The sequence below is a fragment of the Palaemon carinicauda genome, chromosome 41, assembly GCF_036898095.1.
Source record: "Palaemon carinicauda isolate YSFRI2023 chromosome 41, ASM3689809v2, whole genome shotgun sequence".
NCBI classification, from domain to species: Eukaryota; Metazoa; Arthropoda; class Malacostraca; order Decapoda; family Palaemonidae; genus Palaemon; species Palaemon carinicauda.
The window spans coordinates 44,671,701-44,815,879 of NC_090765.1; the positions used below are offsets into that span (position 1 = coordinate 44,671,701).

General features: G+C 42.7%; 3 protein-coding genes and 1 pseudogene across 8 annotated transcripts in view; 1 reads left to right on the forward strand and 3 right to left on the reverse strand.

Moving 5' to 3' along the window:
* The window catches only part of Mgat1 (alpha-1,3-mannosyl-glycoprotein 2-beta-N-acetylglucosaminyltransferase), a 122,968-nt gene extending 106,350 nt beyond the window's left edge, over positions 1–16,618 (forward strand). For all 5 annotated transcript variants that reach the window (XM_068364589.1, XM_068364587.1, XM_068364588.1 and 2 more), the window contains one exon: positions 12,148–16,618. In XM_068364589.1, the coding sequence (XP_068220690.1) occupies positions 12,148–12,261 (114 nt within the window). In that variant the 3' untranslated portion in view covers positions 12,262–16,618. The remainder of the gene's footprint in view (positions 1–12,147) is intronic.
* Positions 16,619–26,888: 10,270 nt separating this feature from the next.
* Positions 26,889–110,082, reverse strand: Nle (notchless). The gene is made up of 14 exons (XM_068364599.1): positions 110,002–110,082; positions 72,971–73,054; positions 72,521–72,659; positions 59,986–60,134; positions 55,317–55,462; positions 53,836–53,942; positions 53,390–53,545; positions 53,161–53,268; positions 44,946–45,078; positions 44,612–44,749; positions 34,957–35,074; positions 34,753–34,856; positions 27,413–27,539; positions 26,889–26,939 (listed from the first exon to the last, which is right to left on the reverse strand). Exons 1-14 carry the CDS (start codon positions 110,004–110,006, stop codon positions 26,927–26,929), a joined length of 1,527 nt encoding a protein of 508 aa, XP_068220700.1. The 5' UTR covers positions 110,007–110,082; the 3' UTR covers positions 26,889–26,926.
* LOC137632727 (5S ribosomal RNA) lies at positions 78,205–78,323 on the reverse strand (annotated as a pseudogene).
* Positions 110,083–124,406: 14,324 nt separating the features above from the next.
* The window catches only part of Timp (Tissue inhibitor of metalloproteases), a 207,081-nt gene continuing 187,308 nt past the window's right edge, over positions 124,407–144,179 (reverse strand). For both annotated transcript variants that reach the window (XM_068364601.1, XM_068364600.1), the window contains exons 4-6: positions 143,830–144,054; positions 138,752–138,850; positions 124,407–128,050 (exon numbers count right to left, since the gene is read on the reverse strand). In XM_068364601.1, coding sequence (XP_068220702.1) covers positions 127,772–128,050; positions 138,752–138,850; positions 143,830–144,054 — 603 coding nt within the window. In that variant the 3' untranslated portion in view covers positions 124,407–127,771. The remainder of the gene's footprint in view (positions 128,051–138,751; positions 138,851–143,829; positions 144,055–144,179) is intronic.

The following is a 144,179-nucleotide window of genomic DNA, read 5'->3' on the forward strand; positions in this document are numbered from 1 at the left end:
GAGTGTTGTAATTCAAGAGGTATTAGTTTGTTGAGTGTAGTTGGAAAAGTGTATGGTAGAGTACTGATTAATAGGATTAAGGATAAAACAGAGAATGCAATCTTGGAAGTACAGGGTGGTTTTAGAAGAGGTAGGGGTTGTATGAATCAGATTTTTACAGTTAGGCAGATATGCGAGAAATATTTAGCAAAAGGTAAGGAGGTGTATGTTGCGTTTATGGATCTGGAGAAAGCATATGATAGAGTTGATAGGGAAGCAATGTGGGATGTGATGAGGTTATATGGAGTTGGTGGAAGGTTGTTGCAAGCAGTGAAAAGTTTATACAAAGGTAGTAAAGCATGTGTTAGAATAGGAAATGAAGTGAGTGATTGGTTTCCGGTGAGAGTGGGGCTGAGACAGGGATGTGTGATGTCGCCGTGGTTGTTTAACTTGTATGTTGATGGAGTGGTGAGAGAGGTGAATGCTCGAGTGCTTGGACGAGGATTAAAACTGGTAGGCGAGAATGACCATGAATGGGAGGTAAATCAGTTGTTGTTTGCGGATGATACTGTACTGGTAGCAGACACAGAAGAGAAGCTTGACCGACTAGTGACAGAATTTGGAAGGGGGTGTGTGAGAGAAGGAAGTTGAGAGTTAATGTGGGTAAGAGTAAGGTTATGAGATGTACGAGAAGGGAAGGGGGTGCAAGGTTGAATGTCATGTTGAATGGAGAGTTACTTGAGGAGGTGGATCAGTTTAAGTACTTGGGGTCTATTGTTGCAGCAAATGGTGGAGTGGAAGCAGATGTACGGCAGAGAGTGAATGAAGGTTGCAAAGTGTTGGGGGCAGTTAAGGGAGTAGTAAAAAATAGAGGGTTGGGCATGAATGTAAAGAGAGTTCTATATGAGAAAGTGATTGTACCAACTGTGATGTATGGATCGGAGTCGTGGGGAATGAAAGTGATGGAGAGACAGAAATTGAATGTGTTTGAGATGAAGTGTCTGAGGAGTATGGCTGGTGTATCTCGAGTAGATAGGGTTAGGAACGAAGTGGTGAGGGAGAGAACGGGTGTAAGAAATGAGTTAGCGGCTAGAGTGGATATGAATGTGTTGAGGTGGTTTGGCCATGTTGAGAGAATGGAAAATGGTTGTCTGCTAAAGAAGGTGATGAATGCAAGAGTTGATGGGAGAAGTACAAGAGGAAGGCCAAGGTTTGGGTGGATGGTTGGTGTGAAGAAAGCTCTGGGTGATAGGAGGATAGATGTGAGAGAGGCAAGAGAGCGTGCTAGAAATAGGAATGAATGGCGAGCGATTGTGACGCAGTTCCAGTAGGCCCTGCTGCTTCCTCCGGGGCCTTAGATGACCGCGGAGGTAGCAGCAGTAGGGGAGTCAGCATTATGAAGCTTCATCTGTGGTGGAAATATGGGAGGTTGGGCTGTGGCACCCTAGCAGTACCAGCTGAACTCGGTTGGGTCCCTGATTAGGCTGAAGGAACATAGAGAGTAGAGGTCCCCTTTTTGTTTTGTTTCATTGTTGGTGTCGGCTACCCCCCAAAATTGGGGGAAGTGCCTTGGTATATGGATGGATGTAATAAAAAAATCTATTTTGAATGCACTTTCTTTAATACATGAAGGTAACGAGATATTTATTTATGTGGTCAGTTTGCTGATAACTTGCTAATGCCATATACATGTGAACAAGCCAACTAATGGTATCCAAATAGTTGTATGCAGTATTCATATATTTTGTAACAAAGCAATATTTTAGTAATGACTTTGTTGCATGTATTCTGAAATATTATAGATAGTTGTTGCTGCACAGAAAATTGAAAAAACATGTCGGTTCTCACGGCAAGTTGAGTGCAATGTTACCAAGTTAGCTGTAAACTAACAAGGCCTAAAGTCACACAAGCAACCAAAAAGATATTGCAGCCTGTGAGATTTTTAATGAATTCTTTGTTTGATCAATAATTAATTTTGTATGAAAATTTGTACATGATGAATTTGGGAAATATTACTAGAATTTTACTTCTCTACCAAAATTTGATCAGGAGCATTTGGCTACACTGCTTCATGTAAAAAAAAAAGACAACTTGAAAACATTGTTTAGGCTCACTACCAGCCTTAGTAGAAGCAGAACGCTTGGGAGGCATTGTACAGTAGGATTTACACAGAAAGTTCAACTTAAAACAGTCGCACACAGCACAGATTAAAGTTCACAAACTTAAGAACGTCTACTCAGCGATACGGCATAAGAGAAAGTGGCCGCGAACAGAGGCTGGAAGCTGGAGATGCGGGCAAAACACCAATCACAGGCTAGATAACAAAACTTGAGTTCTGATACGTCATCTATCAGTGCTTGAACCAATCACAACCCGTCTTATATGATGTGTAGGTTACCAACTCAAAGTACAAGATACCCCGCATAGACTGTGCGTACAGTATTAATAATAATAATAATAATAACAATAATAATTTTATTAACAACAACAACAATAATAATAATAGCTTTACGTATGCTATTTTATTCTTTTGTAGGATGTGTCTCTCTCTCTCTCTCTCTCTCTCTCTCTCTCTCTCTCTCTCTCTCTCTCTCTCTCTCTCTCTCTCTCTCTCTCTCTCTCTCGTACGCTTATTCGAAATGTGATTTTTGCAACAAAGAATATTATTGGATGCAGTACTACGTACGTATACATACAAAAGATTCATGGAAAAGAAGCACATCCATTACATTTGTAGTACAGTAGTAGCAATCAGCAGCCTTACACCATTCTAATATGGTATGACTGCATCTGATTTGCGTTTCATGTTCGATTTAATTTTACTATGTACTGTATACAGTACTGAATTATCGTATGATCACATTCTCTTTTCGTGTTTTATTTCTTTCTGTGCTGAATTATATATCATATGTAATGCAATGAACAATCAGTAAGAGCAGATATTACTAATTACAGTATTAATGGAATTACAGGTAACGAAATATCGTATTTGGGGTCTTCAGATATCGCGGTATTTTCAAAATTTCCGGAAAATCCGTGATATGTATATATATATGGGTTATGGAAAAAACCCGCGAAGTGGTGAATCCGCGATGGTTGAACCGCGAAGTAGCGAGGGTTCACTGTACATACATATACCAAGGCACTTCCCCCAATTTTGGGGGGTAGCCGACATCAAACAAATGAAACAAAAAAGGGGACCTCTCTTCTACGTTCCTACCACCCTGACAAGGGACTCAACCGATTTCGACTGGTACTGCTAGGGTGCCACAGCCCACCCTCCTCCATTATCCACCACAGATGAAGCTTCATAACGCTGAATCCCCTACTGCTGCTACCTCCGTGGTCATCCAAGGCACCGGAGGAAGCAGCAGGGCCTACCGGAACTGCGTCACAATCGCTCGCCATTCATTTCTATTTCTAGCACGCTTTCTTGCCTCTCACATCTATCCTCCTATCACCCAGAGCTTTTTTCACTCCATCCATCCTCCCAAACCTTGGCCTTCCTCTTGTACTTCTCCAATCAACTCTTGCATTCATCACCTTCTTTAGCAGACAGCCATTTTCCATTCTCAACATGGCCAAACCACTTCAACACATTCATATCCACTCCAGCTACTCACTCATTTCTTAGACCCGTTCTCACCCTTATTACTTCGTTCCTAACCCTATCTACTCGGGATTCACCAGCCATACTCCTTAGGCACTTCATCTCAAACATATTCAATTTCTGTCTCTCCTTCACTTTCATTCCCCACAACTCCAATCCATACATCACAGTTGGTACAGTCACTTTCTCATACAGAACTTTCTTTACATTCATGCCCAACCCTCTATTTTTTACTACTCCCTTAACTGCCCCCAACACTTTGCATCCTTCATTCACTCTCTGACGTACATCTGCTTCCACTCCACCATTTGCTGGTAAAATCATAATGAAATAGAGCCAAATACATTTGAATCATTCAGTATACCTAACCTAGCTGTTAATACCTGTAAATGAAGTAGATATAAGAACAAAATGCCATAATAAATAATAAATAAAAATACGAAAATGTGGAATCTTACCTTTGGAGTGAGGGGATATCCAAAAACAAAAGTGGCGACAAAGGATGCAAACAGTAAAAAACATTAACAAATGGCAGAAACATTAACACTTGACTAAAAAAAAAAAAATCCCCTACTTTCTAAATTTCATAATTTTTTCTATTTTGCATTTTTCTCATTTTAATTTTTGTTATCACTAGATTTTGCACTTATTAATTTCATCAATTTCTTCACTTCCACTTCTCCGTTTCTTTTTATCACTTTGACCTTCACCTTAGCTTACTAGTGGCTTCTTTGAAAAATAACAATCCAAGGAAGTTGTTTCTGCCTACTTTTTAAAATGTTCCTGAAATTACTCAGGCAAATGTCATTAAACGGCCCAAGCAGACAACCTGTGTGAGCCTTTTCAGGGTGTTTCTTTTCTATGAAATCTTATACTTCATGGTACAAAGATAACATCTTAATTTCTGTCGTTGTCATAGTCGTTCTCTTCCTCGCTGCCAGAGAACTGTTGTGAACGACGTGCAGTTGCATCGCCTCCAAATTCTTCAGGTGGTTCATCTAAGCTCCCCTTGGTGCTCCTCGAGAAGCTCATTAATGTCGTCCTCATCAATGACTAGCCCCATAGACCTAAGTGAAATGATTTCCTCAACCTCAGGTTGCAGAACAGGTTCAGGATTGTCAACTGTTTCAGCTTCCCCTTTAGTTAGACCTATGTCAAATCCCTTGAAGTCTTTTCCGCAAAGAGTTCAAGGTGCGCCTCAAAACATCTGCCAAGCTTGACCTATGAGTCTGAGGCCTATCACAATATTGAAATGCTCCTTCCAAAATTCACGAAGGGTGAGGTTTGTGCTGTCAGTGATTTTGAAACATCTCTTTGAATAGAGCTTCTTGAAATTTGAAATTATTCTTTGGTCCAGGGGCTGAAAGAGATGGGTAGTATTTAGTGGAAGGGAGAGAACCTTGATAAAGGAATATTCTTAGAGGATGAGGTGGGGCGTTGTCCAATACCAGCAAACATTTCAGAGGAAGCTGGTTCTCTTCCAGAAGATTTTTAAGTCTGACCGAAACAGTGGTTTACCCACTCTATGAAGAACTGTTTTGTTACCCAGGCTTTAACATTATCCGTCCACATCACCGAAAGCTTCTCCTTTAGCACTTTGTGGGACTTTAGGGCTGAAGGACTCTCCGAATGATACACTAGTAGGGACTTGACCTTACAAATCCCACTGGCATTAGCAGAGTGCAAGGGTAAGCCTGTCCTTCATAGGCTTATGCCAGGGCGGCAGCTTCTCTTCCACTGTGATATAGGTCCGACAAGGCTTTTTTCTTTCTAGAAGAGCCCAGTTTTAAAACAGCTAAAGATTTGCTCGGGAATGTAGCCTTCCTGGAGAGTCGACTCGTCAAATTTCTCAAACCACCCGCGTGAAGTCTTGAACTCTGCGGGTGCCGGCTGCGATATCTCTTCTCCTGCATTGATTTCGGCCTTAGCATCCACGAGGGCACCGAAATTGGGGCAGGCCTTGTGGCAGAATACTGTCTTTGTGATCGTGTCTCCAGGAATTTCCCTTCCCTTATCCAGATGAGAAGTCTGTCCATCTCATCATGGACATGGCTCCTCTAACTTGATAAGACAGTCATGCCCTTAGAAGATGTTGCTGCTTTGATGACTCTCTTCTGCTTAAGAATGGTGCCTATCATCGACAGATTTTGGCCATACTCCTTAGCGATAACACTTAACTGCATACCACCCTCATACTTCTCGATCATCTCCAGCTTTGTTTCCATTGAAAGTGTCCTCCTCTTCTTTCCTTGAACATCCGCCTTATTCTTGGGACCCATGGTTATAGAATTACGGGTGGAATAAAGCGACACAAAAACTATAAGTGTGAAATTGAAATCACCAACATGAATTCAATCTGAACAATAGAGAATGCAGAAACAAAATGGTCGAGGGACACCGATGAATGTATGATGGGAAAGTTGTGGACCAATAGGAGTGCAGTATCTTATGGTGGTAACTAGCATCATGGTAGGGAGATAACCAATGGGAGAGCAGGATGATGGTGGCGGGTTTCAAGTTTGTGTAACTCACAAATTTTAAAATTTTTGGCAGCTAGGCAATTTTCGTTTTGAAAAAATCTTTGTAAGTTTCGTAAAATAAGTTTTTCATATACAGAACTTTCGTATCTAGAGGTTTCACTGCTAATGTGTATGTTACAGTATACAATACTACGATATTTGAGAGGACTTTAGTTACCTCTTGGAATAGGGCAGGTTGATTGAAGTAACGCAGCTACATGAATGGGATACACAGTTGCTAGAGAAAAAAATATTATTTTCCTTATTTTGGTTGTGAACTTGGCATTTGGGAATTGATATTATATTATTGATAGGCAAGTATGGAAATTATGTTTCTTGAAAAATGTTATTTCATTTCAAACAGTTGGAAGTGATTTTTTAAATAATAGATATCAAAGAGTTGTTGCTGGGCACCATAATGACTATAAGAATGTGATATCTAGTGTTCCACAAGGTAGTTTTCTTGGTCCATTGCTTTTCATACTATATACACATATATACCAAGACCCTCGTCCAACATCCACCAGGACTGATGCTCCCAAACTTCAATACCACAATGAATGACCAACCGTTAGAACAGGTGGACCAGTTCTCCTACCTAGGGAGCATCCTAACATCAGCTCCCACAAGCAAAAAGGACGTGGAGAACAGGATCAGGGCAGCCCACTCCGCCTTTGGCCGACTCAACTGCCGCGTATTTAACAATCACGCACTGACAATGGCCACCAAAATACAGTGATACCTCTGGATACGAAAGTTTCTGCTTACGAAAAATTCAGGATGCGAAAAGTGATTCGAAGATTTTTATGCCCCAGGATACGGATAAAATTTCAGGATACGAAAACCTTACGAGATCCCAACTCTTCGCCGAGAGTAATTTTAAAAAGCGCGCGCCGCCAGACTTTGAACTTGGGTAGACTCACTTACAGCCTCCCGCTCACCCATTGGTTATCTCCCTACTCAGACGCTAGCTGACGCCATAAGATCCTGCTTTCCTATTGGTCGGCAACTATCCCAGCTTGCCTACGCACGGGCGTTCATCTCTCTCTCTTTTCGTTCCGACCGCGGTATCGTTAACAGACATTGTGTTGTGTGCTTTCGCTTGTTTGACTTTGTGTTAATATACAGTACATTCGTACGCCACGTGTTATCGTTAATAAACTTTCGTTACTGTGCACTGTACTGTATTAGTGTTTACTATACATAGACTGTATATAACGTTACGTAGTGTATTATATTACGTATTACTGAAGCCATGGGTCCCAAGAATGTTGCCGAAGGAAAGAAGAAGAAGACGATGCTCTCGATGGAGACGAAACTTGAAATCGTTAAAAAGTACGAGTCTGGCATGCGTTTAAGTGCGATCGCCAAGGAGTATGGCCGGAATCCGTCTACGATAGGCACCATCCTGAAGCAGAAGGCGGCCATCAAAGCAGCAACACCTTCTAAGGGCGTCACTATTTTCTCCAACAAGAGAACGCACGTGCATGACGAGATGGAGAGGCTGCTTCTTGTGTGGATCAGGGACAAAGAGATCTCAGGAGACACCATCACTGAGACTACAATTTGCCAGAAGGCCTCCGCCATTTTCGGTGATCTTGTGCGTGCTCAGGCCGAAGAAGGAGCAGGAGAAGGAACATCCCAGCAGGAACCCCCAGAGTTTAAGGCTTCTCGTGGGTGGTTTGAGAAGTTCAAGAAAAGGACTGGCATCCATTCAGTGGTACGGCATGGGGAGGCAGCCAGCTCGGACACGAAGGCTGCCGAAGCCTTTGTTAAAACGTTCGAGGAGTTGACTCTGCAGGAAGGCTACACTTCGCAGCAAGTTTTCAATTGCGACGAAACTGGGCTTTTCTGGAAGAAAATGCCTCGTCGGACATTCATCACGGCGGAGGAGAAGAGGCTACCCGGACATAAGCCTATGAAGGACAGGCTTACCCTTGCTTTTTGTGCAAACGCCAGTGGGGACTGCAAGATAAAGCCCCTGCTGGTGTACCATTCAGAAAATCCCCGAGCCTTCAAAGCCCACAAAGTCATTAAGGAGAACCTTCCCGTGATGTGGAAGGCGAATGCAAAAGCCTGGGTAACGAGGCAACTGTTCATTGATTGGGTGAATGTCTGCTTCGGTCCGACTGTCCGAAAATATTTGGAAGAAAACCGCCTCCCTATGAAATGTCTGCTGGTGTTGGACAATGCTCCAGCTCACCCTCCTGGCCTCGAGGAATATCTTCTGGCCGAGTATTCCTTCATAAAGGTCCTGTATCTACCGCCTAACACCACCCCTCTCCTCCAGCCCATGGACCAGCAAGTTATTTCTAATTTTAAAAAAATTGTACACGAAGCATCTCTTCAAGAGATGTTTCCAAGTCACAGAGAGTACAAACCTCACTCTGCGTGAATTTTGGAAAGATCACTTCAACATCGTGATATGCCTCAAACTCATCGATCTCGCTTGGCAGGAAGTTTCAAGGCGTACCCTAAACTCATCTTGGAGGAAGCTGTGGCCCGATGCTGTCTCTGCACGAGACTTCGAGGGGTTCGGGAAGCCTGGAGGAGAAGCCGAGATCGTTGACGATCCTGAACCAATTCAGCAGTCTGGGGTGGCTGACATCGTACATCTTGGTACGTCCATGGGGCTGGAAGTTAGCGCGGAAGATATCGATGAACTTATCGAGGAGCACCACGAGGAGTTGACGACGGACGACTTGAAGGAGTTGGAGACGATGCAAGTGAGTGATGTTCAAGAGCAGTTCTCTAGCGGTGATGAGGAGGATGTTGCACCTTTGAAAACGGCAGACATTAAGGAAATTCTTGCATGTTTCCATAAAATGGCAGACTACGTCGAAAAGGAACATCCAGAAAAAGTTTATACCAACCGTGCGCTTCAACACTGTAATGACGTTTGCCTAACGCATTTTAGAAATGTGTTGAAAAGTAGGCAGAAACAAGCTTCAATGGATAGTTTCTTATTAAAGAGGCCAGCGGTATTAGTAGGCCAAGACGAAGGTGAAAGTAAAGAAAAGAAACAGAAAAAAGAAAGAGATGAAGAAGTAGGTGAAAGTAAAGAAAAGAAACAGAAAAAAGAAAGTGATGAAGAAGTAGAAGAGATTTAGAAAATAAGAAAAACGTAAAGTTATAAAAAAGCAAAAAAAAAAAAAATTCAATTTTAAGTTTTATGTTACCGTTAAGTGTTAAAGTAATTTTTTCTTTCATTTTATAGTTTTCCATACGTAATGTTAAGTGTTAATTATTTCTGCCATTTTTTTATTTCGTAAAGTTTAAGTGTTAATGTGTTAAGTGTGTAAATTACTGTACGTAGTCTGTCACTTGTTACGTTTTCTGCCTTATGCCATCCTCCTCTGCCGCGACTTCGCTATCGGACATCGTCTCAATCAAAAGGTAAGTTTCAACTTTTTTGTTACACTAATTAACTGTAACCTTTTTTTCAGAGTGTACAGGTACAGTATCAATCATTAATTTAGGTGTACGTACAGGTACAGTAACAATACACCTTCACTGATCTAAATGCTTTACGTACATACAGTATCGTACCGTAGTAAAGAAAACGGACCGTTTTCTTTGGGCTTGGGGGGGATAACTTGGCTATAACTACGTACATTATTGAATAATCTCATAGTGGTTTCTGGAATGGATTAGGCTGTTTTTAACGGTTGTGTTAATTATTGAATGATAGAAATGGCTGCAATGCATGTTTATTACTACAGTTTAGCGTGTTTATGAAAGAAAAGGTGACTTTTTATAAGGCTTGGAACGGATTAGGCTATTTACATGTAAAACGCGACTCAGGATACGAAAATATCAGGATACGAAACCGCATCCTGAACGGATTAATTTCGTATCCTGAGGCATCACTGTAATGGTGTTCAGGGCAGTAGTCCTCTCCACGCTCCTGTATGCATGTGAAACATGGACGATATATAGAAACGATATTAAAAACCTAGAACGCTTCCAACAAATGAAACTGAGGCAGATCTTGAAAATCCCCTGGGAGAGCCACACCACCAACATTGAAGTCTTAGAACGTGTCTCGCTGACCAGCGTGGAGGCCATCATCATCCACCACCGCCTCCGCTGGATAGGACACGTACATAGGATGGATCCATCTAGGCTCCCAAAGAAAATATTCTTGACCCAGGGCACCAAACCACGAGGAGCCCCGAAAAAGCGCTATAAAGATCAACTAAAGCGCACCCTGGCTCTAACTGACATCGATCATTCCTCATGGGAAGAAACAGGCAGGAACAGGAAAACCTGGAGAAGTACAGTACACCATGGCACCGTGGACTTCGAGGAGAGGAGGAGACAAAATGAGGAGGCTAGGAGGGGAAGAAGGAGAGAGCGATTAGAACAGCCCCGCCCACCACCTACCCTCCCTTGTGAACACTGTCCGCAACTCTTCCACCACAGACTAGGACTTAACAGCCACATCAGGCATAAGCACCCACCCCATAGATAGGAGGCTGATGGCTAACGACAGAACCCAATACTGGGACACGAGTGGGCGCCGACGACACATGACATGTGGTTTGGCCCAAAAAACAAACTTGTTGCATATGCAGATGATGGTACTCTGAATCAATTTCATCCCCTGAATGTAGATCTGGGGTTACTGAATCCTTTGATAGAGATGTATCTAAAATTAATGCATGGTGCAAATTATAGGGTATGAAGTTGAATCCTAATAAAACTCAAAGTATGATTGTATGTAGGTCAAGGACAGTGGCTCCTCAACATCCTGATCTTAGTATTGGTAGTGTTTCTTTCACTTTGTATGACTTAAAATTTTAGGTGTGATTCTCAACAGCAAATTTACTTTTGAGAAACACATTAGGTCTGTGTCTTCTTCAATTGCACAAAAAATTGGCTTATTGAGAAAGTCTGTTAAGATTTTCGGTGATCAATGTATTCTGAAGAAGTTTTAATTCCTTCATTCTACCTTGTTTTGAGTATTGTTCTCCTGTCTGATCTTCAGCTGTTGATTCTCATCTTAATTTGTTGGACAGAAACTTATGGTCTATTGAATCCTGATCTAGATATTAATCTTTGGCACAGTCGTTCAAGTAGTTCATTATGCATGTTGCTTAAGATTTTTCATAATTCTGACCATCCTTTACATTCAGATCTTCCTGGACAATTCCATCCTGTTCGTAATACTAGGCAGGCAGTTAAATCTGATAGCCAGGCCTTCTCTATCATGAGGCTCAATACTACACAGTATTCTAGAAGTTTTATTCCAGCTGTGACCAAGTTGTGAAATGACCTTCCTAATCGGGTAGTTGAATCAGTAGATCTTCAAAAGTTCCAAGTTGCAGCAGATGTTTTTATGTTGAACAGGCTGACATAAGTCTTTTTATAGTTTATACATGACATGTCTGTTTTGATGTTGTTACTGTTTGTAGAATGATTTATTGTTAATTTGTTCTCATCATTTATTTATATCCTTATTTCCTTAACAAACTGGGCTATTTTTCCCTGTTGGAGCCCTTGGACTTATAGCATCTTGCTTTTCCAACTAGGGTTGTAGCTGGGCTAGTAATGATAATAATAATAATAATAATAATGACTCTTATATCTTTGGATATTTAGTCTATAGTCAATTTCTTTTAGCGATGCAGATTTGCACCGACTCACAGCGGTGCCCATTTAGCTTGGAAAAGTTTCCTGATCGCTAATTGGTTGGACGAGATCATTCTAACCAATCAGCGATCAGGAAACTTTTCCGAGCTAAAAGGGAACCGCTGCGAGTCGGTGCAAATCTGCCTCGTTAAAAGAAATGGACTATAGTTATACATATGTTTAGGGGTTGGATTTATCATGGTAATCATTAATACCAGTTGTTCATAACCAAAGGTTACACTTGTACACTTGACCTCCTTTTTGAAAAAAGTGTTAGTCATATATGCCAGCAAATGCACCATGTATACGTTACGATACATAACTTTATCATAGGGTTTATTTAAACCTTGTAACAATAAAAGCAATATTCTGCTATTCTAAACACATTTTTTTTTTGTCATTCAGGCTGGAGTACCAAGAACTGGCTATCATGGAGTCGTCTCTTTCTTCTATGGAGGCCATAGAATTTATTTGGCTCCTAGTAATAATTGGCAAGGATATAATCCATCTTGGAGCTAGCAGCCCTATATTTTCCACTGGAATTTGTAAAGACTTGTCTATATTGTTGGTGTAATATAAAGAAATATGATTTCCATTTTTATTTGCATTGCAATAAATAATTCTTTATCAACTTTTTCAGCATTACATTTTAGTTTTTTATCAGTACAGTAATATTTATTTTCTTTTAGTGTCATGTGGCTTTATAATTCTATTTGAAGTGTTTCAATCTAATCATGTGAATTTTTATTCATTCATAATAATTTTCTTTTAATCCATGCTGTCTTTATTATCATGAAACAGGTTTTGCAAAACATATTAGGCTTATATCTTTTATTTACATTCCCGAAGATATGCATTAAGGCCTTTATAATTGGACAAGTACCGTAATATAAGAATATATTTTGTTATTTGTTATTTTATGCCTCAGAAGTCTATTCTTGCTTTCTTGCAATTTAAAGTGATCTACAGTATATTGAAGCTAATTGTGTAGAAGACGGAAAATATGAGATAGCCTCATGAATAATCTTTTTATAAATGTTATTTTAGACGGAAAATTTAGTATCGACTGAAAGATTGTTTTTTTTTACTTAGAGTTATGGATGCATTTTGCAAATTTATGTGATGTGCCGTGAAAGGAAATCAAGGAACGGTTTCATGTTTATCATCAGTTCCTATCTGATAATGTGGCCTATAAAATTTTGTAGATAAGAATGCAAAAAGAAGTTAATAGTGAAGGATGTTTTATAAATATTGTTCAAGAAATCTATTGAGAGATGCAGTGATGTTATTTCTGTGACATATGCTGTTCTGTCTGTAATAAGATGACCATCATTCTTTCTCTTTTTTTCTGTGTCGTTGGTACAGAAACTATAGTGCATCGAGTATGGGACGAAAGAAATCATGATAGCTTCAGATTCTATTTTTCCTTTCATTATAAATATTTATACACCTAGCATGAAAAAAAAGAGGGACCAGTCATTGTACCTACTGGATACATAAAAAAAAAAAAAAAGAAATTACAAAGGTTTGAAAGGGTTGTTCACTAATTTGAAATGCTCAGATTGACTTTCAAAAAACACTGGGGTTGTTTATAGGATAAATATTGGTATGCTGCTACTAAAGGTAACTCCTATGAATCCCCAAAGACATTCTACATCCTGTATTTTTCACTCCCTTCAGTCCCATGTGACAATCTACATCCAGTATTCTTTGGATTTCTTTTTTATTATTTACGAATATATTTTTTATAAAATATGTAAAACTACATATCAGTGGAAAGGAAATTTATTCAGCAATATGATGAATGTTTTGGTGAATTCTTAGTGCTAATGGTTTTCTGTTAAGAGGAGTCAAGTAAGACTTGAGTGAAAAATATATTTATGTGGGGAGAGGAAATTGTGAAGGATAAATGCTACAGTAAACTTTGGCATTTGGTTCTGGATGTACAGTAATCGGATGGTCAGATATGAAAATATACTATTTTTGAGAATGTAAAAAGAAGATTCAAGCTGATGTCATTGATCATTTAGTATAAGAATTGCAGTACAGTATTCATTTTGTATTTACTATTAATCCAATATTTTTTTCAAGTATCAGTAATTCTCTGAGTGTTCACAGAGGCTAAAAATTTGACATGTGTAAAAGATCAATATATGTTGTCTATATTACATGTTTGGCCAAATGCGTATTGTGAACAAGAGCTCCATAATTCTTTTTGTGCCCCTTTTGCACCCTCTAGTATGTACTGATTCAGTATTCAGTAGTTGATGAAACATTTTCTTCCTGTGGATACTGATGAAATGTTATGATAAAACAAAAACGTCGCAAACATAGTAAGTAAAATGTATTCAGAATCCTAGTCCTACTTCCACGAATGAGAGTTGTAGTTAATTTGTCTGTAAAATATCTTTATTGGTGATTTTTTATTTCTGAAATAACTGGTTTATAAGGGTTAGATAATCATATTCCCAAATTTCAAGTACAGTATTCAACATGTCCATGAAATTTCACATGAATTTTTTAAATAATAATGGACAGCTGGACTGTTATTTTTTTCAGTACAACTTACCTTGAGAAATACCTTTGGTAATAAAACAAGTTTGAAAACCACAGCCATGCTGTCACGATATGTTGATCACTGAACTTGAAGTTATACCGAAAGTTTCCCTTGTGAATTGATACAGTTGCCAAGTGTGCCAACTATCAATGTTAATTATTACAAGTTTTCACACAATAATGCTGCCACCGAATCTCCTGTAATCCTTTAAAAAAATCATAGGAAATGAATTTTCTTAAATGAAAAGTTCAGTAGCACCATTGGTAATTTTGTTAGTTTTTCAGTATCAACATGAATTTAATTACCTACAATTTCTGTTAATATACAATATATATTTTTAACAATTTATGTTCATTTCTGTGGTACGGCATCAGGTACCTTAACATAAATTTCATTTAATAGACTAATTTTTTTATGTAAAATAAACCAAAATATGTATATTAGTTCTTTATGTAGGGCTGATACTCACTAAATTAGAACTTCAATATTTTGATTCTGAATCTTTCTTCATTTTTTTTTTTTAAACTGATGCCTTTTCCTTTTCCATGCTCTGACTTTATATCTTTGGTCAATACTGTTGTATTTCTACTAATATTCAAGTTTTTTTTCTTAAAGATCTACGTTACTTGCAAGGTGCATGTAAACATTATTACTGTTTGTAAATTTGCTAAAGTTAAAAGTGCTAAGTCAAAAACATAGTGGTAATGTTGGATTAATGCCTCCAGTGAAATTTTAAAAGGAAGGTACACTTGTAAGATCATCTGAAGTTGGTCAGCATTTAGTCAAGATGCTTGTCAAAACCAAACCTTAATAAATATGATCTGATGTTGGTCAGTGTTTAGGAGAGGTGCTCTTCAAAACTTATCTATAATCATCAAGTACTGTACAAAGCACATACTTTGTAAGGCTCTGGATTTAATGCTCTTTTTTTTTTTTTTTTCCCCTAAAGAAAAGCGAGTATCATGGGATTCCATTAAGAATTTGGCATGAAAAAAAAAAAAATCATTGCAAAACTATGTTGAAACAACTATTTTCAATTCAAACTTTATTAATGCCAAAAAAAAAAACTTATTAGATTTCTGTGCTTGGTACTGTACCTGTTGAAGTAAGTTTTAAATTAGTTATAATTGTTCAAAACTAAAGCTCTTTAATCTCTCTAGTTATTTGTTACAGGACTTCATTACTATTTATATTACTAGTGCAAACTTCATTGATGTTACTATTCATTAGAATGAGTTACTGTACTTGTTTAATCGAGATCCATGAGTAAGGTTGTTCAGTGGCCACCATGTTAGTTTTTATGTAAATTATAAGTCAATCATAGACTTTATAGAGGTGCGCAAATAATTTTTATACTTTCATATACCCAATCACCATCATCATACTCATGGCATTTCATTTGTTTTCTAGCTAGGGTAAAGAATTTCAAAGTCTAACTTTTAAAAAGTATAAGTACTTTTGTTGCTGCTAAGAACTTTCAGACCTAGTTGTAGGTATTCTTGGAGACTTAAAAAGCTAAGAGAAACTGCCGTTGATGAGTTTCTATTGATTGATTTCTCAAGTTATCTAACATCACAACTACTAAGGCCATTGATACCAGGAGGATTTTTAATGAAACAAGAACTTAATGTAGTTGTATTTTTACTGTTGTCATTTCAAGAGGTAAGTATCCAACTTCCTGTCTGTCACGTTGATTTCCTAGGTATCGTGGTTTCGAGTGTTAAAAAAAAATTTATACTTGACATTCAGCATATAGCCACATTGAATACCACATTTGTTTTTTAAAAAAGCATATTTCAGTATCAGGAAGATATATTTTAGAAAACGTTATCTCGTGTTTTAAAGTTAGATTGAACTTTAATACCCAATACAAAAATATTTGATTATATAGTAATGTAATATTAAATCTGTAGCAGATGATAGCGAGATCTGTGATGATATTTACATTTTGAGATTATATAAGTTAGATTGATAAGAACACTCACATTATTTTTTTACTTGCATCTATTTTCTTTTCAAAGTGGGTCAAGCAGGGTTGTATGACAATTACCGACTTTCAACTGGTTGTGAAGATGATTGCTGGTGTAGGTCATTGGAAGGATGTGTTCAGCTTTAACCAGCTGGTTGTAAGTGCAGTTGGTTGTTTTGTTTCCAATATTACATGCATGTCCATAATATGCAAACCATTTTGTTTCCCAATTTATGAAATTCGTATCAGTTTTAAAGACTACTTTTGTAATTTTTTTCAAGTATGAATTTATTTTCTTGAGGTAATCATGTATTGTAATATTTTGTCTTCTAATAAAGGAAGTTCTTTCTTATGGACTTTAATACTAATATCCAGAGTAGATCTTCACTTGAAGTGTAGAACTGTCAGATTGATAGGTGGCAGCAGTATGAAGATTATATTTTTAAGGAACCCTTAGACCCATGAAACCTCGAGTTTATTTTCTTCCATGAAATGATTGTAGTACTGTACTGTATTATCTTTTCAGAATCTAGTTTCCACTTTTATGTAATTTTTCAAGGGTTTGAATAAGATCCGTTATCAATGTGTTGCTTGAAAGCAGGTATCCATTGTAGATAATCTTCTCATATAACAGATAAATCTTAACTAGACCTTTTTGTTTTTACTTATAGATGTATTTATCTTTGGTGGATAACAGATAAATCTTAATAGTAGACTTATTTTCTTAGAGATGTATTTATGCTTTGTGATTTGACCTAAAAATTATGATTCCAGAAATTTTCAGTCTATACTGTAGAACTAGGAAAGAACCCAAACTTGCCTTATGACCTTATGAAGTAAAGAGAGTTGGAGAGCAATGTGGAAGAAAAGAAGTGGTTATTGATGTAAAGGTGCAGGTAGGATGCTGCAAAGGTTCTTAAGAAAAGGCTTCAGATTGCATCACACGGTGCACTAAAGGCACTACCCCCTCAGCAGAGAGTTGTCTGATGTACATACGGCGTAGGAAGTAAAAGAGACAAATTTACCGACCAAAGGGATTGTGATGCTCCCGCCTCTTCTTCGTCGCCATGACCCAGGCAAAGCTACCCTAGTGTTGGCGGGTCTCTGATCACTCGGGTGAAGGCCGCCTCTCCTGTCGGATGGGAAGGACAATCAACACCTATTGCTGCTGTCGACAGTTCTCCCTGCAAGCAAGAAGATTGCTGAACATTGGCTGGTGGAGGATAACTCTTCCCTCGGATGGGGAAGTTGGCTAACACCTGGAGGCGGACCTCCAGACAACTCATTCTGCTTTTCCCCTGGCTGGGCAAACCCAAACAGAAGACAAACATCCTGAATTGTCCTTGGGACGTAGCCGAAACTATTCCCAGGGTTCACACAGGAGGGATCGCCCAGCAAGTAACTCCGAGGAGTACCTGTCAGCAACTGCTCATGCCCGTCTGCCAAAGAAGAACAAACACTGGTGAGTGGACGTTGAGGTCAAGACGGTTGGACATCAAGACTTTCTGTTCACAACTTACGGATAGACCTACAGAGTCTCAAGGGAAAAATGGAAATCAATACCTGGGTGGCTGTTCTCTTCAGCTGCATGACCAATTGCAACACCTCTAAGCTTTTTCCTTACACGGAGAACCCGTGAGCTGGTGCATAAGGGAAAGCGATTCTCCTACTGCGGGGGCCAGCGCTGCTTAACTAAGGGGAAGCATCGCAGGCCCTAGGAGCATAGGGTTGTCCCAGAGTCAAACGGGCACCACACATACTTGACCGACTCCCAGAGGAAGCCGGCCGAGCAATCAGAATGGTGAGGTCGAGCCGACATTGTCCAACGGCGAGGTTTCTTCCCTTTCAAGGATGAACCCGAAGGGAAAGAATTCCTGTTAGCCTTCTTTTGTTACCTGCTAAACCTCATCCACTGAGGGGGCCACCACTCCCGAAACTAGTCACAAGGAGACTTTTACCTGCATGCAAGAGTGACCCCCTACATGCAGGGCAGAGACCGTGAGGATCAGTCTCCACAACTGACATGAAAGCTCCGCAAGGGTGGCCTTCAATTATTATTATTATTATTATTATTATTATTACTTACTAAGCTACAACCCTAGTTGGAAAAGCAGTATGCTATAAGCCCAGGGGCTCCAACAGGGAAAATAGCTCAGTGCGGAAAGGAAAAAAGGAAAATAAAATATTCTAAGAAGAGTAACAACAATAAATATCTCCTATATAAACTATAAAAACTTTAACAAAACAAGAGGAAGAGAAATAAGATAGGAGAGTGTGCTCGAGTGTACCCTCAAGCAAGAGAACTCTAACCCAAGACAGTGAAAGGCCATGGTACAGAGGCTATGACACTACCCAAGACTAGAGAACAGTGGTTTGATTTTGGAGTGTCCTTCTCCTAGAAGAGCTGCTTACCATAGCTAAAGAGTCTCTTCTACCCTTACCAAGAGGAAAGTGGCACTGAACAATTACAGTGCAGTAACCCCTTGGGTGATGAAGAATTGTTTGGTAATCTGTGTTGTCAGGTGTATGAGGATAGAGGAGAATATGTAAAGAATATGCCAGACTATTCAGTGTGTATGTAGGCAAAGGGAAAATGAACCGTAACCAGAGAGGAGGATCCAATGTAGTACTGTCTGGCCAGTCAAAAAACCCCATAACTCTCAAGCGGTAGTATCTCAACGGGTGGCTGCTAGGACAACCCTCTCGGTTACTATCCACACAGGCAGACACACTTGAAAAAGAAAGGAAAGGAATTGTATTGGATTTTATTTGTTTAAAACAGGAGAGTAAGACACGTCTGTACTCTACATAGCTGAAATATAAAGTGACATTTTGTTATTTGTGCAGGTGTGAGCGAGGTGGTTGGTCTAATCTCCCGTTAACTAGCGGGGATAATTACTCCTTGTAAAAAGCTTAATGGCTGGTTTCAGCTATCAGCGAATATTTCAACACTGTAAGCGTAATGGTTTGTATATAGTGTCAGGACAATTATATTTTCTGGGCTCAACTTGTGTCGCTCTGTGAAATGCTCCTTACAGCACCATTTCTAAGGTATAAATACTGCTAAATATACCAGAGAAAAAAGTTGCATGGAATGCCAGGAATATACCCAGCTTGCTCACCCTTATAGGGTGTCGGTATAGTAACTGGGGTGTGTTAAAACCACTATCAGAGGTCCCTTACCAATTAGTCTTCTCCTTCCTCAACATCCCCCGTTACTACGAAGCGCCGTTCTACATCCGACTAAATTATATTTTATAGAGATCCACATCTTCAGAAGGTAGTTTGTTTCAAAATACCCAGATCAGCATGGTTATCCACATTTTTATGACCACAATAATAATAATAATAATAATATTTAGGACATCCAGGGTTTTACAGGTTGGTTGGTGTATATTAAACATGACCTGAAACAAATCCAAGCAGTACAGCATTCATGTGTGGTACTTGGCAAATTCATGACTCAAACAGGAGTAGTCCATGGAAAAGGACCAAAGCAGCCAGGCCCTTAAGCAGAAGTGGAGTAATAGAATGCCATGCTACTAGTATTCTTCAGTTAACCATTGTGAGGTAAGAATCAGGTTTGCTAGTTTTCTTCTTACTCAAGGGAAGTTGGAAGATGTTTGTCTAGTAGGCTTTGCTTGGTTGTAGACAGTTTTCCTGAAATGATCATCAGTCTACTTGTTAATACGCAGGTACCGAGTCCTTGGAGACCATACAGTACTTTAATCCATTGTGTAGTCTCCAAAACCCTTCCTCATCCCTAGCCTCGTGCAGGGGAGTGAAGCAATGCTTTGTACGCCTTTGATTGTTAACAGTGGTTGCGTTTTTGTTGTGGTGTTGGTATGCTGGCAGTCAACTGAGAGGATGATTCCTTTTATTCCTTTTTATGACTCCGTGCATAGAAAACGAATTTCAACTAGTGAGGTGCTGTAGCGAGTTCTAACGAGCCTGAACTCGTGGGTCTCCCTTATAGACTAAATATACTGGTCCTAGAACAGGGAAGACAATATTTCTTTGATAATCATGTCAGATTGGATTCCCTGTTCTATTCTTACACAGGAAAGAAAGTCCTTTGAGACCAACTAGCACCTCCCCTAAAATAACACTGTCAACCCCCCCCCCCTTTTTTTTTTTCTTGTCTTGATTCATACATATAATGTACATAAATTACATACAGTATATCACAAATTTTAAGTAATTTGTATTTTTCCTAACAGTACTTAACTCGAACTACTTTCTTAGGAGGATCTGGGATCTCATTAACCGACCAAGAATTTTTCGTACTTCCCCCTCTCTCCGTTACTTTGTCCGGGGGCTCCAGGGCGGAAGGATACTCGCCCGGGGTCAGCGCGTGAGGCTGCGCTGCTAGGATCGTCAGTAAGCGTATGTTTAAGTCTTCCTCGAACTCCTGTAAGATACTCGGGGCAGGATGGGTGGGCCATAACCCGAAAGTAGTTCGAGGTAAGTACTATTAGGAAAAATACAAATTACTTAAAATTTGTGATTTGTTCCAACACGAAGTACTTACCTCGAACTACTTTCTTAGGAGACTCATACCTTAGGAGGAGGGAGTGGCTTACAGTCTGGAATATATCGTAACATCCTGGGGCACAAGACCTAGATATGAGGCTAGGTCTAGACTGCCCAATGGAGAGGTAGGAGAGCAGCGGAAAGCACGCAAAACTCTACCTAATGTACAATTCACCTTTAATCATAATTCAGACATGGTGTCCCTCAACGTCCATCTCTCACATGGAAGGAGGATAGGAAAAAGGTTGGGATAAGGGAGAGGGTAGCAAGGAAGGGGGGGGGGGGGGAAGTAAGGAGGAACCTGTGTCGCTTGCGATTACTTCCCACAGGCTACCCGGGGCCCAAAACTACTAGACTTGCTGCATAGCCGAAATTACTGGCCCAATGGCGAAGGCATCTAGGGACTTTCTTGTACAATCCTTCAGGTAATGGGCTGTAAAGGTGGATTGTCTAGCCCAAGTGCCTGCAAGCGTAAGATTTGGCCCACTGCCATGTTAGTGTCAAAGGCCAAGGACGTGCTAAGGCCCCTAATATCATGGGGTCTCGGGGTCCCAGGGACCGTGGAGCCATCACTCAAGTAAGCTCTTTTGATAACCTGTCGAAGCCAGAAAGATATCGTATTCTTAGAAACTGCCTTCTTGACTGGGCCTGAAGAAACGAACAAATTCTTGATAGCTGGTCTGAGTTTGGATGTCCTACCGAGATATTTTCTGATAGTCCCCACGGGGCACAAAAGCAGGTCTTCCGGGTTGTCCGAGCGCGGAACTGCTGGAATAGAGAATTCCTCAAACCTAGGGTCCGCAATTGCTGGGTTCTGGGTCTTCGCCACGAATTCTGCTAAGAACCTAAATGACATATCCTTCCACCCTTTCGAGTGTGAGACTTCGAAGGACAAGCCATGAAGTTCACTCACCCGTTTGGCAGAGGCAAGGGCTAGCAAGAATACAGCCTTGAGGGTGAGGTCCTTATCTAGGATGTCTATAAGAGGCTCGAAGGGGGGTCTCGAGAGAGCCCTGAGGACCTTGGCTTCATCCAACTGGGGAACCCTTGAGGAGGGGGGTCACAAGACTGTTCAAAACTTCTGATAAGCATGGAGATGTGGCGAGAAGCCCCTAGGTTGATGCCCTTAAGTTGGAAAAACCTGACGCAGTGCCGCACGGACTAAATTGATGGCTGGAATGGAGACTCCCTGGTCGTCCCTCAGGTGAACTAGGAAGTCTGCAATACTGTGGACCGATGCGTTTAAGGGCCGCAGATTCTGAGTGGCACACCATTTGACAAACGTGGCCCATTTTGCCTGGTACACAACGCACGAGGACTAACGGAGATACCCCGACATCCTGGCTGCAGTTTTATCCGAGAAACCCTCCTTCCTTAGCAGGCGCTTGATAACCTCCTCGCATGTAGCCTCAGGCCCTGGGGGTTTTCGTGTAGCCTTTGGAAGCGAGGCTGACTTAGTAGGTCTTCTCTTGCCGGAAGGGGCCACGGAGGAAGGGTGGACAGGTCCTGAAGGTTGGCGAACCACTCTCTCTCCAGCCACCAGGGAACTACCAAAGTCATCTTTGTGGAACTCGATTGCCTTAGCCTGTTGAGCACTTGCCTGATGATCCCGAAGGAGGGAAAGGCGTACACATCAAGGCCGTCCCACAAGTGCTGGAAGGCGTCTTCGAACGCTGCTGTCGGATCGGGTACTGGGGAGCAGAATACGGGAAGCTGTGCATTGAGTCTTGTGGCGAACAAGTCTATCATCGGGAGCCCCAACGCTGGAGAATTTCCTGTGCCACCTGTGGATGAAGAGACCATTCTGACCCTACCCCCTGACCTGTCCTGCTGGGACCGTCGACCAGTATGTTTCTCTTCCCCGGAATGAACCTGGCAGTTAGCAGAATGTGATTCCTTTCGGTCCATTCCAGGATCTGAGCGGTGAGGTCGCACAGTTCCCTTGACCTTAGGCCTCCCTGCTTCTTGATGTACGCCACCACCGTGGCGTTGTCGCACATGAGTGCCACCGAGTTTCCCCAGAGGAGACGTGCTAATGCGGCCAGGGCCTTTTGTACCGCCATGAGCTCTAGCAGATTGATATGCCGGGTCCTTTCCTCCACTGACCATTTCCCCTCTGCTGTTTCTTCCAGGAGATGAGCCCCCACCCATCTTTCGATGCATCCGTGAAGAGCAGCATCTCCGGAGGAGCGAAGGCGAACGGGATTCCTTTCAGCGTGTGCCTCCTGTCTGACCACCAGAGGAGCGTGTCCTTGGAGGACGGGGACCCGTTGACTATCTTCTGCGGGGACTCCTCCGCTGACCAGAGATCCTTCAGGTTCTACTGGATTGGTCTTAGTTTGAGCCTGCCTTGTAGGACCAATTTTTCCAACGAGACCAGGTGACCCACTAGCCTCTGCCAATCCTTGGCTCTCACCGGAGTGCTTGCTAGAAACGGGCCAATCACTTGGTCTAGGTTGTCCAACCTCTCCTGGGAAGGGAAGGCTCTTGCCAGCTGGGAGTCTAGGACCATCCCCAGGTTGGTCTTCCTAGGTGGTGGGGACTAAATGCGACTTCTCGAGGTTGATCATAATCCTGAGCTCCTTGCAGAACTGCAGCAGAAGCGCGCTTTGATTCTTTAGGACTGCCTCTGAGGCTGAAAGCAGCAACCAGTCGTCGAGGTACCTGATCAGCCTGATGCCCTGCTTGTGTGCCCAGACTGAAACCAGGGTGAACACTTGTGGAGCCGTCGACAGGCCAAAGCAGAGGGTCTTGAACTGAAGGGTCTAAGAAGCCCACCTTACTCTGAGGAACTTCCTGCTGGAGGGGTGTACGGGGATTTGAAAATAAGCATCCTTGAGATCCAGGGACATCATGAAATCCCCCTTCTCTCAAGGCCGCCAGTACCGACTTCGGCATGTCCATCTTGCAGGGGGTCGTCTTGATGAACTTGTTCAGAGGCGAGAGGTCGATGACTGGCCTCCAATCTCCCGTCGCTTTCTCCACCAGGAAGAGCCTGCTGTAGAAACCTGGAAAAGGTTCGTGGATGGGCTGTAGGGCTCCCTTGCTTAACATGGCTTCCACTTTTGCTTGCAGGGCTGCTCTCCTCTCCGTGTCTTTGGGTGCCAGCCACTCCGCCCGCTGTTCGGGGATCAGCGGGGGCGGTTCTGACAGGAAGGGAATCCTGTATCCCTCCCTGAGGACTGTCACTGACCACGGATCTGCTCCATTGTCTCACCATGCTTGCCAATACTGATTGAGGCATCCCGCCACCTGAGGCGTGGAAAGGCGTAGGGGGCCTCTCTCCTTATCTCCTTCTATGGAGACGGTTGGAGCGACCTCTCCTTGACCCTGAGAACTTAGGTCTAAAGGAGGCCTGAGGTTGGGCACCACTCCTTCTGGAGGGCCGTGGGGATTGGTGCCAGGAAGAGGCGGAGGGCTCCTGCCTAGCCGGAGGCGTAGGCGGGTAAGCCCCATCTGTTGATGCTCTTCTAATTGAGGGCTGCCTTGTCACCTGTTGTCTGGGTTCGGCCGAGCTCTTCAACTTCCCGACCCTCTCTACTGTCTCCGCTACTGCCTGAAGGGGGAACACTGTCTCGCACCAGACAGGGGAGTTCCTCAAGAATTTTGCTTCCTTCTCGGGAAGCCTACGGGGTAACCTGTTCAACACCGTGTCCCTTCTCCTCAGAACCCAGTTAGCTGTCTGGGTAAGGGACTGGAAGGAGTTAGCTGTCTGGGTAAGGGACTGGAAGGTGAGGAACTTCATCGCCTTGCCCCCCGAGCGGATGAGTTCCTGTAACAGGGCCTGATTTTCTGGCACCGACAGGTCGTGCGCCAACTGGAAACCTGCAAGGGTGCACGCCCACCAGTCCAGCCATGAGGTTACGTTCACTATGTCTTGCGAGGTGTCCTCCATCATGGCAGCCTCTGCTTGCGAGAACACCACCGGTGGGTTCAAGCTCCGTTCGTCGGTGTTGCCCAGGTTCAGAGTAGCGATAGCCTCTTCCAGTGTGCGTGGCCCTGAATGCCACCCGTCTGGTGCATAGAACTTTTTCTGGGTTCTAAGGCCCGGCAGGAGCTTGAAGGAACCCTGGGCTCTCAGTGAGTTCTTCGGACCTGACACGAAACGATCCACATGTTCCATCACCAGGGCAACGACGGGTGCTAACGGTAGGGTCAGGGATGGTTTCTGCTGGACAGGATTGTCAACCATCCTGCCTAGACCTGACAGCCAAGCTTGTTCTGCCGCGGGTTGAGGCTCGTCCTACCTATGGTGGTGTTGAATAAGGGCCAGCACTTTCCAGTAAGAAGAGACTTTGTCTGGAGAGCACTCGCCTGTGCCCAAACACTCCTCCATTATCTGCACCTCCGTGTAGGAAGCCGCATCGAACACGGAGGGATCCGTGGGAGCGGAGGCATCCCTCCCCTCTTGGCGGGTTGATGGAGCAGCTGCCTCCGCTGCGGGTAGAGATGCCATGGGTCTACCCCCTCCCGGGGGAACCCGGATGACGCTGTTTGATGGACGTGGCTGCGGCGTGCTCCGTAACTAGGCCGGAGCCGCTGCGACGAAATGGCTGGGAGCTGAGCCGCTGAGTCCCGTCCGCGGAGGGTCCCGTCGCACGGATGGAGTCGCTGACTTGCCGGGACGGGGCAACTGGAAGTGTGCCAACGGCCGCACCCGACAAGCGGGTGGAGCCGAAGAGACACTGGGCAAGGGAACGGAAGCGGCTCCAGCAGCCACCGAGGCAGGCACTAGAGCGGCAGCCGTCTTGCTCGACTCACAACAGTGGTGAACCACTGTGATATATCTCCTCCGTGAGGAACTCCTCTTCTTATATTTCCTCCTCGAGGACTTCGACCTCTTCTTGGCCGGGCTGGCGTGGGAGCTAGCTCTCCTCCTTCTGGACCTCTTCCTCCTGGAGTCCCGGTCGCTAGAGCTTTCCGACGAGAAAGAGCTGTAGGTGGAGTAGCTGTCCGAGGAAAAAGAGCTGTCTGAGTCGGCTGACTCTAACACGAGTCTTCTAGGGGTCCTTGGTCTGGATACCGGGGTAGAGGGCTCCATGAAGTCCGGCGGAAGCGTAGCTGAGGGCGCCGGGAGTGAGCGGATAGCGGGCCGAGAAGCGAACCATCCCTCGAACTCTTCTTCTTGCCGCACAGGGGACCTGAAGGGCGTCCTAGGAGCTGTCCATACAATAGAGTCGGGGTCCGAAGAACACGTGGGCCGCCTTTCTTTGTCCCGACCACCCCCGGAATCCGCTGAACCTGAAAAGCGCTGCCACGATGTCGGGGTAGGCGCTGATTCGGGCTTCTCCCACCGCGAGTCTTCACTCAAGACCAGTCCTGCGGGCACCAGGCCTTCGTCTACCACACAAACTTCCGCCACACTAGCAGACCCCCCACTCGTCTGCGTAGGCCCCTTCACAATAGATTCCCCGACATCACTCATGGGGAACGGCAATGGGCCGTTTCCCCGCAACGGACTTACCTCGTCCCCTACTCTGGGTAAGGGAAGGGGAAGGAGAACCTCTCTCCGAAGGCGCTGAGGGCGACTTGGGGATCTCTTGGCGAACAAGGTCCACTGCAGTTCAGGCCAGGACTTGCACTCCGGGCACGTGGAGGTAGGGGGGCACTTATTCCCCCGACACGAGGAGCACAGAGTGTGCGGGTTGACTTCTGGCCTAGAAAGCCAGGCTCCACAAGACTTACCAGCTTGGGGCCCGGGACAACGACGCCGGGATTCCATAATGATGGAAAGCGAACATGCAAGCAACATGAGAACACAACGGGGAACAAGTGAGAGAGAGCGGCGAGATGTTATCTACGCAGCGACCAGACGCTTACTGGCGATCCTAGCAGCGCAGCCACGCGCTGACCCTGGGTCGCCCCAGGGCGAGTATCCTTCCGCCCCAGAGTGCCCCGACAAGGTAACGGAGAGAGGGGGAACTACGCAAAATTCTTGGTCGGTTAATGAGGAGATCCCAGATCCTCCTAAGAAAGTAGTTCGAGGTAAGAACTCCGTGTTGGAACAAATGTACTTTAGAAGCATATTAAAATTATATGGTGATTCATTAACTTTAAACATAAAAATTAGTTGGATTTGAAAAACAGTAAAAGAAAAATACAATACTTTATTATCATCTTGCCCATCACTTTCTCCATCTGTAAAGATAAAAATTGAATATTAGGGTCTTATTATCTATACATTAAGAATAAAAAATATAATTTAAAATAAAATTTGTTTCTATTAAATATTGGCAGAAAATTATAGGAATTTTACAAATTGCTACAATAATTAAGGCTACTGAGATGTGTCTTTTCAAGCATAACGCCCAGGATAAAGTTTAGCAATGCTATGCATGGGTCCATTGTTTTAATACTATTTAGCAAGATACAAGATTTTTGTTAGTATGATTGACGTTTTCAGTATCGTAAAGTCTCAAAAGACAATATTAAAATATCTGAATACTCCAAAATTAATTAATAAATACTGGTAAATGGAAATCAAAATTCTTAGAAATGAAAAATTTTTAAAGATTAATTTTGTAACACAAAGATTTTTCAAAAGGCTGTGTGTGTGTGATTACAAAAAAAAAGACAGAACAGTGCTGTGGAGGTCAAATTTCTTTACTTACATTTTCAAGATTTTGTCTTTCCCGCCACTAACAACCCGTTGACCGTCAGGTGACCAATCCACTGCGAATACTTCATCTGCATGTCCCGGTAGATCTAGCTCCATCTTTTTGGTTAATAGGCTCCACACTGAAGGAGTAATTACTATACTGTACTTAACATTTCAAGATAGCTACTAAATTTAAAGCAAAATTTCAGAAGGCAATCCAAAATGATTTGACACTAATAAAGCCCATGTTTTGTAAATATACATACATATACCAACACACTTCCCCCAATTTTTGGGGGTAACCGACATCAAACAAATGAAACAGAAAAGGGAACCTCTCCTCTCTACGTTCCTCCCAGCCTGACAAGGGACTAAACTTTATATGACAAATATAAAGTACTGTAATTTGCATTTTTCCTAACAATACAAACCTTGAGAGCTCTTTATTAGGGAATATACTTTCGGTGAAGCTGGAAGGCTAGCCATAAGACTTTTAGCGATGTGTAACTGTCCCACCACTAGTTAATGGGGGGGGGGGGGGTTTAGTACAAGCCACCTTGCTCTCTCACAAACACACACTAGTGTTATTTTGTCACTTTTGATTGCAGACAAGACTTGCAGGGGTGATAGCAGACCAAATTTGTATAAAGAGCTCAAGGCTTGTATTGTTAGGCAAAATTCAAATAACTTTGAAATTGTCATTTGTTCCACACTAAATTAAGAAAGACTCGCCCCAACTAGCTGGTTTTTTACCCAGGGTTTTTTCCTGTACGTGCTCTGCACGTATAAGGGAGAAAACTCTGACACCACGCTAAATCTTGCGTACAATGCAAGCAATAGCACGCTTTAGCGGCCTGAGAAATCTGTGTAATTGTGAGAGAAAAGCAGTGTGACTAATCTAGGTAAGAATTCTCAGAAACATAGGATTCTTTGAACCAACCATAGACGTTACCCACTCCCACCTTGTCACGGGGTGTGGGGATGTAACAAGTATATATTTCTATCCCACGTTACACAAGGGAAATGGTTTAACCCGCAGACGGAGGAGGCCAGCTTGCAGAGGAACATACTGTAGGTACTGTTCCCCAAGAGAGGGCAAGTTAAATAAAGAAAGAGCCTGTCATTATTAACCTCTTTGCTGCGATGATGTCGGTATACGTCAAAACATGACTGATAATACACACCGTGGGGTCAGGATACATCATTATCTTCATTATTATTACAGTATTACAAGTTACGCTATGAAAGAATATAACACAAAGTTGTATATCACACAGTTCACAAGAAAAATTTCACTAAAAAATCTCTTCTTCCTAATATTAGCCCCTCCTCCTGTCTTCAGTCAACCAACAGTCTTTGTGATACTAGCCTTCATTTCGGAATATTAAAGAGTTATTTTGCCTCAATTTTTTGTTACCTTACAATAATCACACCACTCTCTCTAGCCAATGGCGGCATTCCCTACCCAAGTTATAACATTACTCAAACACCCCTAGCCTGGAGATATAGCAATCCTCATATTTGATTCTAACACCTACCAAAATACTTGCATTTCTAGACCTTATTCATAATTATATAAGGTCTACTTCAGTGTATTCACATCTTACCTCACCACAAACCAAAATACTTGTGATTCTAGTCCTTATTCATGATTATGTATTGTTAACATTATTATTAGCTAAGCTACAACCCTAGTTGGAAAAGCAGGATGCTATAAGCCCAAGGGCTCCAATAGGGAGAAATAGCCCAGTGAGGAAAGGATATTAACTATATGAGAAATAATGAACAATTAAAATAAAATATTTTAAAAACAGTAACAACACCAAAACAGATATGTCATACATAAATCATAAAAAGACATGTTACCCTGTTCAACTTTTAAACATTTGCTACAAGTTTGAACTTTTAGAAGTTCTACCGATTCAACTACCCGATTAGGAAGATCATTCCACAACTTGGTCAAAGCTGGAATAAACCTTCTACAATATGTGTAGTATTTAGCCTCATGATGGAGAAGGCCTGACTCTTAAAATTAACTGCATGACTAGTATTACAAACAGGATAGAACTGTGCAAGAACATTTGAACGTAAAGGATGATCAGAATTATGAAAAATTTTATGAAACATGTATAACAACCTAATTGAACAACGGGGCCAGAGATGAATTTCTAGATCAGGAATAAGATAATTAATAGACTGTAAGTTCCTGTCCAACAAATTACGATGAGAATCAGCAGCTGAAGACCACACAGGAGAACAATACTCGAAACAAGGTAGAATGAAAGAATTAAAGCACTTCTTCAGAATAGATTGATCACTGAAAATCTTGAAAGACATTCTCAATAAGCCAATTTTTTGTGTAATTGTAGAAGACACAGACCTAATGTGTTTCTCAAAAGTAAATTTGCTGTCGAGAATCACATATTACTGTCGAGTAGTTTTATAATTTTTGACGGCTATTTATCGTGGAGTTATTACAGAATAACAAGTCACTTCAATAAATATACGTTTTTTTTACACACAAAATCACAGTGCTTTACTGTACCTTATAATTATACATTATAGAATATTTCTTGTGTCTCAAAGGGAATTATTACTAATGAGCTGTTTGATATCTTTCAATGGCTACTTATCGTGGTACTATTATAGAATGACAGTGTCACTTCAATTAATATAAAGTTGTTTTTTTTTTTACACATAAAATTACAGTGCTTTACCATTATTTAGATAATTCCATATACAGTAAAAAATTTCTTAAAAAAATATTCTATAACCACTTAACAATGAATGGAAAAAACATTCAGTTGTTTTAGAGTGAAATACAATGGAGAATAAAGCAAACTTATGAAAAAAAATTTCTCATCAGCAGTAAAATGAATAAACAGAAAATGTAGCTTATTATAGAGTAAGTGAGCAAGTATATCCAATGGTGACAAACCTCTTATATAGCTTGAGTAGCGGATCTGCAGCCTTGTAGTGAAGACTTATAATCCTGGGTAACCTCTGCCCTCCACCATCTGCTACTTGTCCATCAAGTAGCATGTGTTTAATCCACTTGTTATGCAGCCACCACAGGGCAAATGAACATATCGGTGTTCCTGTGGGTTACATCTTGCAGGTAGCCAGTGGTGAAGGTCATGACGTTTCCACACACCCATATGTAGGACCTGCCTCACACAGTAGTTTTTCTTGAAGGGGTTGTCTCATCTGTGGAGAAGGATCAGGGTTCAATGCTCAGCCTATGACCTTGCGAATCCAAGCAGACATCATTTTTGGTGATCCCCCTCTTGACCTTGTCCATGCTGACAAAGAGTGCTGCCACTTGGGGCGAGTTCCTGCCGTTTTCTCGAGGTAAGTTCCTCAAATTCCTCACTGGAAAAAGTAGCAGTTGATCTGGATCATTGATTACATTATGAAGACTACCTATCCAGAAGGGGCCGAATCTAGGTTCCGCTACTCCCGGATTTTGAGTCTTGGCAATTAACTCAAGGATGAAGCCAAGCATTACCTCTCCTCTTCCCCTTGAATGCGAGATGTCATAGAAAAGACCATGGAGTTCACCGACTCTCTTGGCTGAAGCAAACAAGATCAAGATCAGGAAAATCATCTTCAAGGTCAGGTGAAGATCTGATGCCTGGCGTAATGGTTCGTAGGGGGCACGCTTCAAAGACCGAAGGATGCGAACCACGTTCCATGGAGGTGGTCTAACTTTCGACTGAGGACAGGTAAGCTCTAAATTCGGTATGAGGAGAGACAACTTCAACGAGGAGGAAATGGTAACTCCTTTCAGCCTAAAAGTAAGGCTCAAGGCCGAGCGGTAGCCTTTCACTGCCAAGACCGAGAGGAGTTTTTCCTCTCGAAGGTACACAAGGAACTCTGCTATTGCTGGAATAGTGGCATCGAGGGGAGAGAAACCCCTCCCACAACACCAGCCACAGAACACAGTCCACTTAGCCTGGTTAATGGCAGCTGAAGATTTCCAGAGGTAGCTAGACATCCTTCTCGCAGCTTGTTGTGAGAAGCCTCTCTTTGTGAGGAAATGCTGGATATTCTCCAGGCGTGAAGATGAAAGGATCCTACGGCTCTGTGGAAGATGTTGACGTGTGGTTGTCTGAGCAGTTCATATCATGGAGGGAGTTCTCTCGGGACTTCCATCAGCAACTTCCTCATAGCAGAGCTATGAGGGTCATTGCTAGGTGTGCAAATAACATCTGAGGGAGAGCCACGCTTGAAAGGGCTAGAGAAAGGTAATCCTTCTTTGACTTCTTCTTGCGCCGTCGTCCAAATCTCTCCCACTGGGAGGAAGACTGGTCCCAAAACTCCTCACAGATGTCATCCTGATTACAAGGTTGTCCTCTGCAGGCTGGACACAACGTATGGGGGTCGGGCTCAACTGCGGACATGAAGGTGTCGCATTTGGAACCTTCAGGTCCAGGACACATTCACAACAACCAGAAATCAAACTCAAACCTTAAAAGAGAAAGGGAAAAAGATAAGTTACTATGGCAATCAGTGTGGATGATGGAGAGAGAAATGTCCACTCTCAACCAAGCCAAAAGCAAGAGATAAAACAACAACAGTGTATGTTTGTGAGAGGGGGGTACCTGGTACTAACGCCCCCACTAACTAGTGGTGGGATATTATACCTTGCTAAAAGTCTTATGGCTAGTCTTCCATCTTTGCCAAAAGAATATTCCCTAATAAAGAGTGAAAAGGTTTGTATTTAGTATTGGAACAATTAAAAAATTATGTGCACTTCACCATTATTACAAATGTAGAAGGATTTTAAAACAAGCCCATAACTTTTACATTGCCAATTCATATATCTCCATACAAATTATTGTTCAACTTGTAAAAATTTTGTCTAAAAATATTTGAAATAGGAGTCTCCTGCTGAAGACCAAACAGGAGAACAATATTCAAAGCAAGGCAGAATAAAAGTTAAGAAGTTCCTCAGGATAGTCAATACCCCAAAAAATATTGAAAAACATTCTCAAGAGAAATTGCAATCAAGATTTAACCTACAATTATAAATGAGAAGCAAGCAATTATAGAAACCTTTTAAATAAAGTTTGCTGTCTAAAAGAAGTTTTATTGCAACATTATCCCTTTTATTACTTACATTTATTAAAATATTCTTAGTTTACTTTAAAAAACTGAATTTTGATATTAAAATTTATTTCTAAACTCACAGGATCTTCAATGACTTAGTCTCCGAAGCTGACTCACTATAGACATTACTGTACCCCCCCAAAAAAAGTTATTATCTAATTTAAATGAATTTCCATGAACCTTCCCGATGTTCATATTGCTGACTTTCATATTCTGAAGGAGATGGGTCATGAAGGAATGAGATAGGAAATTTATTAAGATCCAAAAAATACTCATTTATACACCACTCTCTCCTCTTTGTGTAGTACCTCGGTACTAAACCATTACAACTAAGATTATTCTAAATACCTCTAACACTAATCAAATTCATCCATCAATACAACTAAAAGAAAACAAACTATTACTAAAACATCCCCAGCTGCTACTCTGACTGAAAGATGGAAAGGCAAACATGTCCAGGTGATCCCATGGGTGTTGGAAAGCTTCTTCAAACACTGCCCATGGGTCCGGAATGTAGGAGCAGAACATGGGGAGCTTCCTGTTCTGTCAGGTGCCATACAGGTTAATCCCAGGAGAGCCCCACATGGCCAGAAGCCTCTCGACTAGAAGATGTAGGGACCACTATGCTCCTACACCCTGCTCCTTGCAACAGTGTGTCTGCTAGTACATTACTCTTGATGGGAATGTATTCCTGACAAATCTCAGGCATAAAATTCTGCCCATATGTGAATCAGCTCGCAAAGAGGGAGAGGGATCATGCCTCCTTGCTCATTAACGTTGGTGTAGTCACTGTAGTGGCTCATCAACACTACCGAGTTTTTCATCAAACATTCTTGGAATACTTGCAGCACTACGAAAAGCTGCTTGCATCTTGAAAAAGTTGATGTGCAGATTCCTTTCTTCTTCGGTCCAAATACCAGGTTGTTCGGGTGTGCTACCCAGCCTTTCTTCCGCGCATCCAAGAACAGTCATGCCTTCTCCATCATAAAGTTCAATAGTATGCAATATTCTAAGTTTTATTTCAGCTGTGACCATACTATGGAATGATCCTCCTTATCAGGCAGTTGAATCGGTGGAACTTCAGCTTGCAGCGAATGTTTTCACACCGACCATGCTGACATAATCTCTTCATATGACTTCTATTTTACTATTGTTACTGACCTTATGATATTTCATATTCGTTACTACTCATATAGTTTATTTCCTTTCCTCACTGGGCTATTTTTACCAGATGAAGCCCTTAGGCTTATAACATCCTACTTCTCTAACTAGAGTTGTAGCTTAGCTAGTAATATTAATACTGTAATAATAAGTTACGTGTCTTACATTCCTCTGGTCAATTTACCTAGATGCTTGTAAGACATTGTGATAACTGTGGTGAGCTCCCTTTGTGGGTTTGTTTGCAACACATCTGAGTAATGGTATGCCAATCAATTACTCGATGCAGATAGACACAGCACCAAGAAAGAAAAAGGCCTCCATGCAGTTAGGAAACCCCAGATGATATGTACCTATTCTGAAAATCAGCGATCAGATAACCTTTACTACTACCCTCTTACCTCAGCATGAAAAGTTTCAAGGCCTTCTCACCATCTTACTCCCGATGTGGAAGAATGTCACCTCATTATTCCAAATATAGAAGGTGTTCCTGTACCACTCCTACTGAAGGTTCCAACAGAACCACAAAATGATAAAACTTCACAATAGAAGGCTATCAAGCAAGCTCACTTTCAGAGGAGGCAGTTGAGACCAGCATACTTTCAACTACTGTATGACTACAATAAAAATATATAGTTAAAACTTTGGTTTTACCAATCTGACATTTACAGTTCATTCATCATTGTGATAACAGGGTAATTGGGATTTACAAAACATGTACTATAGATATACTATGTGACAATGACTGTTACATATGAGAGTGAGTCCAACTTAAAGAAATAATTTGTAAAGTCAGAGCTGGTCGAGTTGCCGTACTCTCTTTCAGTCATCTGTCGTACAGTGCTCCCTCGTATAGCGCCGACATTAATTCTTTTTTTCTTTCCTATTTTCACAAAATTTTATATACATTATTAAGACTTTTAAATGTTAATAAAATAAATATTAAAGGAACATTATATTAAAAAAAAATCTAATAAAACTTCAATAAGATTTTTATACAAGTTACTAAACATAAGAAAGAATCTGAAAGCAGTAACTGGATAAGAAGAATACATAAAACTTGAATGAAATATCATCACAAACCTTTCAATGTTGAATCTTTGCTACCGCTGACAAGATATCGAGAATCAGCTGACCAAGCTATCTGATAAACACCATTGACATGTCCTCGAAATGTGGCGATGAATCTGAAAATACATTTTCTTTTGTAACAAGGGTTCAAATGATTGCTTACATTACAAAATTCAACACAAAGTATAAAAACTGTAAGGTGCCTGCAATACATACTTTCCATTAAGGCCATTCCATAGTCTAATACTTTTATCGAATGATGCTGAAGCAATAAGTCTTGTGTCTGGAGAAAACTTTACATCATTCACAAGTTGCTGATGTCCAGTCATCCTTTCTGCAATAAAAAAACCCTCATTAGATGGTGTAAATATAGAATATTTAATTACATGTTAGCTCACCCTTTTACTAAGTTGATATTTTATATGATTTTATTCAGGAGCTATATTGTCTATAATATTAACCTGGACATACTGTATAGTATGTATAACAATTAAAATATCTGTGTTTATCTACAGTCATCCTCAAAGTTTGGGGATTCTAAGTTCCTTATTTCCATTCCACGAGACCCACAATATCATTTAATAAGCTTGGGGATTCAAGGACAATAGTGTCATACACCAAATAGTCTGGCCTATTCTTTCCTCATGCTCCTCAGTCCACATACATCTGACAACACCGAGATTACCAAGAATTTAACTACAACATTTTAATTGTTCAGTGGCTACTTTCCTCTTGGTATGGGCAGAAGAGACTTAAACTATGGTAAGCAGCTCTTCTAAAAGAAGGGCACTATCAAATCAAACCATTATTCTCTACCCTTGGGTAGTGCCATAGCCTTTGTACCATGGTCTACCACTACTTTAAGGTAGAGATCACTTGTTTGAGAGTACACTCGGGCACACTATTCTAATTTCTCTTAATCTTGTTGGAACTAAGTGCATCATGATCAGCATTCTTAAGAGGGCATCAGAAAACTGGTTTTTGAAATGGGAAGAAATGTCATTCATATTATATTTCAATTATAAATATAAAAAAAAAATATTGAGTAGAGATGAATATACTGTAATTAATGTTATGGTGTGATATCTTTAAAGAGCTTTAAAGAAATAAGTGCAAATATTTCATAGAATAGATATCAGAAATTTTATAGAAATTCTAATTCCATTAGTTTTCAACCTGTAATAACATCCATTATATTAAAAATATAAAGTTATGATAAAATTAAATTTCAATCTTTTAGAGAGAAAGTATATTGTTTTCTTATTGATGATAAGCAAAATGCAATACTGCATGTATTTTAATGATGCATTTTATAGTACAGTGCACACTATATTTTCCTTTCCTTTTTAGGTATCTGCTATTAGAGCTAAAACTCAACTCTATAGCCAACTCTTGGTTGGCTATAGTTTCATTTTAGATTGATTATATATCTGGTAAATGGTCAATTAAGGAATCTTTCTTCCCCGAAGGGGAGACATTCTAAAAAGATATACCTGGCACAAGATGGCCTGTGGGTGGTTATTCATTTGGAAAGAATTAGCTGATGAACCAATCATTCTATCTTTCCTCCAGACTTATAACAAAACATATTACCATAGAAAAGATGCTTCCTGTCCTGAATGGAAGCTGGGCTGGCTATATAACTACTTGAGCACCCACTGCAGGCCAAGAACTAAAGTGTTGAAGGACTTGAAGCTATAATTAATTCAATAGAAGGCTGTGAAAGTTGTTTGGCCCTTCCAATCTCCATCCCGTCTGGCAGTAAGATTCTTCGCAGTCAAAAATAGGACTAATAACCCTGATTTCATGAACTCTAATTTGAGCAAGCACCTCAACCCCCTCAAAACGAAGTGTATGATCTTTGATTGTCTCACAAAACTTGAATGAGAATGTGCTTGTCATTTCTCTCTTGGCTCTGCCAGTGTTAGTGAAGTCACCGACACTCAAGCCTGAGATATCGAGTCCTTTTCATGAAGCGAGAGGATGGAGAAGGTCTCGGACCTGGATCATGTGTCAACAGGTTTTGGGTTAGGTCACATATTTGAGTACAGAATTAATGAGACCTTCTGGGCTAATACAAGAGTCTATGCAACTCCCCAACTCTATACCAAAACTACTCCTATCAATAAGACAGTCTTGAAAGTTAAATCTCTGTTCCATGACCTCAAATATTAATGTGGGGCACGCGTATAAGAAGGGTCATGTCAGTCTCTCAGTGATAAGACTGCTTGAAGCTATCCATAAGCATTAACAACTAACACAAGGAGGAAAAGGTTATGCTCTTCAGTCAGAAAACCTGGCTCAAGGCTAAAAGTAGCCTTCCAAAGCTGTGACGAGAGGTGTTCCTTGGTGAAAATTGACAAGTTAATAGGGTTAAGGAGGGTGACTTGGCGCCATCAAAATAATGTTATTTTGGGGCTGCTTCAAACTCTATCTACTTATTGTTTCTCAACATATTTTTTCCTTTAAAAAGTTTAAAGATTACTAATGAATGATATTAATGACATTAAGGTTACTCATGAATGACAGAGGCAAGGGACAGTGACAATGCCTAGAGACTAACCATACTGTATATTCATAAGATCAGCACCCAAGATAGGACCAGTGAAAGCCAGGGAATGGCTGCTGATGACTCAACAGGTAGACTTATAGGCTCCCCAAAACACCCCCATCCTTGGCTCACAAGGATAGTGATGTTGTAGACACTACACAAAACTATTGAGCTTGAGCAGGACTCAAACTCCCACTCAAGCATATTGCTAGGTAGGGGAGTTTTAAATAGACTACCACAACCATTTAAAAACCATATGAAATATAATCTTATACACAAAATGTTATTTTTATTAATAAAATAAATTTTTTAATATACTTACCCGGTGATCATATAAGCTGCAACTCTGTTGCTCGACAGAAAAACCTACGGTCAAAATACGCCAGCGATCGCTATGCAGGTGGGGGTGTACATCAACAGCGCCATCTGTCGAGCAGGTACTTAGTACTCCAAGTAAACAAAGAACCAATTTTCTCCTCGGTCCACTGGGTCTCTATTGGGGAGGAAGGGAGGGTCCTTTAATATATGATCACCGGGTAAGTATATTCAAAAATTTATTTTATTAATAAAAATAACATTTTTCAATATCAAACTTAGCCGGTGATCATATAAGCTGATTCACACCCAGGGGGGTGGGTAGAGACCAGCATTACATGTTTACATTATTATGAGCTAAGTATTTTGTATTTCATTTTAGCAGTTATTCAAAATAACAAACATAAAATAAATAAGTACCTGGTAAGGAAGTCGACTTGAACAATTACTCTGCCTTTTTAAGTACGTCTTCCTTACGGAGCCTCGCGATCCTCTTAGGATGCTGAGCGACCCCTAGGATCTGAAGTATCAAGGGTTGCAACCCATACAACAGGACCTCATCAAAACCTCTAATCTAGGCGCTTCTCAAGAAATGACTTTGACCACCCGCCAAATCAAGTAAGATGCGAAAGGCTTCTTAGCCTTCCGGACAACCCAAAAACAATAATAAAACATTTCAAGAGAAAGATTAAAAAGGTTATGGAATTAGGGAATTGTAGTGGTTGAGCCCTCACCCACTACTGCACTCGTTGCTACGAATGGTCCCAGAGTGTAGCAGTTCTCGTAAAGAGACTGGACATTCTTAAGATAAAAAGACGCGAACACTGATTTGCTTTTCCAATAGGTTGCGTCGATTATACTTTGCAGAGATCTATTTTGTTTAAAGGCCACGGAAGTTGCGACAGCTCTAACTTCGTGTGTCCTTACCTTCAGCAAAGCTTGGTCTTCCTCATTCAGATGGGAATGAGCTTCTCGTATTAACAGTCTGATAAAATAAGATAAAGCATTCTTTGACATAGGCAAAGATGGATTCTTAACTGAACACCATAAAGCTTCAGACGGGCCTCGTAAAGGTTTTTAAATAGAACTTAAGAGCTCTTACAGGACATAAGACTCTTTCTAGTTCATTTCCAACCATACGATAAGTTTGGAATATCGAACGATATTGGTCAAGGCCGAGAAGGCAGCTCGTGTTTGGCTAGAAAACCAAGTTGTAGAACATGTAGCCGTTTCGGATGAGAATCCGATGTTCTTGCTGAAGGCATGAATCTCACTGACTCTTTTAGCTGTGGCTAAGCATATCAGGAAAAGAGTCTTTAAGGTGAGATCTTTCAGGGAGGCTGATTGTAGCGGTTCGAACCTGTCTGACATAAGGAATCTTAGTACCACGTCTAAATTCCAACCAGGTGTAACCAAATGACGCTCCTTCGTGGTCTCAAAAGACTTAAGGAGGTCCTGTAGATCTTTATTGTTGGAAAGATCTAAGCCTCTGTGACGGAAGACTGATGCCAACATGCTTCTGTAACCCTTGATAGTGGGAGCTGAAAGAGATCGTTCTTTCCTCAGATATAAGAGAAAGTCAGCTATTTGAGTTACAGAGGTACTGGTCGAGGATACGGATACTGACTTGCACCAGTTTCGGAAGATTTCCCACTTCGACTGGTAGACTCTAAGGGTGGATGTTCTCTTTGCTCTAGCAATCGCTCTGGCTGCCTCCTTCGAAAAGCCTCTAGCTCTCGAGAGTCTTTCGATAGTCTGAAGGAAGTCAGACGAAGAGCGTGGAGGCCTTGGTGTACCTTCTTTACTCGTGGCTGACGTAGAAGGTCCACCCTTGGGGGAAGTGTTCTGGGAACTCTACTAGCCATCGAAGTACCTCGGTGAGCCATTCTCTCGCGGGACAGAGGGAAGCAACTAGCGTCAACCTTGTCCCTTCGTGAGAGGCGAACTTCTGCAGTACCTTGTTGACAATCTTGAACAGAGGAAATGCATATAGATCTAGATGTGACCAATCTAGTAGAAAGGCATCTATATGAACTGCTGCTGGGTCCGGGATTGGTGAGCAAAATATTGGGAGCCTCTTGGTCATCGAGGTTGCGAAGAGATCTATGGTTGGCTGGCCCCAGGTGGCCCAAAGTCTCTTGCATACATCCTTGTGGAGGGTCCATTCTGTTGGAATTATTTGTCCCTTCCGAATGAGACAATCTGCCATGACATTCAAGTTGCCTTGGATGAACCTCGTTACTAGTGATATGTCTAGACCTTTTGACCAGGTGAGGAGGTCCCTTGCGATCTCGTACAATGTCAGAGAGTAGGTCCCTCCTTGCTTGGAGATGTACGCCAAAGCCGTGGTGTTGTCCGAGTTCACCTCCACCACTTTGCCTTGAAGGAGAGACCTGAAGCTTTTCCAGGTCAGACGTACTGCCAGTAGCTCCTTGCAGTTGAAATGCATTGTCCTTTGACTCGAGTTCCATAATCCCGAGCATTCCCTACCGTCTAATGTCGCACCCCAGCCTACGTCCGATGCGTCCGAGAAGAGAACGTGGTTGGGAGTCTGAACAGTCAGGGGAAGACCCTCTCTAAGGTTGATATAGTCCTTTCACCAAGTCAGACAAGACTTTATCTTTCCGGAAACCGGGATCGAGACCGCTTCTAGCGTCTTGTCCTTTTTCCAGTGAAAAGCTAGATGGTATAGAAGAGGACGGAGGAGTAGTCTTCCTAGTGACACAAATTGATCCACGGATGACAGTGTCCCTACCAGACTCATCCACAGCCTGACTGGGCAGCGTTCCTTCTTCAGCATCTTCTGGATGGATAGCAGGGCTGGGGGCTGATCGTCTTGTTCAGCAACGTCCTCATCAGAGGGTTCCTCATCCGAAACTGATGGGGAAATGGCAACGGAGTGGGCAACGTCTGACTCGCTGAATCCGGTCGCACTGGTGGATGCGTGACGGAGCCGGACGCAATATCATGGCACTGCTGCACAGTCTGTGAACTGTCAACAACCATGGGTGCGCGAGGAAGTACAGCGTCAACCCGAAACTGTCTAGACTGTCTGGGTTGTGCAGTCAACACCCTACCGGGTTGCTGAGGTTGACGCACTGCGTCACAACAAGTCACCTCTGCTGGTTGTTGAACGTCCTGAACGTCAACAACCACCTCCGAGCGTCGCTTAACGTCAACGTGCGACTGGCAACCCACACTGGGTCGCATCGGTGGAGGAACCACCTCAACTGGCAGACGCGAGTAGGTTACCTCAGCGTCAACAGGGCGCACAACCGACCGGTTGGAAGGTTGTTGGCCAGAAGGAGGAACCACCTCAACTGGCAGACGCGAGTAGGTTACCTCAGCGTCAACAGGGCGCACAACCAACCGGTTGGAAGGTTGTTGGCCAGAAGGTTCTTCTCCGCATTTAAGTCCTCTATCAAGGACGCAAGCTTGGACTGCATGTCTTGCAGCAAAGCCCATTTAGGGTCTACGGGAGCAGGTGTGGCAACAGACGGGGTTAGCGACTGAGGCGGAACCATTTACCATCCCTGAAAGCCTTGTTATGTGTGACATAATAGTACAGCAAAACTTCAAGGGCTCGACAAAAGTTGAGAAGTTGACCCGAAAACAACTTGGAGCGTCTCCTGGCTAGGCGCCAGGGCGAGTCTACCAGAATTGAGAAGTCTATCTGGGCAGAGGCATGAACTCCCAAGCCGAGAACTTCTCTCGTGTCCTATCAGACTCTCGCTCTATAAGCCAGTTTAAAAGAAGGGAAATCAAAGGCTGTATCCCTAAAACTCCTCCTGGTGATAAACCAGTCGCCTAGCCAACGTAAAGCTCTCTAGGAGAGCGAGAGAGCACTAGCTTAAAAACAACGGCTTCGAAGTAGCTAGGCCTAGTGTAAGTTCGGACGTTAGGCGAACGAGGAGCAGCAGTTACAAGATCCGGACGAAGATCCTTAAAAAATCATCATGATTTAATTAAAGTCCATAGGAGGCTAAGCAGCTTAAGGCTCCTCTCCAAACGACAGAGTCCTCAAGGGAATATCAGTAGGAGGGAGAACAGCACTTTCTCATCTACAGGAACCTTGTCCGATAAAAGCTAGGTTATCTCAGTGAGTCTCTCACTGGTGCATTAGTAGCAGACCAGAAGGCAACGTCATGTAACTGCTTGACAGTCTGTGAACTGTCAACAACTGAACTGTCAACCACAACAGGTGTGTGAGGACATACAGCACTGGTGCATTAGTAGCAGACCAGAAGGCAACGTCATGTAACTGCTTGACAGTCTGTGAACTGTCAACAACTGAACTGTCAACCACAACAGGTGCGTGAGGACATACAGTGTTCACTCGAGACTGCTTTGACTGCCTATACTGAGCAGTCAAAACAACTCTAGAATGCGGAGGTTGACGCACCGCGTCAAAACAAAACAACTTAGACCGTTGTTGTACCTCGCGAATGTCAACGGAAGGTTCCGTGCGTTACTGAACGTCAACATGTGGCTGGCAGGGTACACTGGAACGCATGGGTGGCGGGACTCTCTCAGCTGGAGTGCGGCAGAAGGTCGCCTCAGCGTCCACAGGACGCACAACCGTGTTGGTTGTAGGCTAGAGGTTGGTGCAGTGTCAACCTTCTCCGCACGAAAGTCCCGCATCAATGACGTTAACTGAGACTGCATGGTCTGCAGCAAAGACCACTTAGGGTCTACAGGAGCAGGTGCGGCAACAGACGGTGTGACTGCCTGATGCGGTACCGCTTTGCCTCTCTTAGGAGGTGAGCAGTCGTCGGAAGACTGCAGCGAGTCCGAACTGACCCAGTGGCTACAACTGGGCCGTTGGACTTGCGCGGAAGGGACCGACTTGCGCTTAATAAGCTGCGAGACCTTGGTCCATGGTTTCTTACGAGAAACCTCTTCCGCAGACGAGAAATAAATGGGCTCTCTCGTCTTTGTGTGGGTGGGGCGATCTTGGGTAGATACGCCCGAAACCACGGAGGGAAACGTCTGTTCGTTGATCAAGGCCTGACGAACCCATAAGTCGTTCGACATTACTTCTCCTCTGGGCTTGGGAGCTTGCAAGAGGTCCCGGACTAGGTGAACGACAGGCACGAACAGACGAACCCTCGGACGCAACACTGTAACACTTTGCGCATATCACTTTATCACTTCGATTTTGTTTTGCACTTATTTCACTGAAATCGAAACTTTAACTGATTTCTACCTGAAACACGCAATTCTACCCTTATTAAAAGGTAGTAATTGCGAAAACAGTCGTAAAATGCAGCTCATTAATACTAGCAAAAAACTGAAAACATATATAAAGATAAAGAATTCAGTGGCTGGGAAAGAGACTAAACACTAGTTCAAATAAACTACGTTTACAATCTCTCACCGCACATAGCCTGGGGACAAGAATAAAACCCTAGAAACGTTTTACCTTCTTCCCCGTACAGCGACTAGGGAGGAGAGTAGGCCTAACACGAGAACAACGTTACCCGCTTGAACGGAACGTTTTTTTCTCCTCTCTCTCCCTCCGTCTCTATCTCTCTCTCTCTTTCTCTCTTGATTTCGCACCTAAGAGAAGAGCCCAATTATATATCGTCAAAAAAAACATGTTATTTGACTAAAGGAAAAAACTGAAAGGTTTTCCAAATAAAAAGTTCCTTTAATTTAGAATTTAAAACATTTAAGCTAAGAAAGAATGAACGAAACGTCAGAATCGATTTACTCTTACTGCAAAGTGAAACCGTGATACACTCTCTCTCTATCGTAACGATAGAGCGCATGTTGAACGTTCTGAACGTCAACAACTGCGTAGTCTAAAAAACTAAACGTTAGTTCATCTTTGAAAACAGTACGAAGACTATCAAAGAAATTCTTTCATAAAACATTAAATTTAAAAAGTTTTAAATTCTTTAAAGGCTAAATACGATATAACGGGCTCAACGTTGATTAACTTCGGTTCCAAGTTAGGACCGCCTACTATCAGGAAAGGTCGCATATAAACAAAACATAAAAATTTATTTTTATATGTTTATAATAAACGGAAAGTTAATCGAAGAGGCCTAATAAAGGCGGAGAGATATAAAATATATAGATCTATGACGTGTTAAGCAAAATTACTAAAAACCTAAACACACTTCCGTCTAAGGGAAGGATCGGCCATTTAAAAGTGAAAGAGAGTCCATACTCTCTTTGTCACCATAATTAAATCTATCCAAAACGAGTTCAAGTTTTGAGATGAAGATAAAACCCCTGCATAGCGAAAGCTCAAAACTAGAATAGTGTTTTCACCAAATAGTTGTGAAAACAAATCCAGTTAGTAACAGCGTATTAGTAGGTCTTGCCGGTAGCCCGACAGAGAGAAAATTGGTTCTTTGTTTACTTGGAGTACTAAGTACCTGCTCGACAGATGGCGCTGTTGATGTACACCCCCACCTGCATAGCGATCGCTGGCGTATTTTGACCGTAGGTTTTTCTGTCGAGCAACAGAGTTGCACCTTATATGATCACCGGCTAAGTTTAATATTGAAAAATGTTGTATATTGGAAATTCTCTCAGAATTTAAATTTTTCAAGTAATACTTTATAAATGTAAAGAAGTTACTTTTAAAGGTGACTATTTTCAAAAAGAAAGTTTTTTATATTCTATAAAAGTAAAGGTACAGATTGTAGGCTATAAAATTAAATAAAGTAGCAGCCCCTTTTCTTAGGAGATTTCATGTTTTGAGAAATTAGGCTTCAATATTTTTTTAGAGATTGACTGAATAGACTTTGGCACGTGTAAGATGGGCTTTTAGCAGTAATCTAACTAACCACAGAGGATGATAAGGACATGTTCAACAATAAATTAGTTATTTACTAACCAGTGGTGAGCCCTTCCCTAAGATGTAAAATTATCATTCCCCATACATATATAAGCTAAATGTGACAAAAGCATACACAAGAGCAAGACTAGCAAGTATTGATACGAATTCGTCAATAACCTATAACCTAAGAAGTAAAATTGGAAAGCACTTACCTATAGGCTTCTTTTCTCTAGAGGGCTCCCATAAAAATAATGTGAAATCATCAGATCCTGACACTAATCTTTCAACACCTCCAGCACACTTTAATGCTGCCTGGTAGCGGTTTTCTGCACAGGCTAACTTTTCTTCATCTAGAAATATATAAAGTACATGTAAAAGATTAAAAATTACATGTAAAATATCACTCTAAAAAAAAGCGATATGGAATAATGTTCGTTTGACAACTTTACCGCCATTTGTCAAAATTTGAATTTTCTTCAAGCAACCTACTCACTATAGAAAGAAGCAATTCTGTTCCACTTAGTGAAATCTAATAACATTTCTTACCTGGAAGAAATTCTGGTCTGGGTTTCATCAAAGCTTGAGGCTCAAATGCCCCAGTTCGCAATACATAGTCAGTGTTTAAGGCTAAAGTATTAACCCAATGTCCATGGCCTTGCAATGTTCGGCACAAAACACCCTGCAACAAAAATAATTCAAAGGTCAAGAATTCATATTTTCAACTCTTATACAAAAGCAAACTTAAATATTACAGCAGCAAAAATTTTCCTACACATCAACATTTACAGAGCAAGTTAAATATAAAATTTTTTAAGTAATTTCCATTTTCCTATCTACTCAAACCTGAACACTTTATAATAGATATTACTTCAACAGTGCTGCAACAGCCATTAAATCATCAAAATGCTAGTTGGGTAACAACAGGTGATGGGAGGGGAAAGCTGCACCCAAATTCCCGATAAACAATAGCCCCTTTTGTCCTAGGACTGAGAGGGGTAGTTGAAGTGGGAAATTGAATTTAAAGGAGTCAAGTTTGTATAGCTATGAAAAATACAACCTTTTTATCTTTTAAAATATGAAAACTCACTAACTGGTGGGAGGAAGTCCACAAAAGCAAAACTGGAAGGTTCTTTTCTTTCCTGGGTATTTCATCCTTTGTGGTTCCATACAGAAGATCTCCTAGCATCTAATAATACGAATGTAGCAGATATTAGGCCCTCAGCCAGCAAACTGACTTGAAAAGGATCTTCCCTTCGCTATCCATTTTTCCTTAATGTTAACAGAAGAATCATGGTCTGAGTAGGAATCTACAAAAGATCTCTGCCATGACACAAAACACTACACCGGAGAATTTTTTGTAAGTGGAGCACTAGGAACACTTATCGACACTGCAACACAGGGATCATCATTCAGGGAACAGTCTGTGCCATGTAAACCAAAGTACACTCAGCTTGAATTGGTAACTCCTTCCGAGGCTAAGAAATTACCATGAAGAAAGATGAGTTACACTGAAATCATCATCTGCCTGATCGGAAAAGTGAGAACAACACTCTATAAAGAAAGAGGCAGCTTACAGTCACCCACTCAAAAAGGTGTGCTATCTTGTACATGCAGGGTTTGAAGATTTGTATCCTATTAGGAACAAAATTCACTTCACCACATGCTTACCTTCTGGTATGCTTCCGCATACAAATAAAAGCTCTCACAAACCTAAAAAAACCAAGAATTAAGCTAAACTAACATGAGAAAAAAGATCCATCAGTTGAAACTGAAGTATCTGTTGCAACTTAAGGCAAAAGTGGCTCTTCTAGACACACAGGTGGGCAGGGCTTCCCCCACACACCACCAGTCGTTAATCTACCACCATGTTAACGACTCAATGGCTGTTACAGGACCAATGAAAATATGTCCCTATTTAAAGGATGAATGATTTACATACACATAGGAACCACTCTCAGGTACCATGAGGATGTCATTCATGCATACACTAAGCTTATTTTCTTTAAACTTTATAGTTATAAAAATGTTATTTTCATTAGTAAAATAAATTTTTGAATATACTTACCCGATAATCATGTAGCTGTCAACTCCGTTGCCCGACAGAATTCTACGGAAGGGATACGCCAGCGATCGCTATACAAGAGGGGGGTGTACTCACAAGCGCCACCTGTGGCCAGGTACTGCAGTACTTCTTGTTGACACCACCTCAATTTTTCCTCGGTCCACTGGTTCTATGGGGAGGAAGGGTGGGTCAATTAAATCATGATTATCGGGTAAGTAAATTCAAAAATTTATTTTACTAATGAAAATAACATTTTTCAATATTAATCTTACCCGATAATCATGTAGCTGATTCACACCCAGGGAGGTGGGTGAAAACCAGTGTACATGTATATCAAGAAGCTAAGTATCCCGTATTTCATATTATCAGTTATTCAAAATAACAATGAAATTATAAGTACCTGGTAAGGAAGTCGACTTGAGCCATTACTCTGCCTTAAATAAGTTCGTCTTCCTTACTGAGCGCAGCGTTCCTCTTAGGAGGCTGAACAACTCTAAGGTGCTGAAGTATCAAGGGCTGCAACCCATACTAAAGGACCTCATCACAACCTTTAACCTCGGCGCTTCTCAAGAAAGAATTGACCACCCGCCAAATCAACAAGGATGTGGAAGGCTTCTTAGCCGACCGTACAACCCATAAAAAGTATTCAAGAGAAAGGTTAAAAGGTTATGGGATTATGGGAATGTAGTGGCTGAGCCCTCGCCTACTACTGCATTCGTTGCTACGAATGGTCCCAGGGTGTAGCAGTACTCGTAAAGAGACTGGACATCTTTGAGATAGAATGATGCGAACACTGACTTGCTTCTCCAATAGGTTGCATCCATAACACTCTGCAGAGAACGGTTCTGTTTGAAGGCCACTGAAGTAGCCACAGCTCCCACTTCATGTGTCCTTACCTTCAGCAAAGCAAGGTCTTCTTCCTTCAGATGAGAATGTGCTTCCCTAATCAGAAGCCTGAATAGTAAGAAACTGAGTTCTTAGACCTTGGAAAAGAAGGTTTCTTGAAAGCACACCATAAGGCTTCTGATTGTCCTCGTAATGGTTAAGACCTTTAAAGATAGTACCTAAGAGCTCTAACTGGGCAAAGTACTCTCTCCAGTTCATTCCCCACCAAGTTGGACAGGCTTGGGATCTCGAACGACTTAGGCCAAGGACGTGAAGGAAGCTCGTTTAGCAAAAACCGAGCTGCAAGGAACATGTAGCCGTTTCAGATGTGAAAACAATGATCCTGCTGAAGGCGTGGATCTCACTTACTCTTTTAGCTGTTGTCAAGCACACGAGGAAAAGAGTTTTTAATGTGAGGTCCTAAAAAGAGGCTGATTGGAGAGGTTCAAATCTTGATGACATAAGGAACCTTAGGACCACGTCTAGATTCCAGCTTGGAGTGGACAACCGACGTTCCTTTGAGGTCTCAAAAGACCTAGGGAGGTCCTGCAGATCTTTGTTGGTGGAAAGATCCAAGCCTCTGTGGCGGAAAACCACTGCCAACATACTTCTGTAACCCTTGAGAGTAGGAGCTGAAAGGGATCTTACTTTCCTTAGATGTAACAGGAAGTCAGCAATCTGGGTTACAGTGGTACTGGTTGAGGAAACTGCATTGGTCTTGTACCAGCTACGGAAGACTTCCCCTTGAGACTGATAGATTCTGAGAGTGGATGTTCTCCTTGCTCTGGCAATCGCTCTGGCTGCCTCCTTCGAAAAGCCCCTAGCTCTTGAGAGTCTTTCGAAAGTCTGAAGGCAGTCAGACGAAGAGCGTGGAGGTTTGGGTGTACCTTCTTTACGTGAGGTTGACGTAGAAGGTTCACTCCTAGAGGAAGAGTCCTGGGAATGTCGACCAGCCATTGCAGTACCTCTATGAACCATTCTCTCGCGGGCCAGAGCGGAGCCAACCAACGTCAGCCGTGTCCCTTTGCGAGAGGAGAACTTCTGAAGTACCCTGTTGACAATCTTGAACGGCGGGAATGCATACAGGTCGAGATGGGACCAATCCAGCAGAAAAGCATCCACGTGAACTGCTGCTGGGTCTGGAATCGGAGAACAATACAACAGGAGTCTCTAGGTTATCGAGGTAGCGAACAGATCTATGGTTGGCTGACCCCACAGGGCCCAAAGTCTGCTGCAAACATTCTTGTGAAGGGTCCACTCTGTGGGGATGACCTGACCCTTCCGGCTGAGGTGATCTGCCATGACATTCATACCGCCCTGAATGAACCTCGTTACCAGCGTGAGCTTTCGATCTTTTGACCAGATGAGGAGGTCCCTTGCGATCTAGAACAACTTCCACGAAAGAGTCCCTTCCTGCTTGAAGATGTAAGCCAGGGCTGTGGTGTTGTCAGTGTCTACCTCCACCACCTTGTTAAGCTGGAGGGACTTGAAGTTTATCAAGGCCAGAAGAACCGCCAACAACTCCTTGCAATTGATGTGAAGTGTCCTTTGCTCCTGATTCCATGTTCCCGAGCATTCCTGTCCGTCCAAAGTCGCACCCCAGCCCGTGTCTGATGCGTCCGAGAGGAGACGGCGGTCGGGTTTCTGAACAGCCAGAGGTAGACTTCCTTGAGAAGAAAGCTGTTCTTACACCACGCGAGAGAAGACCTCCTCTCTTCGGAAACAGGAACTGAGACCGTCTCTAGCGTCATGTCCTTTATCCAGTGAGCAGCTAGATGATACTGAAGGGGGGGGGAGGTGGAGTCTCCCTAACACGATGAACAGGGCCAGCGATGAAAGTGTCCCTGTTAGACTCATCCACTACCTGACTGAGCATCGGTTCCTTCTCAGCATGCTCTGGATGCATTCTAGGGCTTGGAAGATCCTTGGGGCCGACGGAAAAGCCCGAAAAGCTCGACTCTGAAGATCCATACCCAGGTAGACAATGGTCTGGGATGGGACGAGCTGAGACTCCTCAAAATTGACCATAAGGCCCAGTTCCTTGGTCAGATCCATAGTCCATCTGAGAATCTCCAGACAGAGACGACTTATGGGAGCTCTTAAAAGCCAGTCGTCTGACGGAGCCGGACACAAGATCATGGTACTGCTGCACAGTCTGTGAACTGTCAACCATGGGGAAGCGAGGAAGTACAGTGACAACCCGAAGCTGTCTAGACTGTCTGGGTCGTACAGACAACTCCTTATCGGGTTGCTGAGGTTGCCGCACTGCGTCACAACAAGTCACTTCTGCTGGTTGTTGAACGTCTTCCCAGTGACACACTGACTCCGTAAACAAAAAAATCCTCTAACAAGGACTAAGCTTGGACTGCATGTCTTGCAACACAGATCAAGGTCTATGGGAGCAGGTGTGGTAACAGACGGGGTTAGCGACTGAAGTGGAACCATTACCTTCCCTGGAAGCATGTTATGCTTAAATAAAAGTCCATAGGGGGCTACGCAGCTAAAGGCTCCTCTCCAAATGACAGAGTCCTCAAGGGAATATCAGAAGGAGGGAGAAAAGCACTTTCTCATCTACAGGGACCATATCCGAGAAAACCTAAGTTCTCTCAGTGAGGGTTTCACTGGTGCAAAAGCAGCAGACTAGAAGGCAACGTTATGAAACTGCTTGACAGTCTAGTGAGTTGGCAACAACCAAAGATGTGTGACTGAGAAGCATGCGGTAAGGTATGCAGAGCATGCTGTATGCAGAGCATGCTGTATGCACAGCATGCTGTATGCAGAGCATGCTGTATGTAGAGCATGCTGTAAGGTAAGCAGAGCATGTTGCATGGCGTGTAACATTTCTCAGAAATTCCATGACCAGTGCTAGATTGAGTAATATCGCATTACTGTCTATTGAAAGTGCACGTGCCGAGGGAATTGAATTAGACTGTTTTGTTGATGAATTTGATAGCCGGCTAATCGTAGAATTAAGCTGCACTAAATATACGTACTATAATCTACTTCACCTCAGGAAGGGGAAACTCGCCCTGTTGGCAACACTGCATTATTTCATGCATGCTTGCAAGGGGTTTTAATATCAACATAAAATTTACATTACATTCATAACTCATGATTCATTTTTGTTTTGAAGATCTTTTTGCCATATTTTGCGATTTTGTTAAAAATATATTGCAAGGAAAACATATATATTTTTTTATTTAAGTAATACGAATAACCTCCATTATCATAATGTTTGTGTAGGCATACATGTATATGATTACAAATGCAAGTTATGAAAGTAATGAGGTGTTATTATTGTCATTTGTTATTTCAAAGTTGAATGGGAAGAGGCTCAAGTTGAGGAGAAAGTGGCAGATGCATGCGTTGAGGTGGCTGACTCATAGCATGAAGTTCCTGCCTCAAGAGTTGCGCTTGCCTCAAGGGTTGAGGTTCTTGAGGTGTGAGCTGCGAGAGTTGAGGTAGCGGCTGCACAGAACGCAGTTCCTGTCTCACGAGTTGAGGTTCCTGAGGAGCTAGCCTCAAGAGTTGAGGCTCTCGCCTTGAGGAAAGTTGAGGTAGCAGCTGCGAGAGCTGAGGTGGCTGCCTCAAGGATGGTAGAGGTTGTCGTACCTCAAGAGGTTGTTGCCTCGAAGATGGTCTAACTGTAAGAAAATCTTGCCTCAAGGCATAAGACTCCTGCTCCCATTGTTGAGGTTGCCTTAAGGAAGGTTGAGGTTGCTGCACAACGCTGGTAATTGGCAACTCCGAACGCGGTAAGGTAGCTTGAGGAACCTCAACTTCGTACGCCTGGCAGACTGGACTGCGGTGAGGCGGAGCGCTCGCAGGAGAAGGCGTAACCTTCTCAGCCTGAAACTCACGCATTAAGACCACAAGCTGCGACTGCATGGACTGCAGCAAAGTCATCTTGGGATCAACAGACGATAAGGTCTGTTGAGGCAAAGCCTTAACAGAAGATGAGGTCTGTTGAGGCATCGCCTTACCTCTCTTAGGAGGTGTGCAGTCACCTGATGACTGCGGAGAGTCAGAGCTAACCCAATGACTGCATCCGGGTTGTTGAACTCTAGAGGTCTGGACTTTACGTTTAAGAGGTCTTGAGACCTGAGTCCAGCGTTTTCTCCCCGAAATTTCTTCTGCAGACGAGCAAAATAAGGGCTCAATCGTCTGCGGGTGGGAGTGACGGTCTCTGTAAGACACGCCCGCAACCACCGAGGATACTTCTGTGCGCCGATCAAGGCCTGCCGAACCCTTTTGCCCTTCGACATTGCTTCTCCCCTGGGCTTGGGAGCTTGCAAGAGGTCCCGGACTGGGAGGACGACTGGCACGCACAGAAGAACCCTCACGCACAACACTGACACACTTTGCGCTAATCACTTATCACTTTTGATTTTCTGTTTGCACTTATTTCACTGAACTCGAAACTTTAAGTGGTTTGTACCTGAAACACGCAATTCTATCCTTCCTTAAAAGTTAGTAATTGCGAAAACAGAATTACAATGTAACAGAAAAATCTAATGAAAGATAAATAATTCAGTGGCTGGAAAGAGACTAAACACTAGATCAAATAAACAACGTTTAAAATCTCTCACCGCATAAAGCTTGAGAACAAGAATAAAACTCTAGAAACGTTTACCTTCTTCCCCTAAAGAGACTAGGGAGAAGAGCAAAAACGATAACCACGTTACTCGCTTGAACGAAACGTTTATCCAGCTCTCTCCCCCTCCGTCTCTATCTCTCTCTCTCTCTAGACTTAGAACCTGAGAGAAGAGCCCAATCATATATATCGTTAAAACATATTATTGTTAAAGGAAAAAAACTGAAAAATTTCCCAAATAAAAAGTTCCTTTATTAGAATTAAAACCATTAATCTAAGAAAGAATGAACAAAACGCTAGAAACGGTTACTCTTACTGCAACGTGACACCGTGAAAATTCTCTCTCTATCGTAACGATAGAGCGCAAGTTGAACGTTCTGAACGTCAACAACTGCAGAGACAATACAAAACGTTAGTTCAACTTTGAAAACAGTACGAGACTATCAAAGAAATTCTTTCAAAAACATTAAAATAGCATAATATGTTAACAGGTAAAACCGAAATGACGGGCTCAATGTTAATTAACTTCGATACCAAGAAAAGACCGCCTACTATTAGGAAAGGTCGAATATAAACAAATATAAAAATTAATTTTAATAAGTTTATAATAAAAGGAAGTTAATCGAAGAGGCCTATAAAAGGCGGAGAGATATAAAATAAATCTAAAACTTTTGTTAAGCAAAATTAAGAAAGAGAGTCTATACTCTCTTAGACACCAACACTTCCGTCTAAGGGAAGGGTCAGCCATTTAAAAGTGAAAGAGAGTTCATACTCTCTTCGTCACCATAATTAATCAAATTAATTCCAAAAGCTAGCTAAGCTAATGATAAAACTTCCTGAATAGCGAAAGCTAAACTCTAGAGCAAATACATCACCAAATCGTGAGCAAAAAACTCCAAAATTATAAGCGTATCCATGAACGTCTTGCTGGAAGCACGACAGAGGAAAAATTGAGGTGGTGTCAACAAGAAGTACTGCAGTACCTGGCCACAGGTGGCGCTTGTGAGTACACCCCCCTCTTGTATAGCGATCGCTGGCGTATCCCTTCCGTAGAATTCTGTCGGGCAACGGAGTTGACAGCTACATGATTATCGGGTAAGATTAATATTGAAAAAGTAGGGTACTATATTCAAGAGGCCCTCTTAATTGTATATATGGCACGATACTATTATAATGATGTCAGTAATTCTAATTTTAAATTAGAATAATAAAAAACTTACATCAGATGCTCTCCACACTTTAATGGTCCTATCCTGTGAAGCAGAGAATATTAACCCCTCACCTCCCCATCTCAGTGCTGTAACACTTTTGACATGATTTGACAGCACCTGTAAATATAAAAAAACAACAATGAATGCAAGACACGAATAAGAAAGTTTATGTGGTGATGTTTCATCAAATGTCAATTAAAAAAGTTTAACCACAAGAAAAGTTGAAATGCATCATTACCCTTTCACATGAACCAGTTTGTATGTTCCATATTCGAATATCTCCATCCTTCCCTGATGAAGCTACCCTTGAACACTGTGGATGGTCAGATAAATGAAGGGGTTCCCAGCACAGAGCTGTAATCCACTGTTTGTGCCCTGATAATGTTCGCACTGCCTGTAAATAAGATACAAATTAGCTTAACACTAGAGCATGTACAAAAAGGTTATCATTGTTACAAGGTTTTTTAATAATTCACAAGGTATAAAAGAGAGACAACCCACAAAAAAAAAATTGCTGCATATAATTCTTAAGAAAATTATAATTCTATAAATATTAATATAATTACAGTATGTTTCAAAGTAATTTAAAAAAAAAAAACATTACAGCTTGCTTTACTGGATTTAAAAAATATTCTGAGAGAATCAATACATTAAATGGTGACATTCATATTTTCAAAATAATACCTTTCCAGTTTTTGGGTCCCAGACAATAACTTGACCAGTTTTACAGCCTGATGCTAAATGCAACCCATCAGGAGACCAAGCTGTGATCAATACCCAATGTCGGTGAGCTGTAAATACAAAGATATTTACAAGATAAAAACAAACTAAGATGCAATCAAAGATCTGCTTATCATTCTTTTTGAATTTCCTAGATATAATACTTTCACAGTACTTAGCATTATGACCAAATTCTCTTACGACAAGAATATGACATTGTTCAAAGCCTAGAAAAAAATATTAAACTTGGTGCTTGAAAACAGCAGATATTCATACCATTATATGTAACTTTAGACTTCAATCAGAATGGTTATTCATCTTGAAAAATTGTAGTCTACATTCTAAATCTGAGGTATAATTACATGAATAAAGAATAAAAAAAATTTTACTTCAAAGTAATTTGTATTTTATCTAATTATATAAACCGGAGTCCTTGAATATGAGTATGATTTCAGTGTAGCTGGGACTCAGCTGTTAAAATTTATTATGAGGTGTCTGTAGTTACAGGCAGATGGCAGGGTAGACCTGTCCTCTTGCCAGCACAGTGAGTAACCACTTTGACCTTTACCTAATTAGTGAGAGGGGGGGGAGGACGAGGCAGGAAATAATACTTAAAGGACTCAAGTTTGTATACTGTAGTTACAAAAAATAGAAATTACTTTAAAATATTTTGATTTGTTACTACATGTATAAAAGCCATAGTCCTTTAATAAGAGAATTAAGTAGTGATGGGCGAGGTTCCTGTCATGCTACAGGCAGTCACCGAAGAACACCTGTCCAAAAAGGATTTATTTGAGGAGTGTAGTAATGGGGTTTTCTGCCCTTGAGTCCATTCTCTCATCATATGGAGGAAGGGGGAGATACTTCTATATTTACTTGTACAAAAAATTTGCTTAGTACAAAAGCTTACATGCATCAATGTCCAATCAAGTGAAAAAAGGCACAACTGTTGCACCCTAAGAGAGGGGAAAAGAAAGAGGAAAAGGGGAGACATTCTTACCCCTAAAGTAGACTTTCTTTGTAACTGTTCTTAGACGAGATACTACTTGTCCCATAATGAAGCTAGGTTTGCTACACAACCTACTGAACTGGTGTATGCTGTTAAACAGGAACAAAAAGTGCACACTGTAACGGCAAAAACAGTACACAGAAACTGACAGTCAGCTACAGTTATTGGAAAAACTGCAAAACCTTTAATAATAACTAGAGGAAAAATTAAAATTAAAACAGCCAGTTGAGGACACCTGAAGTATGTATACTATCTGGCGACAGAAAATAATGTGGCTACTTAGTGTGCTGGCAGAGGGAGCCTTCCTCGCCACCTTCCAGTAACTACTGACACCTTGTTATAATCTTAACCGCCGAGTTCCAGCTACTATAAAAAAAAAAAACACTCATATTAAATAACAAGGGTTTGTATCCGTGTAAAAGCAAATCTTTCTTACCTTTCCCAACAAAATGAGGAGTTTCTGTGTTGATGTCCCAAAATCGTACCGTGGTGTCCCCTGAACCAGATGCCATGTGCTGACCATCAGGACTGAATGACGCACACAAAATGGCTTCAGCATGTCCAGGAAGGGAAGATGTGCACCTGAATATTAAATGCAAAAAGTAATTTGCTACTTTCCTTTTCCTTTCAAAAGTCAAAGCATTTGGGTTAAACTTTATTCAACTTGCTCAAATCATATATTTAGGATGAATGTCTTATCATAAAGAAAACTTAGTACTGTATAACTAAAGCAATTACTCCAAATATTTATTCAATCATACTACAACTTGTCTAATGAAAATATGTTTAATATCAATAATAATTACATCTTTGTTTACCTCCTCGTAATTTTACTTTCACCATTTCTTTATACACTTAATATCTTTTTTGTACTAGGTCATTTTCAACTACTGCAATGTGAAGGTCTGTACTTAAAAATCTAAAGAATGTAGTTTACTTTATTCTCATATTATTTCATTAATCATAGCCAATATCAACTCAACAAACCAACCATAAATAGTAACTTTTAGGTGATCATTTCATGAAGGGTAAAGTGTGCCTCCTTTGGCCATTACAGTACTAAACATTCAATTATTTCATGTCCTCAGTCTCAAGCTCTGCAAATATAAGCCGGTATCACTATATATGGACAAATCTAGAGGAATGTAAATAGAGACACTAAGTTATCCTCCCCATCGTAAGGAAGATGAAGTTGCTTTTTGGCAGAACATAGCCTGCCAGAAAAGTACTTTGACTCCTAACTGACCAGTCTTAGTTATTTGATCAGCACGCAACGGTTATGGCTCCTTCATCTCCTCAAAGGAGAGTAAGAGAAGGTAGAAAGGGCCCGTCATTTCAACTTTCCTAGAAACTTATGCCAAGTTTGTTACCGTAGCAAAGATGCAGACTTGTCCCTTGCAGGAGCTGGGAGAGTTACACAACTACTTAGCAACCATCATAGGACACAAGAAATTATATCCAAGACCTTCAAACTACATTCTAAAAGTAATGAAACAAAGTTGGTCTGAAACCTCTCAGACACTACCTTCAGCTCAAGGTAAGCTGATATGTAACCTGGGAGGATATTGAAAGAGCAAGACTTATGAGTTCCTCCTCAAAATGGTATATGTCTGTAAAGACCTCAAGTGCCTCTGCCGTAAGAAGGCATGTCCTGCTAGTGCTACGAGAAGGCTGTGACACTTGAGTGCAAGATGTCTATTCCTCTAAGTAGCATGCCCGGCCAGTCCAGGACCTCAGACATCTTGACAAAAGCCCCTTAGAGGAATAAGATAAAAAAATTTACTGGGTATTTGTAACATTTCATGACTATAAAAGTGTCAAAACCTGCTTCCCAATGAGGTTCACATGAAAAGAAAGCCTGCAAATCTACCTCCTGCCTAAGCAGGAATGAGAGACAGTTTTGAGAGCTAGGTCCCTATGCCTTCTTCAGTTTCACAAGTGGTGCATATGCCCTGAGAATAGTGTCCATCCCATCCTAGACCCTATATCTCAGGGAAGGACCACTCAAAAATCTCTGTGAGCACAAACTGGTCACCCTAAGAGGAGATCTCCAAACTCTACTGAGTTTCTGCTTCAGCAGAGGAAGGGAGTTTACGATCTGAAGATGCTATGGTCGCGACCAAAGACATATCCTATATGACTTCCCTTGCAGAAAAGGCCCAAGAAAAATCTCTCTGGGGAGTTACCCGAAGAGCAAGCAAAACGGGAACTACAGGTAGAGTAATCCTTACTCTTCCTAATCACACGTTATTAATGATCTGACAGCATAGGACTGCTCAGCTTCCACATACGTAACAGCAAAAACTGTAACAATGGGTTATCAATTCGATGACAAGACCCAAGGAATCGATCGGCAACTGAGTTAGGCCATCAGGGAAGGGACACACTTATTGTGTGAAAGCAGGAATGGAGAAGCTAAGCGAGAAACTTTCCTCTTACCTGTCCAATAAAGACAGGCTGGGAGCCATTGTATTGGGCTCAAGATCCATTAACTGGACCCGAAGAATTTGCCAGAGGGTGAATGCTCCCTCAGAGAGGAGGGGAAACAGTTTCTCTGGGGTCAGAGGTTTTCTTATGTTCCAACAAGAACAATGTAGAAGCTTATATACTTGGCCTTATCTAGTCTATGGAATCATTTCCTTAAACCCAAGGTAGAAGGCAGTGGGTGAAATCCATCACTCCCTCCTACTGGAGAAGAGTGCTAAGTCCCAAAGAACTTCATGTGAGAGACCTCCTTAATGGCTTCTCCAGCCTCTTTTTCCCCTCTTCTGATAAGAAGTTTCTGAAGAGGAGAAGGAAGAATAAGAACTGAACTTACATCTCCATTACCAAAGTCCTTGCTACCACGAGTGATTAGGAGTTCCTACTGAACAAGCGAGTTGCCACCCTGAGTTTGTAGAGGGGAGTATTAAGAAGCTTCCCAATAGCACAGCCTTCTTAGGTACATTCTTACGTTACTCGGATGGGAGTCTTGATCTCATCAAAAAAAGGCTCTGAATGAAACACTCTAAAGGGTAAAGCTGGCATTCAAGTGAACAATCACGTGGCCACCTGAGGAACGAAGCTTATGGGAATGTAAGCACAGTCATCTACTCTGGAAACTGAAGAAAATCCAACTGAACACAGTCTGAAAGAAACGGTTCACATGAAAGGGGTACAGAACCATCCCTCCTTCTCATGACGCCCCTTACTAGCCAACAGAAGAGAAATGGACGATGGTCATCCCAGCTTCTAGCATGAGAATCAAGGATTGTTCCACCTCTGCTGCCATGACCAAAGATGAAACCTGAAAACCTGACAAAGAGGTACTGTCACTATGTCTCATACTTCTGTGTTGCTCCCCCACCTTTATCATTCTAAACCCTTCCTCGACTGAGCCTGGAAAGAGATATGGGAAGCATAGAAGGAACAGAGCCCACCTTCTTCCATAGGAAGAAGCTGCTGGTGAACCTTCTTGAAATATGACCCCCTCTTGAATCTTAGGTGATTAATGAGGTTTATCAAAAGTATTCCCAAGGAGTGTACTATTTTTTATGCTCATTTCTAGAAATGAAAGGTTCAGCAGAAAATTTTGCTGTTATCTGCTCCACTACAGTGTGAATACAGACTTACAGGCAACCAAATCTTTTGCAAAACATTATTTGAATAAATCTTGATTGGCCTTTAGATTTTGGATTCTGCACCAATAGTAGTGGTAATTTATAACAGACATATCTTTGTATAGTTGGTATAGTTTTTGCTTTTATTGTTTGTAAAAAAATCTATGGTGGTTCAGTGGGAAGGTTTGTTACAATACTTCAGGAAGGTTCAAGTTGTACAGAAGGTAAACCTAAGAAAATTATTAAGCATTCCATAATCACAGTAAATATGGAATGTTAATGATGTTTATAAGATACCTGTATATCAAGTCAATTTGAGTATGATTCAATTGCGAAATTATTTATATTTTATCTCTTCATCAAGTACCCACCTCCAATACTATTTGGAAGTCAGCATAATGACTAACAGGTAAGATTCATTTAAATAAATGGAATTTTTATAATAAAATTTATCACTTAAATAATAAGTTACCTAACAATCATTTATTTCCTCCCCCTCTTTTACCAATGTCAAAAGATTAGGCCATGTACAGGTCTGTGACAACTCTGATTATATGAAGAACATTTTATAACTAGGCAATTGGGTGATGTTCCTCCTGTGGCACCATCTATTGGGACGACTAGGCATCACAGGGAGGGGGAGATGGGAGAGGCAAAAAATTTTCTGTTTTATTTAATAAAGGGCAGGAAGTCAGAGCGTTCCATTATTAAAGAATGATGACCACCACGAAGACATATGATTCAACAATTAAAGAATGATGACCACCACGAAGACATATGATTCAACAATTAAAGAATGATGACCACCACGAAGACATATGATTCAACAATTAAAGAATGATGACCACCACGAAGACATATGATTCAACAATTAAAGAATGATGACCACCACGAAGACATATGATTCAACAATTAAAGAATGATGACCACCACGAAGACATATGATTCAACAATTAAAGAATGATAAATACCAGTAAAAAAACTAAATAATGAATTGTATTATCAAAATTCCAATGCTGTTTGATATCTTAATTTACCTTCCCATACCTTGTTTTACTTACCTCATAATCTTACCATATACTAAAACTCTACATAAACCATATGAAGCTTAGATTTTAACAAAACAAATCCCACTACGACAGAATACCATACAAGATTTTAACCCTTTTACCCCCAGGCTATTTGGAAATTTCCAACCCTTAACCCCCAGGGGGTTATTTTTTTCCCAGCACATTTTGCAGTATATTTTTTTTTAAATTGCTCTAACAGCCTTAATTTTTGTCACAGAGAGGTCAGGTTGGTCTCATTCTCTTGGAAAATGCCTGAATTTTCTCAAAAAATTATCAAAAATATGAAAAAAAAAAATTTTATAGCATTTTTTTGCAAGGACGTACCGGTACGTCCATGGGGGTAAAGGGATGGCTTTTGTGAAACGTACCAGTACGTCCTTTGTGGGTAAAAGGGTTAATTATACAGAAAAATGCTTGTGGAAAGAAAGTAACTTACCTTGTAACTGCTCTTACTCTGAATACTGCCTGAGGTTGGTATAATATAGTCATCACCTTTTCCTCACTTGTTGATTCATCTAAGACGCCTGCAAGGTCATCAGTAACTTCATTTTCATTTACAAAAAAGCTGTATGGTGTATTTTCTTCCTGGAAATTTACCAATCTCATCAAAATATAATACTGTACTGTCATATCAGTTCATTACTTCATTACACAAAGGAAATATACTTATACAAATCAAATATCTTTATCATTTCCAGCCTTTCAAAATCAATCTTTATTATACTAAACAAGCAAAAAATGGCTGAGATCCGTTATTCTGCTTATTTGAAAGTGAGAGAAGTCCATAAAACAATTCTTTAAGACTAGAAAATTTTCTGAAAAAAAAAAAATGATATTTTGATTATAAAATAAATTTTTGAATATACTTACCCGGTGAATATATAGCTGCAACTCTGTTGCTCGACAGACAACTCTACGGAAAAACTCGCCAGCGATCGCTACACAGGTTGCGGGTGTGCCCAACAGCGTAATCTGTCGACCAGATACCCAGCTCTTATGTAAACAAAGACTCAATTTTCTCCTCGTCCCACTGCGTCTCTATTGGGGAGGAAGGGAGGGTCATTTAATTTATATTCATGGGGTAAGTATATTCAAAAATTTATTTTATAATCAAAATATCATTTTTAAATATTTAACTTAGCCGGTGAATATATAGCTGATTCACACCCAGGATGGTGGGTAGAGACCAGTAATATATGTTTACATTTTATGAGCTAAGAGTTTTTTTATTTCATTTTAGAAGTTATCAAAATAACGAAAACAAAATAAATAGGTACCTGGTAAGGAAGTCGACTTGAACAATTACTTTGCCTTTTAAGTACGTCTTCCTTACGGAGCCTCGCGATCCTCTTAGGATGCTGATCGACCCCTAGGAGCTGAAGTATCAAGGGTTGTAACCCATACAACAGGACCTCATCAAACCCCTAATCTAGGCGCTCTCAAGAAATGACTTTGACCACCCGCCAAATCAACCAGGATGCGAAAGGCTTCTTAGCCTTCCGGACAACCCAAAAAACAACATTAAAAAAACATTTCAAGAGAAAGATTAAAAGGGTATGGAATTAGGGAATTGTAGTGGTTGAGCCCTCACCCACTACTGCACTCGCTGCTACGAATGGTCCCAGTGTGTAGCAGTCCTGGACATCCTTTAGATAAAAAGACGCGAACACTGACTTGCTTCTCCAATAGGTTGCGTCCATTAAACTTCGCAGAGATCTATTTTGCTTAAAGGCCACGGAAGTTGCGACAGCTCTAACTTCGTGTGTCCTCACCTTAAGCAAAGCTTGGTCTTCCTCACTCAGATGTGAATGAGCTTCTCGTATTAACAGTCTGATAAAGTAGGATAAAGCATTCTTTGACATAGGCAAAGATGGTTTCTTAACTGAACACCATAAAGCTTCAGATTGGCCTCGTAAAGGTTTAGTGCACTTTAAATAGAACTTAAGAGCTCTCACAGGGCATAAGACTCTTTCTAGTTCATTGCCTACAATCTTCGATAAGCTGGGAATATCGAACGATTTAGGCCAAGGTCGAGAAGGCAGCTCATTTTTGGCTAGAAAACCAAGTTGTAGCGAACATGTGGCTTTTTCTGACGAAAATCCGATGTTCTTGCTGAAGGCATGAATCTCACTGACTCTTTTAGCTGAGGCTAAGCATACCAGGAAAAGTGTCTTTAAAGTGAGATCTTTCAGGGAGGCTGATTGTAGCGGCTCAAACCTGTCTGACATGAGGAATCTTAGTACCACGTCTAAATTCCAACCAGGTGTAACCAAACGACGCTCCTTAGTGGTCTCAAAAGACTTAAGGAGGTCCTGAAGATCTTTATTGTTGGAAAGATCTAAGCCTCTATGCCGGAAGACCGATGCCAACATGCTTCTGTAGCCCTTGATAGTGGGAGCTGAAAGGGATCGTCCTTTTCTCAGGTATAAGAGAAAGTCAGCTATTTGAGCTACAGAGGTACTGGTTTAGGATACAGAGACTGACTTGCACCAGTCTCGGAAGACTTCCCACTTCGATTGGTAGACTCTAAGGGTGGATGCTCTCCTTGCTCTAGCAATCGCACTGGCTGCCTCCTTCGAAAAGCCTCTAGCTCTCGAGAGTCTTTCGATAGTCTGAAGGCAGTCAGACGAAGAGCGAGGAGGCTTTGGTGTACCTTCTTTACGTGTGGCTGACGTAGAAGGTCCACCCTTAGAGGAAGACTTCTGGGAACGTCTACTAGCCATCGAAGTACCTCGGTGAACCATTCTCTCGCGGGCCAGAGGGGAGCAACTAGCGTCAACCTTGTCCCTTCGTGAGAGGTGAACTTCTGCAGTACCTTGTTGACAATCTTGAACGGTGGGAATGCATATAGATCTAGATGTGACCAATCTAGTAGAAAGGCATCTATATGTATTGCTGCTGGGTCCGGGACTGGTGAGCAATAGATTGGGAGCCTCTTGGTCAGCGAGGTTGCAAAGAGATCTATGGTTGGTTGGCCCCAAGTGGCCCAAAGTCTCTTGCATACATCCTTGTGGAGGGTCCATACTGTTGGAATTACTTGCCCTTTCCGACTGAGACAATCTGCCATGACATTCAAGTTGCCTTGGATGAACCTCGTTACTAGTGAGATGTCTTGACCTTTTGACCAGATGAGCAGGTCCCTTGCGATCTCGTACAACGTCAGTGAGTGGGTCCCTCCTTGCTTGGAGATGTACGCCAAGGCAGTGGTGTTGTCCGAGTTCACTTCCACCACTTTGCCTCGAAGGAGAGACCTGAAGCTTTTCAAGGCCAGATGTACTGCCAGCAGCTCCTTGCAGTTGATATGCATGATCCTCTGACTCGAGTTCCACAGTCCTGAACATTCCCGACCGTCTAATGTCGCGCCCCAGCCCACGTCCGATGCGTTCGAGAAGAGAACGTGGTTGGGAGTCTGAACAGCCAGGGGAAGACCCTCTCTTAAGTTGATACTGTCCTTCCACCAAGTCAGACAAGACTTCATCTTTTCGGAAATAGGGATCGAGACCGCTTCTAGCGTCTTGTCCTTTTTCCAGTGAAAAGCTAGATGGTATTGAAGCGGACGGAGGTGTAGTCTTCCTAATGACACAAATTGTTCCAGGGATGATAGCGTCCCTACCAGACTCATCCACAGCCTGACTGAGCAGTGTTCCTTCTTCAGCATGTTCTGGATGCATAACAGGGCTTGACTTATTCTGGGGGCCGACGGAAAAGCCCGAAAAGCTAGACTGTGAATCTCCATCCCTAAATACACAATAGTTTGGGATGGGACCAGTTGCGACTTTTCCATATTGACAAGGAGACCCAATTCCTTGTTTGAAGAAAAAACCTGCACAGCGAAAGCTCAAAACTAGAATATAGTACTTCACCAATTAGATGTGAAAAACTCCAGTTTAGCAACAGCGAGTAAAGTACGTCTTGCCGACACGGCGACAGAGAGAAAATTGAGTCTTTGTTTACATAAGAGCTGGGTATCTGGTCGACAGATGGCGCTGTTGGGCACACCCGCAACCTGTGTAGCGATCGCTGGCGAGTTTTTCCGTAGAGTTGTCTGTCGAGCAACAGAGTTGCAGCTATATATTCACCGGCTAAGTTAAATATTTAAAAATAAACATTCATAAATTTAGTTCTAACTGTTTCATATAAAAGGCCTTCTTTTACACTGCAATATTCAAAAATATCATGCGTAAATTATTCCACTAATTTTCTTATGAATGTATGTTTTCCCAATCAAGTCTCCACTTTAAAATTTACTATTTTTTCTTATGTAAATACAAATATCTTGCACTTTTTAATTAGGCAACTCATTCACTGATAGGATGCAGTCCCTATGATCAGAACAAAAAAAGGAGAAATTTTCAAAATAATTATGATATTTTGATTATAAAATAAATTTTTGAATATACTTACCCGATGAATATATGATAGCTGACGTCTCTGACGGCTCAACAGATTCCAAAAACTCGCGAGCGATCGCCGTGAAGGTTGCGGGTGTGACCACCAGCGCCGACTATCGGCCAGATACCGCATATACTTGTCAACATCTCCAGTTCTTCTCAGTCCCCTAGGTCTCTATCGGGGAGGAAGGGAGGGCCTTTAATTTATATATTCACCGGGGAAATATATTCAAAAATTTATTTTATAATCAAAATATCATTTTTAAATATTAAACTTAGCCGGTGAATATATAATAGCTGATTCACACCCATGGTGGTGGGTAGAGACCAGTATTAATACAATAAAGGCGTATATGCTCAAGAGTTTTTGACAACTATTCAAAAAACAGACTTAAGTATAGGTACCTGGTAAGGAAGCAGACTCTGATTATTACTCTGCCTCATTAGTCCGCTATCCTCACGAAGCCCAGCGATCCTCTTAGGATGCTGAAAGACTCCCAGGAGCTGCTATATCCAGGGTGAACACCCCTATAACAGGACCTCATCAATACCCTTAATCTGGGCGCTCTCAAGAAACAATATTTTGACCACCCGCCAAATAAAAAAGATTGCGAAAGACTTCTTAGTCTCCCATACAACCCAAAATAAGATTAAAAATTTCAAGAGTAGATTAAAAGGATATTGGGATTAAGGGAATGTAGTGGTAGAGCCTTCACCCACTACTGCACTCGCTGCTACGAATGGTCCCAGTGTGTAGCAGTCCTCATAAAAGAGTCTGGACATCTTTCAAGTAATATGAAGCGAAAACCGACTTGCCTCTCCAAAAGGTCGCGTCCATAATACTTTTAATGGGTCTATTTTGCTTAAACGCTACAGAAGTTGCTATCGCTCTAACTTCATGAGCCTTGACTTTAAGTAAATTATGATCCTTCTCACTTAATTGAGAGTGTGCCTCCCGAATCAAAAGTCTAATAAAATAAGACCACGCATTCTTAGACATGGGCAAAGAGGGCTTTTTAACGGAGCACCATAAAGCCTCTGAACAACCTCGTCGCGGTTTAGTTCTGGATAAACAAAATTTAAGAGCTCTAACGGGGCACAGCACTCTTTCAACTTCATTCCCCACAATCCCAGAAAGACTGGGGATTTCAAATGATTTAGGCCAAGGACGAGACGGAAGTTCATTCTTGGCCAAAAAAAACCAAGTTGAAGAGCGCATACTGCTTTATTAGCGGAGAAGCCGATGTTCTTGCTAAAAGCATGTATCTCACTAACCCTTTTAGCCGAAGCCAAGCTCACCAAAAAAAAGTGTCTTGAGGGTAAGATCCTTCAGGGAGGCTGAATTTAATGGTTCAAACCTGTCTGACATAAGGAACTGTAGGACCACGTCCAAGTTCCAAGCAGGAGTCGAAATATGACGCTCCTTGGAAGTCTCGAAAGACTTAAGCAGGTCTTGGAGATCTTTTTTATTAGAAAGATCCAAACCCTTATGCCTGAAAACAGAAGCTAACATGCTTCTGTAGCCTTTAATGGTGGATGCAGAGAGGGAGCGACCGTTTCTCAGATAAGGCAGAAAATCCGCAATCTGCGCTACAGAGGCACTTGGAAGAGGAAATAGAGGAGGACTTGCACCAGTCTCTAAATACCTCCCATTTTGACTGATAGATCCTGATGGTAGAGGATCTTCTAGCCCTCGCGATCGCTCTAGCTGCCTCCTTCGAAAACCCTCGAGCTCAAGAGAGTCTTTCGATAGTCTGAAGGCAGTTAGACGAAGCGTGGGGAGGCTTTGATGAAATCTCTTTACGTGAGGCTGTCGCAAGAGATCCATCCGTAACGGCAGACTTCTTGGAACGTCTACCAGCCATAGAAGTACCTCTGTGAACCACTCTCTCGCGGGCCAGAGTGGAGCAACCAATGTCAACCTGGTCTCTTCGTGAGAGGTGAACTTCTGCAGCACCTTGTTTAGGATCTTGAAAGGTGGAAAGGCATAAACGTCCAGGTGAGACCAGTCCAGCAGGAAAGCGTCTATGTGGGCTGCCTCTGGATCTGGAACTGCAAAGCAGTAAGTCGAGAGCATCTTTGTCAGTGAAGTCGCAAAAAGATCTATGGTGGGTTGACCCCATGTCATCCATAGCTTCTCGCACACAGTCTTATGCAACGTCCACTCCATGGAGATGACTTGTCCTCTTCTGCTGAGCCAGTCTGCCAAGACATTCATTTTTCCTTGCACAAATCTCGCCAAAGGAGAGATGTTACTTGCCTTAAATGGAGTTCCTTCTGATCCGTGGATCAAAGACCCGAGCATTCCAGACTGTCCAGTGGAGCTCCCTAACCCAAATCCGATGCATCTGAATACAACACATGGTTTGGGTTCTTGATCGCAAGAGAAAGACCTTCTCGAAGTCTGATGTTGCTGTCCCACCAAGTCAGACATGTCTAGACTGAGTTGGAGATTGGGAAAGAGATACTCTCTAAGCCCTTCTCCTTGTTCCAATGGTTTAGGTGAAATTGGAGAGGGCATAGGTTGAGTCTCCCAGAGAGATAAACTACTCCAGCGATGAAAGAGTTCCCACGAGGCTAGTTCAAACTCTTACAGAGCAACTGTTTTTCTCTTGCAAGTGAAGGACTTTTAACAGAGCTTGTTCCATTCTTGTGGGAGACGAAAAAGGCCCGAAAAATCAGACACTGTATCTCCATTCCCAAATAAAGAATAGTCTGGGATGGGGTACTGTAAGTTACGACTTCTCTACGTTCACTATGAGACCTAGCTCCTTGGTTAGGTCTAATGTCCATTAGAGGCTCTCCAGACAGCGATATAATGACGACGCCCTGATTAGCCAGTCGTCAAAATAAAGGGAGGCTCTGAATCCTCAAAAAATGCAGAAAGCTTGCTACATTTTGCAAGGGCCTTGTAAAAACAAGAGGAGCAGGAATGAGGCCGAAGTACAGTGCTCGAAATTGGTACATTACTTTCCCGTCCACAAACCTCAGATGTTGTTGAAAGTTTGGATGAATCGGGATGTGGAAGTATGCATCCTGAAGGTCGAGAGAGACCATCCAGTCGCCTTCCCTTACTGCTGCCAAGACAGATTTGGTAGTCTTCATCGTGAAGTTTGTCTTGACAATGAACACATTGAGCGCACTTACATCTTAAGTACTCCTGCAGTGAACGTGGCTGCCAGATCATTGGGGCCATCCCTGATAGCCTTGTTCCTGCAGTGAACGTGGCTGTCAGATCATTGGAGCCATCCCTGATAGCCTTGTTCATGCATGACATAATTGTACAGCAATACATTGACAGCTGGAGAGACCTTCTTACTTAAGGCTCCCAGGGACCAATCCAACAAATAAAAACTTCAAACGCTCGAAAAAACTCCTAACAGGAGATGGTCTAGCTCTGAAGCCGACCATAAAATCTTGGAGCGTCTCATGGCTAGACGACGAGGAGAGTCCACAAGGCTTAAGAAGTCTCCCTGGGCAGAGGCAGGTACTCCCAAGCCGAGAACTTCTCCTCGAGCTTCTCCTGTGTCACACCAGATGCCCGAGCGAGAAGCTAATTAAGAAGGAGGAAAAGCAAAAGCAGACTTTCCTAAACTTCTCCTGGATTCCAACCAGTCTCCCAGTAAGAGCATGGCCCTCTTGGAAGAACAAGAGAGAACTGACTTCGTAAAAGTAGGCGTCGAAGAAAGTCTAGGACAAAATTTCACTAAAGAAATTCATAATTAAAATACAAGGGATTGATGGACCACCCTAGGTTACTCCTCTTCTGAATGACTCCCCAAAGGTACATTAGTTGAAAGGGGGTCATCAACTTCTTCAGAAGGCACATCATCTGATAAATCTAAAGTCTTGCGAGAAGGAGATTTATATTCAGAATGACGTGAAGGAAAAGCCTGACAGGCTACATCCACTTGTATATGAACAGAAGTTAAAGTTGGAGGGTCGATGTCACGTTGTGACTGCAGAGAATGTTATTCTACTACACGTCGTGACAGAAGTAACTGACGTTCAAACGTCCAGTAGTAACAGCGGTGACTGCTGTTCGATGCTATATCGTGACTACGATGACTGACCCTCGACGTCACGTCATGTCTACGGTGTCCACCGCTCAACGTCACGTTCTGCATCTCAACGTCACGCTGTGACTGCGGTGGCTGACGTTCAAAGCGATCAAAGTTACATCGAGATTAATGCTCCGCATCTCGCTTAACAGCAAAGCTGTCACTAGAGATAACGTCAGCGTGGCGTAACAAAGCTCGTCTAGAAGGTTGAAGACCCGAATCACGTATCCCAGAACCGTGACGTACAAAAAGCAAAGGATCCTTTCGCACAGGAACAGGATCGAAAGCTTCTATTGAAGAAGAAAGCTTTAACAGCATATCTAACTTCGGATCAACCTGTGACTGCAGTGGCTGACGTTCAAACGTCACGTAGTAAACAGCAGTGCTGCTGATCGATGCTATATCGAGACTACGGTGACCGACACTCGACGTCACGTTGTGTCCACGGCGTCCACCGCTCAACGTCACGTCGAGTCTGTGGCAGAAACGTCTGTACATGAACGTCATCGCTATGAACGGGACTCTTATTATGACTACAGCTAGGACGTTGAACTTGTTCTGAAGGAACTAATAAACGTTTCAACCGTCTCGAAACTATACGCCCAGGCTTTTAAAGAGACGAATCATCGGAAGACGAGGAGAAACTTCGTCTCTCCTGTCTTATGGCAAGGACGTGCTTGCCGAGCAACGTCTGATACCTTTGAGGGAACGTCTGTTCGTTGGTTTACACTCCTCACTCCCTTAGGTCCTACGACATTCCTTCTCCCTGGTGCAGGGGAGCCTGAAAGAGGTCTCGGACTAGGCAAGTGACAAGCACGAACAAACGAACCCTCCGCAACACAGAACATGTTTTTTGCACTTACTTCACTGATATCGTATTTTTCAATAATTTCACATTAGACATGAATAAAACTGATTTCTACCTGAAGCACGCAATTCTCCCTTACATCAAAAGGTTAGAATTGCAAAATGAGTCGTATAATGTAAGCACATTAGTACAAAATGAAACAGACATGCAAAAATCAATAAACATACATATATATCGAATAAAACGGAAATATATAAAGTTAAAAAGATCAGTGACTGGGGAGGAGACTAAACACTAGTTCACTAAGGACTACGTTTTCAATCTCTCACCGTACAGTGCCTTGGGACGAGAATAAAAACTAAAACATTTTATCCTCTCTCCCCGTACAGAGACTTGGGACGAGAGTAAAAAAAACTGAATCGAGAACAACGTTACTCGCTCCCAAACTCCTTGTACAGAGACTTGGGACGAGAATAAAGATCGGATCGTTCTCTCTTTCTCTCTCTCTCTCCGTCTCTCTCTCTCTCTCTCTCTTGTCACACACAAGAGAATGGCCCACTCACCCTTCGTCAATAACAGGTTATTTGACCAAAGGAAAAAACTGAAAGGACTAAGAAATTGAAAATTAAAGAGTTCCTTTAAATTAGTATGTAAAACACTTCAGTTTGAAAGAAGAATGAACAAAACGTCAAAATCGATTTACTCTTTCTGCAAAGTGAAACCGTGATTCTCTCTTTCTCTATCGTAACGATAAAGCGCAAACTGCGTAGCATAAATAAACCCAACGTTAGTTCATCTTTGAAAAAACAGCACGAAGACTATTCAAAGAATATATTTCTTAAAATATTTTCTAAAAAATATTCATCTCATAACTCTTACAGAGCAACTGATTTAAACTTAACAAAAATAAAAGTTGAATGGGCTCAACGTTGCTTAACTTCGTTTTCCAAGTTAGGACCGCCTACAAGGAATAGGTAAAGGCCGCATATAAACAAAACATAAAATTTATATTGATGTTTAGTATAAATGGAAAGCTAATCGAAGAGGCCTAATAAAGGCGGGTGAGATATAAAATATAAAATATATAGAGGTAAATCTATAAATATCAACAATAATTTATAAAGTGATAAAATAATTACTAAAAGCCTTAAACACACTTCCGTACACTGAGGGAAGGGTCGGCCATCTTTTCTCTATGGAAAAACCAGAGATTAAAAAAAAAAGCAAGGGCAAAACACTTTTCCTCTCCTTTCAAAAGCATTTCTTTTGAAGATAGTATTGAATAATCCAACACGGCGAAAGCAATAAAACCAAAACCAAGTACTTCACCAATTCGGTAGAAAACTCGAGGTCATAAAGCGAGCGGAACCAACTTGTCGACAAGACCGACAGAGAAGAACTGGAGATGTTGACAAGTATATGCGGTATCTGGCCGATAGTCGGCGCTGGTGGTCACACCCGCAACCTTCACGGCGATCGCTCGCGAGTTTTTGGAATCTGTCGAGCCGTCGGAGACGTCAGCTATTATATATTCCCCGGCTAAGTTTAATATTTAAAATGTATTTTTCCTAACTATACAAACCTGAGTCCTTTACTTATAGGAGATGGATAAGAGCTAAGGCTGGAATACGGTAGTTCAAACTTCTAAGGAGGTGTAAACAACCAGCATGGTGAAGGTTACCAGTAAGTCTGGAATGAAAGGGGAGAGTGACTGTCCCTCTTTTCATTTTTATTTTTTCCACCTCTTGAGGTACAGCCTCGGTAACCTTCCCAGCTGGACTTGATCTAAAGATAGATAAGCTCATTTTGCTTTCAGCATCTGAAAGTTCCACTTTTGAATCTTTTCCCACACTCCTTCACAAGGGGTGACCCAAATAGAAGAGCAGTTTGCAAACTGTGTCTGGCGAGGGTCAAACCGAAAGAAGGTATCGACTGGGGCTATCTGAAATCTCCACTAGATTCCCATAGCCTAGAGATTGAAGGGATACGGAATCCACAACTAGCTTTCCATTTGGCATTGAGCAGAGTTCTGTTTAACCGAATCCAAGTGGGAGATGATTTGAAGATGTAATCTGATCGTATCCAAGTGATCAGCCACATTGGATACGAAGGCGAGGGTGTTTGACCAAAAGTCAACTGTAAACTGATGATAAAAATTGATGCCAACTGCATCTGGTGTTCCTTAGAGGTCAACCCATCCACGTACTGACCAGTCCCAATGTCGCTTATATCTGTTTAGATGGGAAGCGGAGCTCGTAACTTGATCTAGTTTTGTTAAGTCCACCTATGCTCAAGACATCTACGGAGAGTAATGGCATGAGAGCATAACCGTTGATGCCAGAGACAATTATTGTACCTTGAGGCTTTTGAGAATGGGGTGAATCGTACAGGATTGTTTAAGATCGCCTTCACTGACTTTGATTTGACCGCCCTTCTCAGTAGATAGGAACGATCTTGGAAAAGACAAATCACAGTCTGTTTAGCAAGAGTAATTCCTCTTGGGGAACGATCTTTTCAATGCCGCGGGGAACGATACCAAAGACTTATCACACTATACTCAAAGAGGACAGCGTGAACGAGGAGCAGCTTAAAACAAAAAATCCCCGAAGTCCGAAGTACTGACACCACTTGAAAGAAACTGACTCAAGGAGATTCTGAAGAGTGCAGGAAACATCTCTAGGGAGCAAAGCTTTTCGTCCTGACCAGTCATGCCTGCAGGCCTCCCTTTGTGGGAATGACTACAGTACTTGAGGCACAGGACTTAGTCCTTGAACCTCACACCTCTATGCATACCCTATAGGAAGAATTTGGTGCAACGCTACTTTTTCCACAAAACTGTGCAGAGGAACCTAGAGAGGCCAAAAGGAACTCTTTGAGTTGGTCAGCCTGCGCTTCAGGATTCTTTCTTCAATTCGCCACATCACATCATCAAACTGAAACAAGAAAATATTCCTCTCAGGAGGAAGTCTCTCTGGCATCCCAAAAGAAACAAGAAAAACTCCCAAGTGTTACTAAAAAGCCTAAACTGTGGAGAAGAAGAAAAAAAAAAAAAAAAAACACACATGGTGAGTAGTCATAAACACACACACAAAGCTGGAAAGAGAAAGAAATACTAAAGAAAATTTAAAACAAAAACTGAAAATGTTCCCAGAAGAGAGGAACATGTGTACTCTCTGATGGCTGAACAGCAAGTGAGATTACAGTGAGCGACAGTGGAGGGGTGGTTGCCTCCCCGCTGCAAACAAGGCAATTAATTGCTGGCCGTTTTTACTTTGTTATAAGTTTTAACTGCCGTATTCCAGCCTTCTCCGTTATCCATCTCCTATAAATAAAGGACAATGATTTGCACTTGTGTTGGAACAAACATCTTTTTTCTATGGATAAAGCCGTTCTAGCTTGGTTTCCTTATGGCAGCAAAGGAGAGGATTCAAATAACCTCCTAGTCAGCAAATTAGACGGATGTAGGAGCTATTAGGACCTTGGCCAGTACTAGTTATGAGATAATACCGTACATATATATATAGTAGTGATAAGCTTTTACCATAATGTAAACCTTTCTACATCCTAAAAGAGTTGGTTGGTTTTAGATTGATCTTTAAAAGTGCAAGACACACAGCTTGTTCAATGTTTAGTAATGCTTAAAAAAAATTTAATACTGGTATGTAGTTATCAGGAATTCAGTAATAAGTTACTTAGCTATATACACATTACCTGTTTAAGTAAAGCATTGAGTATCAACTGAAGTTTTTCACGACCGAGCATCAGTGGTAGTTCAATTGGAGGTCCCGCCACTTCTCCTGTCTCAGAAGCAAACTGAGCAAGTACATTGACCCTTTCCACACCTTCACGCCTTGAAAACATTGTAAATAATTCAGCATCAGTACGCAAAAATAGAAACACAAGAATGCATTTGATTTCAGTACACAAATCAAAACTCTCACAAATGGCAGGTTACAATAGCAAAATCAAAGAAAAAAAAATATATATATAATATGAGCACTATACCATTAATTCTAAACTAATATAAAATAAATCATGTACAGTATACAAAATCAATATTATTCATTAACTACTCTCCATACAAATCTATACTGTAAGCATAACTATACCATGGAATATGAAATCAAGAAATAGGTACTATTTAACAAATATGAAACTTACTCATCATCAGGTTCATCATCTCCTCTGAAGAGCTTCTCCTTCTCCTGAAGACTATCATCCTCATAAGAACGTTTCATTATGTCCCTGAAATAAAGCAAAAACTCAAATGAATGCAAAATCTAAAATTAACTCTAGTCCTTATATATGAAATTCAGCGGTTTTAGTCTTCTTATAGAACTGTACTAAAACTATTGGAGGAATTCTTCAATGGTGAATATACTTCATTTAAAGTGCATCAAGGCCTCCTCAAGATGTCACAATGAAGTTAAGTTCAAAATTTTGGGAAAGTAATTAGATTATTTCCTATTTATATAAATCTTTGTCCTTTAAAAGGAGTATGATTTTGGCAAAGCTGGAACTCAGCTGTTAAAATAAATAAGGCGCATATCATTACTGGTGGGTGGCAGGCATCCTCCTCCCTGCCAGTAGACCCATAAGCCGCTTTGACCTCCACCTATGAATTTCTGGGTGGTTGAGGTGGGAAGTGTAACTTGAAGGACTCTAGGTTTATGTAGTTAGGAAAAATACAAATTACTTCCAATTTTTGTAAGTTGTTCCTCCACAGATGCAACAATCATCCTTTAATAGGAAACTTATGTTTATGAAGGAAGAAGTTCCTATAATCAAACTGGGATGTGAATCACTCAGACCCGAAGAAGTGCGGGAGTGTTGACTCCAATCCATCTCCTACTAACCTGAGGAAATATTCTCAGGCGATAGGCTAGGCTTCTGTTTTACACAGACGGGAACTTATCCTGAAAGTACATACTATCTGGAATGTATAACTTTTAAAAGTAACAAGTTTACATTTCCATTCATCCTCCCTCTTGCAAGGATTGGGGGACATAAATTTACAGTATGTGTGTAAAAGAACAGTAGCTCAGCATGGTAGCTTACCTGCATCAGACATTCTCACTCCTACCAAAAGTTGTCACAAACGTTATATTAGACGAGATGGTTCTTGTCATAGGAAGAAGCTAGGTTCACTACACCATCTATTGAGTCATTACCACAGGACCTATGGAGAAATTATCACAGACTTTTGGGTGTATGTCTTGTGAAGATTATCTGGGACATCCTGACACTAGACTCCAACATTTGCACCACTGACAGGTTCTTCAGAAAGGGTAGTGTTGCACCAACCCCCTTAAAGGGGAATAACAGCAAGAAGTAAGGACATGTGGAATGGAGATCAACGTTACTCCTGTTCAAAAAGGGGTGCTGCACTTCCAGCCAGCATCTCTGCCCGATTCACATGCTTGCATGTTGCTTCTCTATTCCATGAAAAGTAAGCATTCTGTTAAGAGAAAAAGAGAAAAGATTAAGGCAGCCAAGATAGGAAGACAGAGTATGTCAGTACTGATCTATGGCTTAAGTCTATGTGGACTACCGACATACTGATATATGGCTCAAGTCAAAGTGGACTACCAATGTACTGGTGGTGACGGGTAAGTCCAGCCACTTCCCAGAAACTACCAACACCTCGTCATAAATTTTAACAGGCGAGTTTCCAGCTTTGATGAAATCATACTCCTATTAAAGGACAAAGGTTTGTATGCGTGTAGGAAAGAATTTCCTTTGGTAGAATTTTTTCTAAGTTAACATTGTTGCCAAACCCAGAAAATTAATAGATAATATAATGTACTTTTATGAAATCTTGAGTGTCAATATTATGAGTGTTTCCTATTAATGGAGAGTAAAGTTTCAATATTCTTTACTTCTGCAAATAAGACCATTGTTAAAAATAAAGGGATGTATGCATGATAGGAGCCACCTGTAAGTATGATAGTGGCCATGCCCATAACTCCCTTATTTTCAACTCTATAGGACACTTGTTTAAATAAAAACCGTTCAGAATGTTCTAACTACACAGGGTAAGTACTTACCAGATACAAATAAAATTATTTTGAAAACCATCAAAACTGCCGTGAAATTTCTAAGTCGAATGAGCTCTGTAACCTGACATGAACATTCTCTCCCATAGTTCCTAGAATTCACTGTAAATGGCTTTTTGATTAATTCAACAGCGCTTTAGCATCAGAATACTGAACTAATCAGCAGTCGTGGCAATTTGAAACGACCAAATCGGACCCAACTTGACCTAGGAAATTGCCGGAGGGCTTTTTTATTATCCAATTGGAATCCCATATTTCCAAAAAATCAAACAAGGTAATGGGAGCATCAATCAAGGGTCGGAGATGCTCATTCTTTACACACGAGGAGCGAAGATGGCAATATATCAGTGTAAATATACTTGTGAATCATTTTTCAATTTAATCAATCCAAATACTGTAAAAGATAGCAAATTTACCAAGAGTAATAAATTCAGATCTTATTTGTACAAAATAGGACTATTGGGGGATTATTCCAGTGATTGTTTAAAGTGCTACAATAGTGAAATGCATTTTGAATATGATGGAAAACCATCGAACAATGGTCAACCTCAGTTGTTTTTGGGCGGTGTTCTAAAAGTTATTGCCGCAGGCAGATTGCCCCTAAACATAGAAGCTTTTTTTTTACGTTCAAAACTATAGTGCAAACATGTATTTGAAATTCTTGCATATTTTACATATAATAACATACTCAAGAAAATTATTGGCCCCAACTACAAAGAGTTCGCATCACACACGACCGTGGACTGGTACAACTTCTGACGAGACGTGTGTGCAGACATTTTATTGATAAATAGCAAGAAGATTAGCAGACCATCTACATAGAGTTTGCATCATATATGCTTACTGGTTCAACTTTTGCCGGCACGTGTGTTAGGACATTTCAATGATGGACAGAAAGATAATTGGCGGACCAGGACATATTGTTGAGATAGACGAGAGTAAGTTTGAAAAGTGGAAATACAATGTTGGTAGCAGGGTCGATAGCAAATACGTGTTTGGCAGGACTGACCGGGAAACGTGAAAGTTTCTTCAGGGTTGTCGAGAATTGTTCCAATAAGACATTGATCCTGATATTATTAGAGTTCGTTCATCCCGAAACTACCATAATTTCAGACTCTTGGAAGGCTTATAGTAATATCAAGGATAAATTTCTCCATAACACTACTAATCATAGCATTAATTTTGTGTCCTGACTATCCCAGTGTGCACACCAATACCATTGAATCGCAAGTAAAGTACTTATAAGATCTGTTGGGACACAAACATTTGTATTATAGCTACTTTGCTATATTCATTATTCAAAAGTCCTATCTAAAAGATACTAGGTGTAAACTGAAGGCATTCCTAGAATTAGTCAAGCGTGTTTACCCGCTCAATAACTGTGATTCTGAAAGTCCTGGTCCGTCCCAACACCCTACTCCTTCGCTAATTTCCGATCCATCCAACCCACCACGAAAACAGAAGTTGTCCCTTGGAAAGAAGATACCACTCAAAGATTTTGACTTCAGTGACTTCAAGTAATAGTGCCGCTGCAAAGGTTACAAATCCCAGATGCCTCACTAGGAGTGAAACGGGTTATGAATCAAACACAGGGTAAGCAAAGAATACAGCAGTGTAAGAGGGATCGAATTATCTCCCCGTTAGGTAGGGACACAGCTTGTAGGTTATGTTAGGTTAGGTGTGGAAATTTAGGTAAGGTGGTGTTCTTGTGTATAGGTTTTACAGAATAACGGACACAGTTTTTGTAGTACAGCGGCAACCCTGTGACACACCAACTAAGGTAAATACTGTATATGATACTTTAAGTACAGTCATAACTCTCTTCATGAAAGACTCTGCTTACAAAATTTTCAAGCTACGAAACGAGATGTGAATATTTCTATGACTCACCTTACGAAAAATTTTTCACTTTAAGAAAAGAGATTTGCCAGCCAGGACGAGAGTAAAATAGTCACCCATCACAGAGTTGAAGAAAATGGGTTTAGACAGAAAATGTAGCTGTAGCCTATTATAGAGTTAACTATAATAGTACAGTATTGTGCTGTATGTATTGTATTATTTTCCATTTCTTATTACATTATGTTGTAATAACTACTTAATTTACAGGTATTAACATGACAAATTCGAAGATAATTTGTATTTTTCCTAACCATACAAACCATAGCTATTTACACATATTTGCCCGCCAGCCCTGTTACCCAAGACAAGTCCTACCTCTAAGTGAAAGTGAGCATTCACCTGGGTGTGAGGGGGGGAGGGGTAGCTAGCTACCACTCCCCTACCCCCCCGGGGTATGAAGCCGAAGCGACGCCCCGGTTCGGGAAAGATGTTGCAGTGTGGTTGTTTGAGTAGTCTGCACCGTGGGAGAAGCTCTCCCGGGAGTTCCGTCATGGGAAGCAGAGGGTGCAGAAACCGTTCTGCGCATAGTCCCAGTGGAGCTCTCCCATTGAAAGGTTGACAGACAACCTGGTCTTGTTGAGACCCATTCTCCACAGACAAAAAGGAGGGAAGACGCAGGCGTCGAAGTTGTCCCACCATCACCGGAATGCATCTTGCCAGAGTCTCGGGGTCTGAGACTGGGGGGAAGAACAGCGGAAGCTTGAGGTTCCAAGCTGTCGCGATCAGGTCCCCAAGACCAGGACTTGCTGGTTCCTCAAGGCCAAAGACCCCCAGGTACACTCTCTCTACGAGGCCCTGCTCGGATTGTCGGAGAGAACATTCCTCTGCCTGGAATGAGAGAGCCGATGGTGGTATTGAGAGTAACTCAATCATCTCGGTATCTCTACTGCAAGATGTGAAGGTGTGAAAATGCGTTCCCTGCTGGTTAGAACACGCCAGAATCATGAAGTCGACGCGCACGGAGCGACTCGGCAGGAGCTGTAGGATCTGAAGAGGGGCCAGACTAAGGGCCCTAAGCCTGCCTGAATGATGGAGAGGTATCCTTCAGGTCCTGACCATAGGCCTGGACCGGAACATGCCCCCCCCCCCCCCCTTTTCTTTGACGAGTCCGAGAACAGCATCAAGAATGTGGGGAAAGGACGAGAATATCCACTACCATCAAGAGGTTCCATAGGTCAACACCCATTGCAGGTCTAATAGTTCCGCTGGTCCCATAGGGGCCAGGAAGTCCGGTTAATCGTTGCCTGAAACCACCGGAACTTGGACCGCCCCACATGGAACTTATCCTGAGGCGACCGTTCGGACTATAGACGGGTCAATGAGGAAAGGAGAACTAGGAAACGTTCCAAGGTAGGGCTGAAAGCTCTGCTTGACTGAGAACAGGTACTGCGACTCTCCTCAGTCTTGCCACAGTCAACTGAAGGGAAGGCTCGGAGGATGTGGCAACAGAATCTGGCGTCCCCAGGTGGTCACCCATCCAAGTACCGACCAGAACCGACGTTGCTTAACCTCGCTGGACGGACGAGAAGCGGGGTTTCCAACGTGGTAAGGCCGTTGACTCAATATCATGGCCAGATACTCCAGATGTTGAGGCATAAGAAGAGAAGGCTAGTAGCAAAATACCATGAACCCACACTCATGGTAAGCACCCGGAAGCTTGTCCCGGCACTGAAGAAGGTCGAACCGGAGCCTACCGGAGTTGACCATCCCTCCAAAAAGCGAAGGAGGCGGAAGCTTGCACCTGAGCGGCCATGAGGAAAGCAGGGAGGGTTCTCTAGGGAAAAAAACCTGCGATGCCACGGCGGGATCACCACACTGCATCATAAGCAGGAATACTTGCAGTCTAGGCTGAATTCCACGAGCTCCCTGGAAGATGGATGGAATGGAAACTGAAAGTACCCGTCCTTCCGATCCAGGGTTTAAGGAGTCCTGTCGCCTCGTTACCAGTCTGATCGATTCTGCTGTTCTACGCTAGCCGAAGTTTGTTCGACACACTTGATCAGGGCTGAGAGGTCGACTACGGACATCCCCTCTCAGATCCTTCCTTACAAGAAAGGATCAACTGAAGAAGCCGGGGGTGAAGCCGTCGATGATCCTATGGAGGACCTTCGCCTAAGGTATGGATCATTCTGGCCAACCGGGCAACTCTTGCCGACGCTATGGCATAGAGGTTCAGAGACACTGAATCCGCTGACAGAGACAGCAGGCGCGATATCCTTGGCTGATCACAGAGATCGTGCGGGAATGGGCATCGGGAAGCTGTCATCCGGATGAGTAACCTTAAGCATCCTCCCAGCGTGAAACCTGCAATCCTAGAGTTCGTGAACTCTGCCGCTCCCTTTAGGACTATGCCTCCCCCGGGGGAGCCTCCCGTGCCATCTGTTCCTGACAGGAGGAAACTGCAATTGGACACCTTGTCTCAGTTGTCGTAGCCGATAACTTAGGCCGACGTGGTTGAAAGAAAAAGGCGCTGGAGTCCTGCAGAGTCTGGAAGAAAGCGCCTTGGAGGAGTGAAAACGGAAGTCGATTTCCTCTGCACAGCAGCTGTCTAAGTCTCTGTCCTTGGGCACAAACAAACTCTTCTCAAGGATGGAAGGGTGTCTGAGGTTGTCGACATCCACAGATGAGACACCCGAAGGAAGCCCTCAGTCAGCGCGTCCAGATGGTACAACATCGAGCTTGTCCGCAAGTTAGATACTTAACGACGAAACGCCAAGGTGCCTGAGCCCGAGAGGAGGAAAGTACCCATGATCTTCCTGTAGCCTCCTTGAACCAAACCTCGGGCCGTAACCGAGGAGGGAAAGGACCTGGTAAGCCCCCAGAGGAAGGGGTAAGCAGTCACCCCTTGGCCATCGGAGAAATCTCGAACGGAAAGCCCCCCGCCAAAATCCTTCCAGGGAATGACGGGGAAGGGCTAACCCAGGTTCTTGAAAGAGGAGTGTTGCTCAGACCTCCCTGAAGTTCTTCCTATTCTTGCAAGTGCCATGCTCTGCGTTTACGGGGTGAGGCCGTGTTCTGGAAATACGCTCCAGAAGAACTCGTCAGGCTGGCCATGCTGCGAAAACCCCAATAGGAATCGTGGTCGCAATCGCCCTGGAGCTCGCGCGATGGTAAATCAAAGATTTGCGCGTGGGCGAACGTGGAAGCGCCCACGCACGGTCACGCAGGAACGCAAACGAAGGTGAGCGAAGGAGTGCAGAAGGAGGGCGAGCGTGGTAGGATGGGCGAGAGCTGGTGGTCGGCAAGCGATAACCCATAGACGAGCAATGGATACTGCAAGAATTAAGCCGACGTTCGTGTGAAGAAACACTGTCGGTTCGAGCGACGGAACACCGTCGGATCGCGCGACGGAACACCGTCCGTCCGTCCGCGCGACGGAACACCGTCCGTCCGTCCGCGCGACGGAACACCGTCCGTCCGTCCGCGCGACGGAACACCGTCCGTCCGTCCGCGCGACGGAACACCGTCCGTCCGTCCGCGCGACGGAACACCGTCCGTCCGTCCGCGCGACGGAACACCGTCCGTCCGTCCGCGCGACGGAACACCGTCCGTCCGTCCGCGCGACGGAACACCGTCCGTCCGTCCGCGCGACGGAACACCGTCCGTCCGTCCGCGCGACGGAACACCGTCCGTCCGTCCGCGCGACGGAACACCGTCCGTCCGTCCGCGCGACGGAACACCGTCCGTCCGTCCGCGCGACGGAACACCGTCCGTCCGTCCGCGCGACGGAACACCGTCCGTCCGTCCGCGCGACGGAACACCGTCCGTCCGTCCGCGCGACGGAACACCGTCCGTCCGTCCGCGCGACGGAACACCGTCCGTCCGTCCGCGCGACGGAACACCGTCCGTCCGTCCGCGCGACGGAACACCGTCCGTCCGTCCGCGCGACGGAACACCGTCCGTCCGTCCGCGCGACGGAACACCGTCCGTCCGTCCGCGCGACGGAACACCGTCCGCGCGACGGAACACCGTCCGTCCGTCCGCGCGACGGAACACCGTCCGTCCGTCCGCGCGACGGAACACCGTCCGTCCGTCCGCGCGACGGAACACCGTCCGTCCGTCCGCGCGACGGAACACCGTCCGTCCGTCCGCGCGACGGAACACCGTCCGTCCGTCCGCGCGACGGAACACCGTCCGTCCGTCCGCGCGACGGAACACCGTCCGTCCGTCCGCGCGATGGAATACTGTTGGTTCGCGCGCGGGCGAACATTGGAGAGCATGTGCGCGGACGAGCATGAGCGTAGACGTGCAGGCGAAATGATCGCGCGGGCGTGCAGGCGAGTTGGGCGCGAGGGTGGGCAGGTGAATGAGCGCGAGCCCAAGGCGGTGAACGCAAGCGTTAGCGCGATGGCGAGGAAACGCGCTGCCGCGTGGGTGAGGAAAACCGCTAGCGATGTGGATCAACAGGCGATCGGTGGTGAGCTGGTTAGCGCTGACGCGCAGGTGGGCGATGGCGCGTCGGCAAGCAACGGCGCATTGGCGAGCAGTGGTGTGTTAACAAAACGCTAGCGAGCAGATGAAGAATCGCGCGGGTGCGTAGGCGATTGCTAACACGAGAGAGACTAGAGATGGTTAGCGCGCATCGCGCTAACCGAAGGCGCGCAGGTGCATCAGGAAGGTGAGCGCTGAAGCCAGCTGTTAATCAGGCGATCCTAGACGGTCAGAAAACCATTGGCGCCCATTGGTGTGTGGCAAAGAAGGGCGAGCAGGCAGATCGATGGCGATCGTTGACGCGTAGGAGATCGCTGGCAAGCAGGTGAACGTTGACGCGTCTAAGGTCGCAGGCGAGCTGATGATCGCTGACGAGCAGAAGGCAACGCGTGGAAGCCTGCGCATAGAAGAAGAGTCCTTGACCCAGACCTGAACCGAAGTTCTAGATCGCGAGGGCGAACGTGGGCGTACAGGGCACGTAACAGGAACCAACAGGAACAGCAGGGATGATCATCATGAGAGCGCTGACGAACAGGAGAGCGCTGGCGAACAGGAGAGCGCTAACGATCAGGAAGCGCTGATGAGCAGGAGAGCGCCTGTGCGCTAACACTGAGCAGGAGCAGGAGAGAACACAGCAGAAGGGCGCGCAGGGGAACCCTGACACGCAAGGGAAGAACCCCCGTGGGAGGCAACCCACGTTGTCCATCGGGAGACAGATGTCCATCGGAAGACCGTTGCCTGTCCGCCGGGAGACTGATGTCCGTTGGAAGACCGTTGTCCGTCGGGAAGACCGTTGCCCGTCGGAAGACGAGATCAGACTGCTGTCCATCTGCACCAGGGCGGAAGATCAAGAAGAAGGAGTTGTAGGCTGCATACGGAGATTCAAAAAGGCGCCTCTTAGCACCCTTAAAGGGAGATGAGAGGCCCTTACGACGAGGCGGATGGTGAGCCTTACGGCGAAGGAGGCCAACAGCAACAGCAGCAGAAGAATCCTCCGAAGAGGAGTCTCTATGAGTGTACTCTCTCGCGAACGAAAGAGAAACACTTCGTAGAAGAGACTGGTCAGCCAGTGACCTAAAAGGAGCAATCCTCCAAAGAGGGGCTCCTGCAGTTGCCCAGCCCCTTGAGCGAAATTGCAGGTGTGACCGCTCAGCACCAAGAGCATAGTCGCACGAAAAAAAGGCAAGAGAAGAACCCCCCCCAAAAGGGGAAAAACTCAAGCCTGGACAGGAAAAACTTCCCTCGGAAGGAAAGTTACCCGCCCAAGGAGGCAAGCCTCCTGAGAGTTCTAAAATGAACTGGAGAGCTGTCAATCGTCATGGGAGTACTTCCAGAAGAAGGAGACACGTCCCTGACGAAAATCCAAAGGGGAGGCAGCAACAGCCGAATCCCCAGGCCTCAACAAGACAGCTCACACCGTTGCCATATTACAGAAACGAACTAGATCGGTAACTGTAAAAAAATAAAACAAAAATCATTAGTACACATTCATTCCCCCGGGAAGGCTCCGAAGAGGAATCCCGAGGGAAAGGAAACAAGAATTACACAACAGGCACGTGCCCTCACAACCACTTACACTCACGGAAGGAGAGCTGTAACCAAAACAGAATTATGATATTTTAATTATAAAATAAATTTTTGAATATACTTACCCGGTGAATATATAATAGCTGCAACTCTGTTGCTCGACAGACACATACATAAAAAAACTCGCGAGCGATCGCTATGCAGGTTGCGGGTGTGCCCACCAGCGCCAACTGTCGGCCAGATACCACTCTCGGATGTAAACAAAACCTTCAATTTCTTCTCATCCCACTGCGTCTCTATTGGGGAGGAAGGGAGGGTCATTTAATTTATATATTCACCGGGTAAGTATATTAAAAAATTTATTTTATAATTAAAATATCATTTTTAAATATTTAACTTAGCCGGTGAATATATAATAGCTGATTCACACCCAAGGAGGTGGGTAGAGACCAGAGTTAATTATGTTTACAGCGTATAAGCTAAGAGTTTTTTCATTTTGGCAGTTATCAATATAACAAAACCAAAATAAATAGTTACCTGGTGAGGAAGTTGACTTAGACGATTACTCTGCCTTGTAAGTCTGCCTTCCTCACGGAGCCCAGCGATCCTCTTAGGATGCTGACAGACTCCCAGGAGCTGAAGTATCAAGGGCTGCAACCCATACAACAGGACCTCATCAAACCCCTAATCTGGGCGCTCTCAAGAAATGACTTTGACCACCCGCCAAATCAATCAGGATGCGAAAGGCTTCTTAGCCTTCCGAACAACCCATAAAACAATATTAAAAACATTTCAAGAGACAGATTAAAAGGATATTGGAATTAGGGAAGTGTAGTGGTAGAACCCTCACCCACTACTGCACTCGCTGCAACGAATGGACCCAGTGTGTAGCAGTCCTCGTAAAGAGTCTGGACATCTTTTAAGTAAAATGACGCGAACACTGACTTGTTTCTCCAAGAAGTCGTGTCCATAATACTTTGCAGAGATTTATTTTCCTTGAAGGCCACGGAGGTTGCTATATCTCTAACTTCGTGCGTCTTAACCTTAAGCAAACATCGGTCTTTCTCATTCAAGTGAGAATGAGCTTCTCGTATTAAAAAAATCTGATAAAATATGACAAAGAATTCTTTGACATAGGCAAGGAAGGTTTCTTAACTGAGCACCATAATGCCTCAGATTTCCCTCGTAATGACTTAGTACGAGCTAAATCGAACTTAAGAGCTCTAACAGGACATAATACTCTTTCCAGTTCGTTGCCTACGATCTCTGATAAGCAAGGAATATCAAAAGATTTAGGCCAAGGACGAGAAGGCAGTTCATTTTTGGCCAGGAAACCAAGTTGAAGTGAACAAGTGGCTTTTTTCTGTAGAAAAGCCGATGTTCTTACTGAAGGCATGAAGTTCACTGACCCTTTTAGCCGAAGCCAAGCACACTAGGAAAAGTGTCTTGAGGGTGAGATCCTTCAGGGAGGCTGAATGTAATGGTTCAAACCTGTCTGACATGAGGAACCTTAGGACCACGTCTAAGTTCCATCCAGGAGTTGCCAAACGACGTTCAGTAGAGGTCTCGAAAGACTTAAGGAGATCTTGGAGATATTTATTGTTGGAAAGATCTAAGCCTCTATGTCGAAAGACCGAAGCCAACATGCTCCTGTAGCCCTTAATCGTGGGAGCTGAAAGGGAGCGAACCTTTCTCAGATGTAAAAGAAAATCTGCGATTTGGGCTACAGAGGTACTGGACGAGGACACAGATGCTGACTTGCACCAGTCTCGAAAGACTTCCCACTTCGACTGGTATACTCTAATGGTAGAAGCTCTCCTAGCTCTTGCAATCGCACTGACTGCCTCCTTCGAAAAACCTCTAGCTCTTGAGTCTTTCGATAGTGTGAAGGAAGTCAGACGAAGAGCGGGGAGGCTTTGATGGACATTCTTTACGTGGGGCTGACGTAACAGATCTACCCTTAGAGGAAGACTTCTTGGAAAGTCTACCAGCCATTGAAGTACCTCGGTGAACCACTCTCTCGCGGGCCAGAGGGTAGCAACCAACGTCAACCTTGTCCCTCCGTGAGAGGCGAACTTCTGCAGCACCTTGTTGACTATCTTGAATGGTGGGAATGCATATAAGTCCATAAAAGACCAATCCAGTAGAAACACGTCTATGTAGATTGCTTCTGTATCTAGGACTGGAGAGCAAAAGATTGGTAACCTTTTGGTCAACGAGGAGGCAAAGAGGTCTATGGTTGGTTGACCCCAAGAAGCCCAAAGACTCTTGCCCACGTCCTTGTGGAGGGTCCATTCCGTGGGTATCACCTGACCCCTCCGACTGAGACAGTCTGCCAAGACGTTCAAGTCCCCCTGGATGAATCTCGTCTACAGGGAGATGCCTCGAATTCTAGACCATAAGAGAAGGTCCCTTGCGATCTCGAGCAGCGTGAAGGAGTGTGTGCCTCCTTGCTTGGAGATGTACGCCAAAGTTGTGGTGTTGTCTGAGTTGACCTCTACCACTTAGTTTCGAAGACGCTTCCTAATATCATCAAGGCCAAGTGGACTGCTAATAGCTCCTTGCCGTTGATGTGCATGCTCTTCTGACTTGAGGTCCACAGACCAGCGCATTCCCGACCGTCCAGGGTCGCACCCAACCCAAACCCGACGCGTCTGAGGACAACACGTGGTTTGGGTTCTTGACTGCTAGGGATAGTCCCTCTCTCAGACTGATATTGCTGTCCCACCATTTCAGGCATGTCTTTATTGGTTCGGAGACTGGGAATGATACCGTCTCTAATGTCTTGTCCTAGTTCCAGTGAGAGGCTAGATGGAACTGGAGAGGCAGAAGGGGTAGTCTCCCTAGCAAGACAAACTGCTCCAGGGATGAGAGAGTCCCTACGAGACTGTTCCAACTCCTGACTGAATAAACGTTTTCTTTTCAGCATTAGTTGGACTTCGAGCAGGGCTTGACTGCGAATCTCCATCCCCAAAAATAGAATAATCTGGGATGGGATCAGTTGGGACTTTTAGGTTGACCACAAGTCCCAACTCCCTGGCCAGACTCAACGTCCAATGTAGATCCTGCAGACAGTGAAGGCTGGACTATGCTCTGAGAAGCCAGTCGTCCAAGTACAGGGAGGCTCGGATCCCCGATAGCTCGAAACTGGTACCCCACATTCCTGTAAACAAACCTCAGAAACGGTTGGGAATCCGGGTGTATAGGAATGTGGAAGTATGCCTCCTGAAGGTCGAGAGAGACCATCCAGTCGCCTTCCATAAATGCTATCAAGACAGCCTGGAAGACTTCATCGTGAAGTTTGTCTTGACAATGAACACATTGAGCGCACTTGCATCTTACGTACTCCTGCAGTGAATATGGCTGCCAAATCATGGAGCCATCCCTGAGGGACTTGTTCCTGCAGAGAAAGTGGCTGTCAGATCATTGGAGCCATCCCTGAAAGCCTTGTTTATGCATGACATAATTGTACAGCAAAACTTCAAAGGCTCGAAAACAGCTGTGAAGTTGACCTGTAAAATCTTGGAGCGTCTCATGGCCAGGCGTCAGGGAGAGTCTATGAGGTTTGAGAAGTCTATCTGGGCAGAGGCAGGAACTCCCAAGCCGAGAACTTCTCTCGTGTCATATCAGACTCTCGCTCTATAAGCCAGTTTAAAAGAAGGGAGAGCAAAGGCTGTATCCCCCAAACTCCTCCTGGTGATAAACCAGTCGCCTAGCAAACGTAAAGCTCTCTAGGAGAGCGAGAGAGCACTAGCTTATAAAACAACGGCTTCGAAGTAGCTAGGCCTAGTGTAAGCTCTGACGTTTAGGCGAACGAGGAGCAGCAGTTACAAAAAGATCCGGACAAAGATCCTTAAAAATCAGCATGATTTATTTAAAGTTCATAGAGGGCTAAGCAGCTTTAGGCTCCTCTCCGTCTGACAGAGTCCTCAAGGGAATATCAGTAGGAGGGGGAACAGCAACTTCCTCATCTGAAGGAACCTTGTCCGATAATAGCTGAGTCTCAAGCAAGGGAGAGACCTACCGTGGTGGCAATGCTTTACAAGCAGAGTCCACACGCACTGGTGCATTAGTAGCAGACCAGGACGCAACGTCATGTAACTGCTTGACAGTCTGTGAACTGTCAACAACAACAGGTGCGAGAGACCAGGACGCAACGTCATGTAACTGCTTAACAGTCTGTGAACTGTCAACAACAACAGGTGCGTGAGGACGCACAGCGTCCACTCAAGACTGCTTTGACCGCCTAGACTGAGCAGTCAAAACAACTCTAGAATGCGGAGGTTGACGCTCAGCGTCAAAACAAGTCAACTCCGATTGTTAGCGAACGTCCTGAACGTCAACAGGAGCATCAGCAAGTGGCCTAACGTCCAAATGTGGCTGAAAATCCACACGAGACCGCATCGAGTGTGGTTCTAAACAACCTGACTGACGTGACTTAGCTACGCCAACGTCAACAGGACGCACAAAGGAACGTTAGGGTGGCTGAAAGCCAGGATCTCGATGAGATAAACGGCTAGGCTCAACGGACTTATCGGCAGAATAGTCTTCCATAAGGGAGGCAAGCTTATACTGCATGTCTTGCCGTACAACCCATTTAGGATCAACGGAAATGGTTGCGGTAAGAGACGAGGGTAACGTCTGTGACCGCAACACTTTGCCAACAAAAAAAGACTCTCGGAGTCTGTGTTACGCTTTTGTTAGGCGGCGAGCAGTCTTCCGATGACTGCATAGGGTCAGAGCTGTCCTAATGGCTACAACCAAGACGCTGGACCTGTCCTGAAAGGACTGACTTTCGCTTAAGGGCCTCGAAACCTTGTTTCAGGTTTCTTATGCGAAAAGCCTTCGGATGACGAGGAGAAAATCGTCTCTCTCGCCTTATGGTAGGGGTGATCTTGGTAAGATACACCCGATACCATAGAGGGAACGTCTGTTCGCTGATCAAGGCCTCTCGAACCCATAAGTCGTACGACATTACTTCTCCCATGGGCTTGGGAGCTTGCAAGAGGTCCCGGACTAGGCGAACGACAGGCACGAACAGACGAACCCTCGGTCGCAACACTGATAACACTTTGCGCAATATCACTTTATCACTACGATTTTCTGTTTTGCACTTATTTCACTGAAATCGAAACTTTTACTGATTTCTACCTGAAGCACGCAATTCTACCCTCATCAAAAGGTAGTAATTGCGAAATCAGTCGTATAATGCAAGCACATTAATACAGTGATACCTCGGTAGTCGAACGACTCTATACTCGAACAATTCGGAGTTCGACCAAAATTTTCGAGAAATTTTTGCTGCGGTGCTCGACCAAAAATTCGGTACTCGACCAGCCGAACACGTGACGACCGCATGGGCTTTGTGATGATCGCGCCATCTCGGCCACTCTCGCTTGTTCGGGAAGCATCAGTTCTCTCGAGAGCGTCACTCAGACAACGCGCGATCAGCATTCGTTGTGATTTAGTGATTTTCAGTGCTTTTAATTGCTTTTTTAGCTTTCATAATGAGTCCCAAGAAAGTAATGAGTGTTAAGGGGAAGGAGAAGAGGAAAACAGTGCGAACAACGATCGAGTTGAAGAAGGAAATTATAGCGAAATATGAGAATGGTGTACGAGTGTCCGATTTAGCGGTAGAATACGGAATGGCGAAGTCGACCATTTCTACGTTTTTAAAGCATAAAGAAATGATTAAGAAGGCGAATGTTGCAACGGGAGTTACGGCGGTAACTAAGCAAAGGCCACAAGTGATTGAGGAGATGGAAAAGTTGCTTTTAATATTTATTAAAGAAAAACAGTTGGCCGGGGAAAGTGTTAGTGAAGCGTTCATTTGTGAAAAAGCGTTGCATATCTATGAAGAATTAGTGAAGAAAAGTCCGAGTACCAGTGAAAGTGATTCATTTACATTTAAAGCGAGCAGGGGTTGGTTTGAAAAGTTTCGTAATAGAACAGGTATTCATCGTGTTACTAGGCATGGGGAGGCAGCTAGTTCGGATCAAATTGCAGCCGATAAATACGTGGGGGAATTCGATCGGTACATAAATGAACAAAATTTGATCGCACAACAAGTCTTTAATTGTGATGAGACTGGGTTATTTTGGAAGAAAATGCCAGCCAATACGTACATTACCAAGGACGAGACGAAGATGCCAGGTCACAAGCCAATGAAAGATAGGCTAACATTGTTGCTGTGTGCAAATGCAAGTGGCGATTGCAAGATCAAACCCTTGTTAGTGTACCACTCGGACAACCCCCGGGTGTTCAAACGAAATAATATTTGTAAAAGTGCACTACCAGTTATGTGGCGCTCGAACACTAAATCTTGGGTCACAAGACAATTCTTTACTGAGTGGATAAACGAAGTGTTTGCCCCCCAGGTTAAGGCTTACCTCATTGAAAAGAGCTTGCCAATGAAATGTCTTCTGGTTATGGACAATGCTCCTGCACATCCTCCAGGTCTCGAGGATGACTTGAAAGAAGAATACAGCTTTATCAAAATCAAATTCTTGCCCCCCAATACTACTCCCATACTCCAGCCCATGGACCAACAGGTCATTTCAAACTTCAAAAAACTCTATACCAAGGCCCTTTTCAGAAAGTGTTTTGAAGTGACCAGTGACACGAAGTTGACCCTAAAGGAATTCTGGAAGGAACACTTCAGCATCCTCAACTCTGTTAACATGATTGACCAAGCTTGGCGAGGTGTGACCTATAGGACATTGAACTCTGCCTGGCGTAAGCTGTGGCCATCATGTGTCACAGAGAGGGAGTTTGAAGGTTTCCAACCAGAGGCGGGTCCAAGCACTGCTACCCCTGTAATTTCTGATGACACTGATGTCGTTGAGGAAATTGTTGTCATGGGCAGGAGTTTGGGGCTTGAGGTCGACAAGGATGATATTGATGAGCTTGTAGAAAGCCATTCTACCGAGTTGACTGTGGAGGAATTGTTGCACCTGCAACAACAACAGCAGCAGGATCTGATTGTGGAGCAGGAATCTTCAGAAGAGGATGAGGTAAGGGAGGATGTTCCAAGTTCTCTCATCAATGAAATTTGTTCCAAGTGGGCAGATGTGCAGGCTTTTGCTGAAAAATACCACCCAGAAATTGCAGTAGCAAACCGGGCAGTGCATATGTTTAATGATAGTGTCATGTATCATTTTCGAAGAATACTGCAGAGGAGGAAGAAACAATTAACAATAGACCAGTTTTTCACAAAAGAAAAGAAAGCTGCTACATCAAAGCCTGTTTCTCCTCCAAAGAAGAGACAAAGAAGAGAAGAAACCCCTGAAATAGATCTGCCCACCCTTTCATTGGAGAGAGAAACAACTCCTGAAGGAGAACTACCCCGCCACATCATGGAAGGGGACTCTCCTTCCAAGCAGTAACCTCCCCCTTCCATCCTCTCCACATCCATCCCTGTATGCCATCGAACCGCTGCTCAAAGGTATGTTCACTACAGTACAGAAAATGGTTTAAAATTGTTTTATTTTAGTACAGTAAATGGTTTAAAATTGTTTTATAGGATTTTCTGACCAATTTCATACACATTTAGATAATTATTGTTGTTTAGGTACACGTTTTATTAATATTTTGGGCCTGTTCGAGTGCTTGGGAACGGAATAGAATATATACCATTATTTCTTATGGGGAAAAAAAATTCGGTACTCGAACAAATCGGAGGTCGAACACGGATCTCGAACGGATTATGGTCGAGTACCGAGGTATCACTGTACCAGCAAAAAAACAGAAAACATATTTTAAGATAAAAAATTCAGTGGCTGGGGAAGAGACTAAACACTAGTTCATTCAAAACTACGTTTTCAATCTCTCACCGTACATTGCCTGGGGACGAGAATAAAAAACTAAAAACGTTTTATCCTTTCTCCCCGTACAGACTAGGGATGAGAGTAACTCGAGAACAACGTTACCCGCTTGAACGGAACGTTTTCTCTCCTCTCTCTCCCTCCGTCTCTATCTTTCTCTCTCTCTCTCTTGATTTCGGACCTAAGAGAAGAGCCCACTTACGTTTCGTCAAAAAAACATGTTATTTGACCAAAGGAAAAAACTGAAAAGTTTTTCAATTAAAAAGTTCCTTTAAAATGTTATTTTGATAATAAAATAAATTTTTGAATATACTTACCCGGTGATTATAATAGCTGCAGCTCTGCTGCTCGACAGAAAACTCTACGGAAAAAATCCGCCAGCGATCGCTATACAGGTAGGGGGTGTACTTCAACAGCGCCATCTGTCGTCCAGATACCCAGTACTCATTGTAAACAAAGAACTCAATTTTCTCCTCGGTCCACTGCGTCTCTATTGGGGAGGAAGGGAGGGTCCTTTAATTTATAATCACCGGGTAAGTATATTCAAAAATTTATTTTATTATCAAAATAACATTTTTCAATATTTAACTTAGCCGGTGATTATAATAGCTGATTCACACCCAGGGGGGTGGGTAGAGACCAGCAATAAATGTTTACATCATTATGAGCTAAGGATTTTTTTTTTTTTTATTTCATTTTAGAAGTTATCAAAATAACAAAAACAAAATAAAAAGGTACCTGGTAAGGAAGTCGACTTGAACAATTACTCTGCCTTTTTAAGTACGTCTTCCTTACGGAGCCTCGCGATCCTCTTAGGATGCTGAGCGACCCCTAGGATCTGAAGTATGAAGGGTTGCAACCCATACCACAGGACCTCATCAAAACCTCTAATCTAGGCGCTTCTCAAGAAAAGAATTTGACCACCTGCCAAATCAACCAGGATGCGAAAGGCTTCTTAGCCTTCCGGACAACCCAAAAACAACAATAAAAAACATTTCAAGAGAAAGATTAAAAAGGTTATGGAATTAGGGGATTGTAGTGGTTGAGCCCTCACCCACTACTGCACTCGCTGCTACGAATGGTCCCAGAGTGTAGCAGTCCTCGTAAAGAGACTGGACATCCTTAAGATAAAAAGACGCGAACACTGACTTGCTTCTCCAATAGGTTGCGTCCATTATACTTCGCAGAGATCTATTTTGTTTAAAGGCCACTGAAGTTGCGACAGCTCTAACTTCATGTGTCCTTACCTTCAGCAAAGCTTGGTCTTCCTCACTCAGATGTGAATGAGCTTCTCGTATTAACAGTCTGATAAAATAGGATAAAGCATTCTTTGACATAGGCAAAGATGGTTTCTTAACTGAACACAATAAAGCTTCTGACTGTCCTCGTAAAGGTTTAGTCCGTCTTAAATAGAACTTAAGAGCTCTCACAGGGCATAAGACTCTTTCTAGTTCATTTCCAACCATATTCGATAGGCTTGGAATATCGAACGATTTCGGCCAAGGACGAGAAGGTAGCTCGTTTTTGGCTAGAAAACCAAGTTGTAGAGAACATGTAGCCGTTTCAGATGAAAATCCGATGTTCCTGCTGAAGGCGTGAATCTCACTGACTCTTTTAGCTGTGGCTAAGCAAACCAGGAAAAGAGTCTTTAAGGTGAGATCTTTAAAGGAGGCTGATTGTAGCGGCTCGAACCTTTCTGACATGAGGAATCTTAGTACCACGTCTAAATTCCAACCAGGTGTAGCCAAACGACGCTCCTTCGTGGTCTCAAAAGACTTAAGGAGATCCTGTAGATCTTTATTGTTGGAAAGATCTAAGCCTCTGTGACGGAAGACTGATGCCAACACGCTTCTGTAACCCTTGATAGTGGGAGCTGAAAGAGATCGTTCTTTCCTCAGGTATGAAAGGAAGTCAGCTATTTGAGTTACAGAGGTACTGGTCGAGGATACAGATACTGACTTGCACCAGTTTCGGAAGACTTCCCACTTCGATTGGTAGACTCTAAGGGTGGATGTCCTCCTTGCTCTAGCAATCGCCCTGGCTGCCTCCTTCGAAAAGCCTCTAGCTCTCGAGAGTCTTTCGATAGTCTGAAGGCAGTCAGACGAAGAGCGTGGAGGCCTTGGTGTACCTTCTTTACGTGTGGCTGACGTAGAAGGTCCACCCTTAGAGGAAGAGTTCTGGGAACGTCCACTAGCCATCGAAGTACCTCGGTGAACCATTCTCTCGCGGGCCAGAGGGGAGCAACTAACGTCAACCTTGTCCCTTCGTGAGAGGCGAACTTCTGCAGTACCTTGTTGACAATCTTGAACGGGGGGAATGCATATAGGTCTAGATGTGACCAATCTAGGAGAAAGGCATCTATATGAACTGCTGCTGGGTCCGGGATTGGTGAGCAATATATTGGGAGCCTCTTGGTCATCGAGGTTGCGAAGAGATCTATGGTTGGCTGGCCCCATGTGGCCCAAAGTCTCTTGCACACATCCTTGTGTAGGGTCCATTCTGTTGGAATGATTTGTCCCTTCCGACTGAGGCAATCTGCCATGACATTCAAGTTGCCTTGGATGAACCTCGTTACTAGCGAAATGTTTTGACGTTTTGACCAGGTGAGGAGGTCCCTTGCGATCTCGTACAACGTCATAGAGTGGGTCCCTCCTTGCTTGGAGATGTACGCCAAAGCCGTGGTGTTGTCCGAGTTCACCTACACCACTTTGCCTTGAAGGAGAGACTTGAAGCTTTTCAAGGCCAGATGAACTGCCAGTAGCTCCTTGCAGTTGATATGCATTGTCCTTTGACTCGAGTTCTAAGTTCCCGAGCATTCCCGACCGTCTAATGTCGCGCCCCAGCCTGTGTCCGATGCGTCCGAGAAGAGAACGTGGTTGGGAGTCTGAACAGCCAGGGGCAGACCCTCTCTGATTCTGATACTGTCCTTCCACCAAGTCAGGCCAGACTTCATCTTCTCGGAAATGGGGATCGAGACCGCTTCTAGCGTCTTGTCCTTTTTCCAGTAAACAGCAAGGTGATATTGAAGAGGGCGGAGATGTAGTCTTCCTAACGATACGAACTGTTCCAGGGATGATAGTGTCCCTATCAAACTCATCCACTGCCTGACAGAACATCGTTCCTTCTTCAGCATGTTCTGGATGCATAACTGGGCTTGGCTTGTTCTGGGGGCCGACGGAAAAGCCCGAAAAGCTAGACTGTGAATCTCCATCCCTAAATACACAATAGTTTGGGATGGGACCACTTGAGACTTTTCCAAATTGACAAGGAGACCCAATTCCTTGGTCAGATCTAGAGTCCACTTTAGATCCTTCAGACAGCGACGACTGGAAGAAGCTCTTAGAAGCCAGTCGTCCAAATAGAGGGAGGCTCGGATGTCCGCTAAATGAAGGAATTTGGCTACATTCCTCATCAGCCTCGTAAACACAAGAGGAGCTGTGCTTAGGCCAAAGCACAGGGCTTGAAACTGGTAGACAACCTTTTCGTAAACAAATCTCAGAAAAGGTTGGGAGTCTAGGTGGATGGGGACGTGGAAGTATGCGTACCTTAGGTCTAAAGAGACCATCCAGTCTTCCCTTCTGACCGCTGCTAGAACGGACTTTGTGGTCTCCATGGAGAACGTCTGCTTTGTGACAAAGACATTCAGCGCACTGACGTCTAGCACCGGCCTCCACCCTCCTGTCTTCTTTGCCACTAAGAAGAGACGGTTGTAGAAGCCCGGGGTTTGATGGTCCAGGACTTTGACTACCGCTCCCTTTTCTAGTAAGAGAGACACTTCCTGTTTCAATGCTCATCTCTTGTCTTCCTCTCTGTACCTGGGAGAGAGATCGATGGGAGACGTTGCTAGAGGGGGTTTTCGTACAAACGGGATCTTGTACCCCTCTCTGAGCAACTTCACAGATTGTGCATCTGCGCCTCTCTTCTCCCAGGTCTGCCAGAAGTTCTTGAGTCTGGCTCCCACTGCTGTCTGAAGAAGCTGGCAGTCAGACTCTGCCTTTAAAGGACTTGGTTCCTTTCTTCTTTCCACGTCTCCCTTCGGCACGAGCACCTCCTCTGCTGGAGGCTCTGCCACGAAAGGGCAGAATAAATCGGGACGCTGGAGTGTCCATCCTTGTTCTAGCTGACAAGGTAGGCAAAGGGGTGGCTTTGCGAGCAGAGGACGCAACCAGATCATGAGTATCCTTCTGTATCAACGAAGCAGCAATCTCCTTAATCAGGTCCTCTGGAAAGAGGCACTTAGAAAGAGGAGCAAACAGAAGTTCGGATCTTTGGCACGGTGTAACTCCAGCTGACAGGAAAGAGCAAAGGTTCTCACGCTTCTTGAGGACTCCGGACACGAACGATGCTGCAAGCTCATTAGACCCGTCACGTACGGCCTTGTCCATGCAGGACATGATGAGCAAGGAAGTCTCCTTCTCTGTCGGAGAGATCTTCCTGCTAAGAGCTCCCAGACACCAGTCTAAAAAGTTGAAGACCTCGAAGGCTCTAAATATCCCTTTCAAAAGGTGGTCTAGGTCCGAAGATGACCAACATATTTTTGAGCGTCTCATGGCTAGCCGGCGGGGAGAGTCTACCAGACTTGAGAAGTCGCCCTGGGCAGAGGCAGGAACTCCCAAGCCGAGAACTTCTCCCGTGGCATACCAGACGCTCGATCTAAAAGAGAGTCTAGCAGGGGGAAACGTAAAGGCTGTCTTCCCTAGACTCTTTTTGGATTGCATCCATTCTCCTATCACTCGTAAAGCTCTCTTGGACGAGCGTGCGAGGACGAGTCTAGTAAAGGCAGGCGAGGATGACAGCATACCTAAAACAAACTCTGACGGAGGAGAGCGCGGAGCCACAGACACAAACTGGTCCGGAAACATCTCTTTGAACAGAGCTAAAACCTTCCTAAAGTCCAAAGAGGGTTGCGTGGACTTAGGCTCGTCAAGATCCGAATGTGGTTCATCAACGTGTGCAGCACCATCATCATCCGAAAGTCCATCATCCGAGTATTGAGGAGGAAGCGGCAATGGAGTAGGTAACGGCTGGTTAGCTGAGTCCGGTCGCACGGGTGCATGCGTGACTGAGCCGGACGCAACGTCATGGAACTGTTGCCCAGTCTGTGAGCTGGCAACAACCATAGCAGCGCGGGGACGCACAGCGTCTACTCCAGACTGTCTAGCCTGATGTGGGTGAGCAGTGGCAACCACACTGGGTTGCGGAGGTTGACGCACCGCGTCAAAACAAAACAACTCTGACGGTTGTTGTACCTCGCGAACGTCAACGGAAGGCTCCGTGCGTCGCTGAACGTCAACATGCGGCTGGCAGGGCACACTGGAATGCATGGGTGGCGGAACTCTCTCAACTGGAGTGTGCAAGAAGGTCGCCTCAGCGTCCACAGGACGCACAACCGAGTGTGTGGCTGGTTGTAGGCAAGAGGCTGTGCTAGCTGGTGCAGCAGCAACCTTCTCCGCACGCAAGTCCTGCATCAGAGACGTTAACTGAGACTGCATGCTCTGCAGCAAAGACCACTTAGGGTCTGCAGGAGCAGGTGCGGCGACAGACGGTGTAACTGTCTGAGGCGGTACCGCTTTGCCTCTCTTAGGAGGTGAGCAGTCATCGGAAGACTGCAGCGAGTCCGAACTGACCCAGTGGCTACAGCTGGGCCGTTGGACTTGCGCGGAAGGGACCGACTTGCGTTTTAATGGTCGTGAGACCTTGGTCCATTGTTTCTTGCGAGAAACACCTTCCGAAGACGAGGAATAAATGGGCTCTCTCGTCTTTGTGCGGCAGGGGCGATCTTGGGAAGATGCGCCCGGTACCACGGAGGGAACGTCTGTTCGCTGATTAAAGCCTCTCGAACCCATTGGTCGTACGACATTGCTTCTCCCCTGGACTTGGGAGCTTGCAAGAGGTCCCGGACTAGGAGAACGACAGGCACGAACAGACGAACCCTCAAGCGCAACACTATCCACAACACTATCACTCACTTTAACACTTCCCACTTCAGCTCCTTGACGTCCGCCATGAGCTGGTTACGGTCACTAGCCAGGGACTCAACTCTCTCACCCAGAGCTTGGATGGCACGCATCATATCAGCCATCGAAGGTTCCTGAGTGCCAGAAGGGGGATTAGGAGCAACCACTACAGGGGAAGGAATAGGTTGTGGGGCATGAGGAGAGGAAATTTCAACAGAACGAGAGGAACTTCTCCTTACTCTATCTCTCTCTAGCCTACGTGTATACTTTAGGAATTCGATAAAATCGAATTCCGAAAGCCCAACGCATTCCTCACATCGATCTTCCAATTGACAGGTTTTATCCCGACAATTGGAACAAACAGTGTGAGGGTCGATAGAGGCCTTCGGAAGACGCCTTGAACAGTCCCTAGCATTACACTTCCTAAATTTTGGGACTTGAGAAGGGTCAGCCATTTTGAATTGGTCAAAGGGGAATTCAAAAACTATCCAAAGTCATCAACAAATAATCCGATATCAAAAAAAGAATGCAAGGATTTATTGAAGAGAAAGCCTGCACAGCAAAAGCTCAAAACTAGAATAGTGTACTTCACCAAATAGTTGTGAAAACAAATCCAGTTAGCAACAGCGAATTAGTAGGTCTTGCCGGTAGCACGACAGAGAGAAAATTGAGTTCTTTGTTTACAATGAGTACTGGGTATCTGGACGACAGATGGCGCTGTTGAAGTACACCCCCTACCTGCATAGCGATCGCTGGCGGATTTTTTCCGTAGAGTTTTCTGTCGAGCAGCAGAGCTGCAGCTATTATAATCACCGGCTAAGTTAAATATTGAAAAATAGAATTTAAAACATTTAAGCTTTAAAAGAAGAATGAACAAAACGTCAGAATCGATTTACTCTTTCTGCAAAGTGAAACCGTGATACTCTCTCTCTCTATCGTAACGATAGAGCGCAAACTGCGTAGCATAAATAAACTAAACGTTAGTTCATCTTTGAAACAGTACGAAGACTATTCAAAGAAAATCTTTCATAAAATATCTATTAAAAAACGAATTTTGAGCAAAGCGAAAAATCTATTTTTGGGTAAGATGGCCATGTCGTCCTGATGGAAGTTCCTTAAAGGCAGCTTCCTAGGGTATATTACAACTACGGCGATATTCCCAGAGAATTTACCTTAAGGTACCCAGAATTCTAACTCCTGGAGCGAGTATCCCTAAAAAAGACCTTAGGGATATCGTAAATATCAGCGGACGTATTCTTGACACACCACATAGCAATCTATACCCCGAATAGAGTTAACACTTCGTAGGGGTCAAATGGCAAGAAAACGAAAACGATAAGAAAAAGGGGGGAGCCGTTCGTAAGGCCTCTCTCCTCCCCGTTTCGTAAGCGTGCCCTGCGCCGCTCGCGGCGCCATCTGTATTCCTTGTAGCGATACACGAGGTGCTACAGATACTGTATGTAGGGAGGGGTCCTACAGCCCTTTTTTTCTTTCTTTTTTTTTTTTTTTTTTTTTTTTTTTTGAAAAGGGACAGGGCGGGTCCATCAGGACGACATGGCCATCTTACCCAAAAATAGATTTTTCGCTTCGCTCAAAATCCGTTTTTTGGGCTCAAGCCATGTCGTCCTGATGGAAGTATACCAGAGCATTACTGTATCTGTGGATTCTCAATACGTGCCGTACTCCTCAGGAATGTTTCTTAGTCAACTCGACTGAAAGACCTAAGATGTTACCGTTATACATCTTTTCACTAATCATAAACCATGAAAGCGCTTCCTGCCCCCTACAGGGAGGAGTCCTACTAGACTCTAGAAACGAACGAAGAGTACATATACCTATGTATGACTCACTCGCAAGCCAATACAATATAGTGGTCTCACTCTATATGAAGTAAAGCATAGTCCTTACGGAACTACAGCATCCAAGGGAAAACCCGACCAGCCCCCTGGTCGAAGTAGAATTGGACAAAAAGGTTATATCTGCGTAGGATTAAACTTGCTGCCGCCACCGTCCTCTGAGAAGGATGGAGCCCTTTATGCTAAGGAAAGTATAAACCAGTGCAACAAGGCTTGCATTAAGGAACAGGCTATTATAGATATCCCCGATTAATATTCATAGGCTGAATGCTCAATAATTAAAATGAAATCAATATAGGTGAAGGAGACGCAAGGTTCCTGAGAACAAGTTTATTGATTAACAATAAATAGACATGGTTACCACAATTATATACATATGATAGGTGGAAGACCAACAATTTACACAAGTACTGTAGTACATGGATATATGGTTATCTGAAAGAAAACAATCAGGTCACTTTTCACATACCAAGGTATCAAAGTTAAACGTCCATGTTACTACCCACTGACATTAGCGTCAGAAACGCTCGGCACACCTGTCTGTACTTGTGCTACAATCACCATAACGCCGGAACAGTCATTGTGGGCTCCCAGAGCCTTCACTTCTTGTTATAGCAACGCATATAACTATACACTCACCCAAGAATCAAAGTCCCAATTAAATCCACAGTTCCTCGCAGAGTTAAACAACAGGGTTAACGACGCAACCAACTGCTACCACAGACCTCTTTAGCTGCTCCACTTGCTTAGCATAGTGGCGAAAGAATACCCTGGAAGACTTCCAGCCAGTGTATGAACGAAGGTGTTCAAAATCCATAAAGTTAAAGAAGTTTAAGGATGAAGCAACTTTCCTCGGATCATGACCTGCGGGTGAACTGTCAGGATCCGCTCTGCGAATAAAATATGTAATTTTCGCCCTGAGTTGATTTAAAGATAAATTCGAGCCCGATGTTTCTCCTCTGAATAGTTGACCCCCATGGAAGTCTGAAGTTCTACGAAGATAGACCTTTAGGCATTCTACGGGACATAGAGATGCATCTTCTTTCAGAGGGCAGATTCTCCAGGGACCCCACCTGTTGGTGGGCAACTCGTTCTTAGCGAGAAACGTAGGGTCCTGAAACAGGTTCAGTTCTCCCCCATCCAGGAACTGAACCCGGCCCTCCTCTCGAGAGAGGGCTACAATCTCACTAACTCTGGCCCCAGAAGCTAGGGCAAAAAGGAAGATCACTTTTTGAGTCAGATCCTTCAGTGCACACTCCTCATTATCCAGTAATGAGGCAAAATGAAGGACTTTGTCTAAAGACCATGAAATAGGCTTTGGAGGAGCTGAAGGTCTAAGCCTAGCACAGGCCTTCGGGATCTTGTTAAAAATCTCGTTAGCGAGGTCTACCTGGAAGGCATACAGAATGGGTCTTGTCAGAGCTGACTTACATGTAGAAATCGTGTTAGCCGCCAGCCCCTGTCCGTGGAGGTGGATGAAGAAGGATAGGCAGAAATCCGTAGAGATCTCATGCGGATTCTTGTCTTTGACAAAGGCTACCCATTTCTTCCATGCTGATTTGTACTGCCTTTTAGTAGACTTGCACTTATATTCTTCCAGGAAGTCGATGCTATCTTTCGAAATTCCGAACCGTTTCTTCACCGCTAGGGAGAGAAAATCATGAGCTGCAGGGTCCGGGTTTTCTGTAATGAAGCGTAGACAGTCGACTTCTGGACTTGCTGGGACAGAACTGGGTCCGGGAGTGGTAGAAACTCTAGTCGTAGTTCCAGAGCTAGAGGGAACCATACACTGTTCAGCCACTTGTGGGCCACTATCGCTGCTACTCCCTTGAAGGATCTCAGTTTGTTGAGGACCCTCAACATCAGATTGTGAGGGGGAAACAGGTAGATCCTGGACCATCTGTTCCAATCGAGGGACATCGCATCTACTGCTTCCGCCAAGGGGTCCTCGTACGGGGACACATATCTCGGCAGCTTCTTGTTGTCCTTCGTCGCGAAGAGGTCTATCTGCAGTTCTGGGACTTGACTCGAGATGAAGGAGAATGATCCTGCGTCTAGGGACCATTCCGACTCTATCGGTGTAACCCTGGATAGAGCGTCCGCGGTCACATTCCGGACTCCTTGAAGGTGAACTGCTGACAGGTGCCACTTCTTCTTCTCCGCCAGTCGGAATATGGCTAACATTACCTGGTTGAGAGGTGGAGATCTCGATCCCCGCCGATTCAGACATTTCACTACCACCTCGCTGTCCAGTACCAACCTTACATGGATCGAGTGACGTGGGGATACTTTCTTCAGGGTAAGAAGCACTGCCATAGCTTCTAGAAAGTTTATGTGAAAAGTCCCAAATAGCTTGGACCAGGTCCCTTGCACTTTTTTCTGATGGGAGTGACCTCCCCACCCTACCTTTGAGGCGTCTGTGTGAATTGTCACTGACGGGGGGGGTGGCTGAAGAGGTACTGACCTCTTTAGACGACTGGCTTGAGACCACGGTCTGAGAAGAGAACGTAGCCGAAGTGGGACCGGTCTCTTCAAGTCCCTTCGCGCGTTTGATGCAAAGGTTCTCCAAACTCCCGCTGCATCCTTTAGCTGTGCTCTTAGCACTGGGTCTGTTACTGACGCAAACTGAAGAGAGCCCAGAACCCTCTCTTGTTCGCGTCTTGATATCCTCTCGGAACCTAGAAGTCTCTTGACAGACCCCGCTATTTCCTTCCTTTTCGACATTGGAATGGAAAAACGGTGTGACACTAGATCCCAGTGAATTCCCAACCACTGGAACCTCTGAGCTGGAGAAAGACGAGACTTCTTTCTGTTGATCATGAAACCCAGATATTCCAGGAACTGAATCACCTGTAGGGAAGCTTGTAAGCATTCCGCTCTGGATGCTGCCCACACCAACCAATCGTCCAGGTAGGCTACTACCTGGAACCCTTTTAGGCGTAACTGTTTGAGCGCTGCGCTCGCAAGCTTCGTAAAGATCCTTTGGGCTATATTTAGCCCGAAAGGCATCGCTCTGAAAGCATAAAGTTTTTGTTGTAGCTTGAATCCTAGGTAGGGGGAGAGACGGCGACTTATTGGAACGTGCCAATAGGCGTCTGACAAGTCGATGGAGACGGTATATGCCCTCTTGGGCAGTAAGGCCCTTATGTGTTGTAATGTTAACATCTTGAACTGTAAGTTTACTTGTGAACGAGGGTTCTGGAGTGGGAGGTGAGACCTTCCGGACTCACCAGTGGTAGCTTATACACCCCCCCCTGGAACCCCCCCAAGCGGCGGCGCGAGCCCTAAACCTTGGGTGGAGTTACCAGAGACGAGCGGGTTGACTCGGCAATGGAAGTCACATTTTTGAAGTTGTAATAGAACAAAAAATAACACAGAAGTGGTTGAGCTTACCTTGGTAGTGCAAGTTATAAAGGAATTACTGTGAAGGTGCAAATTGTTGGACATAAAGGTCTTTTTACTAGTAAATTCAATCTTCTTGTGCTCTCTTGGTTGATATGAATATTGAAAGATTCCAGTTAGTTTGTTTTCTGTGGAATAATAGTGATTGTATGTGTGTGTTCTTGTATATAGCCTACTCTGTTGAATTATGAAGTTGTTAGAATATTCCCTCCTAAGTACTGTACATGGTCTCCTCGGTTCACGGGGGAAGGGTTGGAGGGTGACCCAGACTTTGAGTCCGGAAGGTCTCACCTCCCACTCCAGAACCCTCGTTCACAAGTAAACTTACAGTTCTGGAGAGGGAGGTCTCAACCTTCCGGACTCACCAGTGGTAGCTAGGCAGATGCTTCAGGGGGCTTGAAGATGAAGTCCAGCGACCACAGCATCGAAAGCTCCCTGTAAGCCGAGGAGAGCATAGTAAGAGCTGAAGACAGAGTCGCTTCTCCAATTCATTCTGGACATGATTTCTTGTATCGATACTCCATTGTATAGCAGTCTTGATGAAGCTTGCCCCCTTATAGAGTGAAAATTCGTTGACTGTTTAGTTGCATTTGGGTCGGCTCTGAAAATGCACTCCCTAAAAAGTTGTCTCATTTTTTGTAGAGACATTATCTTGAAGTGTTCATCTAGCCATATGTGGTCTTTCCTGTCTATGTTTCTTTCCATACAGACTTTGTTGGTGTATTCCAAATAGAAGTTCAATTGTCTGACTGGACATATTTTTGGTCTGTTAGGAAGCTTCCTAAACCTGATCTCTATTGGCGTGTAGTTGTTCTTTTGGTTTTTGGCCATGAAGGAAGGGTGGTTCCGTAAGACAATGTGTTCTGGGGTGAAGGTGCTCCTGGAAATGCTGAGATTGTTAAATTGATTAGCTCTTAAAGGGCAAGCTAAGGCTACTAGGAACAAGGTTTTCTGTGTCAGTAGTAAGGTAGAGTTATCTTTCGTGGTGTTGAGAAATGAAATTACTTTGTCTAGATCCCAGCCAGGGAACTGGTGAGAATTTCTAGGTTTCCTTCTATTAACTCCCGATATCATTGCTTTGACATATTTGTCCTCTGCAAGACAGTAACCTGGGAAATAGCCTGACAAGATAGGACCTAAAGCTGCTCTGTAGCTCTTCAGGGTGTTGTAAGACAGACCCTTGTCTATAAGGTGATTGAAAAATAAAATAATTGCTAACAGGGGAAATTTGTTGTCTCTTCCATACTCCTTGTGAATGAAACTTTTAAAAATGTTGTATAGGTTTTCATACTTGTGCAAGGAGCTGTCCCTCAAGCTGACAGCAATTTTGGAGCAAACCTCAGGAGGAAAGACGTTAGGGAGCTGATCCTTTAAATTTTGAAGGCGATCAAAGTTGATTGGAGCTTTGCTGAGGGTGAGATACAATCCTTGAGAACTATTTGGTAGTCTTCGATCTTCACAATGTATCGTTTGTGCTGCTTCGCGACTGACTTCACTAATGGAATCCATGGTTCCGTCCCCTGCGATATGGTGCAGAAAAGCATATTATTATTGCATTCTTTATTGATTTTAAAAGCTACTTTGTGTAGTAAGAATCCTGGTGGAAAGGCATAGAGGGGTGTTGATCCCTTCCAGCTAATCGTAAGTGCATTATTGCTGATGGCTTTTTGATTTGGAAGAGATGAACAGAACTTTTTGCACTTAGTATTGAAACCATTTGAGAACAGATCTATTTCTGGGGTGAAATTGAAGTCAGAGCAGATTAAGGAGAATAGACTGTCACTGAGGGAAGTTTCTGTGTGAATGGAACCCAGGTCCCTGGAAAGTGAGTCTGCGATGGTGTTACTTACTCCCCTGATCCATCTGGAATTTATCTGTATGTTGTGATCCTTCATGGTACTAAGTATTTTCCTGACTAGTTCATGGGCTAACTTGTTTCTGATACTACCCTGTTTCTTTATCCAACAATTAGTAACCTTTGAATCAACATGTATTAAGACTACCTTGTTGTATAACCTTGTGATGAAGTGTTCCAAAGAATAGAAGCAAGCTAATAACTCTCTTACATTGATGTGAAGGGAGGATTCTTCATTTGTCCAAGTTCCATTTATTGAGAGCATATTACCCGCTATTACTAATGCACCTCCCCAACCCTGGTTGGAAGCGTCAGTGAAAAGTTCTGCATCTATCTGTGGTTTTGGAATGTTAATCTCTCTGTACATTTGTCTCTGTTCCCATGGCTTTAGGTATTTTTTGAAGGTGTGGGGAATGATTTTGTACCCTGAATTAAAATAACTGTGGTACCTGTGGAGATATTTAAGATGGAATCTTCCCAAGCTTGTATAGGATGCACTAAAATTTAAAGCTCCGATTAACATTTGATAGGAATGCAGGTTGGATTTAACAGAGTTGGAGAAAGCTTTGGCCAATTCGACACACTTTTCTATGTTTTTCCCACTGGGATTCATAGTTTTCTTAATCATATTGTAATGCACTCCTAAAAATTCAATTCTTTGAGTCGGTTCAATTGTAGATTTTTTAAGTGAGATATTCCATCCTAAGTCTGACAAGATCTTAATGACTAGCTGAATGTGATTTTTACATTTTACATAATCTTTTGCTAATATGAGAATGTCATCAAGATAGTTGAATATTAAGATGTTATATGAGGTTCTAATATACTTGATCACTGTGTACATTATTTTTGAAAAAATATAAGGCGCTGTCTTTAGTCCAAAGGGTATCACAGTCCATTTGAACTTCCTTTTACCTAGTTTGAAGGTTAGAAATTTCTGGCTACTTGCATGTAATGGAATGTGAAAATAAGCATCTTTTAAATCTAGTTTGCAGGCCCAAGAGTTTAGATGTAGATAGGGAAATATAGTATTGGCCTTGAGCATGGTAAAAGAAGGTTTTTTAATCATGGTGTTGAGCACTTTCATGTCAAAGATTAGTCGTACTGTTCCATCTGGTTTGAATTTATAAAATATGTGGTTGGAGTAGTAAAAGGAAGTTCTGGGGATCTGCTCTATGACACCTAGTTTTAGCAGTCTGTCACATTCACTTTCCAATATTTTACGCTTGTTAATTGAATAAAATCTATCTTTACCTGTTCTTTTTAATGACCTCTGGGCTTTAAGTTTATTATTAAACGGAATTCTCACCCCTTCATTGATAATTTTACAAGCAAAAGAGGCATTAGGAAGCTTTCTCCAACTATCAATATTCATCAATAATGACTTACCTATCCTATTCTCTGGGGGGCTCTGGGAGGAGTTATTCATTGGTTTTGAGGCCAAAGGCGAGGTCTCTTTACTTCTATCTTGATTTATAGCATTTGGCCCAATGTCATGATGGTCTGGTGCGGAGCAAAGCTCGTTATTATCTGGTGCTGAGCAAAGCTCATTAACCACTGGTGCTGAGCAAAGCTCGTAATTAACTGGTGCTGAGCAAAGCTCATTAACTGGTGCTGAGCAAAGCTCATTATTAACTGGTGCAGAGTAAACATCGTTATCAACTGGTGCATAGAATACTGGTGCTGAAAAAATTTCTCTTTGAACTGGTGCGGAGCATGGCTCAATTTCTAGGGTCTTCCTTTCCTCTGGCTCCTGAACTATTAGCTTGTCCATTTTGTGACCTCCCCCCCCCTGTACCCACCTCGCCTATTACCTCTTCTAAGTGGCTGAGACTTGAATCTAAAGTTAGGGTTACCTTTGAGGAAACTGAACCTTCTTCCCTGAAATCTGCCCCCGAAGTTGAATTTCCTACCCCTGAAGTTTGCTGCCCCTCCTCTGAGGAGGGGACCTTTGTGAAAGCAGGCAGCAATGGCTGATTTTTGGTCTTCAGTTAAATTCCAAACTTCTTTAATGTCTGCTTTGATTATAAGATCTCTTACTTCTTCCTTGAGGTATCTAGGAAGTGCTCTGCTTCTGAAATTTCTTATCAAATTTTGTATGAGGTCTATGCTCCTCCTTAGGGGACCAATAATAATTTTGGACAAAAAATCAATGTCATTTACTTTGGAGGGGTATACAATGTGTGCCAGTGCTGCATGCCCTTGAAAGGCAGAAATACTCATTTTAATATTTTCAATGTCATAAAAAAATTTTCTTTTATAACTGTCATCAAATACCTTACCTTCAGGCCAGAAATTCAACTTTGGAGTATTAATTAATTTTAAAAAGTCTGAGAACTCCTTATTTTGACTACTAACAAAGAATTTATCCCGGTTATCACTATGGCCTTCACTGAAAGTTAATGCTACTAGTGAATTATTCAATTGAATTTTCCCTTCTCTATGAAAAGATGGTTCAGCTTTGAAATTGGTGGAAATATATGAAGGAATGGGTTTATTGAAGGTAAGAAGGTTGAAATCTTCGTAATCACTTTCGTCTCCATTATTATAAAAGGAAAAGAGGTCTAAATTTGCACTTTCAGGTAATTCAGGTGATCGCCTTGAGCGCTTAGTAGGAGGGGGAGCCTCATTCTTCTTAGCAGGTGAACCACTTCTGCCGAGATGAATGTTTAATATCAGTGATTTATTTACCATAGATTAATTGAAATTTTGTTCAACAGGTATAGTAAATATGGACAGCAGCGGACCTAGAAGGCTGAAGTCAGGCAATGGGGTTCACGACTCAAATAGCCCTCTTAGGTTAATTCAGTGCCATATTTAAGTGAATGATAAGTTTAAATATGTTATTATTAATAAACTAGACCTGCCTCATATGTAACCCTTATCAGATAGCCCCCCAGGGCCTAGGCTAGTGTCGATAGGTTTAAAGCAAGAAATGTAAGCTCGAACTTACCTGTGGTCTAGCCTACTGCCTATTAAGCGCGTGCTTTTAATGTGTCAGGCAAGCAATTTGTTTTGTGTGCTTGATTATAATTTAGTAATATATAAAAATTGGAGTATGTAGTTTGTTTATACCGATTAATCGTGTAGTAATCATGCACATGCTTTGCTTAAGCTACTTACGCTATGTTCGGAAGTGCCTGCTCTAAGCATTCAAATCATAACAAGCTTACGTATGGGGGCCGCCATTTGCATTTGTGACGTCATTAGTCTAAATCAGCTGCTTTCCATATGACGTTTTCGTTGTAAACAGAATTTAAAACCTTACCTTTTCTGGATGATTTGCATAAGAGTTTGATTCTGTTGTAGTAACATATTTACGATATCAGAATTAGAAGGCATATCACTATCTGCAGTCGATTGTGTGCGTTTTTCGTTACTGATTACGTTCTCCTCTTCGCTGGAGTCTTCGCTAAGCCGATGCACCTCCGCGGAGGTAAGAATTTGCCTAGACATAATTAAGCCGTGGGCTGAGATATTACTCTGGTTGCTGAGTGCAGGATAATGAAAATCAGCAAATGTTGGGAGCAGCGGGAGGGAAAAAGAGGAGAACGTTCTGTGCCGAAGTCAACTTCAGAAATGTGACTTCCATTGCCGAGTCAACCCGCTCGTCTCTGGTAACTCCACCCAAGGGGGCGTGGTTTAGGGCTCGCGCCGCCGCTTGGGGGGGTTCCAGGGGGGGGTGTATAAGCTACCACTGGTGAGTCCGGAAGGTTGAGACCTCCCTCTCCAGAACTTGTGGTTCATTATGAACTTGTTGAGTGGTGACAAGTCCAGAATGACTCTGAGTTTCCCCGAGTCTTTCTTGGGAACACAAAACAGCCTCCCTTGGAACCTGATGGACTTTACCCTCCGGATCACCTTTTTCTCCAACAGTTCTTGAATGTACTCCTCCAAAACGGGGGTGGAGTGTTGGAAAAATTGAGGGCACAGGGGAGGAGTACTGTACCAACTCCAACCCAGTCCATTTTTGAGCAGGCTGTGGGCCCAGGGATCTAAGGTCCAACGATCCCGGAAATACTGTAGTCTCCCTCCTACCGGCGACACATCACTTTGACTGCTGACCTGCAGTCTTGCCTCCCTGGCCGCGACCACCTCTGAATCCTCTTCCCCTAGAGGGGCGTCTCGCCGAACCTCTGGCTGCACCTCTGGGCTTTGCTCGAAACATGGTCGATTGCCCTTCGAACACGGGATTGAATGCCGGGGATGCTGATGACACGGCTTGGGGTACCCATTGGAAGGTGGTCGGGGTCTGGGCTACCAATTGTGGCACCGGAGGCAAAGCTGGCTGCTGCTGCTGCTGACGTTGTGGTCTGAAAGGCTTGGCTGGACGGGAAGAAAACCTCGATTTCTTCGCCTTTCCTTTCGGCTGAGGGCCTTCATCAGGGGAAGACTTCCTCTTAAGGGACAGGCCCCACTTAAGGAGAAGATTACGGTTCTCACTCTAAGTCCATTGTTTACACCTGGGAGACTGATGTCGAGTTACTGCACATGCATTGCTTGCATTCCCTTTGGCCAGATTTTCTGTTTTTTGTATGATGTAATCATTACCTGACTTTTTCAACCAATTAGGAGCTTCCAAATATTTATGACCAAGTTCCTGGATGTTGTAATACAACAGCCATTTTTTTTTTCCCAACCTTCCCTTCAGTTTAGAAACCATCATCACATAATGACTTCGAGAGGAACTTCAAGGAAGTAAAATCTATTTTGAAATTTAATGTAACTTCATCAATGTTGACAATTAATTAGGATGGAAACGCTCTCCATTCAGTGAATGGCTATTGTTACTCATGTGAAAGTAAAAAATAATGAGCCAAGGGGATTGTGAGCGCAGCTCAATATAACCACCTGCCAGTACATACGGAGCTTGCAGATTTTATTTTTCCGTGAGCGAAGCGAGCGCAAGGCGAAGCAAAAACCATTAGAAGGACGTGAAGTGAATCATACATAATTATGACACTTTAATTTTCAGCTACTTACATGAACCATATATTTTTCTAAATGGTTATCTCAACAGTACCCAAAGTGCTACTGTCCTCAGCGGGTTGTATCCCCAGTGGGCACCTACCCACTGAGGCTAAACATGTTATATAGGGAATATGCAGGGGTGACCAACACCCCTTTTTTACCTTTTTATATATTGTATAAAGTGTGTATGGAACAATTCATTAAAATATACATTATAATATTACCGTAGCATTGCTCCCGTTAGCAATGCCTTTGTAACGTTGTTAACACTGTGTATCATTGGTAACGTTGCTTATTTTAACATTCCCAGTACATACGTGAGTTTTGTGACCTGGGAACCCCTAGGATAGGTTAGGTGGGTTTGTTAGATTCTGTACCCTTTTTGTACTTTTTATATAGTGTAAAACTTATATTGAAAAATTATTTAAAATACATATGGAAATATCTAGCATTACTATCGCTAGTAATGTCATCGTACCGTTGGTAACGCTGTGTATCATTCGTATCGAGGCTAATTTTACCGTTCTCAGTAAATACCTGAGGTTTGTGACCTGTCAACTACTAGGTTAGGTTAGGTTAGATGGGTTTGTTAGGTTCTGTACCCTTTTCGTACTATTTAAATATTGTGTAACCGGTTATATTACCTTAACAATCCGAGTCATCGTTGGTAACACTGTGTATCATTGGTAACGTTGCTAATGTTATCGTTCGGCATACATTCGTGAGGGAAGTTGTTATCAGGTTATTACCAATTATCATGTCTGACAAATGGCTCCATTGCCTGAAAGGGATATGGCAGGGGAGACCCCATTCACTAACTCAACACAGCCTGGTGGGGGCATTTTCCCTATATAACATGTTTAGCCTCATAGGGTACAACCCACTTCGGACAGTAGCACTTCGGACCCTTATCGGTTATCTTCTGTTTTATTTTGCATTTCTGACCATTATTCTTGCTGCAAATCACTGGTTTTTTAGTATCTCCCCACACGAAAAACCCTGGTTTCCCACTGGGGTCCCCCATAATTGTCTTTATATAAGGGGGTCCAAAAACTCATGAACGGGTGGTTTGCCCCAATAATCATGGTCATAAATGCATAGAACACAAGATAGCTGGTACGAAAATAAGGTTCATGTATTTGGCTAGAAATTAAAGTATCATATATTTACCCTTAAGACAATGGTACCAATATCTTTAGGGTATATTAAGTATATGGGTAAAATAAAAACGTCATTAGTATGTGCACTACTCCCATAACAAAATTAAAGTTAGACTAAGGTTAACCTAGCATCACCAGATCCCAGAATGAGTAACCGAATACGATAAAACCTGATTGGCGAATTCAATAGAAACAGTCAATTCAATCAAAATGAGAATTATATATAAATTGCGATGAGAAAAATGCAAAACTTACGTCATTTTGTAGGAGATTGTTCGAGTTACCTATGCATGACAGACATGTGTTCTTAAAGTTCTACGTTATAGAATAGTAAAGAGATATTAGCTCTCATTAAATATATATTTTTAAGTAAGTTTAGATTTTAAAAGTTTACATTTGAATAAAATAATAGTCTTATAAAATACTAAATAGTACTTTTTCTGAATAACTTTACAAAATCTTAGCAAAAAAACAATAAATAGATCAAAACACAAGAGATACAATACAATATTATCCGGGAGTGTTAAAGTAGTAGTATTAGAGGAGCACGATAATTTTACCTCAGCTCTCTCTTGCTGTTCTCTTAGTGGATATGTGTTTGTATGTATGTAAAGCACAGCTTAATAAAATAACTAGGGACAACATTATAAAACAAGAGAAACTGCTTTCGAGAATAAGAATAAATATTTAATAAAGACTAAACATTCATAAACCAGACAGCCTACATCTCAACTAAAAACTGCAATAGACTAATGTTAGGAAAGGTCTGTTGGAAAGGGTTGGCCCTCTTATTAGACTGCAAAAAAAAAAAAACATAAAAAAATGAGTGCATTTTACTAATGAAACCACAATCAGAATAGAAAAAAATACAATGAAAAGCATGCTACTATTTAAAATAGAAACTAGGGAGAACATTTAAACATAAAATATTAAATATTGTGGAAACGCTGAAAACAAATATGAAACAAACTCTAAAACAACACTTTTGTCTTTAGCTATGGTAAGCAGCTCTTCTAGGAGAAGGGCACTCCAAAATCAAACCATTGTTCTCTAGTCTTGGGTAGTGCTATAGCCTCTGTACCTGGTCTTCCACTCTCTTGGGCTAAAGTTCTCTTGCTTGAGGGTACACTCGGGCACACTATTTTGTCTTGTTCCTCTTTTCTTTGTTTTGTTCAAGTTTTTATAGTTTATATATGAAATATTTATTTTAATATTGTTACTGTTCTTCAAATATTTAATTTTTCTTATTTCCTTTCCTCACTGAGCTATTTTCCCTGTTGAAGCCCCTTGGCTTATAGCATCCTGCTTTTCCAACTAGGGTTGTAGCTCAGCAAGTAATAATAATAATAATATGGAAAATTAAACTTAAACCATAAAAAAACACATCAGGGTCGCCGTAACATGGGTTCTGACTCAACGTGATACTAGTGTATACAGTATTAGAGCTATATTGTCCTTGCAAATTTCTGAGTACTCTGTTTAAGTTATTATGTTGTTTTCTAAGTGCGATATGAAATGTTGAATACCCTGGAATATATACGATAAAATATCTGTGAAGGTCCTTTAGAGAGTAAGGTTCCCCTGCTGTACAGTATCGGAAAAGTAGCCCCTAAGGTAAGCAATAACTTTTTACATGAAAAGACCAAGACTAGGTGACACTAAATATAGGATGCATTAATTTCTAGCCAAATACATGAACAAAACTTGTGTATTAAGCATTTCTGGCCATTATTATTGTGGCAAACACCCGTTTAAGAGTTTTTGGACCCCCTTGATATGAAATCAATTATGGGTGACCCTAGTGGGAAGTCATGGTTTATGGGTGGGGAAATGTCAAATAGGAGTGATTTGCAGAAATGCTTATTAACTCAAGATGAGTTGGAAAAATGTATGGTTCGTGTGCCAGACTTTCAAAATTATGATAGAAAATCATGTTAAAAGATAAACAAACACAAAAACAACAGCTACCCTTAAGTTCCTCACCTAACCTATTCTAGCAACCATATCCTTACCTACTGATGGGGGATGCATCACACGACCCTTAGACTGCCGTGGCTGTCGTGATTTTCACCAGTCAATTAAATCTGCCCGATGTACTGGGCGGATCGCAAGGCCTTGAAGAGGCAAGACTCCCAAAACTTTCCAGGAGTTAACTAAAATACGGCGATAAAATTTACAATTTTATTACAAAAATAAACTCTGATAAAGACAAACAACATTCTTAAGCATTCACAAAACTCACTGAAAAACAAGACTGACCCTAGGTAATGTAGCATGTGCTCTTCAAGCACAAAGTCCACACCGGACTCATTAACAAACTGAAAATAGTGCCAATTCGAATTCAATACACAACGAATCACACACCAAATATCCCTATTCTTATTTAACTCAGGATTCAGATCCCCAATCACAAGGATCTCTACACTAAACTGCGATATAAAAACTAAACGTCTTGCACTCAAACTTCTACTACAACCAACCTGGTAGACAAGGTAGAGAGGAGAGATAACAATTAGAGGGGACTTACTTTGGTCGGGGACGTTGGATCAAAGAGGACGAGCTATCCTTGCAACCTCCGACGTCACCTTTTTGGCGCAATTTGTCCTGAACCTAAATTTCTAGATTGGATTTTTTTATCATGTTACAACAGAATGACTTTATTTTTCCTAATCTTAAATTACCAGCAATTGATTTTATTAGTCTCAGCGCCTTCCTACCAGGTGGTTTCCCTTTTTGGCTATAAACGTTCACGTCTGGAACTACATTCATTCACCCGCGAGTTTCTCCTCTCCCTCCAATTTGACGTAGTCGTAGGTGGAGTCAAATGGCGGGAATTTCGATTGATCGGGTCGAAATTCCCGACATCCTCCACGCCCCAAAATAAGGAGCGATGAAACGTCGGTCAATTGGATGGAGCTAGACTCGGGGTGAGGGGAGTGGCTTACTCCGAGACTCTGTTAGGCTCGCTGCGTAGCGCTCCGCAACGACTCGAACAGAGTACGCACAATATACAACAGCAATGTTACCCCGGGGTAATAAACACAATCAATAATATACAGTCATATAACAGATCAAATTAGGCAATGGGCCTAACAATTCTAAGGCACTCGTGTAATACACATAAGGAACAGCAGAAATAAGTGATAATGTACACGCATTTTACAGAATTCAAATGGCAAGCAATTAGGCAATGGGCCTAAAACAAACAGAAAATGGCAATGGCAATGCATACAATTCAAGCTCTAAGGTAATCAGGCAATGGGCCTAAAACAAACAGAAAATAGCAGAAATGCAAACATAACAATTCAAGTGCAAAGACAATTAGGCAATGGGCCTAAGACAATTCAAGAAATGGCAGAAATGCAAACATAATATTTCAAGTGCAAAGACAATTAGGCAATGGGCCTAAGACAATTCAAGAAATGGCAGAAATGCAATCATAATAATTCAAGTGCAACGACAATTAGGCAATGGGCCTAAGACAATTCAAGAAATGGCAGAAATGCAATCATAATAATTCAAGTGCAAAGACAATTAGGCAATGGGCCTAAGACAATTCAAGAAATGGCAGAAATGCAATCATAATAATTCAAGTGCAACGACAATTAGGCAATGGGCCTAAGACAATTCAAGAAATGGCAGAAATACATACATGACAATTCAAATTCAGTCTGTCTCAACTCACAATAATCGAGACTTCTATAGCGCTGCTACATGCAGGCTGTTACTTAATGGAGTACAAGAGGGAGGGGCTGGTTCTGTGCAACGCTCGGTCTGTACGCACGAGAGACCATCCCGTCCCCGTTCTCCACCCCTAAGCACTTCCAACCTCCGCAGATTCACGCACACCTCACAAACTCCACCCTCCCTACCTTCCAGATAGAACACGCCCCCTTTTCACTTACAGTTTACAGCTACTTTTTATATATCGTCACCTTTCAGCAGACAGTCCATTAGTTCTCGCTGTTTCGCGGCAGCCCTTCTCAATGGGCGTGCAGAACGTCCTTGTGCGTTCGTCTGCTCTGTTTCATTTTCGCTTCTTTCACTAACTGCATAGTTCTCACCTTCCTCGTCGTTGTCGTCCGTTCCTGTGGCTGGTTGTTGAGTTGTCGTAGCTGTTGCCATACCCTGGTCGTTCCCAGACGTCTCCGCTATCCCTGGCATTCTGGCTGTCGAACTGTACGCACCCTCTTCTCTGTCATCGCCGTCGTCTCCTTCATGGTCATCCTCAGAGGGGGCTATTTCTAGGGGAACCAGGTGGCTGACAGCTCGCAGCGATTCGACACCCTCAAACAACACTTTCGCCGAGCGTACGACTCCGTTGTCGTCAGGATACGTCTCCACGACACGTCCCAGAGGCCAAGTCGCTCTCTTCTTATTGTCCTGCTTCACTAGCACGATGTCTCCGGGGTGCAGCTTGGAGGGTTCCCCGGGCCGACTGTCGTGCCGGGCCCTCAAGGCACTCAAGTATTCCTTTCTCCAGCGTTCCCTAAAGGCTTTGAGCGAATCTGTCAATCTTACGTAACGATCACGTAGCTTCCGAGAGGTGAAGGTTGCGTTGAGATGGTCGTCCGGTAAGATCGGGGCCATGAGGTGGACTTGGTGTCCTCTTATCAAATGGGAGGGGGTGAGGACTTCATCCTCGCGCTCGTCACCGCTGTACATGAGCGGTCGATTATTCACCACTGCTTCTGCTTCTTTCACGAGGGTTAGCACGTGGGCGTCCGGCAGGTACTTCTTTCCGAGGGCTATCTGGAGGGTCCGTTTCGTTACTCCTATCAAACGCTCGAAGAACCCACCCTTCCAAGGTGCACGGGGCGTCTGAAACCGCCACTTTATGCCAGTTTTCCTCAGGAACTGCTGGACTTCATCCTCTTCATAAAGTCCCTTTAGGAGGTGGCTGGCAGCCTTGAAGGTTTGATGGTTATCGGACATGATGAGCTGTGGGGCACCGTGGGTGGCGCTAAACCGTCTAAGTGCCAACACGAATTCTTCTGCTTCCAAAGAGGGACAGAAGTCAAGGTACACGGCTCTGCTGGCCATGCAAGTTACGATAAGTATATACCCTGGCCGTGTTTCCGTGTGTATTGCTGCTGTGTGGTCCACTCCGACCGCCGTGAACGGTTTTGTGAGGGTGATCCTTTCCTTTGGCAGGGGGGATGGTGGTGGCTGTCTCGTTAGAGGCTGGAAGGCCAGCTTGCATTCAGGGCATTGCCGCACGGTTCGCTTCGCAATGGAACGTAGACCCGCCACCCAACATTTCTGTCGAAAGATACCTATTAGAGTATTCACCCCACAATGCAAATGTAACTGATGTAAATAATTTAGATACATCCTAACCAAATGCCCTTTGGCTGGCAAGAGAATTAAATGATCAGTTTCTCCTACATGGGACACTCGTCCCCTGGTGCAGATGAGATTATCTACCAAAACTAAATTCAATTGTCTAGCAAAATTAGCAACTTCACGAGGGGGTCTGACTCCGCCCTCTAAGTAGGCATAAACAGTAGGCAAATAATGTTTTTGCTCTAATTTTACAACAATACTGAACGGATGCCGTTCTATCTTAGCAAACTTTAAAACTAGTCTGGCTACTCGTAACAAGAATTGGAACCCTACTTCCCTCTTCAGGACGTCCCAAATCTCGCCTGGGGGGGTAGGACACATCTCCTCCCTCAACTCCTGCACCGCCGCTACTACGTGAGTTTGATGTAGTAAATCTTCCTCCTCGCAAGGAACAGGCCTTCCCGTGGTCCTGAGAAATTCTGGACCGTTCCTCCACAGGGGGTTAGCTTGCAATTGTTGAGCCGTTGCGCCTCGGGATAGGATATCGGCAGGGTTCTGCTGACTAGGGACATGGTTCAGACTGAAACTACAAACCTGCTGAATAAAATTAATTTCCGCCACTCTGTTAGAAACAAACACATTTTTATTAGACCTAGCATCGGGCGATGCTACCCATGCCAACGTTACCTTACTGTCGGTCCACATTACTATTTCCCGTGGCTCGATCAGATCCTTGAGCGTTCTTGCTAGTCTGCTGCCTAACAATAAGGCCAGCAACTCTAGCTTAGGGATCGTCAGCTTGCTCATCCCTTTCGGAGTGATCCGGGTTTTACTCGTTACCAGACTTACCCGATTGCATTCGTCCCTAGTATATGCTACTGCTCCATATGCCTTACTGCTGGCATCAGTGAACACATGAAGTTGTAAGCCTCTTTTTCCTATTGATCTTTGAAAGGTGATGTCGCTCACCGCTTTCAAATCATTCAACAATTCACTTGCCTCTTTAGCCCTCTCTTTTCCTAAAACATCATCCCAACCTACATTATCCTCCCATAGTTGTTGAAGGAAAAGCTTTCCCCTTACAAATAATGGGCTTATCAAACCTATCGGATCATATATGGAGACTAATAGGGAAAGTACCCTACGCTTCGTGGGCACCCATCCCTCCCCCAACTCACAGATCCCTTTGCTTTCTTTCACACACAATCTGTCCACGTCCCGGGCCCATCGCAGCCCGAGCACGTTCACACTCACAGGCTCACTCCACTGTTTCTCGCTATCGAAGGCCAAGTGATTACTGGCCCACCCTTCTAAGGGCATACCCGCCCTTTTTAAGATGTTATGAACAGACTCATGCTCTTGCCTCATATGTTCTATATCTTCAAACGTGGCCAGATAATTATCGACATAAAAAGATTTTACTAAATCTGGGCGCCCTTCCTCTTTAAAATGACAGTTTAATATTTGCTGTAGCAAAAATGGACTAGCTGTGATGCCGAACACCACGACTCTAAAGGCGAAGGTAAGCGCTCGACCAGCTGCCTTGCGCCACAGAAATCGTGTGTATTTGGCATCACGAGGATCTAACAAAACACGATGGAATGCTTTACTTATGTCGGCCAACATGGCATATCGATTCAACCTAAACCTTATAATTAAACTATATGCTACTTCTACCAAATTGGGCCCAGGTAAAAGACATTCATTCAAGGACTTGCAACCTTGTGACTTGGCAGAGGCATTGAACACGATTCTAAGGGGGGTGGTACGGCTGTCTTTCTTAACACCAAAGTGTGGCATGTAATAACCTTCCACTACGGGATTTTTCACTTCTGATATAAAACCTGCTTCGAGATACTTATCTATCACTCCCTGATATTGTTCAAGATATTCCCTATCCTTTCTGAATTTTGTCTGCAACGACTCCAACTGTGCCATAGCGTTACGATAATTTGTTTCTGGCCTAGCATCCGATCCGAATGGTAGGCTGACCTGATATCCCTCAGGTTTTCTTACAACGCTTTGCGATACCTTTCGCATGGCCTCGGCCTCGCGAACAGTGTATTGCTCAGATGGGGCGATACCAACACGGTCTAATCGCCACCACTCATCTACATCATACAGATATGGCTCGTCCGTGATTCTGCACACTCTCAACGTTCTTACTTGTTCGACCTTTTCCCCTTGGAACAGCCACTGTGGCACCTTCCCGTACGGGGACATACCATTATGCGTTAAGAAAAGATTTATCCCATCTACTTTTTCTACACCTATGACAAAATAGCTAAAATAATCCGCCCCAACTAATATGTGAACGTTCTTCATGGTATCTGATTGGTTTGCTGGATCGGCTAACGTGACTCCCTTGGTCAACAGATGCTGTCTGACTTTGACATAACCCACGTTATGTATCGGGACGTCCACGTGTTCGTGTGCCACCAATTTCATACGCACGATTCTTTTCCCCATTTCAACCCTGCAACTTACTACATCGTATTGGCCGCTTATTTCCTCGGAACCAAACGGAGCGATATTCAAGGATACTCTTCCTACCACCGGTAGGCCTAATTGACGGGCAATTTTTGCAGAGATGAAGCTCCTCTGGCTTCCTGAGTCGAGAAATAGGCGGACTCGCTTACTACCTTGCCTTTGTTGAATACCTGCCATGGCTGTTGGCAAGATAGTGCATGGGAGGTCCACATCAGACCTCTGCGCGACCTTTGCGCTCGTGCACGGCTTAGATTCTACTTTAACCTTAGACGTACGGGGAGCATTTTGGTTCTGTGCAGGCGTCGCATTTACTACGGGGCGGGATGTTGTTGATTGACTATTACTATGACTAGGGATTGATTGCGGTCTACCCGCGTCGCAAATCGCAGTATGGTGCTTAGCATTACAGTTTCTACAGGAATTTGATACGGGACATTTATCGCTACGATGGCCTGATTTCGTGCAATTGAAACAAAGACCCCTTTTTAGTAAAATGCGACGTCTAGCAGCTACGTCTGTCACTTGGCGACATCCGTGAGGCGGATGCCGTTCGCTACAAAATGGGCAGGAATTATGGTGGATGGGCTGGGTTTTCGGTCTTACACTACTGTCTGGTCTTTTGTCACTCTCAAGACTGTCGCCTCTCTGCAATGCATCGTCTTCTAACATTCTTACTATGAAATCTATTGCCTCAAAAAACTCGTCCAACGTATAGTCGCATTTCCTCAAATGCTCTACCACTTTGCGGTATAGTTTTCCCTCTGACAATTTTTGATTAATGAGGCTCATGACCATGCCCTGGCCTAAGTCATTGGTACTAAGTCTTTTGATTTGCTCAATAATGATGGTTAACTCAAAACGGAACCTTTTTAATTCTACTGGGTTTAGTGACGGCACAAAGATGTTTGCTAACTTGCGGTGCAGAATCACGAGTGTTTGGTGCACGTTGCCATACTGCTTATCTAATAAATCTAATGCTACACTATAGTTCGCGGCGGTTACACTCAGAGATTTGATAATCCGGAGCGGCTCTTTGCCCAACGTCCCCAATAAATACGTGAATTTAGACACTTCGTCTAAATCAGCTCTTCGATCCACGTGGATCGTGAATAGTTCACGGTACGATGCGTACTCTTGCACTTCCCCTTCAAACGTGGGGAGAGGCAGCGGCTTCAACCTGGGGAGGGCAACATTCCCCGTTGAAGGGCCTTTCACTTTATCTATTCTGTTGTACAATAGAGTGGAAGCGCGTGTCGCTTCACCTAACATATGCCTAATTCGGGCTTCGAAACTAGTTTCTAGCTTAACGCGCTGGCTCTTGTATAGCTCTTTAAGCTGTCGGACCTCTGCCTGCAACTCCGTTACCAAATTCTGGTAAACGGACTCGGAGTAAGTCTCTATCAGCGCCCTTTGCGTTTCGCTTAGCAAATCCTCCAGTAGGCCCATCGACGCCTCGATATGCACGATCGTGGACACAGCCATCTTAATTACTTTACTTTACGTTTGGGGGGTTGGACAAGGCAAGGAAAAAGGGATAATTTAACGTTAAGAAGGGACTCAAAGAACTGACCCACGTGGGCGATCGCACATCGGGACGTAGAGGACCTTAATTGTTCGTCTCTCTCTCTCTCTCTCTCTCTCAAAAGCTCATATTTTAAATTAGTCCTGTCCGGCTCTGGGAAGCGCTTGCGATCCGGTTCGAAGGACCAAATGTCGTGATTTTCACCAGTCAATTAAATCTGCCCGATGTACTGGGCGGATCGCAAGGCCTTGAAGAGGCAAGATTCCCAAAACCCTCCAGGAGTTAACTAAAATACGGCGATAAAATTTACAATTTTATTACAAAAATAAACTCTGATAAAGACAAACAACATTCTTAAGCATTCACAAGACTCACTGAAAAAAACAAGACTGACCCTAGGTAATATAGCATGTGCTCTTCAAGCACAAAGTCCACACCGGACTCATTAACAAACTGAAAATAGTGCCAATTCGAATTCAATACACAACGAATCACACACCAAATATCCCTATTCTTATTTAACTCAGGATTCAGATCCCCAATCACAAGGATCTCTACACTAAACTGCGATACAAAAAACTAAACGTCTTGCACACAAACTTCTACTACAACCAACCTGGTACACAAGGCAGAGAGGAGAGATAACAATTAGGAGGGACTTACTTTGGTCGGGGACGTTGGATCAAAGAGGACGAGCTATCCTTGCAACCTCCGACGTCACCTTTTTGGCGCAATTTGTCCTGAACCTAAATTTCTAGATTGGATTTTTTTATCATGTTACAACAGAATGACTTTATTTTTCCTAATCTTAAATTACCAGCAATTGATTTTATTAGTCTCAGCGCCTTCCTACCAGGTGGTTTCCCTTTTTGGCTTTAAACGTTCACGTCTGGAACTACATTCATTCACCCGCGAGTTTCTCCTCTCCCTCCAATTTGACGTAGTCGTAGGTGGAGTCAAATGGCGGGAATTTCGATTGATCGGGTCGAAATTCCCGACAGTGGCCTTACTTACCCCCCCCCCCCTCCCTTACACAGTTATAGCCTTACTAAAACTAAATCTCAACCCTGTATTTACTTCCCAAATGGCTTCACTCACAACAAGGTACAGTAACACAAGATCGTAATTTCATTTCGTAAATCGCTAAACTAGCTTCATGCTGTATTATCTTATTTCAGTCCAAGATGAACACGATTATCAAAGTATTTCACTTTTCTCAGTTCTGGCAAGCTGTACTTCCCTGTAGGCCACTATTAAACTGTTATAAGTAAGCCTATTATGTGACCAGAGTCCTGCTTTTTCAACGTTGTCATATGTTCGTTAAATTTTTGTATATTGTATTATAAAACTTATGAAAAGAGGTTATGTTTTTCATATATGACGTAAAAATAAAACTATTAATATTTTTGTCCCAGAACACAACAATATTCTCATGTTACAATTACAGATTGGGGGCCTGTCAGGGATAAAAATTGTTCATAAAGTAAACCTTTGTAATTTGTATAAAAGAGTCGGCAAACATGTCAGAGTTTAACACAACTGAGTTTTTTTTTTTTTTTTTTTTTTTTTTTTTTTTTTTTTTTTTTTGTGAGGATCCACAAGTGATCTTTCAAAATCCAGCTTAGTAAGTTTAGGCAAACATCTTGAGCTTTATGTTGAAAATTTAATGTAGAAATGGGATATTAAACAAAGTTGATAGTACTGTACAACATTTGGTTGAAGACGATGTGTTACCTCAGAATGTGTTAGATACGATGGATAAGGAGTCAGTGTGTTCTTATTTACCAGCCGTGGAACTCGAAAACTTAGAATAGAAGCTTGTTTTAAAGAAATGAAAGTTACAAGCTCAGGCACGAGAAAAAGAGTTAGAAGCTTTGCTTGAGAGAAGAGACCGAGTTTAAACGTGAGCAATTACAAGCCGAAATAAAGCTTCATAAGATTAATGTTCAGAACGAGTTAGAACTTGAAAAAATTAAACAGGCTAATTCTAATGATGCAGATAAATCTAGGTCAGTCATTTCTAATGAAGATAGAGTTGTACCTCCTTTTAATGAAAAGGATTTGGATGAATGTTTTGTCTGTTTTGAGAGAAAAGCTAAGAAATGTAAGTGCCCAGCAGAAAATTGGGCTTATATGTTTTCAGGAGTTTTGTGTGGCAGGGCACAACAATCATATTGGTTTGATAAATTGTGTAAAGCAATAGAGTGTAAGGATGATTTTGATAGATTAAGAGAAATTATTTTAATTAAACAGTGTGAAGATCGTGTTAGTGAGAATATTAAGGTTCACTTAAATGAGAGAGTGTTATCTACCCTTCGTGAAACAAGGTTATGTGCTGGCTCATTAGGAGTCAAGGTGTAATGATAAAAGGTTTAATAGGTCAAAGGCCTATAGGGGCACAGATAAGCATACTAATACAGATGTAGATCAAAATCTAATTCTGATTCACATGTCAAGTCTCAAAGCAGCAGTTTTACTAGCAATTCTATTACTAGCAGTTCTGTAGTATGTAATTATTGTAAGAAGCCAGGTCACACGGTGTCTGAATGATATAAGTTGAAAAGTAGAGAAGCTAAAACTATGGCTCTTGTAACTCTACCAAAGTCTTGTTATAGTGTGCTGCCAGTCGAGGTTAACACTAAAAATGACAATGTTTTTTATAGGAAACCTGTTAATTCCAGTGTTTGTTCCAGTCATGTTGATAAGGTTTTCCAGCCATATATTGCTAAGGGGTTTGTTGCTGTTGGTGGTGGTCCTCTGTACCCTGTACCCTGTTTGTATCATGCGTGATACTGGTTGTGCCCAGTCACTTGTATTGAGGGAAGTTGTTCCTGTGACTGAGTATTCATTTATTGGGAAGTATATTTCCATTCGAGGGGTTGGTGGTGACCATTTTAGCATTCCCTTGCTTCGTATGAATCTTCGTTGTGACTAGGTATCAGGGTCTGTTGTTGTTGGTGTGGTTTCCGAGTTGCCTATTAATGGTATTCAATTTTTGCTAGGTGATGATTTGGTAGACAAGAATGTTGATGTCTGACCAAAGATGGTTGATGAGCCAATTCTTGATTATGAGTGGGAGAATTTCAGTTCTGATTTGTTTACTCTGTTTTCTTCGAGTGCTGAGACTCATGAGAAGATTCAGAGTTCTACCTGCGCTTTTAAAAATAACTTGTCGGGTTGTGATAATGTCTCCACTGTTGTTTTTTCTACCGACTTGCCTCGTGAAGACTCGTTGGCTTGTAATGCTGCATCCACTAATAATTGTTCTACTGACTCAACCTGTGAAGATATGTCAGTTCATGATACTTATTCAACTGTTAATTGTTCTTTCAACATGACTGGTAATGATGTATTAGTTCCTGATAATGATTTTACTGTCAACTGTTCTACCAACATGCCTCTTCTAACTGTTGTACTAACTTGTCTTGCGAAGACATGTTAGTTTGTAGTGATTTCCTTTTTTAGAATTCTAATAACCTGTCTTTTGAAGGTATTTTGTTTGTGATGATGGTTTTTCCAATGAAGTTGTTAACTTTTCTGAGACATTTTTGTTTGATTGATTTAATAATGATTTGTTTTATTCCAGACATGTCTGAAATAACTGATATTTTGTTATTCAATGACTACTGCAATCATGACTCTTGTTCAAAGTTGATTGTAGATGAGAACTCTGACCATGTTGTTGTTCAGGTTATTATTCCTGTAAATCAAAATGTTAATGTTCTCAGTCTCACTCATGAACTATCTATGACTGCACATTTTCAAGTGAGTAGGATTTTGAGTTATGATATGAGACATTTTTATTTACATGATATTTGGCAGGATGTATTTCAGTTTAATTATGCTTGTCCTGTGTGTTTTCCTCTGACAATGAGTGCATGCTCACTGCCAACTGACAAGGGGACAAGAAACAGACCTCCCTTGCTTGTTGACATATACCACTACTGTAGTGTTGTTTCTCAACAGTACTGAGTGACCTTTTACTATATCCTGGAAATGGCTCAAAGCCAGATATGCCGCTTTCAGTTATATGTTGATTTGAGACCTCTTTTCTATAGACCTGACCTGATTTACGATGTGGGCTCCCCACCCTTCCTTGGATACCTCTGAGAATAGGATTAGTTTTAAGGGGGAAAATTTACATTAGGGATCCTTCCATCTGGGTCTTTTCCTGTAGCCACCAAGACAGGACCTCTTGGACTTCCTGTATCACCTTGACTAGAACGTTTGGAGAATCTGATCTCCGCTTTCACCTTCAGAATTCACTGTGCGAAACGAAGGTGTAACCTTTCGTGTTGAACCAAACATTCCTTGAAAGGTAAATGTCCAAGCAGTCTCTGCTAGTTCTTCGCTGTGAGGGATTCCTGTGTCAAGAAGGGTATTGCAACTTTTCTCAACCTGTGGAACCTGTCTTGTGATGAAAACACTTTTCCTAGGACTCTTTTGGTACAGTACTCATTCCCATATAGACAAGGTTCTTATTTTAGGTTAGAACAAACTAATCAACATTTATCCGGATTCCCAGATCATAAAAAATTGAGAAGGTCCCTTTAGAGCGCAGAAGTTAGGACTTGGACACCACCTTTAACGGCTAATCATCAAGGTAACGAAGAAGTCTTATTCCTATCACGTGAGCCCAGGTTGAGACCCGCGTGAACACTTGAGATGCTGTGAAAAGTCCAATGCAGAGAACTCAAAACTGAAACTTCTTTGTTCCTAGAAAAAAAATGAGGATACTTCCTTGAATTCCGATGAATCGGGATTTGGAAGTATGCATCTTGAAGATGTCTTATTGATTGTAGAACTGTGTTGGGGGTCTCAATCTTGAGCTTCAATTGCAGAACATAGTCGTTCAGATGGGACAGGTCTGTGACTGTCTCCACCCCCTGACAACTTCTGCACTAGATAGAGGTTGCTGTAGAACCCTGGAAATTAGTTGTTGACCTCCTTGTCAAATACTGTATCTGTTTAACCTCCTCCCAAAGGAGTAGGTCTTTGATGGATTTTTTCGAATACAATGACAATTTATTGGTACTGAAGAGAGAGGAGAGAGTTGATATACAACGTGAAAAACCTCTACAGTCCAAGGTTTTGCAACCCTGTTCACCGACTCGATATGCATCCCCCCACAGGTTGTAGCATGGTTGGACTTCCACCCCTAACAAGGTCCTCTTCGACCATGCCTTTATTTGGCTTGATGCCTTTAGCGAAAGGGATGCTTCTAGTCTGTCAATCTCTTGAACTGAAAACTGTAATCGTAGCAAATTAAGTACATTTTCTAGCTTTTTAAAACCTATAGGGAGTAAAACAGCCACAAAAAATATTCCAAATATTCTCGAAATAAGGGTGAAAAAAAGACCCCTAATTCTGAAAAAGTATATTTCTGCTTTTCATGGCATCTCAAAGGCACACAGTAAATACAATTGGTTGTTTTGAAAACTAAGTCAAGAGTCAACTTTATTCAGAAACTCTGTAAATCATGTGAGATATAGATTTTGAATACAATTTTGATAAGAAAAGATGACTGTTTAATGCTTACTATCTTGGTGATGGTAATCAATGATCACTTTTAGAAGTATGCTCCACAACAAATGCCCGTAGTTGTTAGGACATATTACCACCACTTCTAATCTAGACACTTATGTTAAATCAAAGCTGCTTTATGTTGAATAATAATCGAAACCTCAACCACCACAAGGTTTATTAAGCATATTTCAAATATATGATCAAGTTGGTGATAACACTATTTCATTTTATACGCAGTAATGACAAAACATTTTAACAGCTAATCAGGATAGAATACAAGAAGAGCATTATGCTTGGGAGTGGACAGTGATAATTATACAATGAATTAATAAAAATATGCGGCAAGTTATCCTTTTTTTTTTTGTCCATGAACAAATTACATAGTCTATTCAGTGTATCTGCTGTATTACATGTTGCGAGTACTTAGGGTAATTATGCTCTAAGAAGACAAATTGAGTATTACAAATAAAAGAGCAAAAACTATAGGGCTAAACCTCAAAAGCATAGAAAATGCTGATAAAACAAAATGTATGAGAACATTATCAGTGTAATTCATTTTCTTCTGAGGATATTTCCAAAGGTTTTTAAGGGTCATCTTGTCTTTTGCTTCTATGATGTACAGTATGCAGTATTGTACTATACCTCTTTTCTAGATAAATGCTTTTTGTACTTCACATACAACCATAACTTTTAGAAAATATGCTGATGATGTGAAGTAAAGCTCTTTACATTCCTGTAAATAATTGTACACTTATATAATTGAATTCTATGCATAGCCATAATACTGTACTGTACTTTACTGTAAATTTCTTCTGTCCGTGACTAATTGTAAGGATGATGATGGTTGGCAATGTAAAGTACTTCATTTAGAAGGTAATAGTCTCGTTTGACTTGGAAATGGTGCACAGTATCTAATGTAATTAAAATAAAAAAAGTAAGTAGTTAGCCAGTCTAAGTAGCCTCTTTTGAGGTCTTGGAACTAAAACTACCATTTAAGATAGTTATTCAAAATTTAATTATTCAATTTATCATGAGAAATTTTAATATTGAAGATGATAAATGGTTTTAAAATGCACGTAATTTTACCTGAAATTTTCGCTTTTGATAATTTGAATTTCAATGGAACAATTTTTAAAATTATTTATCATCAATCCCAAGATTTAAACAATCACATTTTTATATCCATCTAACTTTGTATGGTATAGTAATTTGACTCTCAAAAATTAAATCTCAATCCAGATGTATACCAGAATAAATATTGCAACATTATAACATTTTAATACGAATTTTCTTGTATTAATTTAAAATTTGCTATTTCAACTTTCCCTTTTCTCTCTTGTTTTGAAATTGTGTTTGAGTTATATTAGCAGTATACGGTATCATATACATTACTCTACTATATTATGAAACTCAATGAAAAGCAAGTGTTATTCCTGTTGACAGTCTCTAAGCAAATATAAGAATACTGTATCACTTTCCACCTATTATTCATGTCATTAGGTGGTATAACTGGTTCTTTATTTGCTTGAGAATATATAAGAACATAATGATCAAGGAAGTATAGTTGATATAAATCCTTGTTAATATGTGGAAATCAAAATCTACGAACTAAAAATTTGGTTTAGCTACACTTTCTTCCCCTCTTCGTACAAGTTAAAGTATTTTCAACGTACCTCTGGTTCTGTTTTCCTTTGAGGCTGAATCCAAATTTCTATTTTTGTCTTGGTTATGATAGAATCTGCTGTCAAGTAATTTGAAGAACTTTACATACAGTAGATTGTTCCGTATATATTGATTATTAAAGATTTTATTTTGGGTCAAACAGTATACAGTACTGTACATAAATATTTCATACCAAGTACCTTCCTTAAGTTTGTAATCATGTGTGGTTTGGAAATCAAATGTATATTACAATACCTTTTTGTTACCATATTTCACATTTCTTTGCTGTTACTTTTGACCTGCTTTGTGATACTGTATTTCCATATTTCATTATGCAGAATACAATTAATGTCCCTTGTATTCTTTAATTAAAACATAAAAATCTGAACATGTGGCTATATATTTATATATACTGTATACACATACAGTACAACTTTACTTACAATTCATTTATAGATAATTTTAGCAAGGAGGTAGGACTTTGTACAACAACAAACACAACAATTTGGAAGATGTGTTTTCCCAATGCTTAGAACCACCTGAGAGCCAGAGTATCCATGATACTAGACTTCACAATGCCATCATCTTGAAGCAATGAACAAATAAGACTTCAGCCTTTAGTGATCTCTATCACAGCTGGAGAGTTTAATTAGATTTGGTGGTGTGAGAACATAATGAAAACACATACTATATGTTAGTAATGACAAGCTCTGAAATGAAATTAATTATTGAAAATTTAAACAGCAGCTAATAAAATAATTTATCTGTCACCCCTACCATTTTATTCCCAGCATATATATTATAAGTTATTTTACAGCAAATTGTGCAACAATAATAATGCGATTATATACAAAATTAAGGATTTAGCTTCTATAACAAAGATAAATCAATTTACATCTAAAACCTTGTATCAAATGCAATTTCTGAGCCTTTCTTACAGTATATTTTTGTCTTCAACAAAATATACCAAATAATTAACTACTAAAATGGACCTTGTCCATCAAATCATAACATAATTGCATTACAATACTGTATACAAATACATTTACAACATATCTGAACATTCCGACATCAAAACCACTTTGTGATCGTGGAAATGAAAATATCATCAGTTCGCACACTCCGTGAGACACCTTACACACTTACACCTGGCTGCACACATATATTTCATTTACTTTATCACTATATTGTTACTGTATATTACCAATAGAGACTAGATTCATTCCAACATTTATAAAAACAAATACCCTCACCGTAAAATATACGAAGCTCCATTACCCAAAAATATATACTGTATAATAAAAGTTTAATAACTAAAATATTTTGAAGCATCATAACACACAGTCTTAGGCAAGTTAATTAATCTTATCAGCATAAAATTTGTCATGCTATCATCTATGAACTTAATCAAAGTTTAATTTTTGTAATACAGTCCAACAATACTAGATATCAAATGGTCATAGTAGCAAACCAAAATTAATAGTCTTGATAACATATTGTAATGTTTTCCATTTAACAAAAAAATTTGAATACTAATATTTATTTTGGCCCAAAAGGTTTTTCGTTAACTACATGCTGAATGTAAGGACGGCCTTTTCTTGGTTGTCCTAGCTTGTGAAGTCTGGGTCTTTTGTAACCAAACCGTAAAGGACGACGGCGTCGTGGGATGGTGTTGATCTTATTGTTAATGTTGTTGTCTTGTTTGTTATTTGCAACGGTTATCTCGTTGTCAAGCTGTTTGCGACGGGGTTTCATACACTCTCTGTAAAGTCGTCCTCCAAGCCAGTCGCAAGTTCCATCTTGACCACGCAGACACACCTGAAAGTATAAAAACAGGCTTATTGGGTGCTTATATTTTGATAGTCAACTGGTAAACAAATTCATATGTTTAGATTTATTTGTTGTAAACTATTCAATGCGTGTGTAAGATTTGAAAAATACCTGTTAGACATCAGAAATTAAGTTCTAACTATTTAAAAGGTAATTTTTTTCTAATCAACAAAAAACAAAAAATTTGCATACGTTTATATTGATTTAAATTGATATTGAATAAAGAATGATATCAACCTTGATTCAACAATATTCTTTAAATTTATATTCTTATATAGACATTTAAGAGACTACTATTGAAGTGGATGTAATTTTTAATATGGTCTGTAATTAAAAAACAAAAAGTTGTCAGTACTCGTAGCCTTTCTAAACTAGTAAACCAGTAATTGTTGGTTAAAACCTTTTTCTTCTCCACTCGAACCATCTAAACTGCCTCATTACTCTTACGCTAATCTTGGTTTTGATGTAAAGAGACTGTGTTGTGCATTACTGTTCTGTTCTTCATAATTTTTTCTTATTTCTTTCCTTGTATGCTTAATGTCATCACTGTGACCAGTTTTGTCAGTAACTGTACCTTCATATAGGGAATACTTCAAGACATTAAATAAGATAGACATACTATACAAGTTAATGTAATTTGGTAAAGATATAGCATAATTTTGCAATCAATATTATAATACAGTACCGAGAATCAACCCAGATTAAAAAGGGTATCGGTATGAAGTGCTGGTGTTCGTGCTCCTGTTTCCTATGCTCAATCTTGTACCAAATCAAGCGCACAAACTATAAGTTGGAATGAAGGGTGCTGCCCTTCTTTCCCCCCCCCCCCTTTCCTGGTCAATAGATTGATCATTTTATCTCTATCTCTCTCTCTCTCTCTCTCTCTCTCTCTCTCTCTCTCTCTCTCTCTCTCTCTCTCTCTCTCTAGAGAGAGAGAGAGAGAGAGAGAGAGAGAGAGAGAGAGAGAGAGAGAAGGAAGATATATTTGCACTATTGGTTCTTGGTCTCGTAATGAATCTGCAGGCATGCAGATTCAGTACGAGACCGAGGACCAATAGCGTAGGCACAAGCCCTTGTACCATTTGCAGATACTTCTCCCTTGTGTGGGATAGTTGAGTGCAGTGCACGCAATCGATCTCTTCTTATTCAGTCCTATCAGTGTCGTTCTTTGAATGATTCTGCGGTCCATCCTTGATATTCCTGGACACTCGCACACAAGTGCACAAGATCACCTCGCATCTAGTCTTCCCTACGTGGCAAGTCCAAGTGTTGAGAAATTCCTAGAAGTGTGGGTGATTGTAAGTGACCACTCTCTAATTGCATTCCCGCAATCAGCTGCAAGGTCCTACACCTTGAAGTGTCTACTACTGGGGCGACGTGCTTGAGCACAGCCTGATAGGCTGATACTGCGCTCTCCGCCACACTGCGTACATGCGATCAGGGGCAAGGTCCGCTTAAGTACAGTAGTGTACATGGTACTTTATCAGCCTCTGGGGACCAGTCGCACTTGAGCACCGCATGATCCTGTGCTCTCCGCCCCATCATGTACATGGTACTTTGTCAGCCTCTGGGGATGTGAGTCAGTTCTACTTCTGAAGAGAAATCTGATTGTTGATTGTCCCACCCTTTTTCAGAATACATTTCTGGTTCCGTGCATACTCTGGGAGGAATGAACTGTCTTCTGAGGGCATGTCAAGATCTCCTCCCTGGTCAGGCATCAGCTGAGGCAGAGAATCTTTGGATGGACTATTTGTTCGTTGTCGTTCTCACCTATTTGTGAGTGCAAGAAGCTTGAAGACGCTACCATGGCTCATATAAAGGGGGTTTGATGGACATTGATTGGCGTTTTCGACCTCCCTCAAAGGTCTAAGACTTCCCTTGAGGTACTACCACTGGAGAGTTATGGCATCCTTTGACTGGCCAGACAGTACTACATTGGATCATTCTCTCTGGTTATGGTTCACTTTCCCTTTGCCTACACATACACCGAATAGTCTAGCATATTCTTTACACATTCTCCTCTGTCCTCACGCACCTGACAACACTGAGATTACCAAACAATTCTTCTTCTCTCACGGGGTTAACTACTGCACTGTAATTGTGCAGTGGCTACTTTCCTCTTGGTAAGGTTAGAAGAGACTCTTTAGATATGGTAAGCAGCTCTTCTAGTAGAAGGACACTCCAAAATCAAACCATTGTTTTCTAGTCATGGGTAGTGTCATAACCTCTGTACCATGTTCTTCCACTGTCTTGGGTTAGAGTTCTCTTGCTTGAGGGTACACATGGGCACACTTTTTCTATCTAATTTCTCTTCCTCTTGTTTTGTTCAAGTTTTCATAGTTTACATAGGAAAAATTTATTTTAATGTTGTTGCTGTTGTTAGAATATTTTATTTTTCCTAGTTTCCTTTCCTCAATCGGCTATTTTCCCTGTTGGGGCCCCTCGGGCTTATAGCATCCTGCTTTTCCAACTAGGTTTGCAGCTTAGCAAATAATAATAATAAAAATAATGGTTGAAATTTACTCCCAGGGCAGGGCCTTGAACAGAGCTTTTAGCATAAAGGGGATTGCATTTTACAGTACAAGTCATATTTGAATCTCTTCATTTCTCAAGGATTTGAGCTGTGATAAGTTGTCCAAAAGCAGTGTCTGTGAACAGCAGGATGCCTCTAGTGGCTCTCTTTCACTCACAAGGAGAGTAGTTTACAGATCAGTAACTTCTGCTACATCTAACTGTAGGAGAATTGTCACCTGTATTCTCCTGAGACAATTGGATTTTGAAGTCCTATAGATTGTTTATTTTAAGTTTCAACATTTTCCTGTTAAAGGTTTAAAGGCCGCTCATGAATGGCAGAGACAAGGGACAGTGACATTGCCCTATCAAGCAGGACAATGCCCTAGACTGACCATATTACATATGATCAGCACCCAAGCCCTCTCTCATCCCATAGAGTATTCAGTGTAAGTGCCAAGGGCAAACTTCTTGGTGTCAATGCCACTGTTTTGACTGTTGACACTAACAGCACTGATGTTCTTCCATGTAGTTATGGTGAGCTGTTCTAGCTTTATCACTCGTAGTTTGGAATTTTAATTAACTATTAATGTAATCACCAAGACTCTATGAACAGTCAGCCCGCGCTTTGCACAGGTTTATACTTAGTGATTTCATTTATAAGGTACACAGAACCACCATACCTTTTAAATAAAAAACGAAATATTCGCAATAAAAAATCTTGTGGAGCAATAACTTCAAATTGCTCGCTTTCCTTTGCGTCCGGCTTGGTTTTTGCCACTTCCCTCTCTCTCCACCCAGATCATCCCAGCTCTCGCTGTACACTGTATATCCATTTACTGTGGCAAAAAATTACAGCTACAGTATATTTGAAATAACCGGATTTTTATTAAACTGCTGTTTCTTTTGATTAAATTGGTGTTTTACTTAACTGTATCCAATAATAATGCATGTAATATTCACATTTTAGTATCGTATTTGTAAATAAAAACATAGTGAATTATAACCTTTTCAATTATTTATGTTTATGCTTTCCAAATCATATGATTAAGGCATAAAACCAAAGGATATTTCCTATTTCCTAAAAGAAACAATTATTACTTGATCTATCCTTTTCTAATTTTCATACTAATTTCAATAGTTTTATTTGAAGTAATTATCTCATATTTTATTTACTGTTGAGATGAATTGCATATTATAGAAGTTAACCGAATTTTCATTCATGTTGCGGGTGCAAATAATTTATAGTTTTTAGCTCTGTGATGCTTGATTATAAAGCTTAGGAAATTATTATAACGTGTTATAACTAAAAACTATATTCTTGGTTTTCAGACTTTTTGTAATGTTATTTTCTAAATTCAGCCATTATATTTAATAACACGATTTGCAAATTCATAAGTTCCCACAAAAATATGTTTTTCAATATTAAACTTACCCGATGATCATATAGCTGTCAGCTCTGCTGCCCGACAGAAAAACCTACGGGCGGAATACGCCAGCGATCGCTATACAGGTGGGGGTGTACATCAACAGCGCCATCTGTCGAGTAGGTACTCAAGTACTCTATATCAACACAGAACCAATTTTCTCTCTGTCGTGTCACCGGCAAGACCTACTGAATACGCTCTTGTTTTCTGGATTGATTTTCACGTTATTTGGTGAAGTATTCATTTCTGGTTATTAGCTATCGCTGTGCAGAAGTTATCTTCAGTACTTCCTTGCATTCTTTTTTGGATTTGGATTATTTGTTGACGACTTGGATAGATTTTGAATTCCTCCCTTTTGACTAATTCAAGATGTCTGACCCTTCTCAAGTCCCCAAGTACAGGAAATGTAGCGCTAGGGACTGTTCAAGGCGTCTTCCGAAGGCCTCTATCGATCCGCACACCGTTTGCTCCAATTGTAGGGGTAAAGCCTGTCAATTGGAAGATCGATGTGAGGAATGCGCTGGGCTTTCGGAATTCGGGTTTCAAGAATTCCTGAAATATGCACGTAGGCTAGAGAAGGATAGGATCAGGAGGAGTTCGTCTCGCTCAATTGATTTTTCCTCTCCCCATGCCCCTCAACCTATTCCTTCCCCTGTAGTGGTTGCACCCGACCCCCCTGCTAGCTCTCATCAACCTTCAATGGCGGATATGATGCGTGCCATTCAGGCTCTAGGTGAGAGAGTCGAGTCATTGGTGAATGACCGCAATCAACTCATGGCTGACGTCAGAGAGTTGAAAGGTAAAAGTGCAGTGGGAAGTGAAGTGAGTGTCAGTGCAGTGAAAAGTGTCAGTGTTACGCATGAGGGTGCGTCTGTTCGTGCCTGTCGTCCTCCCAGTCCGGGACCTCTTGCAAGCTCCCAAGCCCAGGGGAGAAGCAATGTCGTACGACCAAAGGGTTCGACAGGCTTTAATCAGCGTACAGACGTACCCTCCGTGGTTTCGGACGTATCTTACCGAGATCGTCCCACCCACAAGAAGACGAGTGAGCCCATTCATTCCTCGTCTGCGGAAGAGGTTTCTCGACAGAAACGATGGACCAAGGTCTCACGGCCTCTTAAACGTAAGGTCCCTTCCGAGCTAGTCCAACGGCCCAGGTGTAGCCACTGGGTCAGTTCGGACTCGCTGCAGTCCTCCGACGACTGCACACCTCCCAAGAGAGGCAAAGTGGTACCGCAACAGGCAGTAACTCCGTCTGTTGCCACGCCCGCTGTTTTAGACCCTCAGTCACAACGGACAGTAACTCCGTCTGTTGCCGCTTTTGTAGACCCTAAGTGGTCTTTACTGCAGTCTATGCAGACTCGGTTAGCTGCGGTTATGCAGGAGTTTCGTGCGGAGAAGGTTGACGCTGCACCCGTTAGCCTACAACCTGCCACGGTTGTGCGCCCAGCAGACGCTGAGGCTGCCTGCTCCCACACTCCGGCTGCGGAGAAGGTTGACGCTGCACCCGTTAGCCTACAACCTGCCACGGTTGTGCGCCCAGCAGACGCTGAGGCTGCCTGCTCCCACACTCCGGCTGTGAGAGCTCCTCCACCCATGCGCAGTCGACCCTGCCAGACGCATGCTGACGTTCACAGACGCACGGAGCACTCCGTTGCCGTGCGTGAGCTACCACAACAACAGGAGGGTGGAGTTAGGCTGCCGTGTTTTGACGCGGTGCGTCAGCCTCCGCAACCCACGATGGTCTCCGCTATCCTTCCACAGTCGGGAGTAGACTCTTTGCGCACCCACTCAGCTTTGGTTGTTGCCAGTTCTCAGACTGACCAACAGTGGCATGATGTTGGATCCAGTGCAGCCACGCATGCACCCGTGCTGCCGGACTCAGCCGTCCAGCCCACTCCGTTGCCTCTTCCTCCTCAACATTCAGACGATGGTATCTCTGATGATGACGAAGCTGCACATCTTGACGACCAACACTCGGACATCGAAGAACCCAAGACCACGCCTCCCTCCTTAGACTTTAGGAAAGTGCTTGCGCTCTTTAAGGATTTATATCCAGACCAGTTTGTGTCTGCAGCACCACGCTCGCCTCCCTCTGAGTTCGCGTTAGGCATGCAGTCACCAGCTCCTGCCTTTACGAAGCTCGTACTCGCTCGCTCGTCCAAGAGAGCTTTAAGGGTACTGGGAGAGTGGTTGCAGTCCAAGAAGCTACTTGGGAAGACATCCTTCATGTTTCCCCCGGTCAAGCTTGCTTCCAGATCTAGCGTCTGGTATGCCACGGGAGAAGTTCTCGGCTTGGGAGTTCCTGCCTCTGCCCAGGGCGACTTCTCAAGTCTGGTAGACTCTCCCCGCAGGCTGGCTATGAGACGCTCCAAGATTTGCTGGACTCCTTCGGACATGGACCATCTTATGAAGGGAGTTTTCCGCGCTTTCGAAGTCTTTAACTTCTTGGACTGGTGTTTGGGAGCTTTGAGCAGGAAGACCTCCCCTTCTGATAAGGAAACTTCCATGCTCATCATGTCCTGCATGGACAAAGCCATTCGGGATGGTTCTAGTGAGCTTGCGGCTTCTTTCGTGTCTGGGGTCCTCAAGAAGCGAGATCACCTTTGCTCCTTCTTGTCAGCTGGAGTCACCCCATGTCAAAAGTCGGAGCTTATGTTTGCTCCACTCTCGAAGTGTCTCTTCCCTGAAGAGTTGATCAAGGAAATTGCTGCCTCCTTGATCCAGAAAGACACCCATGACCTGGTGGCGTCATCCGCACGCAAAGTCACCCCTTTGCCCTCCGTACCTAGACCCAGGATGGACACTCCAGCGTCAAGGTTCATTCCGCCCTTTCGTGGCAGAGCCTCCAGCAGAGGAGGTGCTCGTGCCGGAAGTCAACGTGGAAGCAAGAAGAAGGGTTCCAAGTCCTCTAGAGGCAGAGTCTGACTGCCACCTTCTTCAGACAGCAGTGGGAGCCAGGCTCAAGAACTACTGGCAGGCCTGGGAGAACAGGGGCGCAGATGTACAGTCTGTGAAGTTACTCAGGGAGGGGTACAAGATTCCATTCTTGCGCAAGCCCCCTCTAGCAACGACTCCCATCAACCTCTCTCCCAGGTACAGAGAGGAGGACAAGAGGCTAGCTTTACAGCAAGAGGTGTCTCTCTTACTACAAAAGGGAGCGGTAGTCATAGTCCGGGACCATCAATCCCCGGGCTTCTACAACCGCCTCTTCTTAGTGCCGAAGAAGACAGGAGGGTGGAGACCGGTGCTAGACGTCAGTTCTCAGAATGTCTTTGTCACAAAGCAGACGTTCACCATGGAGACGACAAAGTCGGTTCTAGCATCGGTCAGGAAGGAAGACTGGATGGTCTCGTTAGACCTAAAGGACGCTTACTTTCACGTCCCCATCCACCCAGATTCCCAACCTTTTCTAAGGTTCGTTTTCGGGAAGGTTGTATACCAGTTCCAAGCCCTGTGCTTTGGCCTAAGCACGGCACCTCTAGTTTTTACCAAACTGATGAGGAATATTGCCAAATTCCTGCATTTAGCAAACATCAGAGCCTCCCTCTATTTGGACGACTGGCTTTTAAGAGCTGCGTCAAGTCGTCGCTGTCTGGAGAATCTACAGTGGACTCTAGATCTGACCAAGGAATTGGGTCTCCTGGTCAATATAGAAAAGTCCCAACTCGTCCCATCCCAAACTATTGTTTACCTAGGAATGGAGATTCAGAGTCAAGCTTTTCGGGCTTTTCCGTCGGCCCCCAGAATCAGCCAAGCCCAAGAATGCATCCAGTCCATGCTGAAGAAGGACCGATGTTCAGTCAGACAGTGGATGAGTCTGATAGGGACGCTTTCATCACTGGACCAGTTCATCGCGTTAGGGAGACTCCACCTTCGCCCCCTTCAATTTCACTTAACTGCTCACTGGAGAAAGGACAAGACGCTAGAAGCGGTCTCGGTTCCTATTTCCGAGAAGATGAAGTCGTCACTGACTTGGTGGAAGAACAACATTCTCCTCAGGGAGGGTCTGCCACTGGCTGTTCAGACCCCCGACCACCTTCTCTTCTCGGACGCATCGGACACGGGCTGGGGTGCGACGTTGGACGGTCGGGAATGCTCGGGCACGTGGAATGCGGTTCAAAGCGAGTTACACATCAACTGCAAGGAGCTACTGGCAGTTCATCTGGCCTTGAGAAGCTTCAAGTCCCTCCTTCTAGGCAAGGTGGTGGAGGTGAACTCCGACAACACCACAGCCCTGGCGTACATCTCCAAGCAAGGAGGGACTCATTCGATGAAGTTGTACGAGATCGCAAGGGACCTCCTCACCTGGTCAAGAGATCGAAACATATCCCTAGTAACGAGGTTCATTCAAGGCGACATGAATGTCATGGCAGACCGCCTCAGCCGGAAGGGTCAAATCATCCCAACAGAGTGGACCCTTCACAAGAATGTATGCAACAAACTATGGGCATTGTGGGGCCAACCCACCATAGATCTGTTCGCAACCTCGATGACCAAGAGGCTCCCAAATTATTGTTCACCGATTCCGGACCCAGCAGCAGTTCACATAGATGCCTTCCTTCTGGATTGGTCCCATCTAGACCTTTATGCGTTCCCCCCGTTCAAGATTGTCAACAGAGTACTGCAGAAGTTCGCCTCGCACGAAGGGACAAGGTTGACGTTGGTTGCTCCCCTCTGGCCCGCGAGAGAATGGTTCACCGAGGTACTGCAATGGCTAGTAGACGTTCCCAGAACACTTCCTCTAAGAGTGGACCTTCTGCGTCAGCCGCATGTAAAGAAGGTACACCCAAGCCTTCACGCTCTTCGTCTGACTGCCTTCAGACTATCGAAAGACTCTCGAGAGCTAGAGGCTTTTCGAAGGAGGCAGCCAGAGCGATTGCTAGAGCTAGGAGGACATCCACTCTCAAAGTCTACCAGTCGAAGTGGGAAGTCTTCCGAAGTTGGTGCAAGTCCAAATCAGTATCCTCAACCAGTACCTCTGTAACTCAAATAGCTGACTTCCTGTTATACCTAAGGAAGGAAAGATCCCTTTCAGCTCCCACGATCAAGGGTTACAGAAGCATGTTGGCAGCAGTCTTCCGTCACAGAGGCTTAGATCTTTCCAACAACAAAGATCTACAGGACCTCCTTAAGTCTTTTGAGACCTCGAAGGAGCATCGGTTGGCCACACCAGGTTGGAACTTAGAAGTGGTACTAAGATTCCTTATGTCAGCAAGGTTCGAGCCACTTCAATCAGCCTCTTTTAAAGATCTCACTTTGAAAACTCTTTTCCTCGTCTGCTTAGCAACAGCTAAAAGAGTCAGTGAGATACACGCCTTCAGCAGGAACATTGGATTTACATCTAAAACGGCTACATGTTCCTTACAGCTTGGTTTTTTAGCCAAAAACGAACTTCCTTCTCGTCCTTGGCCCAAATCGTTCGAAATTCCAAGCCTTGCTAGTTTGGTTGGAAATGAACAAGAAAGAGTACTATGCCCAGTAAGAGCTCTTAAGTACTATTTGAAACGGACTAAGCCATTACGTGGACAATCAGAAGCTTTATGGTGTGCCATTAAGAAACCTTCTTTACCAATGTCGAAGAATGCAGTTTCTTATTATATCAGACTTTTAATTCGAGAAGCTCATTCCCATCTGAATGAGGAGGACCATGCTTTGCTGAAGGTAAGGACACATGAAGTTAGAGCTGTCGCAACTTCAGTGGCCTTCAAACAAAACAGATCTCTGCAGAGTGTAATGGATGCAACTTATTGGAGAAGCAAGTCAGTGTTCGCATCATTTTACCTTAAAGATGTCCAGTCTCTTTACGAGAACTGCTACACCCTGGGACCATTCGTAGCAGCGAGTGCAGTAGTGGGTGAGGGCTCAGCCACTACATTCCCATAATCCCATAACCTTTTTTAATCTTTCTCTTGAAATGCTTTTTATTGTTGTTTTTTGGGTTGTCCGGAAGGCTAAGAAGCCTTTCGCATCCTGGTTGATTTGGCGGGTGGTCAAATTCTTTCTTGAGAAGCGCCTAGATTAGAGGTTGTGATGAGGTCCTTTAGTATGGGTTGCAGCCCTTCATACTTCAGCTCCTAGGAGTTGCTCAGCATCCTGTGAGGATCGCGAGGCTCAGTAAGGAAGACGTACTTAAAAAGGCAGAGTAATTGTTCAAGTCGACTTCCTTACCAGGTACTTATTAATTTTATGTTTGTTATTTTGAATAACTACTAAAATGAAATACTGAATACTTAGCTCTTAATGTTAACATATATGCTGGTCTCTACCCACCCCCCTGGGTGTGAATCAGCTATATGATCATCGGGTAAGTTTAATATTGAAAAATGTTATTTTCATTAGTAAAATAAATTTTTGAATATACTTACCCGATGATCATAAATTAAAGGACCCACCCTTCCTCCCCAATAGAGACCCAGTGGACCGAGGAGAAAATTGGTTCTGTGTTGATATAGAGTACTTGAGTACCTACTCGACAGATGGCGCTGTTGATGTACACCCCCACCTGTATAGCGATCGCTGGCGTATTCCACCTGTAGGTTTTTCTGTCGGGCAGCAGAGCTGACAGCTATATGATCATCGGGTAAGTATATTCAAAAATTTATTTTACTAATGAAAATAACATTTTTGTTTCCTTTTATGATAAACCTGTACTATTTTGCAGACAAGAAACTTTTCTTAGCTGCAAAAACACTACAAATAATCTGGAAATTGGAGTAATGATAACTAAAATTATATGAAAAAGTGAACTTACTGCATGTCGCCCCTGGCAGTCATTTTCTTCATTGGAAGTTTCCCATGCACACATAAAACTGGCCTTAGGGCAGTCCTCCCAGAAAGCACAAGACATAATCTGCAAAGGAAGTATTAAGGATTAGATTTGCATCAGGAATTGGTTATATACTACTTTCTATGTATCTAAAATAACTTACTAAACCCCCAAATTAAATTAAAGGTCATGTGAAATAAGGATGACTATAGTCCATTTCTTTTATTGAGGCAGATTTGCACCGACTCGCAGCAGTGCCCTTTAAGCTCGGGAAATTTTCCTGATCGCTGATTGGTTAGAATTATCTCGTCCAACCAATCAGCGATCAGGAAACTTTTCCGAGCTAAAAGGGCACCGCTCCGAGTCGGTGCAAATCTGCATCGCTAAAAGAAATTGACTATAGTACCTTGTGTGAAAACCATGAGCAGTAAGCCTCTACTGAGTAAATAATTCAGTATTTAAGTTCCAAACTGTGGTTAATACCGGGTATTTACTAACGAGCCCAATTTGCCGAGGATGCGACTTGGACTTAAATCCCTTAGTACACTATACTGTACAGTATATTTTATTCACCTGAATTCCTAAATTTAAATTTTTATTCCTGTATACAGTACAATACTGTATATTATTTTGAGTTATATAGTGAAATTTTTTCAATCCTTTTTTTTTCATCTCTTAGCATTACAGTACATAGGTTCCAAATATTTTAAATAATTTTCTTCTACAAAAATATGCTGCATCATCCTTTAATGGGAATACAGTATGACTCCCGCAAAGTTGGAAAGGGTGTTAAAAATTTGAAATGGGAGTGGAGGGTAAGCCCCATCCATCCGTCAGTCACCTATACACTTGCTTTGACTAAGCAGTACATGTACTGTTCTCTTGGTACCTCTCGAATTTTGGCTATTTTAATTTTTAGTATTTTCTTTGTAGAATAAATGGATGTGTGAAGACGTGCTATTTTATTTGGGTAAACCTAAATAAATAAAAAGTACAAGGATAAAGGATACGCAATTTTTCTGGGTAAAGCAAATGTGTAAAGGTTTACGTGCAAACCTGCCATAAATTTGATCATTCTTGTGCCTTTTGCAGGGGGGCATGACTTTGCAGTCATCACCTCGTCATGTGTGGCTATTGGACTCTGACAACAACTTAAACCTGTTTAAGGAAGTTGGTATTCCTGTGTCCTCTTCCTCTGTTGGAGCATTGTCGTAGGTTTCCAAGACCTTGACCCCAAAGAAGTGTGCCAACAAGAAGTGTTAGCATTCCTCCTCCTTTTCTCATTCTTCCTCAGCCTCATCTTTGTTAGATTTTTCAGGAGTAACGTGAAACTCCGACCAATCTCTCCCTGTACATGCCTGGGAGTGAAGGTGCAGTACCAAGAACCAACCCAGACTGGGAAGATGTCTTGGTAAAAGGTACAGGAGTGTATGCTCTTGCTTTAACAGTGTCCAGTTCCCTTCCGAACCGAGTACTCTCAGTCAGGATAAAGTACTCAGACTTTCTTCCCTAAATTTTTGAATGCTTGACCAATCTCTCTTCTCTTGCACAGGAGAGAAAGACAGTGCGGTACTGAAAACTGACAGATAGGGATTATACTCCTGCTATCAGTGCTCAGTCTGGTACTGAGGGATACTGTTTGTCAGAATCAACCATTGCCCACTTTGGAAGCAAGGTTTGGTCTCCTCGCTTTTATGAGTGATGAGATATTCCATTACGTAAACATGATCGGAAATATGATCTTTAGTCTCCTCATAGTCAGTCACCGCATGATCATTACCAGGTCACCATAGACGCTCACATACACTCATATGGTAGGGAATAAGTTTATCTGTTGCTTGCTTTTATGAGATCACCTGTTTTTCCCCCATGAGATCAGTCAACACCCACGTTCACATGCGATCGGGAATAAGAACGACTGGCTACCCAGGACTACTCTCAGCGCACTTACAAGGACAAGTATATTCCATCACAAACAAATGATTGGTAAGAAGACCCTTCACCACCTGGTAACTGGTATGAGCTCACCAACATGCATCACAGAGGCTAAATCACATAAAAGTCGCTTTTTGATGTAGGTCAGATTTTCGCCTGATAAAGTGACATATGTTTCCTATACATATAGTATACTGAACATGTTCAACGTAGTCTGGATTTTCACCTGATAAAAGGTCATATGTTTCTGATACATACAGTATACTAAACATGAAAAAGTACCACAACCTGCCATCATTTTATAAAAACCAAAAATGGGACCTAAGATAATAAGCTTCCACGTGAAGTACTGTACAGTATTTTATGACATAGAAACCAACATAAGGTCGGGTGAAACAGTGTAACATGGTTTTTATTTTTGTATTTAATATTTAAGAATGAGCAACGTAAAATTAGAACTGACATAAAGAGGGGTATTATAATTCATCAGTCTCTGGGGTGTGAATGCAAAAGGCAGTTCAGTTTCTGAAAGGGAAGAAGATTACAGATTAGGCCACTTTCAACCTCTGCAGGGATTTTTAAGCAAGAGCCTGTATCTGGACCAAAGGGGCAAGAAAAAAAATCTTCATCTTCAGGGTACACTTCCGGTTCCATTTTCTGTCTGTATCATGTGTGCTCCCTGAAGAAAACGCTATCATCTAAGGTGATTGGTGAGACCTTCCTTGTGAGGGGAGAGGAGTCTCAGGTTTTCAACACCCCAATGCCGTCTGACTTGGTTCTATTGGAGGCGGAGATTCCCGAGAAGACAGAGTGCTTATTTATCGAGAGACTAACAATCTTGGAGGCTACTGTAGCTCCCATGAGAATGGGTTGCCAGGCATTGATTGTCGTTTTAGCACTCCTTAAGGATCAAAGACCTCACTTGAGTTGCCACGGTTAGAACTTGCTTGCTTGGCCTTGGACAGTGTAAATTCTCAAATCTTGGGGAAAGAGGATTCATTGAGATCTAGCTAGTCAAGCGAGATATTGCCTCCCACACTCGCTCAACAGAAGAGATTCTACGAGCCTGAGGATGTGTGCCTGTAGTTTTTGCATTGATAATGGGTTTGCCTGTGGAAAAACTCGAGACTGAGGGCACTGTCATCTAATCCCCTCTGTCTTCTAATCTCCTGAGTCTAGAACCATGGAATTCTCTTCAGCCTCCAGTCGGCTTCCTCGATTGACCAGAGGTCTGGTGCAGTCGCCTACTTCGCCACAACTCAGGATTTGTCAAATCTTGAAAATTCAGAAAGTCTGTTTTTTTTATATATTGCAGGCTATTAGTTAAAAGCCCTGAGCTTTGGACTGCCCACTGCTCTCTAAGTGTTCACTCAGATCTCAACATGGGCCCTTTCAAACATCTTTTGAGGTAGTGACCCTGGTCTCTTCTGAGAGGCATTTGCATCAGGATCGGGACTGTTTACTCTTTTGTCGTGATCTAGGTACTTTGTATTGTGATAAATCAGGAAAAGTAGTCTCACACCCAAGTGATCTCCATTCCAAACTAGGGAAGTCCCCCCCTCCCAATCTCCTTAGATGCTTCTGTTCTCAGATGTATCCAAGGAGGAATGTGGTACCCAAAAAGAAAAGCACTTGCAGATCAGCCCGTCGGAAATGTGTGCAGCATTCCTAGCACTGCAGGCTTTCCAACAGAGTTTGATAAGGAGCTCAGTAGTGTTGATGAGCAATAACACCAAGGTTGTAGCATACATTAATAAGCAAGTAGGGAGTATTAACAAAGCAGGTGCACATCTGGGCAGTGGTCAGTTTTGAAGAGCTGTCAGCAAGGTTCGTTCCAGACATGAGGAATGTTCTTGTAGATACAATTAGTCACCAGGGGCAAGTTGTAGGTTCAGAGTGGTCCCTTCCTGATATGGCAGAAAGCCTTCTTGCTCTCTGGGGATCACTGGAAATCAACCTATTTGCCACATGACTAAAAAGGAAACTCACACTTTTCTGTTTTCCCATTTCAGAACCATGGGAAGTGTTTGAGGACACTGTCCAATACCCATGAGATCACCTGGACGCCTATGACTTTCCCCCATTGAGCCTAATTTGGTGGCTAATCAATGGAGTGCTGATCATGCCAGGCCTCGGAATGATCCTGGTGGCTCCCAGTTGGACACGCGACAAGTGAAATCCCGATCTCTTAGCACATACAGTTGAGCTTGTAAGAAAACAACCCCTTAGAAAACACTTTTTTGTCAAGTTGATTGAACTTCACAGTTAGAAAATTTATACATCTCCAAGAGGAAGGCTTTTTGCAAAGGACTGCTCAGAAGAGGTTTGGGGACCTATGGGACCTATGATAGGCCTCTTTTACCAAGTATGTGGACCATTTTCTTTGATTGGTGTTATAGAAAGGGCACATCTCCGATTACAGCTTCTCTAGCACAGATTATGGACTTCCCCTTAACCTCTCTTTGTCAGAGAAGCCACTGAGAAAGGCTACTGCGTAGCCTTGGGCAAAATATTCCCACTGAAGAACATGGACCTCTGCTCCTCATCCATGGAGGTGGGTAAGAGGCAGGGCTTATTTCACTTGGGGAGTTCTCTCATGTTACTACTTTTTTAGCAACTGTGCAGTGAAGTGATAGCCCCCTTGTAACCCTATGGGCCTTTAAGAGGCATAATTATTATATTTCATGCAACTCAAGAATAACTAGTAAGAGAACTATAGCTAATAGTGTCATCACTAAAATATTAAAATTTCAAAGTTTATCTAATTTTTTTATTGTCTTATTAGTAACTGATGTATGTTATTAAATCTATAGCCATGCATGAGGCTCACAGGAACACTGTATGTATAGTCATATGCAACATATATTAATTTTAAGAATCTGAATTACAAATACACTATTGGGTACAGTACTTTGTAATGGTTGGTTGCTTGATTAATTTTATTTTAAAAATAAATATTGTATTTTCAATGTTTCCCACTTGAAAAGTCTAACCAGATTTTGTTGAATAGCTACTGTATTGGAAATGGCCCTAAATTTCATATACATACTGTAAAGATAAATCCCCTGATCTGATATAAAAGTATGTAATGAAATGAAACTAAATACGGCACTCTGAAATAAACTTACTGGACAGTCGCATCCTCTTTCGTACAGAAGTCTGAAACCTTTCTTCATCTTGCTAGAGAGACTTCGCCAGGGTTTAGCAAAGTGACACAGATTGGTCCAGGGTTTTCCACCTTGCACATTGCCAGTGATGACTTGACTCGTTCGTGATTCCAGCTCCATCGCACAGGTCCCTGGGATAGTGTATATCAATCCCTTCTGGAGGATCAACTGCACTTTCTCTGACGCCTGTTGAAGGGTGGAAGTTAAAAGTGAATAACAAAGAGTAACAGATTCCAATTAGAAAAAAAAATATATAAAAAATCAATTTATTAAATGCTGAAAGTATGAAGAAGCTAAGCATGCATATGAAA

Excerpts from the sequence above, each read along its gene's own strand:
- Nle (XM_068364599.1), bottom strand. Across the intron at positions 60,135-72,520 it reads TCAATGCTTTACTTAAACAG|GAAGAAAATACACCATACAG; the intron begins GTAATGTGTATA and ends GTAAATTTCCAG. Across the intron at positions 53,546-53,835 it reads GGGACCCAAAAACTGGAAAG|GCAGTGCGAACATTATCAGG; the intron begins GTATTATTTTGA and ends TCTTATTTACAG.